Genomic DNA, 143684 nt, shown 5'->3' with positions numbered 1-143684 from the left:
AAGGCTTTCAAGGCTCAGAGATTCCCGATTTGTCTCCTTAGGAGGTTCATCACATTTTTAACACTTGGGTGTTGCCTACTGTTTTCCCTCTGCTTGTAAGGTGCTTTGCGTTTGTGGGAAAGGAAAGTGTGAAGACGTAAGTGTTGACCACGACGGCTTTGTGGTCTAAGGTGCCGACGCACGTTTCTTACCCGTGCTAGAAAGCAACACGTCATACTGGGGATAGAGCAGTCGGAGCCCGCAGGTATCCAAACCATACGCGAGGATCAGATGAAGCATGTGATGGACGGCCACGGGGTTTCGGAGCAAGGTGTCAAACAGGAGCGCCATGGCAACCTGAGCAGGTGGAAGAAAAGGAGGAATGAAACCGACAGCTCCTCATCCACGCTTAGGAGGAGAGGGCCGTTTTAGTTCATAATCAAGGGTGTTTTTCAGACTTCTCCACCACTCCCAACACACGATGGGATCCTCGCAGGTCTAACATCCCCCTTTCAAAATGGATGGTGGTTTTTTTTTTTAAAAAAAAAGAATCGCTTTTAGGGCGAGCAGAAAAGGTTCGGCAAAAGCGGACGTGCCGAATACGTTGCGATCCCTGCTTTAGTGTGCAGTTGGCTTCACGTGCTTTTAAGGGACGTGATGCAAGGATGGAGAACGTGCTTGGCTTGCAGAAAGTCCCAGGATCAATAAAGGGCTCAGGGTTCCCCAACCTGGTGCTCTTTGGATGTTTTGGACGACGTAGCTCAGCATTCCTGACCATTGCCCATGCTGGCTGGGGCTGATGGGAGTTGTAGTCCAAAACATCTGGAAGGCGCCAGGTTAGGGAAGGTGTGTATAGTCAAGGCTAAGGTCACAGGACCAGTGGCCTGACTCTATAAGGCAGGGCTTCCTGTGTCCCTATGCCAGCCTTTCCCAACCTGTAGTCTTCCAGATATGTTGGCCTACAACTCCCAGCATGCCCCAGCCAGCTGTCTGGGGCATCCTGGGAGTTATAGTCCAACATGTCTGGAAGACATCAAATTAGGGTAAGGCTGTCTTATGCTAAACTGCTCCGGGCCCACCAGCAGCTGGATGGGAGGTTGCTGGGAAGCCCCCTTTGCCAACTTAATGTTCAATGATGAAAGAAAGGTGGGATATAAACATGGTATGGTACATGATGTGAGCATATATGAAGCTGCCTTGTACTAAGTTAGAATGGTGGCCCATTGAGCAGACGGAACGGGTTTTACAAAAGCTGTATATTGCTAGTGACAGCAATGCTCTCCACTTATAGCTGAAGGATAATTTAGGAGGCACGGGGTAAACCAGGTGGCATAGGCCCTGTTCAGAAGACACCTTAAACCATGGCTTTAACCATGGTGAATAAAGCAAAAAGCCTTATTGACCCTGGTTAAAGCCATGGTTTAAGGTGTCTTCTGAACACAGCCTGGCTTTCTGTCTTAACCACTGTGGTTAAAGCCATGGTTTAAGGTGTCTTCTGAACACGACCCGGCTTTCTGGCTTAACCACCATGTTTAAAGCCATGGTTTAAGGTGTCTTCTGAACACGACCCGGCTTTCTGGCTTAACCACCATGTTTAAAGCCATGGTTTAAGGTGTCTTCTGAACACAGCCTGGCTTTCTGGCTTAACTACCATGGTTAAAGCCAGAGTTTAAGGTGTCTCCTGAATGGGCCCATAGACAGCTCAGCCCCCAGCACCTCACTACTGTTCCTCAGCCGCCCCCCCCAGCATCTGCCGCCTGAGGCAGCCACCTATGGTAGAGCCAGCCTACCATTCTCTCTGTGCAAGAGGTCAAACTCATCCTGAATTTACACTTTTTATGTTGAACCCAAAGCATTCAATCTTCCACCACCTGCCGAAATGAGTTGCAGGTTTCAGTTATGCTACAGGCATAAAGAGGAATGAGAATCACCCTGAACTGTGTTAGGGTTTTGTTTTGTTTTTTGCCCTGGTTTCAAAGTTATGGCCTAAAGAAAAGGGCAAAAGGTTTTCTATTGAAGTGTGCATGTTTTATTCCTGGAAGAATAACTGTTATTTGGTGGTGGGCTGGCTGGAGGAACTGCACTGCAGTCTTCGTATAACTCTTCATTTTGAACCACCCTCAAGAACTAACTTTGTTGTTACGCCAATAAATGTCCAATGTATTCATCATTATTGGGCACTTGCAATGGCCCATTACCAAATGCTCTCTCCCTGCAAAGGCATCTCGAGGCTTACTCCATTATGATAAACATGGTTATAAATCTACTTAAGTAATAAAAAGGCTTATCCAGCTCGAAGAATAAAAACCATTCTACTCCATCGAACTAATTACAACTGCCCATATATCGATTCTTGCCTTCAACTCGCTCGTAAGAAATTATCCTACAGCTAGCCCTTCACCAACCACATCAGTGTCCTGCTCCATCAGAAATCCTGTGATCTGCTCTGAGAAATGGCTCAAGCAAGGAGGCACAACGTGGGACAGGGCAGTTTGAGTACCATGGACAGCCGCCACATGTGCCCTTCCAGAAATTGAGTTGGTTCCAGGACCATGGAGAGCAATCCTGGGGGTAGAAGCATACCAAAACGTTGCTCCAGCCCTGACCAGGAGCAAATGCCAAGGCAGGTGTTTATATAGGGTGGTTGAGCGCTCAGCATCCTAATTGTGTTTTTGTTTATATAGGGTGACCATATGAAAAGGAGGACAGGGCTCCTGTATCTTTAAAGTTGTATAGAAAAGGGAATTTCAGCAAGTGTCATTTGAATGCATGTAGCACCTGGTGAAATTTTGTCTTCATCATAACAGTTAAAGCTGCAGGAGTCCTGCCCTCTTGACCAGATACAAAAGAGAGGAGGGCACCTGCAGCTTTAACTATTGCGATGAAGAGGGAATTTCACCAGGTGCTGCACGCATACAAATGACACCTGCTGAAAATCCCTTTTCTCTACAACTGTTAAAAATACAGGAGACCGGTCCTCCTTTTCATATGGTCACCCTAGTTTATAGGGCGTCAACAGATAAGTGTTCTATCACATGCTCACTACTGCCCACTTATGGATTTTCACACGTCCTTTAGGCAATGACGTCCACTACCCACTCCTTCCGCTCATTTTCCCATTGCAAAACAGATCCCTTCTAATCTGACTTTTTTTAAAAAACGGAATGTGCTGCGATCTCCTGCTGTGTGCAGGAAAAAAAGCGTGATAAAAACAGCCCCTGAATGGGCCACGTGGTCTTTGTTTACTTCCTTTTTCCTCTCCGGGAGGAAAGAGGAAGTAATGAAGGACAGAAGCGGGGGCGGAGAAGAGACGGTAAGGCAACACAATTCTCCCCCGCCCCGGTGTGATGATGCTCATAGTCAAGCCAAAAGAGTCTTTCAAGAAACTCCACTCCCCTTCAGGTGCTATATCTGACAGTGGTCTTCCTCTGTAGGCACTGCTTCTCCTGGGCAAGGAAGTTTGAAGGAGGGCCTGGCTGGGGGCTGCTTCTCAGAGTGTTCCTGCTGGCTACAGGAGTCCGAGGTCCACTCCTCGGTGTCAGGAGGTAGTGGCAGCTCCTGGGAGGTCAGGTGGTTAGGAGATGAGATCTGAGGCAGTGAACCCTAGAAGGACTGGCGGACCAGGGGAGTCACTACTGCTGGAGGCTTTAGTCTCTGCCAGTCACAAGTCCTGGGCCATGACAGTAAAGGAAGCAGCTCCTTTCTGACTAAGTTAAAAACAGAAATTAAAGCTAGAACCTGCAAATCATTTGTATGGATTGGGGTTGCCACTAGCAGATCCACGAAGTAGGAATCAACAGGAAGGAGCAAAGCAGATGTGCAAGCGAAACCAGTGTTCTGCTCATCGGAACAAGTTAAACACACTGTCATGTCTAACCCTACTGCCCCTGTTTTGGGAGAAGGTGTTTCAGGTAATCATTCAGAATCAGATTTGGACCTAGAGGAGGAGGCACCAGACACCAGCCAGCCTGTACCAATGGGGGAGGAAGCTCTCACGGGCGATTTCTGTGAACCACCCAGAGAGCTTCGGCTATTGGGCGGTATAAAAATGTAATAAATAAATAAATAAATAAATAAATAAATTCACCAGCTGGGAGTCAGCCCTCTCCAGAGCTTATCTCCTCAAGGCCAAATCCTACACGCTCAGTGGGAAGTGAGCTGGAGGAGAGCGCCCCGACAAACTAGCTGATGCTACGGTCCTCCGGAAGCTAAAACGCACAGAGCGGAAGGAAGGTGTGAGAAAGTCGGTCCGTCCAGGATTGCGTCAGAACCTGCCTCCACATCAGGCTCTCTGAAGTTATGGGCGTTTGGGAAGGGGCTTCCTGTTCTCCTTGGTCGGACAATTGTCTCGCTTAGTTTGCATAGTTTTGCCTAGGGGGAAGTTTCCAAGAGATTAGACTCTCTTCAGGTAGAAGAGATGTTTAATACTTAATAAATGCTTTGCGGATTACCTAGCAGGCCTCGTCATTTGTCTCCCATCGAAAGCAGGGGCTTTCTGAGAAAACACGACACACACTACCCCAGCTCCCTACTTGCTTCTGGAAGCTAGAGAGCAATTGTGGGGCTGTATTGTCGGTGTGAGTGTGTGTGTGTGTGTTTACCTCCATATCCATATCTTCGCTCTCCCCGATGTCATTGCTGCCGGGGAAATATTTTTCATCTGTCTCTATCGTCTGCCAGTAAAGCCCAGCTGGCACTGTAAAGGCTTTCTCCACTGCCTGAAATGCACAAAGGCAGAGCTGTTGTTTGGTGAATTATCGTGATTCTTCAAAGACAGGGACTGAGATAAAGACAGGATAGTTAATGCCAGGGATTGAAATCGCAAGAGGAGATGGCGCGGCGGAGGCATTAGTCACTGGCACATCGTTTCCTCTGTGGTTTCTGTGCCAGCCGGGCCGGTGCTACAGAGACTGAGCTAAAATCCAATGGCATGATTCGCTGCAATTGACAATCTGGGCAAATAAACGGCAGCAGGCAGAAATCTCGCACTTTGCACTCAGAACCCCTATAGATTTTCACAGGGATGAAATGCTCACAGAAGACACAATCCGGAGCGCCGCATGGATTGGAGATTAAAAGACTGGCCCAGTGGCTCACCTGCACGGCTTTTTAACGTCATCCACTTTTGACTGGTGATGTCATAGCCCTATGGCTAGGCAAGGAGGAGCCTGCCTGAAGTAGCACATTTGGGGGTATCGTTCAAGGGTAGAAAGTTGTCAATTATTCCGCTTACTTCTATATTTTTATCAACGAAACAGGTGCCTCAGACACCAAACTGACATGGGTCATCTGTTCGTGTGAGAAAAAATAAAGGTATATACAAAAGTGCGAAGAACATGACTTCCTTTTCATTCTTTTGTTGGGGGCTGTTTCCATCCTATGGTTTATCTGCTTTATCTTTTTACATGGGCGTCCTAGTTTTTGATCCAAAGGGAAAGGCAGGTAAAATATAATTAAATAAATAAATAATAATAATAATAATAATAATAATAATAATAATAATAATAATAATAATTACACACAAAACCCACTCTTTAATACAAGTACTAATGGAAAAAAAGAAAAAGAAAAAGAACATGGCTTCCCAAGACGTGTGTTTATGGCACCATGGATTATTTTTTATTCTAATATAATAAATTAATTACTATATTTATTATATAAATAAATATAATAATTATTTAATTATAATAAATATATAATTATTTATTACATAAATAATTACTATATTTTTTATATATTTATTATATTATTTATAATAAATAATTACTATATTTACCCTCCTCCCTCCCAATCCCCTTTCCTTTTGTGTTATGTCTTTTGGATTGTAAGCCTGTGGGGCAGGGACTGTCAAGAAATACTTTTGTAAGCCGCCGTGAGAGCCTTTTTTGGCTGAATGGCGGCATAAAAATGCTTAAATAAATAAATAAATATTTATTTGCTCGTCATTCTCATGAGTCTCCTTCCACTGAAAACTCTGCTCTCAGATCAATGAAGGGCTAGTCTGTTTGTGCTGTGGCAGAAAATCAAAATGGCATCTTTACCATTCTGCCCTTCAGTGGAACACCCAAACCTGCCTGATGTGGGCCACTGCACCTTCCCTAACAGTAGGGCCGGTTCTGCCCATGAAAATTATCAGTAAAATGGGTTTATGATGAATTAAAAGGCAGAATGGCATAGTGAAGATGGATCTAGATGGCTGGCTCCTAGCACTACCATCAATACATCAGTGTTGTTCCCTGCCTTGATCCAAAGGGAGAGGCGGGTAAGAAATAAATAAATATATTATTATTATTATTATTATTATTATTATTATTATTATTAATAGACTTTGTATTTTAAATTATAAAATTATTAAAAAAATTCTTAGTTATGTTTTGTGGAGAGAAAAAAAGATGGAAGAAACAGTGGGAAAACCAAGGGACGGGGTTTTACAGATGGGAGACCATGTCATCCGGCCGCTCCTGTAAAATTCTGTGAATGAGACAGGGCGATTGCACAATAACAACCTTGTCTGAAAACTCACTCGGATCAGGGAACATTGGATGCTGAGCAAAGATACAAACGTGTTCACAAAACTTAGCATGTTCTGATGCTATTCGTGGTTCGCTTTTCATTTGGCATCTTTTAAAAATCTATTTTAAGGTGTTTTATTTGGTTTTTATCTTGTACACCGCTCCGAAATTTTGAATGGGGAGCGGTATATATTGTCAATAAATAAATATATAAAACCTGGAGAACAGTCAGTGTCCATATTCACCGATGAGAATTCTGGGAAGAAACTCCCGGTTCAAGAGTCTAGCTCCAATTCAGCTGCTGATTTCAATGGCACTCCAATTAGGCAGGATTAACGTGAACTGTTGGTTTCAATGGGATTTTACCCAAGACTAACTGGAGCAGGGCCTACATGTATAGCGGAAATGAGATTTAAGCCTGGAGGACTTGACTCATCAGCCATCACCACTGGCAGGGCTAATCCAAGACACTTTGCTGCCCGAAGTCAAGCAGCAAACGGCTCTTTTCCTTGCAAGCCAAGGTACACGGTATCCAAGGCCAGTCAAGTTATTTTGGCACCTGAGGCCAAGAATCCCACAACCGCCTCTCCCCCTCGCTGGGAGTAAAAATACAATCGCTATAAATTAAACAACGAATAATTCGCTGCTCTTTCAAGATACCCCAAACCAGCTAAGGCAGCCCTTTTACTCCGCCTAACAGTAGGGCCGGGGATGGGGTCAGAAAATCAAAATGGCACCATTTCAGGGTACAAATCGCAACAGATGACGCAACCCTCAGAAATTAGCCATTTCGTTGCTTGTTTCGAGAGACGCATCGATTGATATTTGCAGGAAAACAAACCAAGCAAAATCCAAAAGCCTTTAGCAGAGAGCGGGCAGGGACCAAACCGATTTTTAGATATCATTAAAGTGCAACCTAGAGCCGCTGCTCTGTTTTGAGTCGATAGCTTGGAGACAAAGTCAGACGTTAAATATAGCCACGTGGAGGAACTGAGGAGAACAACATCATTATAATTTAAAACGCAGAGGGATAAAAGGGAAAGAAGGGAAGGGTAACACTAGCCAAGTGCATATGGGTAACCAGCCTCTGAGATGTCAAAGCTCTTTCAGTCAGAGGGCCGGATTCAGTTTGGGAGATACTCTCAGGACCTTCATTCAGGGGGTGGGTGGAGCCAAAGGAAAGAGAGGCGGGGCCAGAAACAGCCCCCAATACCAATACATCTTAGCTTAAAGCTCTTACTGCAGTAACTAAGCTTTAGAATGGAAGGGGGGGACTGCAAAAGCCAGGAAAACCACCCAATGATCGGATGGGTTGGGGAAAGCATGTAGAAGGTCCAGAATGGGATGTCCAGTGGGCCGGATTTGGCTCACGGGCTTAAGGCTCAACACCCCTGCTATAAGACACTGGGTTTGGGGAACAAGTGGAGAAAGGTATGGTATGCATGAAACGGAGAGGTCATTTTGACCCTGTTTAGATGACACGCTAAGCCACACTGGTTAAGCATTTTCAGCTAAACATTATGGCTTAGCATGTAGTGTGAACCATATCTTAGCGTGTCGTGTGAACCATTCCTAACCATGGTGGCTACATAACCAAGGTTTAAACATGCTCACTAACCATTTGCTGCAAAAAGGGTTAGCGGGCTAACCATGGCTAGCGTGTTGTCTGAACATGTAGTCACCTTTGCAGGCATAATGGCCTTAGAGAGGATATGAAAGCAATGTTAGAATCTGGTTTCAGATCCTGGGCTAAGCAAGAACCATGGTTAACCCCCAACTTGCTATGAATTGCACTACCAACACAACAGTTAAGCCTAGCAGGGGAGTTTGCACTCCGAGCAGGAGCAGGTGGGCAGGGAGCACCCCCATGATTAAGCAATCGGTTATATTTGCTTGTTTCAGATCCAGGGTTAAATGAGAACCTGGGTTAGCCATAACTACAGAGCGGGCCTGTTCAGACAACACACTAAGCCATGGTTAGGCCACTAATCCTTTTGAAGCAAGTGGTTAGTGAGCGTGTTTAAACTGTGGTTATACAGCCACCATGGTTAGGAAGGGTCCACAAGACATGCCAAGTCATGGTTCGCATGACACGCTAAGCCATAATGTTTAGTTCAAAACGCTTAACCATCATGGTTTAGCATGTTGCCTGAACAGGAACTGCATGTCGCTGTCAATGTAATGGTTAATTGCAATTTATTACTATTATTATTATTATTATTATTATTATTATTATTATTATTATTATTATTTATATAGCACCATCAATGTACATGGTGCTGTACAGAGTAAAACAGTAAAACAGTAAATAGCAAGACCCTGCCGCATAGGCTTACATTCTAATTAAATCATGGTAAAACAATAAGGAGGGGAAGAGAATGCAAACAGGCACAGGGTAGGGTAAACAGGCACAGGGTAGGGTAAAACTAACAGTATATTTGACTCCAGAAAGAGCAGGAAAACATGTGACCTTGCAAACCACTCCTGATTTATCTAACCATGGTTTTACAAAATGGCAGTGCTGTTGTCTGCACTGGTCAACAATAGCAAAGCCCGGGAAAACAGAAGTGTGCATACAGTACCGTAGAATCTGAGTTAACAGTAGCAATGCGGTCGAGGCGAATGGCGGGGATCTCGGGAAGGAAAGGGTATGACTGGCCCCGCAGCTGACGATCCAGCTGCTCCTTCCACCGAATAACATCGAAGAGGTTTGTTTGGGAGAGAAATGCAGAGATCTGCTGATAGAAGAGAGACGTTCCCCGGAGGAGGTTCTTGGGCTGGAAAAGGAACGCATTGGTTAATGGCCTGGTCTCCTGCTCAGAAGCAAATTCCTATATGGAGTACAGTGAAATGCTATTGAGATTAAAAAGCAGAGCGAATTTATAAGCATATTGATACATTTCAGTATTGTCTCCGGTATGTCGGGTGTGAGTGAGTACTGGAATTGTTTCTGGCAGTACAGGAGCCAATAAACAACAACATCATCATCAACAACAACAACAACAACAATAATAAATTTATTTCTTACCCGCCTCCCCATTTGGAAGGAGGCGGGGAACAACAATAAGTATAAAATACATAAAACTGAATTAAAAACATAGTATACATTATTAAAACATCCTAAAAACAACCTAAAAGCATCCTAAGATTTCACTGGATAGGCCTGCCAGAATAGATCAGTCTTTATAGCTTTCTTGAATGCTAAAAGACTGTTAAGTTGACGAGTCTCCTCCAGCAGGCCATTCCACAGTCTGGGAGCAGCGGAAGAAAAGGTCCTCTGGGTAACAGTTGTTAATCTAGTTTTTGCTAGCTGAAGTGGATTCTCCCCAGAGGACCTGAGTGTGCGGGGCGGATTGTACAGGAGAAGGCAATCCCGCAGGTAGCCTGGACCCAAACCAGGTAGGGCTTTAAAGGTAATAACCAACACTTTATATTTCGCCCGGAAATTAATTGGCATTATTTTTGCCTAGATCAAAAATATAGTGTTTGGTCCATGAACAGACTGGGGAGACAACATAGGGTGATCATACGGAAAGGAGGACCAGTCTCCTGTATTTTTAACAGTTGTATAGAAAAGGGGGTTTCAGCAGGTGTCATTTGAATGCATGCAGCACCTGGTGCAATTCCCTTTTCATTACAACAGTTAAAGCAGGAGCTATACTAGAGTGACCAGACACAAAAGCTTTAAACTGTAGTGATGAAGAGGGAATTTCAGCAGGTGCTGCATGCCTACAAATGACACCTGCTGAAATTCCCTTTTTAATACAACTGTTAAAGATGCAGAAGCCCTGCCCTCTTTTCCATATGGTCACCCTAGACAACAAGAGCAAAAAGTTCCCTTTTTTTTTTAGCTATAGCAGTTTCTCAACCTGGTGCCCACCATAAGAGCTTCAGCTGTTGGGCGGTATAAAAATGCAATAAATAATAATAATAAGAGTCCTGCTGGATGAGACCGAGGGTCCATCTAGTCCAGGATTCTGGAGGCAGCACATAGCCATCAGTTCTGGTAGCCATTGATAGCCTCCTCCAGCTCTAGTGGACTGCAACTCCTGGAATTCCCAGAATGGGAGTAACGGGAGTTGCAGTCCAACAGAGTGGAGGACATCAGGTTGAGGAAGGCTGTTCTAGAAGGTTCTGAGGCGTTGTTCTTCACAGGCACATGACCCAATCTGCAGGCCTGGGGTACGTCTCCTCACAGCCTTCTCTTTAATTGAAAGGATAACGTAAGTAAAGCAGGTATGGATTTTGGGAATGCATGGCTCTCTGGCAAGGGACCTTGAAATCATTAGCAAATGAAGTGTTGCCAGTTTTTTCCTCAACTCTTAAATAAAAAAAGGAGAGAGAGAGAGAGAGAAAAGCAACAGCTCTCTGCCAAGTGAAGAGTTCCATGAGGCGCTGGTCCCCAAGGAAATCTTTGCAGAGGTAAACATGTCAGGTGTTTCATGAGATGTCTATTAAGGTGTTTTTAGAGGAGGTCACAGAGAGACGCTGGCATGTCACAACGGCTGAGAAAGGCTGGAGAATTAAATCCGAGCAGCCAACGGATTCTCCGGAGAGGCTGCTGACGGAGAAAGCACAGGAGTGTTTATTTGCTTTCTCTCTGCCACAACTGATGTTTTGGCAGGATTCTTTATTTTTATTTTGCATTTCCCATCAGGTCCTGTCTCCGACTGGTTGGATGTCAGCTATACACATACTTCAAAAGGACAGGGACAATATAGGGTGACCATATGGAAAGGAGGACGGGACTCCTGTATATTTAATAGTTGCATAGAAAAGGGAATTTCAGCAGGTGTCATTTGTATGCATGCAGCACCTGGTGAAATCCCCTCTTCATCACAACCGTTAAAGCTGCAGGAGCCCTGCCCTCTTTTGTATCTGGTCACCCTAGTATAGCTCCTGCAGCTTTAACTGTTGTGACGAAGAGGGAATCTCACCTGGTGCTGCTTGCATACAAATGACACCGGCTGAAATTCTCTTTCCTATACAACTGTTAAAGATACAGGAGCCCGGTCCTCCTTTCCACATGGTCACTCTAGACAATAGAACGTGCTGCTGCCAGAGAGAAATTCTAGGACACCTTTGTAACAAGAGGGAAATACCAGGTACATTAGTCCTGGTAACACACCTGGGGACTCAGGTAACGGGGACGAGGCACCTTAACTGTTGAGCCCCTGAGCAAAGCCAGCTCACGTTTTTTTGCTGCCTGAGGCAAAAGACAAGATGGCACCCTCCTGCTTATTCCATGCACAGAAACACACTGGATTGGCAGCAGTACTTCAACGCCAGTGTCCTCAATCACAGCTGGGGGCAGAAAGCTGGTTTAGGGGGTGCAGGAGGATTCAGGTGGCTTCTAACAGAAAGTAGTGGCTGTGGGCTCCAGGGCTCCAAACAAATGACCTGCTGCTGCTCCCTACGCCCAGCACCTGCCACCTGAGGCGGCTGCTTCAGTCGGCCTCCTGGTAGGGCTGTCCCTGAGGCAGCTCGTAGGCTGAAGAAGCTGCTGACCTGATCTTTCCTGTGCTGCAAGGGCCACCCTAATGATGGTCAGAGAAGAAGCGTCGTCCCATAAGCTCAGTCAGACCAGGTGATCTGAGAAACCAATGAGGGCTGGCTGGTTGGCTCTCTACAAGTGCTTCTCCGGGTTTGCTTCCTCAGTCTGAGGAACATGTCTCACAGAATAGCCAGGCAGACTGCCATGCCACGTGCCCAACGGCCTGCCTTCTGCCACGCCTTCTGCCTTTTGCTCCTCATCTGCCTGTGGAGCTGGTACTGCTGCTCTTCGCCCCACCTGGACCAGATGACCCAAGGAACCCATTAACAGGGCCGATATAACTGTTGCTCCAGGCTTGGTGCCACGGCTTGAACAATTCATCCCTGACCGAAGTTACTGAACAGACGCCTGCCCCAGCACCTGTCCTCATGAAGTGGTACAGCCTAGACCAAAAGTTTATCTCAGGGCATGTCTACACCACAAGGGTGTAGGGGGAGGATCGCAGACTTACCGGCTTCCATGACTCTCCCTGGGTGTCCAGACAGCCGCGTGATGTCCAAGAAGGACAGCGCGGCTGCCATTTTTAAAAAAAACAGGAGAGGAGCACACGGGCACTCCTCCACCAAAGGTGTGTGGGTGGGGAAAAACCACCTGCTCCTGCTTCCCCCACCCTACCCTCGATGGGCACGGAGCACCTGAAGAGCTCCATGCCCTATGCCCAGTTCCCGGGTCCTTGCATTTACTCGCGAGGAGCCGGGATGAAATCGGGATGGCCACCCACACCTCCCATGGTCTTGGGACAATCCCAAGACTGCAGGGAAAATCGGGCTAAAAGCCGTCCTAGTTATCTTGGAGAAAATTATTTATTTATTTATTAAATCTATATACCGCCCTATAGCTGAAGCTCTCTGGGCGGTTTACAAAAGTTAAAAATGGAGAGATCCCAGGATGATCCCTGGGAAAAGGCATGGCGTAGACATGCCCTCAGTGAGAAATAGGTCCACGCACTTTCTAGAAACACTGTGTTGGCAGGGATGTGACGCCAACTATTTCAACTCTTCTCTCTCTCTCTCTCTCTGTAAAGAAACACCATCAGTAGATGCCTCTCTGTGCTGGTCTAGGTGTTCAACAATGTTCAAAGGAACCCGGGCCTAAAGCTTTCAGAGCTCCTTCAGTTTTATGATACCAGAAGAAAATCTGGGAACTTGCTCACTGCACATAGATTGAGACACTCTGGTTAACTGCCTCAGTGGAATAAACAAAGTGTGGTTTGTTAGGTTTGTTACCTCAGCATGAGGACGTGAGGCACCGTTAAGCCCTTCATTTTTGGCTTCAGTGTGAATGTGACAGCAGGCTTTTGTTGCTGTTGAAGTCCCATGAAATTTCTCACATGTTTAAACCACGTTGCTGGTACCTGCATGTGCAACATTTGCGCATCAAGGATCTGTGGCCCAAGACGATACCATTACATGTGACGCTGAGTGTAAGGGACCTGTCAGGGATAGTTAAACCTTCTCCACACCTCTCATTCTCTCTTACTGTCAATGATGTCACGCTTACTCCGGCCAATGAAGCTCGTAGTCTTGGCTTTATATTTGATTCCTCGCTCTCCTTTAGTCCTCATGTTGAGGCAGTAGCTAAATCCTGTCGCTTTTTCCTGTATAATATTGCCAGGATTTGACCATTTCTGTCTGTCTCTTCTGCCAAGACTCTTGTTCATGCATTGGTTATTTCTCGGTTGGACTACTGCAACCTTCTTCTCTCTGGCCTTCCTTCTTCTCACATCAGTCCGTTGGTTTCTGTCCACCACGCTGCCGCTAAGATCATCTTCTTGGCTCGCCGCTCTGACCATGTAACTCCGCTTCTGAAATCTCTCCATTGGCTTCCAATTCACTTCAGAATCCAATATAAACTTCTCTTGTTGACCTTCAAAGCTTTTCACTGTCTAGCTCCTTCCTATCTCTCCTCTCTCATCTCACACTATTGCCCCGCTCGTGCTCTTCGCTCCTCTGATGCCATGTTTCTCGCCTGCCCAAGGGTCTCCACTTCCCTTGCTCGGCTTCGTCCATTCTCTTCTGCTGCCCCTTATGCCTGGAATGCTCTCCCAGAACATCTGAGTTCTACAAGTTCAATCTCAGCTTTTAAAGCTCAGCTAAAAACTTTTCTTTTCCCTAAAGCTTTTAAAACTTGATGTTACTCGGACTGTTAGTTATACTGTTAGTTTTTCCCTACCCTGTGCCTGTTTACCCTACCCAGTGCCTGTTTGCATTCTCTCCCCCTCCTTACTGCTTTACTATGACTTTATTAGAATGTAAGCCTATGCGGCAGGGCCTTGCTGTTTACTGTTTTACTCTGTACAGCACCATGTACATTGATGGTGCTATATAAATAAATAATAATAATAATAAAGCACTGCCGTGAGGTCTTGTAAAGTGTGGGATGTGTTTGTTTGTTTTTAGCTAAGATTTAATTAAATGTAGACTGGAAGGCTTTGGGCCTCTGGAGTGTTAGAATCTGTGTGAATTAGAGCCAGTGTGGTGTTGTGGCTAGAGTGTCAGACTGGGAGTGGGGAGATCCGGGTTCTAGTCCCCACTCGGCCGTGGAAACCCACTGGGTGACTTTGGGCCAGTCACAGACTCTCAGCCCACCCCACCTCACAGGGTTGTTGTGAGGATAAAATGGAGAGGAGGAAGAGGATTATGTGCGCCGCCTTGAGTACCTTGGAGGAAAAAAGGCGGGATATAAATGCAATAATAAATCAAATTGATCTCTGTCAGTGTTCTCAGAGCAGGGATGTGGGAGTTGGCCTACACCTTGCAGCCACCTGCTTGCCTTGGCCTTGGCAGAGAGTCTGTCTGTGAGAACTTGCTAGAGAATGGGTGGAGGGTTACAGAAGGATCGCCCAGATTGAAGCGTCACCTTGGTGGGCTGAGCATAGAATCATAGAATAGCAGAGATGGAAGGGGTCTACAAGGACATCTAGTCCAACCCCCTGCTCAATGCAGGGATCCACCCTAAAGCATCCCTGACAGATGGTTGTCCAGCTGCCTCTTGAAGGCCTCTAGTGTGGGAGAGCCCACGACCTCCCTAGGTAACTGATTCCATTGTCGTACTGCTCTAACAGTCAGGAAGTTTTTCCTGATGTCCAGCCGGAATCTGGCTTCCTTTAACTTGAGCCCGTTATTCCGTGTCCTGCACTCTGGGAGGATCGAAAAGAGATCCTGGCCCTTTGGACAGGGGCAGTGCTGAAAGGCCAAAATCTTCGCTAAAACACCTTCCAAGATCCATGGCTGTTCCTTAACTATCCCTGACAGGGTCCCACGTAATGACTGACGCTGACATCAAACACTTGGATGACAGGGGCAGAGTTCTTGTTTTTCTTTACACGCCCACAGTCACGTTTAAGCCAAGCTGAAGAGTCCAACGGATTCAATGAAGAATTGATTGATTCCCTCTGAGCAACGGTTCTCACGCACTAAGAAAAAAATATGCCTAAACGTATCAAATCTCCCATTCCCCTGCCCTTCCCGTGTGGAAAGAAACATTTAGGTAGAATTGTCCCAATTCGTGTACCTGTCTCCAATGCCTTCTCCACAGGCCCCATTTCGTGCATCTTCCCGTGCTTTCCTGGAGCATGAAATTGCTGAACTAGACTGTATCATTATCAATTTGAGTCTTATTTGTTTAGGACTCGCCAACGTTTTCTCTCCCACTGTCGGGTGTTAAAATTAGCACAGCAAAACTGGGAAGGCTGTGTTATTACCAATTACTTGCGGTTATAAATGGCCACTCTGCTTATCTTGTATAGTTTTGCATAGGAATTCCGCAGACTACGTACCTCTTGAATTTCATGGTATTTGGGCCTGACTGTTTGCCTTTTCATTTTCTCTCTGTACCCAAGGAAAGTGAATACTTCAGGCATCTGAGGGGCCGTGGGTTCTAGTCCGAGAAAGCTTATGCCACAATAAAACTGCCTGCCTTTTAAGGAGCCACGAGAGCTCTTTCTAGTTACTGCAACCCACCCTTCACGGATACAAAGTCCTATTTCTTTCCCACAATGTCTACAAGCAACCTTCCCGCGCCTCTTTACCTTTGATCACCAGGTAGCGGAGGCCGCAATACTCACTTACGCATTGCATTTAACAGCATTTAACAGCGTATGTTGAGTTTTTTAACTGACCCCAAAATAGTTGTTTTAAACGGATATCGTCTGTTTTTGTTTGTATTTTATGCTTTTTATGGTTTTAAATTTCGTATATTTGTTTTTAATGTTCACTGTTTTTAAGTTTTGTAAACCATCCAGAGAGCTTCGGCTATGGGGCGGTATATAAATGTAATAAATAAATAAATAAATAATCCTCAATCAACCTGCCCGGTCACTGAGGTCATCTGAGGGCATGTTCCTGGTGGTTCCACACAGACCTTCCCTCCGATTGGAGTCCAGCAGAGGAAGAGCCTTCAGCGTGGTGGCCCCCCTCCTATGGAATTCCCTGCCTCTGGAGTTCAGGCAAGCACCAACTTTGCAATCCAGCTCCTCCTGAAAACATCGTTGTTCCAGGAAGCCTTCCCTTAGTGATCAGCCTTCTCTTTGCATTTTGCTGCTTTTTTAAAAACTATTTTAATGTGCTTTTATTCTGTTTTTATTTTATTTTATCTTGTGCACTGCTCTGAAATTTTGAATGGGGAGCAGTATTGAAATGTTGTAAATAAATAAAATAAAATGGGGCTGGGGCTACAGCCTGTGGGACTGAGAAACTCACCAACCGGCCCCACTCCTGTCAAAGCTCCATCACACCTTGGAAGAAACGCTGGCTGACGCCGCTTTGCCGTGGACACTCAGTTACTTCCAGTTTTCAAACAGGAAGTGAACAAGGTGCACGAGGGCCATTCAGTCCCGCGTTGTGAACACGCTGCTTCTCCCACACACAGCAGGAGAGAGCAGCAACTTCGGTTTTAAAAAATATTTCAGCGTTTTTCTGGTTTTCCTTGCGGCGGAAGGCGTGCAGGAGGCAGACGACGACGTCATGTGAGCTACCGCCGAGGAATCCGTGAGGGCCCAGTAACCAGCGTGCAATTAAACGCTTGTCGGATGGAGCTTTCAGTGATGTCAGCAGAATGGCGACCATCATTTATAGGCCTGCATCAGCAGGAAATGCAATACTTTTTTTCCCTGGTGTCCCACACATCCCAGTTTGAGGACTGGTGCAGTTTGAATGCTGCCTGTCCCCGGCTGCCCTTGACATCCCCAAATCCCATTTCCCCCAGGAAGTTGCATTTATCTATCTGTCTCTCCTACGGTTATTTATTTCAGCTTTTAATCAAATGTTTGATGTCAGCATCAATCACTTTCCTGCAGAAACAAAAACAAAACAAAACCCAAGGAAAGGAAAGGAACAGAGCACAGCAGCCACAGCTGTTACATTATGGGTTTTATGACACACTGCAGGAAATGTGCCCTTTACGGCTCTCTGGCAGCCAGGTCCTCAGCTGCAGATGAAAAATGCTCACTGCAGTCAAGGAAGGGAGGGTAAGTATCAAGGTTTTTAAAAAAACAACAACAACCAAGCTGCTGAAATACCCTAATCTGGACACATTAGGCATCAGCTTGGACCCCTCTGAAAAAGTTAAGAAATATCAACAGCTCCCAGTGATTCCCCTGGGATGGATCAGGATGCACGGAAGCTGTGGCCATATTTCCTTTCTCACCGTCTAGGGCTTGCACTACTTTAAAAGAAGGGTAATTTGGAGGGTAAGAAAGAGGCTAGGATTCTGACTTCACAAGCAGTCACATTGACCTTGGAGCTTTGAAGTGATGCTCTTTGAGGTATTCCCGTGGCCGGCCTCTTATATTACACTTATCCTCTCCAAGTTATTAAGTCCCACGTGCTGGAATTTGCCTATGGGTACGCCCATGTGATTGTAACCGATTCAGTTGCCATGTGATGCACTCAACTCAGAACTTGGATTCGTGGGCTTTACAACTGCCCCGGAACACCAAAAATAACACAAAATCTTCCAAACATAACACAACCAAACTAGGAGCTTGGAGGCAGACCTGGGTCTGAGAAACTGGTCTGCACATAACGCTAACCCATGGTTAACCCATGGTTCCTTGCCCTACCCAGGGTTTGTCTGCCCGACAATCAAACAAACTGCAGTGCTCCATCCATGGGTTATTTGTTTCCCTCTTCCTTTACTCTGTATTCCAAAAGACTTTGCAGTGTTGTAGTACTGGCATGATGTAGAGCAGCTGGGTTTTATTTACCACTCTTGCCCCACCGCCTCTGTAGCCTGGAGAAACAACCCATGAACAACCCATGGTTCTGGGCTCACACGTAACGACAACCCATGGTTTAAACAATTCAGAGTTCACGACCCAACAACTAAACATGGGTTCCCTTTCTGGGCTGTTTGTGGTTAACAAACCATAGTTGGATAGCACAGCTGCATTCACACAACACGACGACTCAGAATTCAACATCCCATGGGTGAAATAAACCATGGGTTCTCTTTCTGGGTTGTTTGTTTAACAAACCATGGTTTGTTAGCACGGCTGCATTTGTGTAGAACGGCTCTCAATCTGCCACTTAGGTGCTGTTGGAGGGCAACTTCAAGGCCCAGCTCTTCCTTCTGATGACTGTCCTCTGTAATAGGGGACACCTGACCACCCTAGTTCTTGGAGATGGGAGGCTGACCATAGTGCAGACCAGCAGGTCCCTCTTGATGCAAGCTGTCATGGTGATACAAAAAGGGGTGCCTGGTCCTGGTCAAAAACCCACAGCATTTTGGAAGGCCTCCTTGTAGAGGGCTGAGGCTTTGCTCAGCCTGGAGAAGTACACAAGTTTATGGCACTGAGTAAATAGTAGTGATGCTTACTCAACAATGGAACGGGAAGACACTGGCTGAATCTACACCCACAGTCCTTTCACAACAGAGGGGTGATGGCGACGTTTCCTGCTTCCGCAATCGGCACACGCCAGCGAAGTTTCCCGCAATGACAGGAGTGCCGTTGCAGGAGCACATATGACCCGTTACAGCGTTTCCACATGTGTACCGGTAGAACTGGGCGGGGCTAAGCAGATGGGTATGGGGCACGGCATTTTTTAAAAAATTACTCCTAAGGGATGCGCACCAGCGCAGATACACATGGGAGGATAGGAACTATGACGAATATGCGCTCCTGCGCAGAGATATGTTTGTTGGTGGTGAAACAAGCCGATGCACACGCCCCTCACAGCTAATTGGCTGTTCGCTGAGCCTGGAACTCGCGGTGAACAGCAATGACCTCACAAAAATGGAAGTAAGAGAGAGCCGGAAAAACCATAACAAAAGCAGTCAGGGCTATTCCGGTAAAACTGAGATACAGTCCTGCAATAAACAGTTGGTGTAGACGCCCCCACTGTGATCCCAGCTGCTTACTTTGTGGCTCCAAAGCCTGGAGCCGCTCTGTGCTGCCAACTCTTTGGCTGGTGTTAAACAAGCGTGGAGGGCCAGGCCGTCCTCACGCCAGGCTTGCTGCAACCCCAAGACCTGGAATGGAGCTTTGCTGTCCTGTCTTGCTTCCACACAGGGTACCTGCAATGGCAATTGAAAAGAGGATTCGGATTAAGTGATCATAACCCCGACTTGGTATGGAGAAAAGTGGAGAGGCCGGGAGGGCTTCTCTCAAATAGTAGAAATACAGCTGAACTCTGGCCAATTCGTGCGACTCGTTTTGCAGCAGTTTCTGCAGCTGAAACTCTCCCCATGGCCTGAGTTCGATCCCAGTGGAAGCTGGTTTCAGGCAGCCGGCTCGGGTCGACTCAGCCTTCCATCCTCCCGAGGTCGGTAAAAGGAGTACCCAGTTAGCTGGGGGAAAGGTAATAACGGCTGGGGAAGGCAACGGCGAACCACCCCGTTATAAGGCCTGCCAAGAAAACATCAGCAAAAGCTGGCGTCCCTCCAAGAGTCAGTAATGACTCAGTGCTTGCACAAGAGGTTCCTTTCCTTTCCGAGCCACCCAGAGCACTGTAAATACAGCAGAAGGATAGGATATAAGAGCCAATGTGGTGTAGTGGTTTGAGTGTCGGAGATCTGGGTTCTAGTCCCCACTCGGCCATGGAAGCTCACTGGGTGACTTGGGGCCAGTCCCAGACTCTCAGCCCAACCTACCTCACAGGGTTGTTGTTGTGAGGATAAAAAAGGAGAGGAAGAGGATGCGTACACCGCCTTGGGATCCGTGAAGGAAAAAAGGTGGGGTATAAATGCAATAAATACATAATAAGTGTCCCGCTCCTTCTTGCCTTTTTTCTGTCACAAAATGGACCCCTTTTAATCCAACTTCTTTTGGGAAACGGAGTGTGCCACCGTTTCCTGTGTGCAGGAAAAGCGGCGGGATAAAAAACGCCCGCCCCCCCTTACGGGCCACATGGTCTTTGTTTACTTCCTCTTTCTTCTCTGGGAAGAAAGAGGAAGTGATGTGGGATAGGAGAGGGGGAGGAGAAACGACGGTAAGGAACCGCGATTCCCCCTCACCCCCATCTGATGAAAGCATGCCAGAGAGATAAACATACCAGCTTTGATGGGACACTGGGTCGATCTTATTGTTGCTTTTAACTTTTGCATTCGGGGAACTACGCAAGACACAGATACTCGTAACTCCTACTAGTTTCAAAGCAAGGAACGAGAATGCAGCGTCCTTATTGACTTGCATGTTCTCTGCCGCAGCAACCCGGTACATTGCCCTTATTGATGATAATGGGGTCGATAGCCTCAGCTAAAAATCAATGCTAAGTGATTACGCTATTATGAGGAGTTGGCGCACGGTCCTTTTCAGCGAGTTCTCATATTCCCCCAGTAATGCGTATTAATACTCTCCGGCTTATCAGTCACCTTCCACTTTCACCGGGAATGAGGCAAAAAGGGTTCTTTAGCGGTTTGCTAGCATGGGTTACAACTCCCATCATACTTAGCCATTGGCCATGCTGACTGGGGCTGATGGGAGTTGTAGTCCAAAACGACTGGAAGGCGCCAGCTTGGGGAAGGCCGTTCGACTTGACTGATAGTTCTATTCTAAAGTGGTGGGAATGTAAATATGTGCAAAAGTTGTGGAAGATGGTGTTTTTAGAGATTGAAGAGATTGTGGGAATGAAAATACAAGATACACCAAGTGTTGCATTACTCTCACTGCAAGAAGATTTTAAATGTAGTAAAGAAATTAAGGAATTGACAACGAATTTGTTGACAGCTGCAAGGTTAATCATAGCTAGGAACTGGAAGACTAAAGGTGATTTTTGTATTGAAGAATGGTATAAAGAAGTTTGGGATATTGCTATTAATGATAAACTGACATGTAACATTAAAGTGAAAAGAGGTATAGCAAAAACGAATGATTTTGAGGGGATTTGGAAAAAGTTCCTAGTATTTGTGTTTTCTAAGGGAAGTGGGAAACCTCCAGCAGAAGAAACTATGAGTTTTTGGAAACAGGAATGAGATCCCGAGGTGGGGGGTGCACTTTTATGTTGGGTATGATTATGTTAAATAGATTAAGCGTGAATATTTGATATAAATGTTATTTTGAGTTTTTGTACTATGTATTATGGTTTTTTTTTCTGTTAATGGTATTAAAAAGTCAATAAAATTTAATAAAATAAAATAAAGTAAAATAAAGCAGCCTTTCCAACAATTCTGCCAAAAATTACTTGCACACAAAACTAGCACAGGAAAACTTCTGGCCCGTCAGCTCATTCGGATCTGTGTTAGTTACTTGTGGGCTGAAAGGGGGGGGTACCAATCTCTGTAAATACACACACACACAAAAGAGTCCCATGGCACTGTAAAAATGAACGGAACTTCTATGCCACAACTTTCCCCAGGCACAGTCCATTTTTGCTCACTGCACGATGGTGTTCATGAAACACCCCTTGTCTATGAAACTCTAATCCAGTGGTTCCCAATTAGCTAAGTACTGCGGACCCCTTGTTTTTTGGATGCCAAGCCATGGACCCCCTACTTTTGAAAAAATTGTTATCTCTATGGTAGTTACCTGTGCGAAGCAATTTTTTGGAGAAAATAAGGGGTAGCCCCCTAATAAGCAAAGGATTTTAGGTATATTAAAAAAAAGACCATAAAATTTGTGATATTTGTGATATTACCACACGAAAATGGCAATGATTTAGTTAGGAATATAAAGCCGAATTTAATTTTACGAACGGCAAGTTTACAATTGAAGAAATTATGACTTTTCTAGCAGCTACTAAACCTAAATGTGATGGGAAAAATCATGCCTCTTTTTGTCCCAAACAATCCCTTCCACATCCGGTTCAATATTTCCTACTTTTAATCTCAAATCCGGATCAACATCGAGCCCATTTCTAGGCTTGTTCTTCATATAACAAAATGTCGAAAATGTTTGTTCACAAAGATATGTGGAACAAAAGGGAACTAGCTGTTTCAAAGCTTTTTCACCTAACTTCTTATAATAGGAAAAACCGTCACCCAGAATTGGTCCAGTCTATATTCTTTGAAAAATGATTTCATTGAACCATCACAAGTCACGTCAACGAGTGCATCTTGCTCTTCCGCAGATAGAGTTGTTAGTTGTACATCACCACATTCAAAAGGATTCCTTCTCCATGAGTTTTCAGGATTAGGTGCAGGGAAGTAACCTCTGAAGCTAGCCACTAAATCACGCAGGTGCTTTTGCACATGATGTCACCGTCGAAGCAAACGGAGCATGGAAGATGGCGTATTTTCTTTTAGTAAAATGTGGACCTTGCAGAGCTAATATGTGAATGGTGCCATGGACCCCCTGGGTGGGTTACGTGGACCCCCTGGGTCCGCGGACCACCAATTTGGAACCACTGCTCGAATCCATTAAATTTTCTGCTACAATCAATCTGTTGGCCACAGAACTCTTTCTTCTGGACGTTTTGCAAACATTTGTTGCCTGGTCACCTCACCATAGATGAACATGCAAGTGACTATTTACAAGTATGATAGAAAAAGAAAAACTGAAATCAGCATGAAATAAATGAAGGCCGGACATCATTAGCTTTATGGTACCTGATGTATATAGTAGGAGCAATTTGTGAACTCATTATTTTAAGTCTCAACGCTCCTCAAGTCACCCAGGAGGAGGGATAGGTGAATCTCTCAAGTTCAATTCTGCTCAGTTTCTCATTTTTCCTACATTAACTTTGTTCCATCAGGTTTCCGTGTCAGTCTGCAATTTTTTAAATGTCTGCACCAACATTTAGATGTATTTTCATGTGCAATCATCTCAGGTCTTAGCTAGACCTACCTGTTAGTCCGTGACGGAGGGGTGAAGATCTCGCGATGGTTTTATCGCGAGATCCCCACTCAGTTTACAAGCAGTGCGCGACGACCACAGATGGAGAGGCGTCACGCCTGCCATTTAAAAAAAGTTTCTTAAAGAGGCAGCAGTGCACAAACGCCCAGTGGGCACAGTGCTCCTGAGGAGTGGTGCACCCCGTGCGTGGGTCCCGGTTCCTTGCGAGGAACTGCAAGGAGCCAGGACAAACTGTGGCACCTGGCCACACATTCTGTGGTCTCGGGCCTAAAGGGGAGGGCCAGATCCCGGGGGTAGGGAAGGATCATCCCTCCCTGATCCCAGGATCCCCTGTGTGTCATGTGGATGCACAGGGACAATCCCAGGGATCACAAATCTTGATAAAATAGTTAAGAGCAGAGACACCACACTGACAACAAAGGTCCGCATAGTTAAAGCAATGGTATTCCCCGTAGTAACCTATGGCTGCGAGAGCTGGAACGTAAGGAAGGCTGAGCGAAGGAAGATAGATGCTTTTGAACTGTGTGGTGTTGGAGGAAAATTCTGAGAGTGCCTTGGACTGCAAGAAGATCAAACCAGTCCATACTCCAGGAAAAAAAGCCAGACTGCTCACTTGAGGGAATGGTGTTAAAGGCAAAACTGAAGTACTTTGGCCACATAATGAGAAGACAGGACACCCTGGAGAAGAGGCTGATGCTAGGGAAAGTGGAAGGCAAAAGGAAGAGGGGCCGACCAAGGGCAAGATGGATGGATGATATTCTGGAGGGGACAGACTTGACCTTGGGGGAGCTAGGGGTGGCAACGACCGACAGAAAGCTCTGGCGTGGGCTGGTCCATGAAGTCACGAAGAGTCGGAAATGACTGAACGAATAAACAACAAGACATGCCCTCAGTGTGTGCACTTTCATCAGCACTTTTCCACATATACGCTTCTTTGTATACACTTTTCTAAATCCATGCACTCTTTGCAAGCGATTTCCCCTAATATAATGTGGCTTGCTGCACACTTTCCCCCTCATATACACCTTTTTTGTGTACACTTCCTCCAATTGCACTAAGTTTTATGTGCATTTTCCTCCATTAGTGTTCAGGAAGTGCGCATTTGGTAAGTATGCATTAATGTGCAAACCCAGCACATTTCTCACCCATCCCTACCCCAGGAGCCTAATGAGTCTATAAGCTCAAGGGCGGAGTGGGTGTTTGGCATCAACAGGATTTCAGGTTCAACCTGCAGCATCTTCAGCTGAAAGGTGCTCAGGTTGCAGGGTTGGGAAAGGCTGCTGCGTGAGAACCTGGAAAAGCTGCTGCCAATCAGAGTATGCAGTTGTGGCATAGATGGACCACTGGTCTGACTCAGAATAAGGCAACTGCGTGCATTCGATGCATTTACGGATTTCTTGGGGTGAAAAGGACTTCTCCAACACCAGCAGGACAGGCCACAGGAGGAAAGAGGAATGGAAAATCTATTTCAGCAGGACTAACCAAAGACATAGCAGAAGATTATTTTATTTATTTATTTATTACCTTTCTATACCGCCCAATAGCTGGGCGGTTCACAAAAATTAAAAACATTCAAAGTATAAAACAACAGCATAAAACCATAATATAAAATACAATATAAAAGCTCAACCAGGTTTAAAACAGCAGCCATGCAAAATTACGAGTTTAAAACACCAAGTTAAAATTTATTTATAGACTGTTAAAATGTTGAGAGAATAAAAAGGTCTTCACCTGGCGTCTAAAAGCATATAATGTAGGTGCCAAGCGAACCTCCTTAGGGAGCTCATTCCACAGCCTGGGTGCCACAGCAGAGAAGGCCCTGCTCCTGGTAGCCACCTGCCTCACTTCCTTTGGCAGGGGCTCGTGGAGAAGGACCCCTGAGGATGACCTTAGGGTCCGGGCAGGTACATATGGGAGGAGGCGTTCCTTCAGATTATCCTAAAAGAGGGAAGACAGCAAATGCTGCCTGCTATTTGTCCGGCCCTGCTCCTGTGCATTGAACAGCAGCCTGATCCACAAAAAAGAGCCAGTATGGTGTAATGGTCAGAGTGCTGGACTAGGACTCAGGAGATCCGGGTTCTAGTCCCCACTCGGCCAGGAAGCTCACTGGGTGACTTTGGGCCAGTCACTGACTCTCAGCCTAACCTACCTCACAGGGTCGTTGTGAGGATAAAATGGAGACGAGGAGGACCATGTAAACCCACTTTGGATTCCTTGCAAGCTGGGATATAAATATAATGAATGAATGAATGAATGAATGCAGACACTCTTTCAGGCACGGAGATGAAGGTTGAGGGAAAAATCCCTCTGCAGAATTTTTGCTTGCCACGGAGGTCTTGAAGGGACACGGACAAAGGTGGCACCCCTAAAGGGACAGCCAGGGTGTGTACTTGTTGTGTTGAATAAAGAGGAGAGACTTGGGTTCAAATTCCCAACGAAGAAACTCAGTGGGCGATATATGTCTAATTCACCCTTGCAAGGTTGTTTTTGGAATACAATGAGGGGGAGAGGGATTGAACCCGGTACATTGATTTCAGCTCCTTGGGAAGGTAGCCAAAAGACAAGAAAAATGCAAAGATCTTCAAGGGGGACTTGAGTCACCAGCCTTTACTGGACCTAGACTGTTGATCTGGGTAATTCAGTAGATAGGCAAACTGTCCTCATCAGCTCCATCTGGGTTACGTGCGTAAGCTTTATGAACTCTGCTTGTGTCATTTATACCAGATGCTAAATCAAGAGGCAGTTGTAGCAGGAAGGAGCATATTCAAAAATACACTAAGAAGGAAAGCATTGAATTAGCAACTGATTAAATTGCTTTGAGAAGCATCCCTCGGACTCGTAATGGGCCTTTGAGGCATGCTTCCCTCCAGCTTAATTTGAGTGCTCGGCATCAGGGGCTGTGAGGCTTGAAGCCTGGTCTCGACTCTCCCTGCATTGTGCAAAACAACCTATCTGTCAGGGAGCTCTGGTAGCTTTTCTCTGTGTTGATGAAGCTTTGCTGTCAGGCTTGCATGACCAACTGAGAGTGAGTTGATGTAATGCATTGCAGGCTATGGCTAGCAGACGGACTGCACAACGAGTCGATCCAGGTAATTCTTGGGATGCTGCCTGTGTGTGAAACCAACATGACGCTCAGCCTCTACTTAAGAACATAAGAAGAGCCCTGATGCTGGATCAGACCAAGGGTCCATCTAGTCCAGCACTCTGTTCACACAGTGGCCAACCAGCCGTAGGCCGGGGACCCACAAGCAGGACATGGTGCAACAGTACCTTCCCATCCATATTCCCCAGCAACTGGTGCACGTAGGCTTACTGCCTCGAATACTGGAAAGAGCACACAACTATCAGGGCTAGCAGCCATTCGTAGCCTTCGCCTCCAGGGATTTATCCAACCCCCTTTTAAAGCCATCCAAACTGGTGGCCATCACTACTTCTGGTTCTCGTGCCCTTTTATTTTTCTTGCCACTCATTTCCTGAAGCCAAATTCTCTCTCTCTCTCTCTCTCTCTCCTGCTAATAGTGAACTCATATGCTGAGTGACAACAACTATGTTGCCAAACCATCCACCAAGAAAAAGAAGGAGGCATCAGCACGTTCACCATGAGCTTCTCTACATTAAAAAAAAAAAATCTCACTGCTATATCGGGGCTTTCTGCTTCTGCTTTCTTTCCGGGATTGCAGTTCGCTCAATTACATGGGAAGTTACATGGTGTGAATTGAATACCTCTTCTCTCTGCATGCTGTTCACTTCCATTGAGACAGCGCCATCTAGTGGTGGAATTATTGCACAACGTTGAGTGGTTCTTTTAAAACTGGGATTTCCAGGGAATGGTGAGAGACATCCCGGTCGTTGACAATGTCATGTAATGGACCCGCAAACTTCTGTGAGTGGCCAATCACGAGCGTGCAATAAATCGCTCATTTAGAGAGCTGGATGTTCTGCAAAAGTCCAAAACATTTGGGAAAAACACTCCCTCCCAAGACAGCCAAATGAGGTTTAAACTAACACCTTGAATTGTATCTAGAAAGCAAATAGTAACCCGTGCAGGTCTTTCAAGACCGGTGTAATATTTTCCCGGTACCAGTTAGCAGCCTGGCTGCCACATTTGACACTAATGGAAGCTTTCAGGTAAGTTTTGGGGGTAGTTACAGTAGTTTAAGTGCAATGCAAGCAAGGTCTGGACGGCTGTTGCCAAGTGTGCGAGAAATTAAAAATGGGCTCTGTGCTGCACACAGAAGAAATCTAAGATAGAGTTTGTATTGCATTGTGAGAGAAGTTCAAAATGGAGTTTTATGTTGAACTATGTATATGAAAGCATAACAGACATCTTGTGCAGAAACAGTGTATAAAGAAAGAAAAAGAGAGGCGTGATCAGTAACGTTATCTAGAAGTAACGGAACAGGCTTCTAATCCTGAAGGCTGAGTTCATGATGTATTTAGCCAGTTCACACGGAAAAGAGGCGTGCGCATTGAGACTGTTTTTCAACTAATAGATGACTTTGCTAATTTTCTAACATGGTAAGAAGTCCCTGTTTTACTGGTTCCTGCTGTCAATAAAATCTAAAGGTTTTGTAAAGGCCAGCATTTCATTTCCCAGGATGTGACGGTCTGTACGTACGTGGGAATAAAACAAACTCTGTGTGAATCAGTGAGCCATGTTTGATAGCACTCTTCAAGTCCCTGAAAGGTTGTCACACAGAGGAGGGCCAGGATCTCTTCTCGATCCTCCCAGAGTGCAGGACACGGAATAACGGGCTCAAGTTACAGGAAGCCAGATTCCAGCTGGACATCAGGAAAAACTTCCTGACTGTTAGAGCAGTACGACAATGGAACTAGTTACCTAGGGAGGTTGTGGGCTCTCCCACACTAGAGGCCTTCAAGAGGCAGCTGGACAACCATCTGTCGGGGATGCTTTAGGGTGGATTCCTGCATTGAGCAGGGGGTTGGACTCGATGGCCTTATAGGCCCCTTCCAACTCTACTATTCTATGATTCTATGATTCCTCCACAGAAGTCAAACCAATTCGCAAAGCGCCACAGCTGGAGCACCAGACGTGATTGTACAAACACACTCCTTGCCACTGCTGTGACCTGAAGATCCTTAAGCAGTGTAGGTTCAAGGAGCACTCCCAAGCTACAGACCTCATCCTTCACTGGGGCTGCAACTTCTTCCAGAACAGGATGGATCCCAATCCCTGAGTCTGGCTTTCTCCTGACCAACGCCACCTCCATCTTGCCTGGGTTTAGCCTCAACTTATTCACCCTCGGGTGACGTTCAAGGGTTTCAGCTGCCTCTTGGTGTTGGGTGACAAAAATCAGTAAAACTGGGTGCCATCAGCGTATCGATGGCACCTTATTCCAAAGCTCCGGGTGACCTGCTCCCAGCATTTAACAACATGGGGGGGATGAGATAAGCTGCAGAGTCAAACAGTAATCCCTCAGCACCACCTTCTGGACACGGCCTAGAAGAAAGGAACAGAAACACTGCAAAACAGCAGCCCAGAAAGATTCCACGGGCGACGGCGACAAAAGCCGCTGAGACGAACGCTGGCTTTTATGAAATGAAGAGAGATAAGAGCAGGCATTCTTATATCAAATATCGTTTAACGCTTGCTCTACTTCCCCAAGCAGCAGGAAGGTCTCAGGGCCACCTTTTACAGAACGGATTTCCCTTGTGCAGAGAGAACACTGCAGGCTTATGGCATTGGCTGCAATATCTGTTTGTTTGCAGACATGCAAACTGCGAGTTGGTGGGTGAGAAGGGAAATACCCAGACGCACGGTGTTAGCATTTAAAACAGCATCGATTCCCTTCGAAGCAAAGAGGATGCCACCGGAGCTCCCACTCCCTGCCAGCCGGCTGCAGCTGTGTCTTCTTTGCTGGCTACATTCCCAAACTCCAGCAAACTGCTTCTCTCCAGCCCTAACCCAAGCAGAGAGGTTGTTCGGTAACCAGTAGCCATGAGCTATCAAAAGCAATCAGGCTCAGCTAGCAAACTAGGAAAAACCGTTGAGAGAAGAGGGGGCTGTATCTTATTTTCCACTGAACCCTAAATTCTAAATAGCCACACATTACTGTGGTAGATGAGGGCTTCTACGGATCTGCTATTTATTTATTTATTTATTACATTTCTATACCGCCCAATAGCCGGAGCTCTCTGGGCAATTCACAAAAATTAAAAACATTCAAAGTCTAAAACAACAGTATAAAACCATAGTATAAAATGCAATATAAAAGCTCAACCAGATAAAAAGAGCAGCAATGCAAAAGTACAAATTTAAAACACCAAGTTAAAATTTATTTATAGACTGTTAAAATGCTGGGAGAATAAAACGGTCTTCAGCTGGCGTCTAAAAGCATATAATGTAGGTGCCAAGCGAACCTCCTTAGGGAGCTCATTCCACAGCCGGGGTGCCACATCAGAGAAGGCCCTGCTTCTGGTAGCCACCTGCCTCACTTCCTTTGGCAGGGGCTTGCGGAGAAGGACCCCTGAGGATGACCTTAGGGTCCGGGCAGGTACATATGGGAGGAGGCGTTCCTTCAGATAACCTGGCCCCAAGCCATTTAGGGCTTTAAATGTCAATACCAGCTTATGGTTATCTCTGCCCCAAATAGCTATTGCGTCAATGGTTCAATTATTAACTGTTTTTAATTACTGTTAAAATCACAATTAAAATCGTATTGCACGTTGTGCTTTTTATATTATGATTTGTATTTGGGTTTTTAGATTATTGGTTGTTTGATCATGTTCCTCATGGTTTTAATTTCTGTGAATCGCCCAGAGAGCTTCGGCTATTGGGCGGTATAAAAATGTAATAAATAAATAAATAAATGAAAACTTTTCTTTTTTTTTCTACAGCTTTTAGAACTTGACTCTGTTCTTACTTTCACACTGTTAATTTTATTGCCCCCCGTGCCTATTTGGTGCGTTCTCTTCCTTCGCTTATTGTTTTATTGTGGTTTTATTAGAATGTAAGCCTAGGCTGGAGTTAAAATCGCAGGAAGAAACATTAACAACCTCAGATATGCAGATGACACCACTTTGATGGCTGAAAGCGAGGAGGAGCTGAGGAGCCTTATGACAAAGGAGAAAGAAGAAAGTGCAAAAGCTGGGTTGCAGTTAAACCTCCAAAAAACCAAGATTATGGCAACCAGCTTGATTGGTAACTGGCAAATAGAGGGAGAAAACGTGGAGGCAGTGACAGACTTTGTATTTCTGGGTGCAAAGATTACTGCAGACGCTGACTGCAGCCAGGAAATCAGAAGACGTTTACTTCTTGGGAGGAGAGCAATGACAAATCTTGATGAAATAGTTAAGAGCAGAGACACCACACTGACCACAAAGGTCCGCATAGTTAAAGCAATGGTATTCCCCGTAGTAACCTATGGCTGCGAGAGCTGGACCATAAGGAAGGCTGAGCGAAGGAAGATAGATGCTTTTGAACTGTGGTGTTGGAGGAAAATTCTGAGAGTGCCGTGGACTGCAAGAAGATCAAACCAGGCCAGACTCCAGGAAATAAAGCCAGACTGCTCACTTGAGGGAATGGTATTAAAGGCAAAACTGAAGTACTTTGGCCACATAATGAGAAGACAGGATACCCTGGAGAAGAGGCTGATGCTAGGGAAAGTGGAAGGCAAAAGGAAGAGGGGCCGACCAAGGGCAAGATGGATGGAGGATATTCTGGAGGTGACAGGCTTGACCTTGGGGGAGCTGGGGGTGGCGACGGCCGACAGAAAGCTCTGGCGTGGGCTGGTCCATGAAGTCACGAAGAGTCGGAAGCGACTGAACGAATAAACAACAACAAAAGCCTATGTGGCAGGGGGTTGCTCTTTTATTCTTTTACGATGTACAGCAACATGTACATGGATGGTGCTAAATAAGTAAATAATAACTCCTTATAAGCCAATTCAAGCAACGCCTAATTAAAAATGCAAATTGGACAACCGCCTTCTCTTGGTGACATTTTTTTAGTATGAACCAAATCCCGACATTTTAAGTAAAAACAACAACATGCCCCAACATCCCCTCTATTGCAACCTATCACATTTAATTATTGTCAGCCTGTTTCTCCCACCCCGCACTTTTTTTTAGTTTTACATGACGTGAAAGCTAAGTACTGGATTCGGCAGACTGACTTCAGTAGCAGCCAGAAAAGATTGTAAGTCCTGCTTTGCATAAGCTCAGTCACGGCTGTCATGTCCTGTACGTAGGAAGGAAAGAGGGCAGTGTGCTTCAAGAAATTTGGGCTGCAAAGGAAGGCCCACCCCTGCTCAGCCGTAGCTCCGTTTCGATCCTCTGCAGAACCATTGGAAGCCTCTGCCATATGGACAGGAGAGAACGAATAATCAGGAAGCACAGTATTCCAGTAGGCACTTTATTGCTTGCTCAAAAGGGGATTCGAACAGCAGCCTGAGGAAAAGCACGTAGCCAGAAATGCTGTAGCGAGAGGGCTTGGAGGTACATCTGGGAGGGGGAGCCTTGTTAGGGTGACCATATGGAAAGGAGGACCGGGCTCCTGTACCTTTGATGGTTGTATTGAAAAGGGAATTTCAGCAGGTGTCATTTGTAGGCATGCAGCACCTGGTGAAATGCCCTCTTTATCACGACAGTTAAAGCTGCGGGAATTATACTAGAGTGACCAGATACAAAAGAAGGCAGGGCTCCTGCAGCTTTAACTGTTGTGATGGAGAGGGGATTTCGCCAGGTGCCGCATGCCTACAAATGGCACCTGCTGAAATTCCCTTTTCTGTACACCTGTTAAAGATAGAGGAGCCCTGTCCTCTACTCCATATGGTCACCCTAAACATTGCACATCAATGTGAAGAGAGAGGGAAAACTAACACAAGGAACATGATCCAGTCCAAGTTTAGCACTTCTGCACCCACACTGATAGGAATGGAAGAGACGTGAAGCCCAATCCTGTGTCTGCCCACTCAGAAGGACGTCCCACTAAATTCAATGGAACTTAATCCCCGGTAAATGGGTTTAGGATTGCAGGTTTAAGCACATGGCTAAGCCAACGATCGTAGCCACACTTAGCTGGGAATACGTCCCACTGAGCAGCACATTCTTCTGAATAATTCCAAAAGGAAACGTCCAAATTCCATAGCGCCGTCACACCTTTGTTAAGCCAACTGAAAGGCCGGAAAATACTGATTGTGCTGTAACTTTCCCCTTGAAATCAATGGAGCATAAAAAGTGCTTAGCTTTGGCTCAATTGTGCCCTAGCAGTCTAATACGTTTCATTTTAAACATCTTTTTAATACATTAATTGATTTTTTTTAACATGAAAATTAAAACCAAATTAAAACAAGTGCCTTTGCACCCACCAAGCAGATCCCTGGAAGGCAGGACTAAGAGGTTTGCCTGACTGAGAAATTGGATAAAATACTTTCCCCCTCCCCTCCGATATTGCTCAATAAGTGAGAGCAGCCTTCCCCAACCCGGTGCCCTCCAGATGTTTTGGACTACAACTCCCAGCATTCTCGGCCATTAGCCATGTTAGCTATGATAGATGGGAGTTGAAACAGCTGAAAATCCATGAAAGGGGCCTAAAATATCACAGAGAGATGGCAGCCCCCACCATGCCTATAGCTGCAACATTGCCCAAAGATGCAGTCTCCTGGCCTCACTGCTAATTAAGCATATTCATGCACACTTGGGAGGTAAACATAGAAACCTGCCTTACACCGAGTCAGACTGTCAATCCATCTAGTGTTGTCTGTGCTGACTGGCAGCCGTGGCTCTCCAGGGCCTCTGGCAGGGGCCTTTTCCAGACCTGCCAGGGGATGCTGGAGATTGAACCTGGGACCTTCTGCGTGCAAAGCAGAGACTTGACCCGCAAACTAGTTAGTGGTTTCCAAATCCGGACCTTCTTGGGCCCGATGGAGCCCTGCTGCCCACCCGGTTCAAATTGCGGCCACCATTTGAGCAATTGGTGCTAATTACAGCTGGAATTTGCTTCATTTGCGCAGATCCTGGCTGCAATTTGCGCAAATCGCAGGCACCCTCTGCGCAAATTACAGCCGGGATCTGCGCAAGTGACACAAATCGCGGCTGAAATTTGCACAAGTTTCTATTGACGAAAAAACGCACAAAATTCACACGCTGGTCAGACTCAACCAAGATTGATCCGAGCCAGCTCACGGGGGAGCGAGCCAAAGTCCAGGGATGAGGCAGGCTGATGAAAGCCCAGCAAGCTCGGCCTTAGCCCCCCCCCCCCCCGGACGAATCCCTCTGACAGCCCTAGAGCTAGGATCTTCCCCCTCAAGGGTGTGGCGTGGACAGAGAAGGTATCATTTTCTTCTGCTGATTATTTATTACATTTATATCCCATCTTTTTTCTTTCAAGGAATCCAAGGCTGCACACATAATCCTCCTCCTCCTCCTCCTCCTCTCCATTTTATCCTCTGAACAACAACCCTGTGAGGTAGGCTGGGCTGAATGTCTGTGACCAACCCAAAGTCACCCAGTGAGCTTCCCTGGCCGAGTGGGGACTAGAACCCGGAACTCCCGACTCACGGTCCGACACTCGAACCATTCCCCCACATTAAGAATAATTCAACAACAAGAAGAAAAAACTTGCCCAGGAAATCATCTTCTTCTCATACTCCCCCCCAAGGGAAGGGGACTTCCTACCATGCAGCACTAGAGGAGAGGGGTTTTTTTTGGGGGGGGGGCGCAACGGGGACGGAAGGTTAAACCACTCTCTCCCGCACACATCTCCCCACAATCTCGACTTTCCCCACCTTTCCTTCCCAGAACGGTTCCGCTTCCTAATTTAACCAAATTCTACACTCCGGCGCTTGAGGTTCTGGACCTTCCTTCTTGTAGGGTGACAAGATCTGGCAGCAGAACCGGCGCCTGCATTGGGCAACGTTCCCCTCGCGGCCGCCGCACTCACCAGCGAGAGGAGCCAGGTCACAACCGCGGGGTAGATGCTGGCAGCAGCCAAGGAGGTTCCCGGAGGGAAACTGCTCCGTGGATTGCAAGGCGCAACCTGTCCGCAGCTCGACAGCCGGATGGTCAGCAGCAGCAGCAGCGTCTCACTTTCGGTACCTTTTAGGGCAGGTAAGGCATCGATAGGCGCAAGGCATGAGGCCTCCTGTTAAAACAAAGCGGGAACATCAGACACTTCACGGGAAGGGTATTCCCCAAAGATAGGATGGCCCTATGAAAAGGAGGACAGGGCTCCTGGATCTTTAACAGCTGCACAGAAAAGGGAATTTCAGCAGATGCCATTTGTATGCGTGCAGCACCGGGTGAAATGCCCTCTCCATCACAACAGTTAAAGCTGCAGGAGCCCTGCCCTCTTTAGCTAGCGTGACGAGATACAAAAGAGGACAGGGCTGCTGCAGCTTTAAACTGATGTGATGAAGAGGGGATTTCACCAGGTGCTGCAGGCCTACAATTGACACCTGCTGAAATTCCCTTTTCTATGCAAAGATACAGGAGCCCTGCCTTCCTTTCCATACGGTCACCCTACCATAGAACAGTGGAGGTTCTTGTTGGCTCTGACTGAAACCCAGAGGGGATTCACTGCCCCACTGACATCGGAGCACTGCATTATGGTCTCCATTGATTTTTAGAAAAGCAGCAGTTGAAACGGCCATAAGCAGCAGTAGCCGCAGTATTTAAGGCAGGCTTGGGCAACTTACAGGCCACATTTGGCCTCTCGTGGCCACTTTTGCAGCCGCCCCCCCCCCCCCAGCTGCCGCCACCTATTTTGCCATGATGGTGGCAAACAGCAACTTTGCTCGGAAGCAAAGCACTGGGAGTTGTTGTAGGGCTTTTTTGTCTAAACATTTCGGTTCATTCATTTCATTTTTAAACCTTCCCATAGCCGAGGCTCTCTGGGCGGTTTACATAAATTAAAAACCATTAAAAACTCATTATACAAGATTTTTTTAAAAAAGAAAGACTTTTACGTAAAACCACGCAGACAAAAAGCAATTTCTAAATGATCAACCGAAGAGGACTCTTCAAATGTTGCCAAAGGGCTGAGAGAAGAGGGCAGTTTCAACCTGGCACCGAAAAGGTAACAATGTTGGTGTCAGGTGAGCCTCATTGGGGAGACCAGAGATCAGAGAAGCAAATTCAGTGGGTTCCCAACAGCTAGCCCAGGAGGGAGGGGGCGGCTCCCCAGCGCAGAGTGGGTGGGTGGGGGTCCAGGGCATTTGAGCGGACCCCCGAAAGGTGCCCAACTCCAGCCTCCTTCCAGAGCAGCCCTCCAGGGCTCCCTGGCCAAACTGCTAACTCAGTGAGGGGGGAGGGTTTGGAGGGTGGGGTGACAGTGTTGGCTTGGAGGGGGCCCCCCAAGTGGGCATCAAGGACAAACTCAGGCACTTGAGTCGGTTGCGGTGGGGGTGGGGGCGGCCAGTGAAGTGGGCAGTGGGCAGCTACCAAGGCCAGATGCACGCAGAAAGGCCACACGGCTTTCAGAAGCTGGCGTCCACAGCAGCAAAGCGTGGGGGGCAGATTCCCCCCCAAGAATTCCGTGGTTTATCCCCCTCCTCCGCCCCGCCCCCATCCAGTTGCATAGCCAAAAGCCTTTGCAGAAGGCCAAAGAGAGGGCTCCTCCACCCCCCAATCCCCAAAATCAAAATCCCAGATAATCTTTGGGGTGTGTGTTGGGCAGGAACAGTTTTAGAGTCCTCCGATGGGGAAGCGGGGGGGAGAGACCCCCACCCCCAAAAGGCACTTGGCATCAACACACTGCAACAGGTGGGCAGATGAGTTTGGGGGCGGGAGGGGGGGAAGCAAAGTTGCTACGGTGCAAAAAAGAATCAAGAGCATTGGGGAGATCATTCCCAATCACGTGAGGTACTGGTTCCTCTCTATTCGGCCCTGGTTAGGCCTCATCTAGAGTATTGTGTCCAGTTCTGGGCTCCACAATTCAAGAAGGACGCAGACAAGCTGGAGCGTGTTCAGAAGAGGGCAACCAGGATGATCAGAGGTCTAGAAACAAAGCCCTATGAAGAGAGACTGAAAGAACTGGGCATGTTTAGCCTGGAGAAGAGAAGATTGAGGGGAGACATGATAGCACTCTTCAAATACTTAAAAGGTTGTCACACAGAGGAGGGCCAGGATCTCTTCTCGATCCTCCCAGAGTGCAGGACACGGAATAACAGGCTCAAGTTAAAGGAAACCAGATTCCAGCTGGACATCAGGAAAAGCTTCCTAACTGTTAGAGCAGTGCGACGGTGGAATCAGTTACCTAGGGAGGTTGTGGGCTCTCCCACACTAGATGCCTTCAAGAGGCAGCTGGACAAGCATCTGTCAGGGATGCTTTAGGGTGGATTCCTGCATTGAGCAGGGGGTTGGACTCGATGGCCTTGTAGGCCCCTTCCAACTCTGCTATTCTATGATTCTATGATTCTATGATCATTCCATAACTGGGGGGCCACAACCAAGAAGGTCCTCTCTCTCTCTCTCTCTCTGTCTGACCTCTGCTATTATCCTTCATGGATTTTAAAGCAGTCCAAGTGGGTGGCCTGGCCATCGCTACATCTTGTAGCTAATCCCATAGTTTAACTATGCACTGTGTGAAGAAAGCTCAATCTACTAGAATATGGCTTTTCCATAGAAAATGTGCGGAAAGAATCAAACCTTTTGATTAAGGCAGACAAAAGATGGACTCCAAGGATCAGCGGTTTGGCTTTCGGGATGAAGAATTGTTAGGAAGGATCTGGAAAGGTGCTTTGGAGCTTTCCAGGAAATTGTTTACAGACAAGCCTAAATGTATCCTTTCTGTGTTGTTTTCACCCCGGCTTCGGTCATGGCAACTTAACAGCCTATCACTCACGAGTGGCAAATTGCCGACTGCAGACATCTGCCAAATGATACATCTGTTGCACGCTTCTAAATGCGAAGTGATTTTTCTGGGTTCCGGATAAATCCTCTGGCAGCAGCTCCGTCGGGTTTGTGCCAAAGTGGCGTTGGCTTGGCGTGCCTGTGTTGCATGACCCGCGCAAGGCACGTGTGGGAAACGGGAGGGCGCAGGAGGTCAAAAGAATGGAAGCTTTAGGAAACATAAAGACCTGTGGCTGTGGGCGGCTCTCAAACCACTATTTTTTAAAATTACATTTGTATCTCAGTCTTAAGATAGCGGATGTGGGGCTTCCCCCACACCCATTTTAATGCTCATAACAACCCTATGAGGTAGGCTTAGCAGAGATAAGAAACTTGCCCATGGTTACATAAGTGCTGTCATGGTAGCAGGTGCTTGGACTTTCAGACTGGACATTCTGGTAGTCCAGGGACCTTATTCCCTCCTTGTACTACAGGCGCACATCTCAGCCTGATCATAGAATCATAGAAGAGTTGGAAGGGACCTATAAGGCCATTGAGTCCATCGCCTGCTCAATGCAGGAATCCACCCTAAAGCATCCCAGGCAGATGGTTGTCCAGCTGCCTCTTGAAAGCCTCTAGTGTGTGAGAACCCATGGCCTCCCTAGGTAACTGGTTCCATTGTCATATCGTTCTAACAGTCAGGAGGTTTTTCCTGATGTCCAGCCGGAATCTGGCTTCCTATAACATGAGCCCATTATTCCATGTCCTGCACTCTGGGAGGATCAAGAAGAACCATAGAATCATAGAATAGTTGAGCTGGAATGGGCCTATAAGGCCATTGAGTCCATCCCATGCTCAGTGCAGGAATCCACCTTAAAGCAGGCGTGACAGACAGTTGTCCAGCTGCCTCTTGAATGCCTCTAGTGTGGGAGAGCCCATGACCTCCTTAGGTCATGGGTCCCATTGTTGTACTGCTCTAACAGTCAGGAAGGTTTTCCTGATGTCCAGCCGGAATCTGGCTTCTATAACTTGAGCCCATGATTCCATGTCCTGCATTCTGGGAGGATTGAGAAGAGATCCTGACCCTCTTCTGCGTGACGACCTCTCAAGGACTTGAAGAGTGCTATCATGTCTCCCCTTAGCCTTCTCTTCTCCAGACTAAACATGCCCACTTCTTTCAGTCTCTCCTTGTAGGGCTTTAGACTGCTGCATTGAACTGCCACTAAAGCAGTCAGATGTCCTTCTTTACAGAGGACAGTTCTCTATTTTGGAGAGCTGACAGACGACACACCTGTATTTTTTGAGAGGTGGCAGCCCTCTCTTTGAAGGTATCCTCTATTTGAAGAGTGCTGGTTCTAAGTGCTGGCTTTGCCCTTTAAAGCTCTAAATGGTTTGGGACCACATTACTTGAAGGACATCCTTCACCCATATCAGCCTGCCCACACTTTAAGATCCGAAAGAGAGGCCCTTCTCATCTGCTCACCTATGAGAGCAATTAGGTGGTTAATCACATGAGAGAGGGCCTTCTCTGCAGTGGTCCCACACCTTTGAAACAAACTCCCATTGGAGGTTCGCCATGCACCATCCTTGCAAGCTTTTAAGAAGGTTTTGAAAACATATTATTGTACTGTGGCCTTCTCATGATATGAGTACTGATGTTGCTGCTATTCCCATTGTTGTTCTTGCTGGTTTTATTGTTGGCTTTTATTGTTTTCAATTGCTATGTTATTGTGTTTGTTTTTATTGCTTTTAATATTTTAACTGTTTTTATGGATTTTATTGTTGTAGTCCATCTTGTGAGAGCTTCTGCCCTGAAAGGCAGCCAATAAATGTTTTAAATAAATAAATAAAATTAAAGTCGCAGAACCCTAAGAAGAGAAAGTCTTGAACTTGCCCAGCCACTGTTAAGCACCTGGACAGCTCATGATCTTCTGAGCTATGAAAGCATGTATTGTATTTCAGTTTAAATTGCAGCAATTATTTCTAAGAGCGTCATCACACAAGGGGAAATCGCGTTTGCTTAACGTCGCTTCTCCGCCCACGCATTTGTCCCTCATGACTTCCTCTTTTGAAAGAAGAAGTAAACATGGCCCATTCAGTGGGCCGTTTTGATCCTGCTGCTTCTCCTGCACACAGCAGGAGATAGTGGCAACTTCTGTCTTCTGTCAGACTTGCTGGGGTGTGTTTTTTTGTCACGCGAAGGCGGCTAGAAGGGGCGGGAGGCAGACGACACCGTGAGAGGGGCCTGCGAAAATCCGTGAGTGCCCAGTAACGAACGGTCGTCTGATGGAGCTCCAAATGTGCAGATAGACAGATAACCACATTTGCATTTTTTTTATTATAATTTTGCAAATCTTTCTCCTCTTTTGTCCTTCCCCCCTGCCTTTTTTGGGGGTGATGAATTTCCTCTTTCTTGCTGAACCGTAAGCAGCCACCCTAGGCTAGTGATGTACTGTAACAAAAAGAGGCGGTAACATAAGTAGAGGGGCATCAGGACCCCCTGACACATTCCCTGTAATTAGAGCACTACTTCCAGGCCAGTGGCAAGATATACACCCTGACTCTTTGATCAAGGAGCCACACTCTGCCGTCACTTGCTTTGCATGCAGAAGGTCCCGGGTAGATCCCAGGTAGGGCGAGGAAAGAATCCTGCCTGATACTGCCAGTCAGAGTCGACAATACTGGGCTAGATGGATCAATGATCTGACTCAGTATAAGGCAGCGTCCTGTGTTCCTAACCATCCATGCTGCCTGTTTTAAGCATCTCAGGAAAAACAACAGGCGCCCAGGGCTGGATCTTCCAGTGGTAATTTAACAGCAAACTACTTAAGTCCACCGAGGAAGGTACATCTATTATTATTATTATTATTATTATTGTTGTTGTTGTTGTTGTTGTTGTTGTTGTATTTATTTGTATCCCACCTTTTGCCCAGTACTGGGCCTCAAGGCGGCCTTACAAAGTTTAAAACATACATTGAAAAGGAAAAAAGGGGAAAAAAACATGTTTAAAATACACAACAAAATTATAAGTCAATTATCTCTCATCTCACACTATTGCCCCGCTTGTGCTCTTCACTCCTCTGATGCCATGTTTCTCGCCTGCCCAAGGGCCTCTACTTCCCTTGCTCGGCTTCGTCCATTTTCTTCTGCTGCCTCTTACGCCTGGAACGCTCTTCCAGAACATTTGAGAACTGCAAGTTCAATCGCAGCTTTTAAAGCTCAACTAAAAACTTTTCTTTTTCCTAAAGCTTTTAAAACTTGATGTTGTGCAGACTTTATACTGTTAGTTTTACCCTACCCTGTGCCTGTTTGCCTTCTCTTCCCCTCCTTATTGTTTTACTATGATTTTATTAGATTGTAAGCCTATGCGGCAGAGTCTTGCTATTTACTGTTTTACTCTGTACAGCACCATGTACATTGATGGTGCTATATAAATAATAATAATAATAATAATAATAATAATAATAATAATAACAACAACAACAACAACATAGATGGAGGGACAGATTATTCTCCAAAAGCCTGCTGGAACAAAAAAGTTTTAGCCTGCTTCCGAAAGCCCATCAAGGAGGGAGCCAGTCTAGCTTCCCTGGGAAGAGAGTTCCAGAGCACCGGAGCAGCCACCGAGAAGGCCCTCTCCCCTGTTCCCACCAAGCGCGCCTGTGAAGAAGGCGGGACTGAAAGAAGGGCCTCTCCAGAAGCTCTCAAAGCACGGGCAGGCTCATAAGGGAGAATACGGTCTTTCAGATAACCTGGACCCGAGCCATATAGGGCTTTATAGGTCATAACCAGCACTTTGAATTGTGCCCGGAAACAGACTGGAAGCCAGTGGAGCTGTTTTAACAGGAGAGTTGTCTGCTCCCTGTAATCAGCCCCTGTCAACAATCTGATCAGACCTAACCCGGTTAGAAATGGTTAGCGCTCAGGATAGGATACAAAGCTGTTTTCTACACTGTCCTCTTATTACCCAAATTGTACTGCAATTTCCTCATGCTCCTTATGCCCATAAAAGTAGCAATTGCGTCCTTCTCTCCAAAGAGCTACGGCTATATTTTACTACTGAATAAAGACATTTGGAAATGTCAACTGTTTTGTTCCTTTTCATTCTTTGGGGAAGGCTAAAATAACGACAACGACATCTGTTCGCAGATCTGGAGTTCTACATCGAGTTGTAAAACAGATCCAGGAACCACAGTGAGAATTGCTTTGTCACTGCAACAACAACAACAACAACAACAACAACAATAATAATAATAATACTGCATTCAACTGTCCCAACGTACTGTCATTAGAGAAAGCACTTGACTGTAGAAAAGTGGGTAATATTGACAGTAATGGTGCAAGTGCTGTTTCAGTTAATGCATTTTAATGCTTAATTTGTATTCCATTATACTAGCAGTTTCCTGCATGTTAAGCATTCTGAGGTCACTGATCTGGGGGGAAAAGACTGTTAAGTGCGACACTGAAATTTCTGGACCTCCGCTACACTGCAGATTTTTGAACTGAGCAAAGTATGGGCCTCCAAAGGAAATTACTGAAAAACACGGTTGAAAAAAGGCCACAGATATGCAAAATGCCAATAAACAAAAGCTTTCTTTGCTGGTCTCGCTTTCTTTATCCTAGTAATTTGTTTCTTTACACATTTGTAGCTGTGGGTGTACTGTGATTCCACAAAAGGGTAGAAAAGCCCCAGGTCAGCTCTGGGATTCAGATTCCTCTCGATCTTGGCTTCCTTTCCTGTTTTAAAAATGCAAGTTTCTAGCCATTATGGTTGTAATGACACACTTGAGTGTATGTGCGGTCACCTGAATAAGAATTCCAGTAATCTAAGGGTACAGTTACGATGGCCCATATGCCATGACTAACAGAAACATAATGATCAGGGGACTGGCGACAAAGTCCTCTGAAACAATTCCCTCCCTCCCAGCTGATGATCCTCTAGGACTGGAAGAACTGGGCATGTTTAGCCTGGAGAAGAGAAGATTGAGGGGAGACATGAATAGCACTCTTCAAATACTTGAAACACTGTTGGCTCGTGTTCAGCTTGTGATCTACAACAATTCCAAGATCTTTCTCGTTTGTAGTATTGCTGAACAAAGTGTCCCCCATCTTGTAACTGTGCATTTAGTTTCTATTCCCTAAATGTAGAACTTGGCATTTATTCCTATTAAGTTTCATTCTGTTGTTTTCAGCCCAGCACTCCAACCTCTCAAGATCACTTTGAAGTTTGTTTCTGTCTTCCAGAGTATTAGTTATCCAATATGGAGTAGTTAAAAGAGGGATTTCTTGCATTGTATTTTGTTCCATTGTAATGATTTTTGTTTATCCTTGCTTTTTGCCTTCCCTGTATTTTGTCTTTTGTGAAAAGTCTTGCAAAATCTGTAATCCACCAGCAAATGTATTTGTATTGTGAAGCCTTAGCCACAGATGATCTAAAAGAAGCTAGCAAGCTTAAGTTTTGAATTGCTTTAAAGGGGGGAAATGTTAGCAGAACCACCTCCATTTTTAACAGGAAACTGTAAAATCTCCATTGCACACCAAGCAAAATGTCATAATGCCCTGTATGAGAATGTCTCCTTGTGTGCGTCCTTGCATCCTTGATTACTAATATAAACAAGAGTCCTGGCTCCAGCTGTCTGTGTCAAAGTTAACTCTCTGTAACTTACTGTCAGGCCAAAGGTATTGTTTACAGGACTGTTTAGCATAATTAGCTATGCCTCAGTGTTATGTTCTGATTGGTTAATGCTGCTACTGGGCCCTGCCCCTTGAAAGCTTTAATACTGTACCATATTCCCTATGTCTTTTGTCTGATTGCTCCCTTTGAAGAGACCAGGCCTTGATTACTAATCAATAAAGCGCTTTTGAACCCTCTGTCGCTGGAATGGTGGAGTCGTGCTTAAGGGCTGTTTGGATCTCGTCCTTGGGTGAAAAGAACATTGATCTAACAGTTGTCACACAGAGGAGGGCCAGGGTCTCTTCTTGATCATCCCAGAATGCAGGACGTGGAATCATGGGCTCAAATTACAGGAAGCCAGATGCCGGCTGGACGTCAGGAAAATGACGATTGATGATCCTCTAGGACTGAAACTTCTGTATGCTCATTTCCCACCCAGTGCTCTTATCTGCTGGACCGTAACTGGGTAGCAATGCACTCATAAATTGTGTGGATTTAAATGGAAACGCTAGCCCCGTCTGCGAAACAGCTCCTGCCCTGCTTAGTGATAAGGGTGTAAGAAGTTCTATCTTCATTTCTCCTTGCAAAAATGGAATCCAGAGTTAGCTGGGGGAAATAGTTTTGCTGCTTTCCTTTTCAGCCTCAAACATTCTATCGGTTTGAATGGCTCAGTACATGGGGACTTCTGCCGGTCGCCCCATCCAAGTGGATGAAGTTGCACAGGCTATAGTCTGCTTCTTTTTAACCTGGTATTAACTTTCCCCTTAAGCCCCAGAAAGGCATGGCTTGGCCTGTCAGATTCAATCAAGGGTGTATTCAATAATATATAGCTAAAAGTTCACTTTAATCAAATCCAAAACGGACCCAGGATTATAAAAGGCTCAATTCTTCATATCTTTACATGGCCATTAAAAAAAATGTCTAATTAGGGAAACAAGACCAAACGAAGCAAGAACTGGGCTTCAAGCATTTCATTGTTATAATTAGGAACTGGCGAAGGCTCATCTGTGACCAAAGACGTTCAGATGGACCCTCCTGCCTCACATGTCTGACCTCCCTCTTCCCTAGTCTTTTAAAAAAAATCCATGCTAACTCTAAGACCCAATTTATGTGTGCAGCAAAATCAAGTGGGAATGCTTTTCCTGGGCTGTACCACTTCAGGTTGCAGGTGGAAGTAGGCACCGATCCTCCTTGCAAGTAGAGAAGTAGCCTGTTAGTGAGAAGGGTCCAGGTTAACCTTTGACCTGGCATGCTGGTTTTTTGAAGTGCTTGGAGCTTTGTCATGGAACAGAACTGAAACATACACACACCCCACCTGCAGCTGGAAGGGGTGAAATCCAGGGAAAGTGTGCCATGGGCTAAAAATATATATTTAGGTTCAGATGTGGAGAAGTGTCCCCTGTTCTTTAATGCTAAGCACCTGGCTGTGGTCTTGGCATTCTACAAAGTATATCCCACAAATCTGAAATCTTCCCGACTGCCTAAGAGAAATCAAGGTGGGTTTGGCAGGAGGCATCTCTAGCGAGAAGAACTCAGCAGCTCCTCGCCTCCCCAGAGGTGCCTACAATGAAATGATGTGTTGTTTTGTAACATCTGAATTGGGACAGAGATATGGCAGACTGTAGATGAGATTCTAACCCACTTTACTGGCCAATCCTATCTATCTTTACTCGGAAGTAGGTTTCACTGTGTTGAATGGAACTTTCTCACAAGTGACGGCGCTAAATCTTGCAGCTTAACTACACCATCCATGACTGCTTCGGGTGTATTGGCAATCTTTTCTTGAATCAAGGCGTTGGTTTAATTTAGATAGCGAGATTTAACTTTATTTCAGAGTTTATTCAATATTTCATAAGGTAATAGGATTCAGGAGCCACCTGGTGGCTGTTTGGCAAATCGCTGTTCTGTGTAGGTCTGATGCTACATTAAAGTGCTGAGCAAAGTTTCATACAAAACAAGCGTCCTCCACAAATATCTATTCGATGCAGGACACCGCATGTACCCAGCAAATCCTGTCAAGCGGACAAGTCTGCACATAGGTATTTCAAAGCAGGTATCTGCTGCAGGAACTCAATATCATAGAATCATAGAATAGCAGAGTTGGAAGGGGCCTACAAGGCCATCGAGTCCAACCCCCTGCTCAATGCAGGAATCCACCCTAAAGCATCCCCGACAGATGCTTGTCCAGCTTCCTCTTGAAGGCCTCTAGTGTGGGAGAGCCCACAACCTCCCTAGGTAACTGATTCCATTGTCGTACTGCTCTAACAGTCAGGACGTTTTTCCTGATGTCCAGCTGGAATTATTATAATATTATTATTATTATCATAATATTATCAATCCATTTGCTTGGCTAGTTTAATGAAGTTTGCATCATGGGCAGGATCCAAAGGAGCGCTTACACCTCTGCCAGTTACCTTCCACACATGGCACCCTCTGCTTGTGGAATGGAGATTTAGCGCTTCCAGGGGCAACCCGGAACAAGCAGAAAAACTCGTGCCTGGAGCAGGCCAGGCCAGCGGAGAAAGTATAAGGGAATTCACCTGTCCTGATCCAGAAAGGGGTGTTTCCATTCATTTTGGGGCTTCCTCTAGGAAGCGTTAAATCTCTGGCACAAATGTGGTGGGTCCCACTTATGCAACGGAACCAGCAGGATCCACCACTTGCAGAAGAGAGCACCAAAGAATGGGTGGGAGCATAAGCGCCCTGTTGGATATTGCCCAATGCTCCTTTAAGGGGTCCACCATAAATAACATTGGATTTATAGGTGGACGGCCTTGCCGTCATGAGGATAGATCCCATAAAATCAGAAGTCTGAAAGCTGCTTTAGACCAGGTTAAATCATTAGGTCCATCTAGCCCAGGATTGTCTACACTGATTAGAAGTGGATCTCCAGGTTTCAGACAGGAGTCATTCCCAGCTCTACCTGGAGATGTCAGGGATTGAATCTGGGACTTCCTTTCAGTATGCAAAGCACGTGCTCTACCACCAAGGCAAGCTCCCTTCCCAAGGGGGTACATCCAGGCACTGGAGAAGTTATTTTCTGAACATGGTTGTCCTGCTGGTTGGAGATAATTCTCAAGACAAGAGAAATGAGCTTCTTCTATAACCTAGCTGTCTTCCAACAGAATTGAACAAATGGGGGCTTATGCCGAAGTGTCAAGGTTCGGGTGCTGCATCCCTCGAAGGTCACGGCAGCAAAGAGTGGGTCCTCAGGTGGGTGGGCAGATGTCCTTCAGAGTTCTCATCCTAGTCTTCCAGATGTTTCGGCTGCCAATCACATTATTGCTCAGGACAAGAGGGCATTAAAGCTTCCCAGTCCTTAGAACTCTCAGGCGCAGTGGAGACACTGGGTGGACAGAAACATCTCAAGTCCTCTCCAAGCCCTCTTGCTGCCACTGGTGCCTCACAAGACCCACAGCAGTGGCCAAAGGGGAAATGAATGTTTTCATTCTCTATGGGGGGACGGGACTTCCTGCCACACGTACCATGCAGTGAAACAGACAGGTGTGCATTCCTCACCCATGATGGTGTGTAGACACAGAGCTCGTGCAAATCATTCTCACGTTTATTTTTAGAACATGATTTTGCCCCACTTTTCTCTGGGAGACTTGAAACAGCTTACTAAATAAACCAATTTTAATGTAAATAAGGTTTCTGCTGTAAATGAAGACTCTGGACCATTTTTAATTAGCACTCTATGGCCCCATTCAGAAGACACCTTAAACCATGACTTTAACCAGAACGAAGAAGTCGTTTTGCCTTATTCTCCATGGTTAAAGCCATGGTTTAGGGTGTCTTCTGAATACAGCCAGTCTTTCTGGCTTAACCACTGTGGTTAAAGCCATGGTTTAAGGTGTCTTCTGAATGAGGTCAATACATCTTCAAGCTTTTTTTGTTTTGTTTTTTGCTTTCAGTGGCTATGTGGCCAGGTGCATTTGATGCTGATGGAACACCTTTGGAGAGGCTCCTGCAGGCAGCTACCCACTGAACCTGGGCCATTAAGATGGAAGTTCTGTTGGCTGTAAAGCCCCCACCAGTCAGGGCAGCTGCCGACATCTCTGCCTCTTGGCCCCTCACTTTCCAACAAGCAGAACCCAGCTGATCTCCTTCCTTTCTCCAGCCACTAGGCCCTGGCAATCAAGATGGCAACCAAACCCTGCCAGGGTAGAGCCACAGTCAGCTGTTAGAGGAAGAACCAAGAAGAGAAGTTGAGCAGGAGACAAGGGACAAAGCCAGGAGTCAGAGCTAAAGAACACCCCAGAGCCGAGGCAAAATCCTGGGCCATTCAGGAACCCAGTCCTGTAGGTTAATGGGCAGTTTGAGTGGAAAGAGCCAGTCCAGAGCCGGATACCTTCACTGTTCTAGAACATGTTGCAAACCACAGCTCTAGAATATGTTCCAGGCTGGCTCTCGAACTGAGGCCCCCACATGCAGCAGCTCCTGACATATCCTTTCACAAAACTGGACATGCACACAGGATAAAGCAGTAAACTGCTTTTAAATTATATTATTATTATTATTATTATTATTATTATTATTATTATTATTATTATTATTATTATTATTCGTATCCCGCCTTTTGCCCAATGCTGGGCCTCAAGGCAGCCTTACATTCAAAATACACAACAAAATTATAAGACATTAACATAGATGGAGGGCCAGACTATTCTCCAAAGGCCTGCTGGAACAAAAAAGTTTTAGCCTGCTTCCGAAAGCCCATCAAGGAGGGAGCCAGCCTAGCTTCCCCGGGAAGAGAGTTCCAGAGCACCGGAGCAGCCACCGAGAAGGCCCTCTCCCATGTTCCCACCAAGCGTGCCTGTGAAGAAGGTGGGACTGGAAGAAGGGCTTCTCCAGAAGATCTCGAAGCACGGGCAGGCTCATAAGGGAGAATACGGTCTTTCAAATAACCTGGACCCGAACCATATATATTGTTTTAACTTGGATCCCGGTTTAATTTGTTTTTAACCGTGCATATTTATTCTTTCGTACTGTATGTTTTTATCTGTACGCCGCTCTGAGATCTTAATGATACAGGGTGGGATATAAATGTTTTAAATAAATAAATAAGTTCGTGGAGGGGAGTCTCTTTAAAAAAGCAGACACCTCTTCTCTCAACTGGACGGCAGAAAGCCAATGTGGTGTCGACTCCGTGACACTGAGACGAAGCCCTCGTGTAGCACTGGGTGCCACAAATACGCAGGTGAATCTGCGTGGTGTTTCGTGGACGGTATATATACCACGCTGTGTGCTGCAGGGCTGGGGAGTATGTTGAATCAAGGCAACTTGAAGACGAGGATTTCGGTGGGACGTGTCTAGAGCATAAATCGAAATCTCCCAGGATGCTGCAACACCCATGATTTGCTCTTAATGCAGCCTTAGTCCCTACAGGTGACTTGGGCCAGATCTACACTACTGCTTTAAAGTGCTTTATAACAGTTATAAAGCGCTTTAACTGCTTTGAAGCGCTATAAAACTGTTATAAAGCACTATAACCTTAAGATCATCTACAGGGGCCCTCCTCCGTGAGCCCCTGCCAAAGGAAGTGAGGCAGGTGGCTACTAGGAGGAGGGCTTTCTCCGCTGTGGCACCCCAGTTGTGGAATGAGCTCCCCAGAGAGGTCTGCCTGGCGCCTACACTGTACTCCTTTCGTTGCCAGCTGAAGACCTTTTTATTCACTCAGTATTTTAACACTTAATTTTAACTCAAATTTAAATTATACTGTTTTAACTCTGTATTTTAACCTTATATCAATTGTGCTGCGTGGTTTTATCCTGGTTGTGCTTTTTATATTGTATTTTGTATTTGTATTTTTAACTTGTTGGTTGTTTTATGATGGTTTTAATTTTTGCGAACCGCCCAGAGAGCTTCGGCTATTGGGTGGTATAAAAATGTAATAAATAAATAAATAAATAAATAAATATAAAACTGTTATAAAGCGCTTTAAAGCAGTAGTGTAGATCCGGCCCAGATCCGGCCTTGGCCACAGGGAGATTTATTAACGCGATGTAGGCCATTTGTGGCCTCCAAGAAAAATAAGCAACATGCAGAAAGGCTTCCCTTGCAAGTTACACAAAAGCGATTCTTGGCGATCAGGTAAAACAGCCGCTTACAAGCCTGATTTAATTCTTTTTCTTCTTCTTCTTCTTCTTTTAAAGAAACCAAATCTGTGCAAGTTATCCCTAAACCAGCACGAGCACTGGAGCTCTGTTTATATCGCTGCTGAATTCAGTTTACACGTAGCCATGGAACAAAAGCTGCGCAGATGAGCTCCCAATTTAGCTCAACGGACCAAATTTAATTCACAGTTACATTTACACTGCGTCAAAGGAAACAGAAGCCGAGAAGGATTCCGCAACAGAACGGAGGGACAGGCCTCCCCAAAGGAAGCGTAGAGGGGTAAGCCTAGGATAGACAGCATGAAGTCTAGATTTCCCTCCTGACTCTAAAACGAGTCGAGGCCATTAATGTAATTGCTAATGTACTTTAAAAAAAAAAAGGAGGAGGAGATGAAGAAGTGTATTACTTTTTAAGCACCTTCATTAGGCAGTGAAGGGCTTCCATGCTCCTCCAGTGTAATTACCGTTCAACTCAATTACTGAGGAGCCTCGTGTAGCACAGAGCGGTAAAGCAGCAGTTTCTGCAGCTGAAACTCTCCCCACGGCCTGAGTTCGATCCCAGCGGAAGCTGATTCTCAGGTAGCCGGCTCGGGTCGACTCAGCCTTCCATCCTCCCGAGGTCGGTAAAATGAGTACCCAGCTAGCTGGGGGAAAGGTAATCATGGCCGGGGAAGGCAACGGCAAACCACCCCGCTATAAGGCTTGCCAAGAAAACATCAGCGAAAGCTGGCTTCCCTCCAAGAGTCAGTAATGACTCAGTGCTTGCACGAGAGGTTCCTTTCCTTTCCTTTCCTTCAATTACTGAGACGCATTGCGAACGGCCTGAAAGATTACCATGTTCCTGGTCTAGGGCGGTCGTTCCCAAACAGTGTACTGGACCACTCCAGCATGCTACAAAAGAACCATTAGTGTGACAGGGGGAATAAATAAAATGATTGAAGGCTTCTTCAGACCCCAAAGCTCTTGCCCACAGAGGGAAACTGCCCGCTCTGTCTCTGCAGGAGTCACTGCTCTGGCCCCCTGTTAGGTTCCAGCAGGGTCAGAGGCAAATGGGGTAGTCCAAATAAGCGGATGGTCGGCTTCTGAGATAAGGAGTTGTTAAAGTCTGGGCAGTTCCCCAATGTGGTGAGCCACTGAAGTTCAGGTGAAGAACCTCCCAGCCCTAGACTGACTCCACCCATTCGTGTAGTTCATTGGACCGTTTTAGGCAGAAAAGGGTTTAGAGCACTCTGTGTTCCAGCTGAGCCTTGCTCAACCAACATGGGCTTCCTGAGCTCTGGTTTACCCCTCAACCCTTGCTTTTTGTTCCTGACTTGTAGGGCTGTGCAAATCCGGGCCTCAGATTCGAATGACGACGGCCATTTTGTGACGAAACTACCATTTTAATTCACAGTCCTAGACCTCCGTAAAGAATGAACCGCCTATAACTCCCAGCATGCACTGATTGGGAGGGCTGGACCTACCAGAGCTCAGGAACAGTGGACACTTGAGTCCTCCCCTTTGGGGAAAACCGGCAGCTGCCGGGGGGGGGGGGGGCTGTGAAACACACGAAGGCGCCTCCAGGGACTGAAGTATTCTGGATCGCGTCAGGGAGTGGGTGTACACTGTTGCGGGTGGCTGATCGCGGCAGTGAGTGAGCAATCATGTTTGTGCCTACTGACTTGTTCTTTGGTCATGTACTGCTTCAGGCCATGGGTTCTATTGAGGACCTGCGCTGAAGCCTGAGCTGCAGCATTCTGCTATGGGTCAGATCTTGAGCATGGGTCAGGTGAGGTTTCTCAGGGAAGCAAATACTACAGAAAGCTCCAAGTGGCGTTGGGGCTGAAAGCCCAGACAGGATTGTCTGTATTTTGCTCCAACAAGGAGCAGAACAACACTGAGGTTTAAATAAGAGTGTGGCCGCATTTAGGCTGCTTGGCCCCACCGCCATACTAACTGAGGTGTGGTCTCTTAAAGGGCCTGGCCAGTTTTAGCAATCTTGGACTGTGATGATGTAAGAATGACTGCGGCATGTTCATGCCGAAGTTCTCAGAGAGAAAGGATAGTTATGCAACCTCCTCTGGACATGTGTGTGTGTGTGGCCTATGAGGTCTTTCTGGAGAACTGGTTCCATGGGAGGTGGAAGCTCGATGACACCTTTCCATAGATGAGTTGTCTCCCTGAGCCATTAGCTCAGGAGCCTCTTCTTCTGAGGACCAGGGGTCAGAATCCTCCAAGGATGAGGGTTCGGGGTCCTGGTTCATGACAGGTCTTGATCATTGCCTTGACCCACAGCTTCTGGCTCATCCATGGCTGTGTCTCTGACAAGCAGGGGTCCAATGGGGAAAAGGCATAAAATGTGGCTGGAGATGGGCTGGCTGTCAGATACCAGATAAGGATAGAAGGAAAGGAAAGGAACCTCTCGTGCCAGCACTGAGTCATTGCTGACTCTTGGAGGGACGCCAGCTTTCGCTGACGTTTTCTTGGCAGGCCTTATAGCGGGGTGGTTTGCCGTTGCCTTCCCCGGCCGTGATTACCTTTCCCCCAGCTAGCTGGGTACTCATTTTACTGACCTCGGGAGGATGGAAGGCTGAGTTGACCCGAGCCAGCTGCCTGAAACCAGCTTCCGCTGGGATCGAACTCAGGCCGTGGGGAGAGTTTCAGCTGCAGAAACTGCTGCTTTACTGCTCTGTGCCACACAAGGCTCATCAGATAAGGATCAAAAGGACCAAAAGTAAGAGACTTGGTCAAGGATGAGCTTTAGGCCAGAGATGAGGTGTATATAGGGTAAGGACCCAAAATGGTAGCGTTGAAGCTTAACTTGGAAAAGCAGCCCTGTGGAAATGTGGTGCCTGGAAATATATATATATAGTCATGCTCATTTCCAAATCTCTAAGGGACGCAGCTGCCAAATTATAACGGCTTTTCGTTTCACATGTCAAAACGACTTAATTCTTCAATCTGTGCGTAAATCAAAAAAGAAGAAAAGGAGGGAGCTCTAATCCGAGACGCAGGAAGTGCCTGCTGTCAGACCGTCTTTCAGACCTGACTCAAAAAAGGACAGCTGTGTATGGACTGGTGATGCCGCCACTTCTCCCTTTTGAAATGTTTTATTAATAGAAGTTTACAAAGAACAAGGATCTGTCAGATAGGAGATCTGCGTGAATCGCAAAGCACGTGGAAGTGTTAGCAGGCGGGCGGGCTGGCGCTGCTCACGCGGTATTGTGAAGGGAGCGATAAGGGAAAGAATTCTATCTTTATTAATGGTTTAGATGAAAGAGCAGCGAGCCGGCTTCTCAGATTGGCAGATGACGCAAAAATGGAAGAACTGGGCTGGCAAGATTAAAAAGAACCAATATTAGAGGAATGAAATATTAGAGGAAGGAAGGGAAGAAAGAAAGAAAGGCTTGATGTTGTGCTCATTTCTGGTCTCGCTGGGGGAAGACCGGCCAGAAAACACGCCACGCTCTTTATCTTGGACAGCTAGATAACTCACTTCTCCCCACCCCAGAGAGGTCCGCCTGGCGCCTACACTGTACTGCTTTCGTCGCCAGCTGAAGACCTTTTTATTCTCTCAATATTTTAACACTTAATTTTAACTTAAATTTAAATCTTACTGTTTTAACTCTGTATTTTAATCTTATATCAATTTTGCTGTGTGGTTTTATCCTGGTTGTGCTTTTTGTACTGTATCTTGTAATTGTGCTTTTAACCTGTTGGTTGTTTTATTGTGGTTTTAATTTTTGTGAACCGCCCAGAGAGCTTCAGCTATTGGGCGGTATAAAAATGTAATAAATAAATAAATAAATAGGATTTTTAAATCAGATATTTATTTTTAATGCTTACAGCTGGTATGAATCTAGCTCCAAAGAGAGACTCAGTGGCCCAAAGCCAAAATGCAGAGCCCAAGGTACTGCATGCTCCAAATCCCATCCAGATTTAGCCCTGAATGAGAAGGACTGAACGGCCGATCTGGAACCGGCCAGCCTGAACCACTGGATGAGTTGCCCTGTTACATGCCCAAGGTCCCTCACTCTTCTGGGAACCTCCACGGCAGAGGAAGAAGGGACAAGGGAAGGCCAGGGATAGGCGGAGGAAGGCCTAAACCAGAGTGCCTGAGCAGTCGTCAAGGGCTCAGTTTAGCTTTGCACTTTTTCAAAGCCACCACCAGTAGCGGTTGGGGAGCTGTCCCTAGTCCTGAAGACCATGCATCTCACCCTGGCTTTGCCTACTTCTCACGGAAGTGGTAAACCTGCGTAGTGCGTAGTTTTCAGAGTGCAGGCGCAGATTTACAAAATCTCCCTACAAAAAAAAAAAAAAGATTAATATGGAAAACTTGCATTCATAAAAAATACCCACAATAAGACCAGGGAAAGTAAATCACAAACGCCTGCCTCAGTTAGAAGTTTCTCGTTTGCTTTGTAAAAGATGACAAGGCTGAACTCTGGCCCATCTTCAGAAGATGTGCAAACGAAACAGAGGCATGAGTGAGGCATGCTCAATGAGAAGGAAGGACCACGACAACGTGTTACACAAAATGCAGCAAAATAGCTACGGAGAATAGCATCTCTTGCATTGAGGCTCCAGAATACATCACATTGGGATTTGTTAAGGCATCCTGTGCAAAGTGTGAAGGGCTAGGGATAATGAGAACATACACTTCAGGAAGAGAAGGCCCTAGGAAGGAAGGGGTTAACATGGGAGGGTTTCCCTTGGAATTCCTAGAAATGTTGTGTTTTGGAAGGTGGGCGCGTTTCCATCTTGTAAGCTGCCCGGAGCCTTTGGGATGGGAGTGAGGGGGCTAAAATGCAAGTAGACAAACCTATCAATCTGTCGTCAACTCAGTCTAGGTTTCTCCAGCTTCAGGCTACGAGAATCAGGGTCTCTTTGTGATGGCACCCAGCTTATGCACCACTCTCCCTATCCACCTTCACCCGCTCATTTCAATCTGGTGGCTTTTTTTCACCAAAAGCAACAACACTGCAGATATTTGCTGCTGTTCTACCCCGCCTGTTATGCTATTTTTGTGGCTCTGAGGGTTTTATGGTGTAAAACTGTCGCAAGCTGTGTCCAGGGAAACCCATTTTGGGTCGAAGGGTGGAATGGCAAATTAATTAAGTAAAGAAAGAACAGCCAGACCTTCTCGCTGCTGTGCTCACACCGTCTGGCATACCCACATCGGGAAAACTCTCCCCAGACTGCTGCTGGCGTGCCTGAAGCTTAGTCTTTAAATACATACAGCCAGAAGACAACCAGGGTCATGAGGAAGTCAGCCGCGTAAAGCATGAGATCCCTGGGAAAAGGACACTCCTGGGTTATTCTGCACTACTGACCGCATGGAACAAGGTGGGGGTTTGTTCTGCCGTGGGCTGCTTCCCAGTGGTGGAGTGCCGGGGCTTGGATCTCTCCAGCTGCTCCTGGAGTCTCTGTTTCTTGAGCTTCTCGTTTACCTGCTTTTCTTTCTGGCTTTCTTCACTCCTACAAAATGCAAGCACGGGGAAACCCTTTTATTTATTTCAAGTTTGAACGGCAGGGTAAAATTGCCACTCACAAAAGAAAAGAAAATGCACTAGTGACCAGATTCCCGTGTGCTTTGAGAAAATGTCTTTATACACTTTAAAAAAAAATACCTGGCTGCAAAACTGCACAATCTTAAAAAGGAAGAAAGGAAAGGAACCTCTCATGCAAGCACTGAGTCATTGCTGACTCCGAGAGGGACGCCTGCTTTCGCTGACGTTTTCTTGGCAGAATTTGTAGCGGGGTGGTTTGCCGTTGCCTTCCCCGGCCGTTATTACCTTTCCCTCAGCCTGCTGAGTACTCATTTTACTGACCTCGGAAGGATGGAAGGCTGAGTCAACCTGAGGCGGCTGCCTGAGAACCAGCTTCCGCTGGGATCGAACTCAGGCCGTGGGGAGAGTTTCAGCTGTAGTAACTGCCGCTTACCACTCTGCGCCACACGAGGCTCTAATCTTAAAAAGACAATATCCAAATTGCTAAAGTATGGGCCCATTCAGAAGACACCATAAACCATGGCTTTAACCACAGTGGTTAAGCCAGAAAGCTGGGCCATGTTCAGAAGACACCTTAAACCATGGCTTTAACCATGGTGAATAAGGCTTTTTGCTTTATTCACCATGGTTTAAGGTGTCTTCTGAACAGGGCCAACATCTTGTTATCAATTTTATAATAAGATGGTAACTATAACTATAACAATAATAATGTGTAAGTCGCTTTAAGACTGCATTTTCCAGAGGGAAATGATGCAAAAAATTAATAAACAAAATCATCATCTTCAATCTATATATAACTTAAGTAACCTACATTTAATTAACCTGCATAATTATGTAATTCACAAAACCTTAAACTCAGTGGCCTGGTTCACATGTAAGGCTAAGCTAGGGTGAGCCTCTGTGAGCCTAAATCCCTTCTCCCCCACTTGCGTTACCAGGATTATAGGTCCTACCATGTTTAGTTTCACTCTCTCCGATTCCTGGCTTGCCCTTATATACAAACCAGGAATCACGGTTTCCACCACGGCTAAACAAGCCATGACAAAACCTAGCTTATTTAGTTGTCTTGTTTAACTACAGCTTGTTTTAAACCACGATTCCAGGTCCATACATAACAAGACAGGAATTGGAAGAAGTGAAACTAAACTTGGCAGCCCGCCTCCTCCCAGCGGCATGGCATTTTGCTCGAGCTCACATATAGTACCAAAACTTGGTTTAGCATTACATCTGAAGCCAGCCAATATCCCCAATCCTATCAGAGTTGTATCATGGACTTAGAATCCTCGCTTTTCTTAATGATGGAACTCAAAATGTACTACTTTCAACACTTATTAAAAAGACCACTTGGGATAATTTCTCTTTCAGCTCACCTAAGCAAACTAAAACTTAACCATCCCAAGAGGATGGCTTCAGAGCATGTCATTTTATAACTAAGTAATTTCTGAGTGCATAATTTGGTATCTTTAATGGATCACCCTGATAGATTTTCTCAGATTGTGTCAGGGAGCTAATAATTTTTGTAGCTGTCTTTTTTTCATATTTGGTTGGTTTCTGATCCTCTCCTGTTTGAGAATCTGTCACCATGACCCTGTTCAGATGACAAGCGAAGGTATAATGGTTAACTATTTTGAGCTATGGCTTAGCGTGTCGTGTGGCTACATAACCACGGTTTAAACCTGCTCACTAACCATTTGCTGCAAAAGTGTTAGCAACCTAACCATGGCTTAGCCGGTTGTCTGAACAGGTCTTCCGCCTCCCCTGGCCCAGTAACCCTCACACCCTAATTCCACTTTTTTCAACCTATCTTCATTTCCTATTGTTGACTGCTGGGAATGATGGGAGTTGCAGTCCAACCCATCTACAGGGGGTTGGACTCGATGGCCTTATAGGCCCCTTCCAACTCTACTATTCTATGATTCTAGAGGGCAGCAGGTTGAGGAGGGCTGGGGCAGATTCAAATTCTCACTTGATCATGACGATCTCTGGGGGAGCTTTAGGCCAGTTAGGTCAGACTAACCTACCTCACACGGTTGTTGTGAGGATTAAAGGTGGGTTGCTGTGTGGGTTGCTGTGTGCCTCGTGTGGCGCAGAGCGGTAAAGCAGCAGTTTCTGCAGCTGAAACTCTCCCCACGGCCTGAGTTCGATCCCAGCGGAACCTGGTTTCAGGCAGCCGGTTCGGGTCGACTCAGCCTTCCATCCTCCCGAGGTCAGTAAAATGAGTACCCAGTTAGCTGGGGGAAAGGCAATCACGGCCAGGGAAGGCAACGGCAAACCACCCCACTATAAGGCCTGCCAAGAAAACGTCAGCGAAAGCTGGCGTCCCTCCAAGAGTCAGTAGTGACTCAGTGCTTGCATGAGAGGTTCCTTTCCTTTTTCCTGCTGTGTACACCGCCTTGAGCTTGTTGGAGGAAAAGTGCAATAAATGCAACAATAAATTAGTAACAATAATGGACTAAACAACACACCAAGCTTTTTCATGCAATACCTTGGCTGTTCTACATCTCTGCCTGCAGAATGATCTTGAGGGGCCTCTGAGTGTGGCCCTTTCTCGGTTTCTCTCGAGGGCGTAGCTGCTCTGCTAGTGTGATCCAGGAGGAGGTCGCTCTTCGTTGTAGATTCCAAATGTACGGTTCCCATTGTGGTCAGTCCCCTCGGCTTTAGGTTCTGTCTTCTCCTGCCATTCGTCCCATCAGATCCTTCTGGGCTCATGAGATTCTGGCTCCTTCCTCTCTCTTCGGCAACACACAGAGACTGCGACATTCTTCGGCGAAAGTCACGGAGCTGCTGCAGCAGAAAGCTTTTCCCGGTGCAATCCTTGCTAAATTAGAGAAAGAGAGAGGGGGGAAAAGAGACCTGGTAAGTCAATGCGCCCGTTCAGACGACACATCAGGCTCTGCGGTTATCGAAAAAGAGGTTTGTTTATTTATTTACTGCATTTGTATACCGCCCAATAGCCAAAGCTCCCTGGGCGGTTCACAAAAATTAAAACCATTCAGTATAAAACAAACAGCTACTAGGAGGAGGGCTTTCTCCGCTGTGGCACCCCGGTTGTGGAATGAGCTCCCCAGAGAGGTCCGCCTGGCGCCTACGCTGTACTCCTTTCGTCGCCAGCTGAAGACCTTTTTACTCTCCCAGTATTTTAACACTTAATTTTAACTTGAATTTGAATTTTGCTGTTTTAACTTTGTATTTTAATCTTATATCAATTTTGCTGCGTGGTTTTTATCCTGGTTGTGTTTTTTATACTGTATTTCGTATTTGTGCTTTTAACCTGTTGGTTGTTTTACTCTGGTTTTCATTTTTGTGAACCGCCCAGAGAGCTTCGGCTATTGGGCGGCATAAAAACGTAATAAATAAAATAATAAAATCAATAATAAATAAGTATAAAAACATGACATAAGATACAATATAAAAGCACAGCCAGGATAAAATCAGCAGCCGTGCAGAAATACAAATTTAAAACAGCGAAGTTAAAATTAAATTCTCCGCGGTTAGCACGAACCACATGCCGTGCTTTCGCACGCAACACTGTAAGCCAGGGTTAGAGCCGCTCACCCTGCTGCAGACGGGCCGACAGGGGTTAGTGAGTGAGCAGGGTTTAGCAAAACACATCGCACAAGACTCCTTAAACCCTGCTGCTTAACCAAAAGCCTCAACCAGCAGGGTTTAAGGTGACTTCTGAACAGGCCCAATCTCTACAGTAAGGACTGCCTCCAAGATTCGAACCCTGGGGAAGTTCGTCTGACTGGCAGACCGATGCAAAATGACAGGTAGAAGGAACAAGCGGGATCTACAACAAAATATTGAGGTTGATCCTTGTGTCTGAACAGGGGTGTTCCTAACTGGAGTTCCAGCCAACCAGCCATGCCCTCCTCCAGGATCCTATAAACTCTAAGAGGGCCAAGCACGGTATGACACTCCACCCTCCCCAGTTTCCTGGTTTCTTTTTCCAACTGACCCGGAGAATTCCACGGCTACCCAGCATGCTCAGTTCTCATTGGTCTGGGTGTTGTGTGTGGCTTTGGCTCCCTTTCGTTGACGGTCACCTCCTGAGTTCACGATCAGAGGAGGTTTTACCACTGGTGTAAGGACTGCTGAAATAGCAGAGCTGTGGGGGAGCAGGGAAAGCCCAGAGTGTGATCTCGGAAGCAGAATTCATCTTCTTGAGTATCTCGGGGCCGCTGGAGAATTCCATCTCCTCTTTAAGCCACAGACCTAAAAAGGGCTAGCGTGTGAATGAGACCTACGGATATTTGAAAGAATCTTTCCTACAGGGATACTCATGAAAGAGCCGGGATTGTCTGCAGCACTCCTTCAAGTACATATTTGGTGGCAAATCTGTGGAAAGGCCCTCATGTTTTCACTCTAAAAAGAACCAAAGAGCCAATTTAACAGAGCTTGTAAAGATGCACGTCAGCTGGTCTTCTTTGTGATTGCAGAAGCTGTCTATTTCCGAGAAGACATCTAATTCTTGTCGTATTAGCGCTTCACAAAAATGTGGAGCTTCGTTATTCTGTACCGTGATGGTTGGGGAAATTCTTTCATTCCCACTTCCGCCGCCTCTTGGCCTGTCACTTCTGGGCCTTCCTCGTCATCTGTGGAGCTGTCACTCGAGCTGCGAAATGAACACGAATTCTCATTACTCCACATTTCATTACTGACTACTTCCACGCTGTGTTACAACACCTACAGGCCACATCAGAACACTCCTTGCCATGGATTGTTCACAGCCAATTCGGAGGGACCTGGAAGTTAAAGAACCATTTCTGGAAAAGAAATTCAGATGATGCTTCGGGAAGGGAAAAAAAACAAAAGGAAGAGAGCATCCAGGTCAGGACAGAAAGAAGGGGAGAAACAGGTTCTCAGGATGCTTAAAAGACTTTATTTCAAAGCCCGATGCGTTTCGGCCTGTGCTCTTTCCAAGGCCTTCCTCGGAGGGGAGGTGATAAGAGATGTCTGCAGAAATATTCCTCGCAAGGCTATCATCTACTTTGATAATTGAAAGCGTCGCCATCGATTATCAAAGGAGCCGATCACCTTGCGAGGACCACAGCTCAGTGCTAGAGCAGATGCTTTGCGTACAAAAGGTTCCAGGTCCAATACTTGGCAGTGCCACACAGGACTGGGAAAGGCACAGCTCTAAGATCCTGGAGTGGTACTGCCAGCCAGTCTCTATAGAACAGGGTTTCAGAAGCCATTGCAGGGAGAGGCATTTCCACCCTTTTTGCGTGGGGGAAAAGAGACTGCATAAAAGCCGGGAAAGCACCCAAGGATCTATGGTTGGGGGAAAGGAGGAGAAGAGGGCGGGGCCTTCTGGGAAACCCCAGAGGGCCAGGATCGGGAATATGCCTGATATTCAGCACCCCTGCTGTAGGCAAAGCTGGGCAAAATGGGACAAATGGGTTTGATTATTCCTTTGTTCCTATGATACAAACAGAGCTAGCTGACATTATTTCCTCCGTGGATATTATTTGCGTCAAACACGATGGCCACATCATATTACTGTTGGAAGTTTAAGATTGTTGGCCGTGTAAAAAAAACACACAAAGCCAGTAAAACAGACCAGGGTTTATTGTCGGCTTGCTGAGCAAATGACTAGAGTTTGTGTTCCAACCACAAATCCCTGGTTCCCATGTGATGACAAACCAGAAATCTGGGAAAGTGGAACTGAGTAATAAGTCCTTTCTACACCTAATGGTTATCCTGGGAAAATGGAGGGATCGTCCCTGCCTGCTCCCGGGATCCCCTGTGTGTCATTTGCATGCACAGGAATGATCCCCGGGATAAATGGCTGGCGTAGACATGCCCATAGTTTATTATTATTATTATTATTATTATTATTATTATTATTATTATAATTATATTTATTTGTATCCCGCCTTTTGCCCAATGCTGGGCCTCAAGGCGGCCTTACAAAGTTTAAAATATACATGGGGGGGGGAGGGAAACAAAACCATAAACAATTAAAAAATACACAACAAAATTATAAGACATTAACATAGATGGAGGGCTGGATTATTCTCCAAAGGCCTGCTGGAACAAAAAAGTTTTAGCCTGCTTCTGAAAGCCCATCAAGGAGGGAACCAGCCTAGCTTCCCCGGGAAGAGAGTTCCAGAACACCGGAGCAGCCACCGAGAAGGCCCTCTCCCATGTTCCCACCAGGCGTGCCTGTGAAGAAGGTGGGACTGAAAGAAGGGCCTCTCCAGAAGATCTCAAAGCACGGGCAGGCTCATAAGGGAGAATACGTTCTTTCAAATAACCTGGACCCGAGCCATATAGGGCTTTATAGGTCATAACCAGCACTTTGAATTGTGCCCGGAAACAGACTGGAAGCCAGTGGAGCTGTTTTAACAGGGGAGTTGTCTGCTCCCTGTAACCAGCCCCGGTCAACAATCTGGCTGCAGCTCTTTGAACCAGCTGGAGTTTCCGAACACTCTTCAAAGGCAGCCCCACGTAGAGCACGTTACAGTAATCCAATCGGGATGTAACTAAGGCATGTGTCACCCTGGCCAGGTCCGACATCTCTAGGAACAGGCGCAGCTGGCGCACTGGCTTTAACTGTGCAAATGCACTCCCGGCCACCGCCGAAACCTGGGCATCCAAGCTCAGGGCTGAATCCAGAAGTACACCCAAGCTGCGGACCTGCGTCTTCAGGGGGAGTGTAACCCCATCCAATAGTTTACACCTCCTCCTGGCTGCGTAGGAGAAAGGGAAGGAGGAGTGTGAGAGCTCCAGAATTTGCTTGGACTCACAGAGGTTCATGCAAATAATGCTAAATCACGGTTTCATGTTGCATGCAAATTGACCCGTAACGAACTGAAAAGCAAGTGCCTCAAACGTTGCTTCAGCTTAGCCCTATTAGCTACACAATTCAATGCAGTCAGGGCTGCAAAGGAATGTCTTGTGCCTTTTCTTCTGCAAGGGTTTAACCTACATTGAAGCAGCTAGACTTGCCTTGCAATACGTGTAGCCCAAGAGTATTAGGGACGAGTGCATCAACGACTACTTGATCTTTATGTCTTATGATAATGCTCTTTTATAGCCGTCAAAGTAATTAAGGATGCTTCCGGATGGAGGGCTCCTAGCGCTATTAATCAAAAGGCTATTCAGTCTTTTCTTCCTTAACAGTTCTTTTTTTTGGAGGGGGGGAAATAAAAAAGATAGGAGAGGCGATGGGAAAACACAGGGGGTGTGTGTTTACAAATGGAAGACAACGTGCACAATAAAAACCTCATCTGGAAGCAACCTGTGTCACTTCGCCCAATGTCTATCGTTGTCTCCAGTTAAGCCTTGATTAATAGCATCCGTGGGGATATTTTAGTTCCGGTTACTATTCTGATGTTGGGAATCCTTCCATCTCGAGAAGAAAACAAATAAACCTGTTCTCTTGAGATCCTTTGACAGAATGATCCAAGTCTGTAAAAGGAGAAGTTCTCATATTCACAGCATGGCTTTGTCATTCGGACTGTCCACCCATCTCACCCAGGTTTCTGAAAGGCTGCTTTATAGGGCTGCCATAAAAAAGGTGAGCCTCGTGTGGCGCAGAGCGGTAAAGCAGCAGTTTCTGCAGCTGAAACTCTCCCCATGGCCTGAGTTCGATCCCAGCGGAAGCTGGTTCTCAGGCAGCTGGCTCAGGTCGACTCAGCCTTCCATCCTCCCGAGGTCGGTAAAATGAGTACCCAGGTAGCTGGAGGAAAGGTAATAATGGCCGGGGAAGGCAACGGCAAACCACCCCGCTATAACGCCTGCCAAGAAAACATCAGCGAAAGCTGGCGTCCCTCCAAGAGTCAGTAATGACTCAGTGCTTGCACGAGAGGTTCCTTTCCTTTCCTTTCCTTTCCTTTCCTGGTTAATAGGAGATCCATAGGAAGACATTCTTGAGGCTAGAACTCCGAAGTCTTTCCCCTCCTCCTTGGAGGTTCCTTTCCCTTCATAAAAAAGGTAATCTGAACACTGCACAAGCAGAATCAAAATATTGGATTCAACACCTGTGCGAGGATTAAAGCAGGGTGACTGCAAGCCGGACAAACTCTGCATGAGCAGAATGGCATTATGGGATACAACCCATAACTTGTGCTTTACCACTTATTATTATTATTATTTATTTATTTATATAGCACCATCAATGTACATGGTGCTGTACAGAGTAAAACAGTAAATATCAAGACCCTGCCGCATAGGCTTACATTCTAATAAAATCATAATAAAACAATAAGGAGGGGAAGAGAATGCACCAAACAAGCACAGGGTAGGGTAAAACTAACAGTATAAAGTCAGAGCAAAATCAAGTTTTAAAAGCTTTAGGAAAAAGAAAGGTTTTTAGCTGAACTTTAAAAGCTGCGATTGAACTTGTAGTTCTCAAATATTCTGGAAGAGCGTTCCAGGCGTAAGGGGCAGCCGAAGAAAATGGACGAAGCCGAGCAAGGGAAGTAGAGACCCTTGGGCAGGTGAGAAACATGGCATCAGAGGAGCGAAGAGCACGAGCGGGGCAATAGTGTGAGATGAGAGAGGAGAGATAGGAAGGAGCTAGACCGTGAAAAGCTTTGTAGGTCAACAGGAGAAGTTTATATTGGATTCTGAAGTGAATTGGAAGCCAATGAAGAGATTTCAGAAGCGGAGTAACATGGTCAGAGCGGCGAGCCAAGAAGATGATCTTAGCAGCAGAGTGGTGGACAGAAACCAATGGACTGATGTGAGAAGAAGGAAGGCCAGAGAGAAGAAGGTTGCAGTAGTCCAACCAAGAAATAACCAATGCATGAACAAGAGTCTTGGCAAAAGAGACAGACAGACCACTGCCCTATTCAGCAACACCCTTTTTAAAGGGAAGCCAGTTCTATCATCAGGAGTTTGTAATTTCACTTCCTCTAGTTTTGGGTTGTCGCTGAGCACTGGGAAGGATTAAAATATCACACATAAATAAAAAAAAGGAGCTGGGCTGCTTGCTTTCATGTTAGTTTCCATATTACAGAGGGAACAAAATGTACATTTGCATTGTAGCTGCCTCTGGTCCCACAATGATCTCCAATGTCACATGCTGGCCATTGTTACCTTTCCTTTTCCTCATCAGACAACAACAACAATTCAGACTTCTGGGGAACTGCATCCCTTAAATCAATGTAGACAGTGGTTGGTTCTGGAGCCCACTGCAATTCCACTGGGGTCAGGCTTCGACCGTTCGTCGACGGTGCCAGGATCGGAACATCTCTAAGGATATAAATCGCCGGGTCAGCAGATTATCCATCGTCACAAAATAAGGCACAAAATACACGTGGTGATGACCAGAAATACGTCTACAGTAATGTCTTTGAATTAGTTTTACCCGCTAGCAAAGAACGCGTCTCCGTTTCATTGTGCCCATAACAAGCACGTCCACACTGCAAATTCACGCTGTTTTCAAGCCATTGCTCCCAACCAAAGAACACTGGGAAGCACAGTACTTTGAGATGACAAAGGAGCCCTAAAAACAGTGTTGTAGTGAAGCCAGGGCTGACAGGGCGGAAGCGGCAGGACTTTTTGATTAGCAGGGACGATGACATCATCACACACCCATGCCCCAGACTTCCCTGTGAGCTTAGCTGCAAGCCTCACAGTAGATGCAGGGGGGCTGCAGCAATATACCGTTATGAGCTATCCCTGTAGTCACGCAAAGTATTATTGGGGTGGCTAAAGGCCAAATTAATGGGCAACGAAGACTCATTCACTTTATAAAAGACCCCCCCAGCTGGAGATGAAAAACCGGTGGAAGAGGTGGCTTGATATGGATCAACAAAGCCACCTGCGACTTTGGACTCTCCTTGGAGGTGTGGCTATGGGGACGGTCACGATGAGTACTAAGAATTTCAGTACCATTACAAAACAGCACTACTGAGGGGTCTCGGAGGTCCTTGTGGCGTTACACCCCACAAGTCAATTCCAAATGTATGTCTGCAGTTTGTAAGTCTGTGGTTTTTAGAATGTTGGCCTGAGTGGGCGGAGTTAGAATGTCTTGGGAGGGGGAGGAGTCATATATAAGGGAAGGACGGAGGGGATTGAGAAAACTTTTCGGAGGGACTTGTTAGGGACTCTTAGAGTCTTTAGCGCTCTCTGTATTTATGGTACTTAAGTTCTGGGAAATTTGAGAGTCAGTGTAGAGAGTGGTGTCTTTAGAGTGTGGTGTGCACGTAGTGGAAGTATATTAATCAATACTGATAATAAAGAAAGGTCAAGAGTGATTGTGTGAGAAAAAGGAAAGCGCGAATGTGAGAGTGACAGGATTGTATGAAAGGTTTCAAAAAGGTTTTTAAAGGTTGTTATTTGAAACAAAGCTTATGAACTTTTAAAAATAAATTTTGATTGTTTGTTTTAAAACTAACCACAAAAATCCCACGTGTCTGTTTGGCGTTTATCATCTTAAGTTTACACATTCAGCACCCACTCTGACAATCATTCACCGAGGCAGATATAACTCACAGCGCATTACATTATATATATTAAAATCCTTCTCCATTTTAAACCCCTTTCTCCACATAGTTTGGAGGAAGGTGGGCTTTATCCCTTGCCTCAGACGTACCAAGTGGTGGTGCTTGGCTTGAGCAGGGAGTAGCCTCGGCCGGGTCTGTTGTTCAGAGCCTGTGTCGCCCCATAAGAAGTGGTGGCAGACGTGAGGTCTAGTGTTCAGAGCCTGTGTCGTGGCAGTCCTGGTTCGAGGCCTCCACCCTTTCAATGCCTTAAAAATTCCTAGTTTGGAGCAATCTGATGTGAGTGTAACCCCATACATCTGGAGGGAACCAAGGTGGGGAAGACTCTGCCACCACATCACACTGGATGGCACCTTCTGGGTGCAGAAAAGACACCTGACGCAGTACAAAATTATGCATGGTATGGAGAATGTGGATAGGCAGACATTTTTCTCCGTCTCTCATGATACTAGAGCCCAATGGGGTCATCCCATGAAGCTGACGGGTGGGAGATTCAGGACAAATAAAAGGAAGGACTTCTTCATACAGCACATAGTTAAATTATGGAACTCATTGCCACAAGATGTGGTGATGGCCACCAATTCGGATGGCTTTAAAAGGGGGGGTGGATAAATTCCGGGAGGCAAAGGCTATCAGTGGCTACTAGCTCTGATGGTTGTGTGCTATCTCCAGTATTCGAGGCAATAAGCCTCTGTGCACCAGTTGCTGGGGAACATGGGTGAGAAGGTGCTCTTGCACCATGGCCTGCTTTGTTGGTCCCTGGCCGATGGCTGGTTGGCCCCTGTGTGAACAGAGCGCTGGACTAGATGGACCCTTGGTCTGATCCAGCAGGGCTCTTCTTATGTTGTTAGGAGACCTGTGCTTCCTGGGTCGTCGTCTTGTCAATCATAAGCATTGAAAGCAAGGGCACCGCAGGGGCAGGCAGCCCTACCTACCTCCCGTCCCCTTGGCACTCGTTGAAGTGGGGCAGCTTGGCAAGGCACCTCCTGCGGTGGGAGAAAAACGCCCGCGACTGCTTGAGAGAGAGCTCTTCCAGCTTGCTCATCAGCCTCGTTTGTGACAGAGCCCTGGAGGTTTCTGCAGATGCAAGAGAGAACAGAACCATTTAGTCCCCCTGGTGAAGGGAAAGTCAAGATGGGGAGGGGGGTAGCATCTTGGCTGTTTTCCCAAAGAGCAGGATTGTGGAGCAACAGCGCGATTCGGTCAAACGTGCGACCGAAACCGCGGCGCCCGGCCACACGTTCCGCGGTCTCGGAACCAGGCCTAAAGGGGAGGGTGAGATCCCGGGGCAAGGGAGGGATCATCCCTCCCTGATCCCGGGATCCCCTGTGCGTCACGTGGATGCACAGGGATGATCCCGGGGATCACCCCAGGATTTCGCCCAGTCTAGCTATGGCCTTAGTTTCTTTACAGCAACGTTGACAGCAGGTTTTAAGATAACTCCATCAACCTTCCCTGACCTGCTGACTTTCTGGAGGTGTCGTATTACAACTTCCATCACCTCCCACCCAGTGTTGGAAGGCACATCTGGAAGGCACCAGGTTGGCGAAGGCTGATCGAAATGAAACATGTAACAGGTGATATCAGAATGGTATCTTTGCTGAAACCTGAACAACGTATCTTTAGGTAGTCAATCCTTTTCATACTCTTGTTCTGTTTCTTTTTGTAATCTCTAGTAAAATGACACAGTAAAAGTAAGGTTTCTTGAGTGCTTATTCGTCTGAAAGACACACGCATCCGAACCACGTAAAGGAGAATGGAATATCTTCCCCTAGGGGTGGCTGGGAACAATGCTATAAGCCATCAATGTTAGCACACTCACTCAGGCTACATTCCTTTGCACGCCTGGAAGCAAGTCCCATTGAACAAAGTAGGATTTGCTTCTGAGTCAATAATGTAGAATAGACAATTGGGCCATCAAGAAGAACCTGGATACATTATTAGTAGGACTATCACCAGGAAGACCAGGATTCATTTATGGCATGACTTTTGAGCGGTTTTTGAAGCTGTGACTTCATGGATATACTCCACCGCATTTCAACTGATTTTTACACATCAAGCAAAGTTGTGTTGGGTTTTCTGACTGACCCCAGAATAGTTGTTTTAAATGAGTATGGCTGTTTTGATGCTTTTGATGGTTTTAAATTTTTGTGGATTTGTTTTTAATGTTCACCGTTTTCAACTTTTGTAAACCGCCCAGAGAGCTTCAGCTATGGTAGGGCGACCCTATGAAAAGGAGGACAGGGCTCCTGTATCTTTAACAGTTGCATAGAAAAAGGAATTTCAGCAGGTGTCATTTGTATATATGGAGAACCTGGTGAAATTCCTTCTTCATCACCACAGTTAAAGCTGCAGTGACCAGATTTAAAAGAGGGCAGGGCACCTGCAGCTTTAACTGTTGTGATGAAGAGGGAATTTCACCAGGTTCTTCATATATACAAACGACACCTGCTGAAATTACCTTTTCAATACAACTGTTAAAGATACAGAAGCCCTGTCCTCCTTTTCATATGGTCACCCTAAGCTATGGGGCGATATATCTAAACATAATAAATAAATAAATCATGTTTCCTGTTTCCTGTTCTCACCGTGGTTCGTTGAAGGAAAAGCAGTCTCAGCTGAGCAACTCGTATGGTCGTCACTTCGCACCTCCAGGTCCTGCAGAATTTTGTCTAGATCCCACTTCTCAATTTCCTGAAAGGAGAAGAATTTGTGATTGATCACGCACTACCATGAAGCTTAAGAACGCACGAAGAGCCCTGCTCATTCAGACCAAAGATCAATCGAGTGCAGCGCTCTGTTTCTCCAGTGACCAGTGGGAGGTCTGCAGAATGTTCATAGGCAGGACATGAGTGCTACAGTACACTCCCAGCCCATGTTCCCCAGCAACTGGACTGAGGGGCATCCTGCCTCTAATAACATGTAATATACAGTCATCATGACTAATAGCCATTGGTAACCTTGTCCTCTATGCACCTGTCTAATCCCCTTTTAAAGTGACCCAAGTTGGCCGCCATCGCTACATCTTGCGGTGGCTAATTTAACGTCATCGTTTAATCTGTACAGCACCATGTACATTGATGGTGCTATATAAATAAATAATAATAATAATAATAATTATGAAGAAATAATGTTTACATTACAAAGGCTTGTGACACAGAATCTGGAGACACATTTTGTCTCTTACAGCACTTAAAATATCCTTAGTTTGGTTGAAAACGCCACAGCATCACTTTTAAGGTAATAATCTTAGCTGGCTTGAAATAGTTCAACTGAAAGACTTAGTTTTCAAAATCTAATAAATGGTGCCTGTCTATCAACAAAATAATCTCAGTTTGGTCTTTTTTTTTAATAAAATGTGTCAATTTGCAGCATATTCCCACATCTTAGCTATCTATCTAGTACACTGGGTGGTTTTCACTATTTAGGGTGCAACCCTATGCTTATTTAGACAGAAAATGCCCTACAAACAATTCCCAGCACTCTCCAGCCAGCCACGAATATAACCATCTAGGCACTGTTGCATACAGCTGGTTTACTCAAAGTACTCTCTTTTGTACTGTAACTTTGGTCTATGTCAGAAGAAAAAGGCACATGTGCCAGAAGGTAAAGCCACCGGGCTTCATCCGCGTTGCCATACATCTGCTCTCTACATGTAGGCAGAAAAAGGTGTTATGAACACTGTCTTTCATAATATGAACTGTCCTGAATGTGTTGGCTTTCATACTAAAGCCGTGGATCTGCGTTATAAACTGACAGTTTCAGGGCAGTTAATAATAGCGTTTGTAGTATCATTCTGAAGAAGATGTAAACTGCCAATTACAGCTGACTAGCATCACAGTTACAACAAACATTTAAATTCACTCCTTTCTTCCCAATCCAAAACAGTGTCAGCGCAGAAAGCTAATACGCTTTCCATTGTAATAATCTCCTTCTGTTTGTCATGCCATCTGCAAAGAGCCGCTCTCTGCTGTTTCCTGGATGATAAACCTCAAAGGAGTGAAGAATCCCACGAATACCACCGCTCTAACATGGCAGTGCTACGCTTTTGGCATTCGCCAGATTCTCCCGATTTAATTTGTAACGTTTAGACTGAAGCTAATCGCAGCTTGGCAAGAAAGCGTAGCAATTTACTAGTTGAGGCAAACACTGTCTCCCAGCAGAGTCGAAGAGCTGAAGAAGGCAGGACAAGAGAAACATTCGAAACCAGAGCTGAGGCTGTGTTTTCAAAGCAGCGGAACAAACAGGCTTAAATTGCACAGCTGCTGTGGCCATGTAGGAGAAATTATATTTGGGTCCTTCTATCAAACATTATTTTGAAGTAACTGAAATACTTTGGGAGTTGTGGCTAATTACTTATATATTATTATTATTATTATTGTAATATCCTGCCTTTTTACCCAGTACTGGGACTCAAGGCAATTTACAAGATTAAAACTTGTACAATTAAAACATTTAAATTACAAAAGTTAAAATAGAATTAAACCTACAGTAGAATTAAAAGGAAAAGGAAAGGAACCTCTCGTAAAAGCACTTGAGTCATTGCTGACTCCTAGAGGAACGCCTGCTTTCGCTGACGTTTTCTTGGCAGACTTTGTAGCGGGGTGGTTTGCTGTTGCCTTCCCCGGCCGTGATTACCTTTCCCCCAGCTAGCTGGGTACTCATTTTACCGACCTCAGAAGGATGGAAGGCTGAGTCGACCTGAGCCGGCTGCCTGAGAACCGGCTTCCGCTGGGATCGAACTCAGGCTATGAGGAGAGTTTCGGCTGCAGTAACTGCCGCTTACCACTCTGCGCCTCACGAGGCTCATTAAAAACATGTTTACAATTTTAAAAACTGTAACAGCTTAAAGGGGTGGGGAGAATCCAATACATTAACACTAGGCCCGGTATAGTTCCAAAAGCCTGCTGAAACAAAAAAGCTTTTGCCTGCCTCTGAAACTGTAGCACAGAGGGAGCCAGCCTGGCTTGGGAAGGGCGTTCCAGAGCCTTGGGGCAGCCTTTGAGACTGTGAGTTCTGTACAAATTTGCTAAGGTTAGTTCAATGCCTTTCCCATCTGGTGCCTCCCAGATGTGCTGGACTAGCTGGCTGAAGATAATTTGAGTTGTAGCCCAACACATCTGGAGGGCACCAGGTTGGGGAAGGATCTACAAATGTAGCAGAGTGACGTGTGAGGGAGAAGACATGGCCTTCCAGTTTGGCGGGGTGGGAGATATTAATCACACAGATTGCCAGCAGGGCCGGCCCTACTATTGGGCATGGTGAGGTAGTTGCCTCAGGTGACATTCAGCCAAGAAGTTCAGTTAACATTCAGCATATTTAGACCTTCATCTTCCATTGAAGACAACAGATATTCTGCCTGCCATCAGTCACTGACTGCAAAGAAAAGAGAACGCAGAGAAGCTGTTTCGAAGAAGAAAAGGGAATCCTAGCACCACGTGTAAAATACCTTGAAGGCAAACAGCATCAACTCTTGAGGGTGTTCAGCTGAAATGGCTGCCGGCTTCCTTTCTGCCTTCGCCATTCTTTCTAAATTGTTGTTGTTGTTTTTGGGTTGTGGATGATCCACGTCTCCGGAAGGGGGTCCCAATGTTGCCTTAGAGAGGATTTTTGTTTCTATTAGTTCTCTTCGTTCTTTTTCGCTGGTGTTTAACTTCCAAAAAGATGACACGTCTGCTGATGGCGGCAGATCAAGGGATAAACAGGGATGAGAGGCCTTGTCTCTCCTAACACCCCGTTGTTTCTCTGGCAGCACTCCGGAGATTCCTTCTCCAGGTTTATGCTCGTCTGTAGAGAATTCTGAAGGAGCTACAGATTGTTGGCTCGACATTCCTTCCGTCAGAAGGCCAAAGCCGTCTCTGTCTAGTAATATGGGTCCCCCAGATACAGACTGAAAGACAGTCTTGTCTTTTTCAGAAGTTGGGCTGCCTCCATCTTCGTTCCAGATCTCCTTTGGATGTCTCATGAATGCGAAGGTTTTCTAAAAGTGCAGAAAAGACACCAGTTGCATCTCATTAACCAATATTAATTAATGAGGTGCTTAAAACAAGCAAGACTGAATGAGTCATGTGTGATTTCAAATATGGTGGCGCGTTATAATTGCCTGTCGTGTCCCACCATTCAACTGTTATAAACCAGCAAAATGGGGTTGCTGGAGTTCCAGGAATGGCTGGTGTCATGACTGCGTCAGTTCCCCTTAGGCTGGGGGAAGGAGTTTCAGGAGATCAATCAGAATCAGATTCGGAAGCAAAAGAGACGGTGCAAGAAATGTACCAGCCTACACGGGGAGTGGAGGAGGTGACTCTCACGGGCTCTTCACCAGCTGCGAATGAACTTTTGCCAGACCTTATCTCTGAAAACGGTAACAACACACAGTCTGGGGGAAATCAGTATTGTTCCGAGGGGGAGGGCACTTCAAGGCTAGCTGATCCTAGAGTATGCCGCAGACTAAAGTGGGCGGAGCTAAAGGGAGGTGAGAGAAGGTCGGCCCAGCCAATCTCTAGCCAATGGCTTCTCCAGAACCAGTTTCCCTGGAGTTAAAACGTTCTGGGGAAAGGGCTTTCTGTTCTTCTTGAAAGGACAATTGTCTTGCCTAGTTTGCATAGTTTTGCCTAGAGGGAAGAGAGGTGTATTGCCTGAATAAAGCTTTGTGGATTACGTGGCAGACCTCTTTATTATCTCCCAATAAGGCAGGATTTATTGCTGCATCATTATTATTATTATTATTATTATTATTAGGAGGCAAGAGCTCAGCAGGTTCTGCTGGAGACTCCTGCCATAAGGTTTGCTGAAAACTCAATGCTCAGTAGCCTTCAGGTCTTCAACTAGTGCTCTCTTCTTCAGCCTTATAACCCCCAGACATCTTGGACCACACTCCTATGCTGTCTGGGAATTACAGAATTGTAATCCAATACATCTGGAAGGCACCAGGTTGGGGAATGCTGCACTAGTTGAACATCATGGGCTACTGATTCTCAGCTTGTGTGCATCCTGCAATCTCTCTTGCTTCTAGTCTATCTGCTTAACTCTCTTGCACCCCACCTTAACACTTTAAGGATGCAATCCTATCTTGATTTTTAGCAGTCTCTGAAGTATGCAGGGCTGCTGGAGGACTTCTAGCCATGAGGCTTCTGAGTGGGAGGGAAGGAGGCTAGGGTGCGCATAGGATGCTATGTAATGCAGCTTCCCCAGGCTCGTCCCCTCATGCTCTGTTTCCAAGCACGGAGTTGTAGCCAGCGCAGAGAGAACTGTGCTGACTACGAGACCGAAGGAGCGCAGTTTCTGGGCTCCAAGCTGTGAGCCTTGGTTCTGACCTCAGATCCCAGAAACTGAAAAATCCTATGTCCCTCAGGTGCTGTCTAGGGGACATAGGATTGCTCCCTTATAAACTGAAAATTACTGGGGCAGCACCTTTTTGCCCAGCTCTTGCATGGTGCATTTACCCACATGCACGCCTATTAAAGGCGTTACCATACAGAGGCTGAAGCCTGTGACTTTAGGCATAATCAATGACCTGCAGGTGTGCTTCTTCTGGAGGAAGGTCTTCGAGTTCCTCTGACAAGTCAGGAATCAGGTTGGTTTGATCTCTCTGGAAGATGAAAAGCTCCCCGTCTTCTTCCCCATCAGACTATCAGATGGTAGAAACAACGAAAAGTCATTCCAAGGCAACAGGGGTAGAAAAGGAAAGTAGCACTGGCACTCACCCACCCACCCTTTATTGGGGATCGCATTAGTCTCAATATAAATATGTGAACTTAAGCACATTTATTTTAAATAATGTCAAAATCTATGGCATTTAACTATAACTTTTTTTTAAAAAATGGAACAACTCAAGGGAACTGAACAGAAATAATAGGATTAGCAATGCGATTAACATGGTTGATACAAAACCCACAATATTTTACCGCACTTTAAATTACTACCACCACCACCACCCACCCCAGGCGAGAAAGCCGTCTATTCGGGTCTTTTAAATTAACCTCATGTCCTCTTTAATTTTCGCTGCGTAAAACATTTTGAGTTGAAAACTGCCTTCCTGAGGGTTTTGAAAATCTGCATCGACTTCCCCCAACCTGGGGCTCTCCAAATGGGTTGGACGACAACTCCCAGCACTCCCAGTGGCCATGCTGACTGAGGGCTATGGGAGCTGTAGTCCAATCCACCTGGAGGGTATCAGGCTGCCCTACAGCTTGAGTGGATAACAACGTTTGCTGGAGGTTGAGAACAGAAAATGGAGAATAGCGCTTACCATCGATGTATCAGAATCCATCGAGGGAATCTGATCTTTTACTGCAGACAGGACAGCTCCCCATTGGAAAGGTGCTGTCGGAAGGTCGGTGGGACCTTCTTTTTCCTTCCTTTGGTCCTCAGATGCCATTGGAAGTAGTCCTCTGCAATCTATTCAGCCAAGCTGCAGAGCGTGGCACTAAAGACAGAAAAGGGCAGAATAAGGACAGGGCAGGAATGTTTGCATAGATGAAGGAGAGAAAGAGTTGGTCTTGAACTGGGCAGAGAGCAAATCCTAGGTTTGCATTTCCATTTAACCAGGAATCTCACCAGGAGACCTTATGCTGGTCTTGATGTCTCACAGCAGTGAGGATACAACTGGGATAATGCTCTGAGTTCCTTGGAAGAAGAATGGGAGAGCAATGTGATTAAGAAATAACAAAACTGGCTGAGAATCCTGCAGCACTTGATCCATTGTTTGAGGATCAGCAACATTTTAGCACTGGTAGATGTGCATTGCAGAATACAGTAGCTTTTCCATCGCAGCCAGCAGCATTAGGCACCTGTCAGGGCTCAGATTTGTTAAGGGTCATAGCAAGAATCAAGGCTGGCATCACACCTAGCATCTGTCAGTAGCTGCTGGGCCACAAGCACCCTGACAGGACATCCAACTGACACTAGGCTTGGACCCCTCCACTTGATGGAGAGGTCTGTGAACCTCCCTGCTAGCTTAATTACCCACAATGACCCCAACACAGGGTTGAATCCACATTAACTTACTCATGCTTTAGCTCCCTAGGAACCAACAGGACTCAAGTTAATCACAACTAACTTGTCCCATTGATTCCAGTGGCACTAAAACATCATCATGACCAAAGATGTACTAGTTACCATATAGCTATAAGCTCTCACGATTAACTTAGTCTGGAGCCAATACGCAGTGTTACCCTGTTTCCCCGAAAGTAAGACATCCCCCGAAAATAAGACCTACTTCCAGTTTTGCCTCTCGCTGTAATATAAGGCATCCCCCCAAAAATAAGACCTTTTTTTTTGTTCAACAATAAATGTGTACCGTATTCTTCTCCATGGAAAAATAAGACATCCCCTGAAAATAAGACCTAGCGCATCTTTGGGAGCAAAAATTAATATAAGACACTGTCTTATTTTCGGGGAAACAGGGTAATAATAATAATAATAATAATAATAATAATAATAATAATAAATTTATTTCTTACCTGCCTCTCCCTTTGGATCAAGGCGGGGAACATTAGAACAGGAATCAATACATCTTAAAAATTCTTGATTTTACATTGATCTGGATAGGCCTGCCGGAAAAGCCTAGTCTTTAAAGCTGCCGTAAAATCACACAGAGAGTTAATTTTACGAATCTCCTCCGGCAGGCCATTCCACAATCTGGGGGCGACAGAAGAAAAGGTCCTCTGGGAAACTGATGTCAGCCTAGTTTTAGCTGACTGAAGTAAGTTCACCCCAGAGGACCTGAGTGTGCGGGGCGGACTGTATGGGAGAAGGCGATCCCGCAGGTAACCTGGACCCAAACCATTTAGGGCTTTAAAGGTAACGACCAACACTTTGTACTTTGCCCGGAAACTAGCTGGCAGCCAGTGGAGTGATTTTAATGTTGGGGTAATATGCTCACCCCTAGAGGTACTGGTGACCAACCTGGCTGCCATATTTTGAACTAGTTGAAGTTTCCGAACTAGGTACAATAGTAGCCCTATGTAGAGCGCATTGTGTTGATCTGCGACATTGCCTGGGAAATTAAAATGGCAGTTGGCTCACAGACCCACCTGTCCACCGCCACCAAGTAAGCCTGCCAGGGGGGCACAACAATGTAGGGTGGCCCCACCAAATGGCATTTTGCCAGGGGCGGGTGGTGGGACTGTAACCGGGCCCTGCAGAGCCTCCATCTTTACTCTCGTTTTATGTGGAGCTTGGTCAGGTCAGGAGACAGCATACCTTGCCTTGAGCCAAGACCTGCATGAAGCGAGAGCACACCCCAGAGTCCTTGCTAAGGGTTTGCAGGAGATAATCTGGGATGAAGTACTTAGTCCAGGTGAAACTTGACAGGATGGAGGAACGTCAGGTCTCTGACCCAGCAAAGCTCCTAAGTCATCTGAGTACACAGCCCTGAGACTCTGGAATGATCTCTTTGCCCCTAGGGCAAAACAACTAGAAGACTACAAACTGCCCACCACCAGAAACTATCAGAAGACCAGGAAAAACAGCCCCATACCATTTAGAACAAAGAGATATCTATCTATCCATTACATGTATGTAATGATCATACTGTATACAGCTTCATTGGCTGCCAGTCCAGGTCCAGGCCCGATTCCAAGTGCTGGTATTAACAATTATAGCTCTAAACAGCTTGGAGCCAGGCTATCTAAAGGAACACCTCCTCTCGTATGTACCTGCCCGGACCCTAAGGTCATCCTCAGGAGTCCTTCTCCACGAGCCCCTGCCAAAGGAAGTGAGGCAGGGGGCTACCATGAGGAGGGCCTTCTCTGCTGTGGCACCCCGGCTGTGGAATGCGCTCTCTAAGGAGGTTTGCTTGGCACCTACATTATATTCTTTTAGACGCCAGGTGAAGTCCTTTTTATTCTCCCAGCATTTTAAAAGTCTATAAATTAATTTTAACTTTGCTGTTTTAAATTTGTATTTTAAATTTGTACTTTTGCTTTGCTGCTGTTTTTATCTTGGTTTGTGCTTTTATATTGTATTTTATATTATGGTTTTACACTGTCGTTTTATACCTGAATTGTTTTAATTTTGTAAACCGCCCAGAGAGCTTCGGCTATTGGGCGGTATAGAAATGCAATAAATAAATAAATAAATATTAAGACATTTTCATTGGTCTTGCTGGAGGCACATTTGGGCCTTTCCCTAATTGTCCATCTTCTTTATTTTTAAGATCTTTAGAACTTATTTATTTTAATGCTGATTAGTTATTAATGCACTATTATTATTATTATTATTATTAATTTGCTGCATTTATATCCTTCCTTTTTTCCTGCAAGGATCTCAAGGCAGCGTACATAATCCTCTCCATTTTATCCTCAGAACAACCACCCTGCAAGGTAGGCTGGGTTGAGAGCGTGTGACCGGCTCAAAGCCACCCAGTGAGCTTCCATGGCTGAGTGGGGACTAGAACCCGGATCTCCACGACTCCCAGTCCAACACTCTAACCACTACACCACACTGACTCTCAATATTGCTATTAACTTGTGTGCAATTTTCGGCTTTAAAAAGCAGAGGCTTTGTAGGATGCAATTTGCATCTGTACATGACACGGGAGAAGGGAGGGGGAAAGGAGGGAGAGGAGCTTGTAACCATGGCAACATTGCATCCGTTCGCCACGCCCCCTTAGACGCCGGGTACCGCCTTTCCTGTTTCTATGGCAACCAGACGCTTCTAGCCGCTTACCGCCTACTTACTTAGGCCCTATGAGGCAGAGTTACATCCCGTGTTCGGCCAAGCCACGGATACGCGCCCCCACCCTCCTCGCACCTCCAAAAATACCGCTCCGTCCCCTCCCCCACCTCTCGCTCACAACCACCCGTCCGCCCACACCTCGTTTAAACCGCGTACACCTCCCGGCTGCTTGCCCCGCCCCTTCTGCCCCGCCCATTACTGAGGTCCTGGCAGGTTATAAACTAACATTCCATCCTGCCTGCGTGGCAACACGTCACACAAAAATAAGATTAATTTACACTAGCAAGGGAGTGACAAAACAGAAAGGATCGGAAGCAAGAAATAAAAGTCCATTGACCCCCCCCCCGCTCCTTACATTTGTATTTCCCTTCTATTTCTCTCACGCTCCCCTTACATGACCTTCCACCCCCCCACCGCCGCGCGCGCGAGAAAGAACCTGATTGGCTCGTTGGTTCGGAAGGCCGAGGGAGGGCGCGTTGGGGGGGGAAAGAGGGCAGGGAGAAAGCGGTAGGCAGTCTCGGCCTTTCATTGGTTGGTTGAGCAACGGCGACAGACGCGTGGTGCAATGGGAAAGGCGGTTCAAGGAGGAGGGTCACGTGGCCCGAGAGGGGCCTACCGGAAGTCCTGGCAGTCTCCCGTCGGCATCGGTGGTGGGTATTTCCGGGAGAGCGGCGGTGGCGGCGAGCTGAGGTAAAAGTAGGTGAGATTTGTAGGGCGGAGGGAGAGGAAAGTCGCCTTGGCCCTCATAGATGGTTGTATCGAAGAAGGCCTCTAAGGCCTCTCTTTCCCAGGTTGACCCGGCGGCAGGGGAAGGGGAGGGGAGGGGAAGGGCGCAGGCGTGACGGGCACCTCTGTGCCTTTGGTAGGCGAGGGCAGCTGGAGCGGTTTTCCGAATGGCTAGTACTGGTGCTGAGTTGTGGGTATATTATCTTTGCTGCTGTTTTAGCGCAGCCCCAAGCTGGTGGCCTCCAGACAGGTTGGACTACATCTCCCAGCATCCGTCCTCTAGCTGGGGGTTGCTGGGAGATGTAGTCCAACCCCGCCTAGGGGCACCAGGTTGGGGAAGGCTGTTTTCGTGCCTTCATGTTTGAGTATTAGTCCAAGTTCAGCATCACCTTTATTAGGACCAACCAAAATCGCACATAAACGTGCAAGCTTTTGAGTTTTTCAGAACTCTTCGTCAGGCACGTTGCAAGGCAGAATCTGATACCTGTGACACCTATCACTGACTTTTTCATTCAGAATGTGAATCTTCGCTTGGATGTATCTATTTTGCAAGCCTCATTGATCTTATTTTTATTTATTTATTTATTACATTTCTATACCGCCCAATAGCCGAAGCTCTCTGGGTCGTTCCTGTTGCCTTGGAAGTGCAAATTATTATTTTATTTATTTATTTATTTATTTATTACATTTCTATACCACCCAAATAGCCGGAGCTCTCTGGGTGGTTGACAAAAATTAAAAACATTCAAAGTATAAAACAACAGTATAAAACCATCATATAAAATACAATATAAAAGCTCAACCTGATAAAAACAGCAGCAATGCAAAATTACTAATTTAAAACACCAAGTTAAAATTTATTTATAAACTGTTAAAATGCTGGGAGAATAAAAAGGTCTTCACCTGGCGTCTAAAAGCATATAATGTAGGTGCCAAGCGAAGGTCCTTAAGAAGGTTAAACTATCTATATGCTGCTTCATACCTTAGGTTCTCTATGCAGTTTGCATAAGAGATACATAAGCTACCTGTAACACCTGCCATTCTTTGGACTTTGCTGTTTCTTCCCCCATGCTCTGCTTTTTGTATCACTTAACCTATTGCCCAACTTCATTTTGGATTTATTTTCTCTCTCGTGAACCAGGATTGCTATTTTTTACTTTAAAAAAATATATCTTGTGCTTTGGAAAATATGTTAACACTTTATATTTTTTTGTGAACCGCCCAGAGAGCTTCAGCTATTGGGCGGTATAAAAATGTAATAAATAAATAAATATATAGAGATATAAGAAAAAGTTATTTGGAGCCTTTTTTAAAGAAAGTGAAATACTGGGGTGCTAAGGAAAAACTGAGTTATTTATTACATTCAACCAACCCATATGTGATACAAAGGGTTGCACTATTTGCAGCGAAAGCTAATAGATGTAGAGCAAAGTTTTCTAGATACTATTGGTGTGTGTTGTTATAAAGATTCAGAGATATAAATGAAATGTCATTGAGAAGCAATTAAAGGTTTCTGTATGTCCGCTGTGCTCCCATCTTAGTATCCTTTCAGTAATGCATATTTGATAGCTCTGTAATTTTTAACCATATGTAATTTTTACCATATGTAGTATTTATTTATTTATTTATTACATTTTTATACCGCCCAATAGCCGAAAGTCTCTGGGCGGTTCACAAAAATTAAAACCACAAAAAACATCCAACAGGTTAAAAACACAATTACGAAATACAGTATGAAAAGCGCAACCAGGATAAAACCACACAGCAAAGTTGATTATAAGATTAAAATACAGAGTTAAAACAGTAATATTTAAATTTAAGTTAAAATTAAGTGTTAAAATACTGAGTGAATAAAAAGGTCTTCAGCTGGCGACGAAAGCAGTACAGTGTAGGCGCCAGGCGGACCTCTTTGGGGAGCTCGTTCCACAACCGGGGTGCCACAGCGGAGAAAGCCCTCCTCCTAGTAGCCACCTGCCTCACTTCCTTTGGCAGGGGCTCACGGAGAAGGACCCCTGTAGATGATCTTAAGGTCCGGGTAGGTACATATGGGAGGAGGCATTCCTTCAGATAACCTGGCCCCAAACCGTTTAGGGCTTTAAATGTCAATACCAGCACTTTGAATTGGGCCCGGACCTGGACTGGTATAGCAAAATGTCAAGTTTGTATGTGTTGCAATAATCTGTGGATTGAGCAATAAACGTATTGTTGTTGAAATATTGATGCTCTAATTTGTATGCCTTTTCTGATTTCTTGATTGATATGGTTTTTATTTTATTGTTCTTTGCATTGAGCTTTTTTGAGGAAAAATAGGATATAAATGTTTAAAGTAAGAGTGCTTCCAGATGGAAGGCATCCTAGTGCTAACAACCAAAGGCATTGTGCAGTTATCCCATCAGGTGTGGGTTTTTTTTTCCCGTAACTGATATTTTTCTGACAAGAAGAAGGCAGAAGAAGTGGTTGGGAAACACAGGAAGGCTACAAATGAAAGGCACCATTGTCTGGACCCCCTATACAATTCTGTGAATAAGGCACTGTTGTTGCACAATAAAAGCCTTGTCAGGAAGTACCCTAAATAAACAGCTCGCTCTGAGGCTTTCGGCTTGTTTTGGCAGGTGGAGGCATACATGCTCCTTTCTGTACAAAATAAACAAAAGAGTTACAACAGATCACTGCACATAGGAAACTGTCATGTTGGGGAGAAGTGGAGGGAGTGTATTTGTTTTGGCTCTCGTGGTTTGTTCTTCCATACAAAACAACAACAAATCCTGCACATAGAAAAAAAGCAGCATTTCAAGGAGAATGGTTCCAGCCTAATCTTTTCCCTCATGCGCTACTTTTCTAGGTGTAGGGATTTTGTGGTTTAGTGTTTTTTTGTTTGTTTGAAGGAGCATTCAAAGATTTGTGCCCTTTTTATAAGTTGTGTTCCTATATTTGGTCCATTGGTCGTAAGCTGGAAGGTCAGTCGGAATTCCTTAACTGGTTGACAGTATAAACTCCAAAAAAGAATCACACACTTGCTTCCTTTGGCTCACTAGGTCACAATGTCGGAGCTGAGCGATGAAGCCAGCGAGTCAGAACTGCTGAATCGCAGCCTGTCCATGTGGCATGGAGTGGGTCAGATGGTCTATCACCAAGAGTTAGACGTTCCTTTGGATCTTCATACAGCAGCATCTGTAGGACAGTATGAGGTGGTAAAGGCGGGTATTCAATGGTAAGGAGCAGAAGAAATAATGTCCTTGCAATAGAGTTTTCCTTTACTCACGCTGACTAATTAAATAAGACAAATGAAGATTTATTTATTTATTTATTGCATTTATACACCCCCTTTTTCCCTCCCAGGAACCCAAGGTGGCATACATAATCCTCCTCCTCTCCATTTTTATCCTCACAACAACAACCCTGTGAGGTAGGTTGGGCTGAGAGTCTGTGATTGGCCCAAAGACACCCAGTGGGTTTCCATGGCCAAGTGGAGACTAGAACCTAGATCTCCTGACTCCTAGTCCAACACTTTAGTCACTACACCACACTACACCCAGCTCTTTAGCAGGAGAATTAAATGGTAGAGTCCTGTGGTAGTAGAATGGACTGCGCCACTTCAGACTGCAAGGGGAGGGGTCACATTTTTGAATGTTCCTCTATACTAAAAACATATTTTCCCTTCAAGTAGAAAACCACCACAGCAGCAAGCAGGCTAGTCTGTAGAAGTTCCCATTGTTGTACTACTGTTTCAGCTATAGGGTGTTTATTACATTGGGGGGAGAATTTCAAAATAGCATCCTCTATCTTTAGCCTAAGTTGATAGAGTGCATTCTATCACTTCATTTTGCTGCACAGGTCAGGCCTTACTCAGAACTGGTTAATTAAAACCATTCTGTGAAACATAAAGTCTGCCAGGAGCCTTTGAAGCAAAGAAGTAGCAATATGGGAGACAATTGCAGTCAGTCTTCTCACTCACTAATGGCGGAAGTGAAGAAAGGCATTGTCAACAAGACTTTTCAAATAGTTACCCATTTTGAAGGTATGAAACAGTACAGGTTAGGAAGCAACCTTTCATATTTATAAATTGTGGTAGTTTGTGAGACGCTGCACATACAAAATGAAATTGTCTCATGCTTTCCAGCAGGGAGACGGACCTGAATCGGAGGAACTGTGGTGGCTGGACCCCATTAATGTACGCCTCTTACATTGGCCACGACACTATTGTGCGTATCCTGCTAGAGGCTGGCGTAAACGTCAATGTATCAACCCCAGAAGGGCAGACTCCACTTATGCTGGCTGCTAGCTGTGGAAATGAGAGTGTTGCCGCTTTCCTCCTTCAGGTGGGTATGCTTGGTAATGGCTGTGAAAGGCATCAGCTATGTACTTTAAATTTATGAGTTTGCAATATTCTTTCTCAGTATGGCATGACTAAGAAATAAAAGCGAAACAAAGGTAAGTGGGACTATTTAGGTAGGAGCAAGTTTGAGTGGGGAATCTCTGAAGTATGCGGTGGGGGGGGTATTGAAGAGCTGATCTAAATATCCCCCTCCATGTAATTCAGTCTGTCCATCATAATGTCAAGTACGTATTAATCTACTATACTGTATACTGATATTTTACAGCTGCTCTGATGCTCGTTCGTTTTTAATAATTTATTTACCGTATTTCTTCGATTCTAAGACGCACTTTTCCCCCCATATAAACATCTCTAAAAACGGGGTGCGTCTTAGAATTGCGGGTGCGATTATTATTCTTAGAATCAAAACTTTTTTCCTGTTGGTGGTACTGAAATTAGTGTGCGTCTTACAATCGATGGCGTCTTACAATTGAAGAAATACGGTAATGTGTTTCTGTGGCTCAGTTCCCACAACACTTTTCTCAGTGGGAAAGCTCCACTCAGTGGTGGAGTTTGTAGGGGGTACTCACCACACAAGATGTTCTAACTCAACCATTCTGTGGGTGTGGCCTCTTGCGGGGTGGAGTAAAAGTCAATGCAGCATTTGATTGACAGTTCCTTCGCCCTCTCTTCTCCCCCAGTCCTCCCAATGGTATCCTATCAGCCATTGTTGCAAAAAACAACAAGCCCAGTGGCTCTCCTAGAGTAGCACTCCCTCCTTTTGCCACTCTTGTCAGGGAACTCTGTGGCTACGGAGAAACTCCACTTAACTCAACAGGAAACTCCATGGAACCCTCCAGACAACACAACCATTGCGCTGGAACTCTCCTCTGCACAGCGTGGAGTTTTGTTTTGTTTGTTTTTAAAAAAAGAACTGTGGGATGGAGTTTTCCCGCCACACAACACTTTTCTCAATGGTGGTATAACAACTCCACAATGGAGTTGTTACCCTACCGTTAAGAAAAGTGTTGTGTGAATTGAGCCAGTATCACTCTTCAGCCAGTCAATAAAATCCGTACAATATACCAAAATACAATGGAGAAAGAACCAATATAAAACAGTTCTGCATTGGAGTGTCAACATCCTTTCCAAAAAAAGCCAGCATATTTTTGTTTATTTGATTTACACCCTCCCTTTCTACCCCAAAATGGCACTTTTTGAAGGCTATACTAATCCAAGGGAGTAAAGGATGTCCGCTGATTTTCTTTCTTCGTGGGGGTGGGCAAAAATTTGAGAGGACCAGCAGTTACCTAATTCTCATTGAAGTGGTGACACCAATTAAGCTGAAGGAGCTCGTCTGTAGGACAGTACTTCCCTCTGTCTGTCTTTACGCAGTTGGTAAAAAAACTTTTTATTCCAGCTAGCTTTTAATCTGTATTTCTTACTTTCTTAAAGCATAATAACAGTTGAAAGCTTAGTATTGCTGCTTTTCTGATATATAATTATTCATTTTTAAAATAATGTGTTTTTTTACATTCCCATTTTCACGATTACTGTAAGCTGCTTTGATTATTGAAATAAAGTAAACCAATGGGGTTGCAAACTGCAGTCTAAGATATCATGCAAATGCAACGTTGGTACATCACCGTACCTTCTGGCTCGGCGCAAGCATGGGAGATGCACTACTGCCATAACAGACGCTCTGTATTTCTTTGAAGCGAGGTGCTGAGTTGGAGATGAAGGACATCCATGGCTGGACCGCCCTCTTTCACTGCACCAGTGCTGGCCATCAACAAATGGTCAAGTTCTTATTGGACAGTGGAGCTAATGCTAACTGCAGGTAAGAGTGAAAGTGGCCAATGAATGTCCTGCTATGTTTTGAATATCTCCTGTCATAACAAAATGCATAGTATCATGTAGATAAGAAGAGGGGAAAACATAGGTATTCCTGTATCTAGCTCATTAGTGACTACCCTAGGAAATAAGTGATGTAACTGACGCAGGTAGCAGGTATTTGTGGCGCTCTCAAACGGGAGGAGGAAGGTCTGTGGGCTTGGCTATGGCCCAAGAGTCATGCCTGAACTCCTGCCCTCTTCTCCAATGCTGTGCTTCTGTCGGCTCTCTGTCTTGGTAGACTTGTGATAAAAATGCCCCCCAGTGGGCGCTACAGCGCTACAAAGTGGGACCTTGCGATCAACCTGTAGAGCAGGGGTTCTTAACCGGTGGGGTACGCCTCCCATGGGGAGGTTTGGACTGACTCCAGGGGAGGTATGAGTAGCCTCTCAACTATAAATTGTTTATTTTACAAGTACATAGCAGCGCAGCTTGGCCCAACCTTATTTCTTTCTACTAATCTTGGGAACTAGAGGTAGCTCATTTGTACACCACGTGCGTTATAGTAATTATCGTTACCTGCTACACGTGCGTTAGCGTTCGTGAAGAACAATCAATCTTTCAAGGTAAGTGACTGCTTTGTTCTAAGTCACTTTTTTCCGGTTTATTGCAAAAAGTATTATTATTTTTTTGCATTTCTGTACCGCCCAATAGTCGACGCTATTGTGGGTTCGAAATCCTTTCACATTTAATTTGGACTCTATGGATGATGCGGATATGCAAAAAGATGACCTTATTGAGTTGCAGAGCAAAGCCTTGGTCAAGCAAAATTTCTTCAATCAAAACCTTGATGAATTTTGGTGCTCTCAAATGGCTGCATATCCTGTTCTGGCAAAGAAAGCTATTTCATCATTAATTCCATTTCCAACCACCTATCTCTGTGAATCTGGATTTTCAACTCTTGTCAGCATAAAAAACCAAAGCTAGAAATCGGTTGGATGCCAGAGATGATATGCGCCTAGCATGGTCTAACATTGTCCCTCGAATAACTACTCTTGCTGAGCACAAACGGCAACAGCGATCACATTGAAGTTATTTTGAAATGATCCTTCTTTTATGTGTGTAGTTATTAGAAATACTTTCTTTAAATACAGGTTTTATTTCCACAAAACTGTTCATTGCTTGTGTTTGTGTTCTTTTCATTGAATATGCATTTTTTTAGTCCAGAGACAGAACTAAAAAATGCAGACTCGTCCTGCCTAAGCCTAAATTTTGGGCCGTTAACACTTGGGAGGCGTGGGTCATAAAATTTTTCACAAGGGAGGTGTGACACCAAAAAGGTTAAGAACCACTGCTGTAGAGCCTGCTTTGGACTGAAGGGAAAAGCCAAGGTGACAGGATAGGAACTCAATTTCAGCTGGTCGCTCTAGGATTTTGACAACAGGAATGGTATATTGTGACAAGACAGTTCGGACTTTCAAGGCAGAGAACTTTTTAAAATTCTTTTTGAAGTAGGAAAAAAGGAATGTCAAGCACAGGCTTTGCTGGTCCATTAAAAAGTGGAATGAGAAAAAAATAAGAGTTTTTGAAGTTTATGGCCCATCTGTTCTTCTTGTGAGAGTTATTTCCACAGGAAATGGTTAGAGCATCAACTGGAGACTTAGGTGCAGGATGAGATTGGAAGGGGCAGATACTCACAAAGCTGTATAGGGTCCTAGTGAGATGATCCAGTGACAAGCTGAATCTTTGCATTGAATTCTGCTGTTCAGATCACATTCTTTCCTTTCAGTTCCTGGCAAAACATTGGTTCTTTACACTGTCCTTTTCATTCCACTCTGATCTTGCCCTTAAATCGTCTGCTGAGTTTCCCCTTTTTTTCTTGCCTTTCATTTTGACGGCTCTTTTCGGAACCCTCTTTTGACATCCTTCCTTTTGGCTTTAATGCAAACTCCTTGTTATTTAAAAAGGTTCCTACTGGACTTGCTTTGCTCCTTATTACTTGGATCTTCGTTTGCTGTTGCTTTGCCTCAAATTTCTCTGCAAAGGAATGTTCTTATATGGAAGCATAGTCAAGCATGTGAGCCCACATCTGCAACATGAAGAAGCACAACTCAGATGTAGATGTAACACAGTGTTAACTAAGCTGACGTTTCCCTTGAGAAGAGAGTGCGAGGTGAGAGGACCTCTCCGGGGATCTTGGACTTGGCCCAGGGGCTCCGTTTGCTACCTCATAATGTACAGTTTAAAATATGTTGGGCATTATTCAGGGCCCAAACTGACACACTGACAGGGAAGGGCTGCAGCTCAGTCGTATGCCGCATGCTTTGCTGGCGGAAGATCCCTTGTTCAGTCCCTCAGCTAGAGGCCAAGAGAGCCAAAGCTCAGTACAGACAACACATTAGTCAACGCAGTGTGAAAACTCTACTCAACGATTAAGTTTATAAGCCCTACATGGTTTGGGTCCAGGCTACCTGCTGGATCGCCTTCTCCCGTACAATCCGCCCCACACACTCAGGTCCTCTGGGAAGAATCCACTTCAGCTAGCAAAAACTAGATTAACAACTGTTACCCAGAGGACCTTCTCTTCTGCTGCTCCCAGACTGTGGAATGGCCTGCCGGAGGAGATTCGTCAACTTGACAGTCTTTTAGAATTTAAAAAAGCAATAAAGACTGGTCTATTCCGGCAGGCCTATCCAGTGAAATTTTAGAATGTTTTCAGGATGTTTTAATCATGGATGGTATGTTTTAATTCGTTTTAATGTGTATTTTATCTCATGTTTTTATACTGTTTGTTTTACACTTTGAATTGTTTTAGTTTTTGTGAACCGCCCAGGGAGCTTCGGCTATAAAAATGCAATAAATAATAATAATAATATAATAATAATGCGGTACTCCCCACACAACATGTTCTAACTCCACCATTGTGTGACTGCGGGCTACTGTGGAGTTGAGCAAAATCTACGGTGACTTTTTACAGTTCCTCCACCCTCACTCCTCGCCCGGTCCTTCCGCTGGTATCCCATTGGCCATTGCTGCAAAATTCAGGAACTTGCCTCTGCACGGCGTGGATATTCAGTGTGGAGTGTCCCCCCCCCCCCCAAAAAAAAAACCCACTTCCACCATGGGGTGGAGTTTTCCTGCCAGACAACACATTTCTCAACGGGGTTCTAAAACCTCCACCGTGGAGTTCTAAAACCACCGTTAGAGAAATGTGTTGTCTGAACTGAGCCAATATATCCCATTAAGACTCGTAGTAAGCAGGGCTGAGAAGGACTAACGCTGAGGCCTTGAGGAACATTTGCTGGTCAGGGTAGACCGAAGTAGACTAGATGGTATCAGTCTGTATAAGGCAGCTTCATATGTCCACGCTGGAATGTAGTGTTCAGACCACACTATCCTAGGCTTGTGCCTTCAGGGTTGCCTGCTCTTGGTACTTTTCTCTCCAGTTGTGTATGACCTGACCAGCATGTCCCCATTACATTGTTAACTACACTTTTCTTGACTCTAGCCTTCCGTGGGCTGTATCTTTCTGTTGTCCAGGGAGCCCGTTTGTGGGTACACCCCACTGATGGAAGCAGCTGCTTCTGGCCACGAGATCATTGTGCAGTATCTTCTCAATCACGTAAGTCAGTGTTGGTTTCTCAGGTGGGCCACCCCATTGCTCCTTTAACCCAGTGCTTTTTCAGCTGGTGGTAATTTGACAGTATGTCAGGTGGAATTAATGTCACAATTGAAAAGCACTGCTCTAATTTCTATATTAAGAAACCCAGATCTTGCTGCTGTTTTAACTGATAACTTCTGGCTTTTTTCATAGCATCTTTTTTTGAGGGGGGATGACGACAAGAGGCATGTACAGCCACACTATTTCTTCAGCACATAACAGTTCTGTTACCTATGCTGTACTGGATGCCTCTCATTTCTCTCCCTTTTTACGTCACTTTTCCTTTTGAAAGCATTGAATAGAAACATTGACTACTTCTTTCCTTCTCCTGAGATGTGCCGTGCTTCTACGCAACCAGACAGGGATCTCTAAATCACACCGAGCCACTTCTGCTCACCACGGATTTCTCCTTCATTTCTATACCAGCTCCTGGAAAGCTTCCTCTTTCTTTTAGCACCACATCTACCCCTTTAGCGTTATCCTGTACAGGCTTTATTGGAATAGGAAACACCCGTTCAGTCTAACAGCATGTGGTACATTCATGTATGCCTTTCTTCTTTGGATGAATCTTACCAGATTTTCACCACCAATCTAACATCGCTGGAAATGTCTCTGCCTGATCCATGCTGTTTCCGATCTACACCGATCATACTTTGTCTACACATCATGTTATGGGGTAGAGATAATAAGAGGGAAGTGCTTATACCTTCTGCAGGCTGCGTTTCTGTAAATTCTTCCTTCTCTTCTCCCACAGGGATTTGAAGGCTGTGAAATGTACAGAATAAAGCCTTTTTGTGTGCACGTTCCTGCAACAGCTGCAACGCAACAAGGGCCTGGTTCGCATGACATGGGCGGTGAGCACCTGCACTTTCCGTTTCAATTGCGCGGCTGACAATTGAGGGTTGTGCAGTGTTATCCAAACCCAGTCATCATGGGTTAGTTGAGGACTGAACAACCCCCACATAGCCTTACTGGAAATTGTGAATTAAGTGAGTGATATTTAACCCTTGAATAACTCATGATGGTTTGGACGACACAGCACAACCCCCAGTCAGCCCGATCAGGGGTTGCACAGTCAAAATGGCTGTGGCATGCGCCCCCAGAGCTAATGATGTATTAAGTAACCCATGATGCGTTGGCCATGTCATGCGAACTGGGTCCTAGTCTTTTCAACATAGTTAGTCTCATGTAGGGCTTCTTCAGAAGTCTCTACACGCTCTGTATAGATTTTATGTAGTTCTCTGTTCTACGTGCTGATCAACATTTGCTATCCGTTTTTAACATGTTTAATTACACAGGTGTTTTTTAAAGCCTTTGTTTTCTAAGCCAGTCCAACTGGATTCGTTTATTGAGTCTTGAGTGAGGAGATAATTCCTATTCCACCTCTGCTCCAGACCTTCTCCTTTAATAGCTGTTAAGAATGCTGCATTAGGGACAGTCGAGAAGGAGGAAAGAATGCTACAGTGTGCTTATATCGAAAGGCGGATGCTCCATATTTTTATAAGAAGATCCGTGTTGGATCACAGCGAGGGTCCATTTAATCCAGTACTCTGTTCACACGGTGGGCAACCATCTGTCGACCAAGAATCCAATAGCAAGATATGAGTGCAACAGCACCCTCTCGCCCATGTTCCCCAGCAGCTGTTGTATATAGGCTTATTTCATAACTTGCTGCTTTGTAACTTGCTTGGAGCTAGTTCAAGGAGTTTCCACCCATAGGATGAATTCGCATGTTTATTTTTAAAAAGGTATTTCTAAGTAAGAAGTTAGGTATCTTTGCAGTGTTTGTGGATGGGGAAGGGGACAGCCATGTTAATCTGCTAGGGCAGGAGCTGTAAAAAGTGCTGTGAGGCATGAAAAAGGGACTCCATATTGTGGCATAGGCATTTGTTGACAGGAGCTCGCTCTTTCTGCATTTATATGTGCTATGCTTGTAGACAGGGCTGCTGTTGTGCAATCGCCCTGTCTCAAGCACAGAATTTCACAGGGTTCCAGATGAGGTCCTCTTCCATTTGTAACCCTTCTGTGTTTTCTCACGGTTTCTTCCGTCCTTTTCTCGCTATAAAAGAATCCATTAAGGAGGGGAACGCAGAATAGCTGCACAATGCATTTTGATTGGTTGTGCTGGGAGCCACCAAGGCCTGTCCGGAACCTCTTGTGGTTCCTGATTACATGAAGGTTGCTACCATGTGGTCTTGCCAGGGAACTCGGTAGCCAGTGGGGAAACTCCACTCAATGCAGCAAGAAACTCCACGGAGCCCTCCACGCAACACAGCGGTTGTGCAGGCACTCTCCTCTGCACAGTGTGGATATTCAGGGTGGAATGTTTTTCAAAAAAATCCTCCACTGTTGGGTGGAGTTTTCCCTCCAGACAACACATTTCTCAACGGTGGTATAACAACTCCACCATGGAGTTCTAAAGCCACCGTTGAGCAATGTATTGTCTGAACTGAGCCGCCGAAACATATCTTGAGCTGTCCCCTTTTTATTTTTCTTAAAATTCTGTCCCTTGCTGTACCAATCGACGTTGTAGAACAGTTCCAGCCTCTTAAGGGCTGGCGAGACACTGCTCCAGTTCGTTGCAAGTCCCACTCGTCTCTTATTTTCGTACTTGAAATGGGAACAGACGCTGAGCTCGCTGGCGCAGACCTGGGAATGTGCTAATTCACCGAGTCGGGAGGGTGGCTAGAGCTCTAAATGTGTGGAATTCATGCATTGGTGCCGTTGATACAAACCGCAAAAGCACTGCAAAGATTTCTAACCTCCCGCTTAGAAAACCCTCTTCGAAACGATTGCCTAATATCACGTTGGTGGTGTCTTCGCTGAGCCTTGCTACGGGTCCCAGTCCTTTGGTGGACCCTCTAGGGACGTTCCACGTGAAAATGCATCCTTAGGATCCTCTCTTGACTGCATAACCTTTCAACTACCTCCTTTAAGGTTGCAACCAGTTTCCTGCCGGAAGAACTGAACCATGTGTGCTGCCTCCCAACAGGGTGTGAGAGTAGATGTACGGGACAGCACTGGAGCCCCAGCGCGGGCCTTGGCCATGAAGTACGGACACACGAAGATCGTAGGGTTGATCGACCTGCACACTGCCCCCGTGCCCAAGGTCCTCTGCAGGGGCCCAGGTGACTGAGCCGCCTCGCCGTAGTCTCTTGGCAGAAAGGGCCTTTCGCTCGCTGAGCTGAAATCCCAGCTTGCCTCCTGCAATTCTTCTTTCCAACTCTCACCATCTCACTGCACTTCAACTCATTCTCTTTTATTACCTTGACACCTTTTTAAAAGCTTAATTTTCTCCGCCTTTTTTTCTTTTAAACGCTAAACCTTCCCTGTAACACCGGTGTGCCTTGTGTTACTAAACCATCTCCCCCGTTTTAGCCTTAATGAGGATTTAATGCGAAGGAGCTATTGCGGAGGTGTAAAGAGCAGAGATCATGGAAGATTTGATCAGGGTGAAGGGATTGGAAGGTTGGCATCACGTTCTTCCTTCTCTGCCATTTATTAACGCTGTTTAGCCTAATCCAGTGCTTAGACCTGGTGTGACATTCCCAGAGGTCCTTTGGAGAGCTTTTATTGGGGTCACTGTTATATTGGATTAAATGGGGTTTTGGTTAGTCCAGCTGCCACACCCTGTGAACCAGTCCAGCTGCTTCTATCTATTGAGCAGAGCAACAGAAACTCTTAGGCTGCAATCCTGAACATAAGTACCTGGGACTAAGTCCCACTGAATTCAGTTGGGCTTGCTTCTGAGTAGACACATAGGGTTGCACCATCAGTGATAAGTAACCTTTTGGTTTAGAGATCTACTGAGTTATAACTCCGTCAACCTCCAGTCTCAAATCTTCCAAAATTGCTCTACTCTTTCTCGCTGATTTGTGCAAAAGGGGTAAGATGCAAAGTCCAAGATAAGTTTCAGCGGGATCTCTTGAGAACAGAGCATGCTGATTTGCTGGGAGGTTATTTAAGATATACAAGAACGTGAAGCGGCAGTCTATGAAATTAAAGCTTAGGAATGTTTTCCCCCCACCCCCTTTACTTCTTGCCCTGGATGAAAACGATAACAGTTTATGACTTGGTTGGTTAATAGGGAGCCTTGTGTGGCGCAGAGCGGTAAAGCAGCAGTTTCTGCAGCTGAAACTCTCCCCACAGCCTGAGTTCAATCCCAGCAGAAGCTGGTTTCAGGCAGCCGGCTCGGGTCGACTCAGCCTTCCATCCTCCTGAGGTTGGTAAATTGAGTACCCAGTTAGCTGGGGGAAAGGTAATAAAGGCTGGGGAAGGCAACGGCAAACCACCCCGCTATAAGGCCTGCCAAGAAAATGTCAGCGAAAGCTGGCGTCCCTCCAAGAGTCAGTAATGACTCAGTGCTTGCAGGAGAGGTTCCTTTCCTTTCCTTTCCTGGTTAATAGGAGATCCATAGGAAGACATTCTTGAGGCTAGAACTCCGAAGTCTTTCCCCTCCTCCTTGGCCAAAGGTGCCTTGTGGAATTGAGCCATCATAGCTCTTGTTAGGCCGAGAGGAGCGTTCCCCAGATATTTTGGGCTACAGTATTCTTGACCGTTAGCCAGATGTTTTGGACTTCCAGAGTAGGGAAGGCTGCAAGGCTTAATATCAGCTTTTGGTGTACCCCTTTCAGGAAAACCCAGGAGTAGGAAGTGTAGGAAGATAGAACAACATCCTCATAGATCCTAGATCTATTGATGACATGCATTTTGACCCTCAGGAAAATATGAAGATCTGAGCTCGTCGGATGAATCCTACTCCGCTCCTCAGAGGCAGAGGCCCACTCGCAAGTCCAAAGGGCCCAGTATCCATGAGGGGCCCCATGCTTTGGCCAAGATAACGGCAGTCAGAACGGGAGGGAAAAGCCAATTACGTCATGGTGAGTTCACGTTTCACTTCCTCTGCCTCTACGGCGGCCCCAGATCTTCTGCCTGGGGCTACAGCTGTCTCTTGCCTGATGCTTAACACTTTGGGGCTGAAGCCACCTTGTTTATCAAGCTAGTTAAGGTTAGTTCATCTGGCAGAGTATGCCTGTCTCTGCACCTTCCACTGAGATTTTTGTTTGAACTATTCTAACTTTGTGACCATTCTAGGGGGCGGGGGGCGCCTAATACTCTACCTTCTGCATGGGGTCTGAGTAAACATACTTGTTCTCCACCCTCCTCCTCAAAAGTAGGGTGTTTGAGGTCAGAAAAGAGAGCGCTTATTTGCTGTTTCTTTTCTCTGGCATAGTGGAGAGGAGGAGGACAATGAAAACCTGGTTATTTCAAAGTGCTGGCTGAGTGATTTATTGCTGCCTGTACAACTGCTATTATTATTTATTATTTATTTATTTAGAGTATTTTTATCCCGCACCTCAGCCAAAAAGCTCTCGGAGCAGCTTACAATGTATCAATAAAGAAGACAGTCCCTATCCTCAGGCTTACATTCTAAAAAAGACATAACACACAAGGAAAAGTTTATGGGGAGGGAAGAGGGAGGGGGAAAAAATTAAGGAGACTGCTTAGGCTGGTGGGAAGGCCCTGCTCCGTCCTCTCATCTCCCAATGGAGGGGCAAGCCAACAGCTCCTTCTTCCCCACAAGGTGAAGATGTTAGCCGTGTAGGGGAAGGGTCCAACTGAAGCAGGTTCCGATGGTCTCTGCCTGCTCCAGTCTCCCTCGCATCTTCTACCCCACAGGGTGAAGATGGCAGTTAGCCCTGGGGGGGGGGTGTCCAACTGAAGCAGGCTCTGATGGCGGTAGGTTCTTCCTTTCTGCGCTTTTATGATTTTGTGCCTTTCTTAAAACTGTTTTTATGGTCTGTTACATTTTATGCTGCTTATAATTGTTAGCCATCTGGCCTTTCAAACAGAAAAATGGGGTTAAAATGGTTTAAATAGGTGCTCCACTCATTTCACCACAGTCCTGTTGCCTTTCAAGTTGATCTCCTCGGGACAAGGATTAGGTGATAGCAAGTTACTAATTGAAATCTTTCCATTCATTCGTTCACCTCTCTTCCTCTCCCTGTATCCCTTTTACACACAGAGCAGGTCCCTCCGGAGGGCTACGTTACCTTTAACGATGATGGAAATGGCTTTGAAGGAGGAGATCTCCGGTACCGAGATGTCACGTCTCCCATCAATGATCACGACGTGGAAAGCAGTAGCAGCCGAGGTACCTTCTTGCTTCCTTGAAGTCAAGTTCTTGTTGTGAATTATCTGAGTTCCTCCTTGAGGGTTTGAGGCCCAGATGTCCAAGAGCATCTCAAAATCCAGGCAGACGAGGTTACCCCTTCAGATAAACATTTTCTATTGTTGTGATGTATAGTTTGCTCTATTATTATTATTATATTTTATTTATTTATTTATATAGCACCATCAGTGTACATGGTGCTGTACAGAGTAAAACAATAAAATAGCAAAACCCTGCCGCATAGGCTTACATTCTAATAGAATCATAGTAAAACAATAAGAAGGGGAAGAGAATGCACCAAACAGGCACAGGGGAGAGTAAAACTAACAATATAAAAGTCAGATCAAAATCAAGTTTTAAAAGCTTTAGAAAAAAGAAAAGTTTTTAGCTGAGCTTTAAAAACTGCGATTGAACTTGTAGTTCGCAAATGTTCTGGAAGAGCATTCCAGGCGTAAGGGGCAGCGGAAGAAAATGGCCGAAGCCGAGCAAGGGAAGTAGAGACCCTTGGGCAGGTGAGAAACATGGCATCTGAGGAGCGAAGAGCACGAGCGGGGCAATAGTGTGAGATGAGAGAGGAGAGATAGGAAGGAGCTAGACTGAAAACCTTTGTAGGTCAACAGGAGAAGTTTATATTGGATTCTGAAGTGAATTGGAAGCCAACGAAGAATATGTAATCAAACGTCACTATCGTTAAGCATCTAAATATGCAAAACATTGTGAGTTTATTGCGGCTATCATGCCTGAGCTCACCCAGAGAGAACCGCCCAGAGAGCTCCGGCTATTGGGCGGTATAGAAATGTAATAAATAAATAAAATAAATATTGTCATTACTTCTGCCCATTTCAGAAGATAATTCCTTCTTCACCGCTGATGTTGCCACCATCAGGACGAGCAGCAGCAGCAGTGAAGGCCTGGCCAAAGCCGTGGGGATCAGTAGCGAAGGCTCTATGGAGAGCAATGAGGTAGGTAGACCATGGTCTGTGTGTGTGTGTGTGTGTGTGTGTGTGCTATCTGTTTATGTAAATGGTTTTGTACTTTGTAAAATGTATTTTAAAGGTTTTCATTCTCGCAAACCGCCCAGAGAGCTTCAGTTATGGGGCAGTATAGAAATATAAGAAATGAAATGGGGAGGGTCTTGGGAGCCTGAACCCCAGGTTCCTTGACATGGATCACTGCTGGAAAGTGGGATTTCTCCTATAGATAGAGATTCTGGGTCTGGAAGAGAAATGTGAATGGGAGCAGCTCTGACAGGCTTTAGGCAAGCTGACACTCTCTAGGATGCTGCTCCAGCCCCAAGGGCTATAGAATGAAAACATTATTTCCCCCCCTTTTGGAGCATTTTGGGGAAATCGCAGGAATTGGGCCTGACGATTGTTCCGTGGTGGAGGTTATGCAGCCCTGGGTGACTCCTTCCATTTGCTCTCCTGGCAGGGTTAGAGGCGCCTCCCTCACTTCCGCTTCGAAGCAAAGTGGAGTTTGGGGAGCGTCCACAGAGCTCTAGATCTGTGAGCCCTTCTTGTCATTGCTAGCAGCTGATTTCCACGTTTGCTCGGAAACCCGATGAAGGCAATTCCTGCTGCATGTCATATAGATGAGAGAAATAGAACCGCTTTCCAAGAAGAGTGGAGCTCCTCTTGCCTAGTTTCTGGCAAGGTGGCACAAGCATCCCAGGCAGGAAGCAGCTTTCTTTTCATTGGCCAGCTGGGGTGACTCCTGCACTGGCTGCTCAATGTGAGAACTGCCTTCATTAGAAACGAAAACGAAAAATGTGTGCCTGGGGTAGTGTGAAACCTCTGTTGGGTTGATCTGTGACGGTTTGCCCATGAAACCCACCAAATGATGAGCGTGCATGTGTATGAACTCGGCCCTGCAATATATGCTCCTACGTACTATACTGTATAGGAGAAGAAGGACCGAGGGGACAGGAGCAGGCAGAAGTAACATCGGGGCCTGCTCCTGCTGGACTCTTCCCCCCCCCCCCCCACAGGGCAAACTGCCATCTTGGCCCTGTGGGGAAGAAGAAGGACCGAGGGGACAGGAGCAGGCAGAAGTAACATCGGGGCCTGCTCCTGCTGGACTCTTCCCCCCCCCCCCCACAGGGCAAACTGCCATCTTGGCCCTGTGGGGAAGAAGAAGAACCGAGGGGACAGGAGCAGGCAGAAGTAACATCGGGGCCTGCTCCTGCTGGACTCTTCCCCCCCCCCCCCCACAGGGCAAACTGCCATCTTGGCCCTGTGGGGAAGAAGAAGGACCGAGGGGACAGGAGCAGGCAGAAGTAACATCGGGGCCTGCTCCTGCTGGACTCTCTCTCTCTCTCTCTTTCTTTCTCTCTCCTCCCTCCTTGACTCCTTTTCCTTGTGTGTCATGTCTTTATTAGATTGTAAGCCTGAGGGCAGGGACTGTCTTTTTTCCTAAGTGTAAGCCGCTCTGAGAGCCTTTTTTGGCTGAGGAGCGGGGTATAAGTATGATAAATAAATAAATAAATAAATAACAGAAGTACATCCGCTCTCTCAGCAATCTATACAACAAGATAGGGCAGTATTTTTCTCCCCTGGCTGGGGGCTGGTTACTGAGGCTGCAAGAATAGTAGCTTGCCCAAGGCCTGCATGGCTGAGGTGAACAGCAGACTTTCCAGAAATGGTACTCTTGTCCCAGACTTGTCCCAGGGATATTACTCCTCAATGGCCCCGTTCAAACAACACGCTAAACCATACTGCTTAATGCATTCCCTTAACCATTTTGTGGTTAAGCAGCATGCTTTAGCGTGTTGTCTGAATGGGGCCAATGTCTTTGATTCTAATGCAGTCCCTGCGCTCAGTACATTGTCCAGGTACTGGTTGCAATTAAACTGCAAATAGCAAGTGTAAGACACACTTATTATGGATATAGATTCTTCTCAGCTTAAGGGCATGGCTGACCTATGTTATAAAAATAGTTGCTTTTTTGCTATCTGCAAATACCTCTGTAAAGTGTCTTCTTGGAGAACGGTAAAGCTGAATCCTATGAATATATTACTAGACCAATTTATTCCTTGCGAAGTGAAATGGTTTGCAGCATTCCTTGTTCATTTTTTCTGTATGATTTACACTAAGACATTGCATTCTGATTTATATGGTAGAATATTCTCCATCATTTTCTCCTTCTTTTACTCTACCTTTGGACACAAGTGTTCCTTCCTAGTTTTTTCCCCTATTTATGTCAGATTTACTTAACCAATTTGTAAATGGTGGGGAATCCGAGAAGAATTTTTCTTTAAAAAAAAAAAATTATATCCCTGCCTTTCAAACCAAAGGATCTACAAGCAGCTAACAACATTAAAATCCAAATACATATTAAAACAGCAACTACAACATAATAATAAAAAAAAACCAACCAAATCAGTTAGGCAGTAAGCACATCCAGCAGACATGTCAGAGAAGGTCCCTTTAAACTCAAAGGGTCCCAAATACCTGCTGAAAAAGTCTTTTTTTTATTGGCTTAGCTAGTCTTTACAAGGCTGTGGAAGCAAGCTTTCACATTACACCAAACACTTTTTCAGACATTGGTGCTTTGAGCGCAAATGCACGCCTGAGCTGTGGTTAATCTGCCAGCTCCGACTGTTCTGTCCCAAAGGCTCTTGACATCTGCACTTTGGAGCTCATGAGGACATCAGAAGAGCCCTGCTGGATCAGACCAAGGGTCCATCTAGTCCAGCGGTTCTCAACCTGTGGGTCGCGACCCCTTTGGGGGTCAAACGACCCTTTCACAGGGGTCGCCTAAGACCATCGGAAAACACATATTTCCGATGGTCTTAGGAACCGAGACACCGCTCCTCTATCCGTCTCCAGGAGGGTCGTCTTCTTCCATTTCCAACAACATATCCCTTCTTCTTCCATTTCCAACAACATATCTTTGTGAAACAGGGTTTTCCAGCTTGTTGGTTATCAAGTCTAAATACAGAAGTAGATTCATAACAGTAGCAAAATTACAGTTATGAAGTAGCAACGAAAATAATTTTATGGTTGGGGGTCACCACAACATGCGGAACTGTATTAAAGGGTCGCGGCACTAGGAAGGTTGAGAACCACTGATCTAGTCCAACATTGTGTTCCCACAGTGGCCAGCTAGCCATCAGCCAGGGACCCACAAGCAGGACACGGGTGCAATAGCAGCCTCCCGCCCATGTTCCCCAGCAACTAGCGTATATAGACTTACTGTGCAAGTTTGTAAGCGAGAGTTTATTTATTTATTTATTTATTTATCATATTTATACCCCGCTCCTCAGCCAAAAAAGGCTCTCAGAGCAGCTTACACTTAGGAAAAAAGACAGTCCCTGCCCTCAGGCTTACAGTCTAATAAAGACATGACACACAAGGAAAAGGAGTTCAGGAGGGAGGGAGGGAGGGAGGAGAGAGAGAGAGTCCAACAGGAGCAGGCCATGGTGTTTCTTCTGCCTGCTCCTGTCCCCTTGCTCTTTCTTCTTCCCCACAGGGCCAAGATGGCAGTTTGCCCTGTGGGGGTGGGGGAAGAGTCCAACAGGAGCAGGCCATGGTGTTTCTTCTGCCTGCTCCTGTCCCCTTGCTCTTCCTCAGGATAGATACTCATGAGCCCTTGATGCTGACACCACAAAAGGAGAATGATGCCCTCGCCTCCCATGGGTACTCCAAAGTCATTCCTGTGACCTTCTTGTGGCACATGCCTTCCCCTCGAAATAGGCCACCTTTCTTATCTCGTGCAGGACTCAGACCACGCGACCAAGTTCTCCAGTCGAAAACCTGCCAAGAGCTTCGCCAAGGCTAAGAACCGCTACAGCAACAGTGACAGCCACTGGTCTTACCGATCCAAGGCCTCTAATCAGCACTGCAGCCCCTCTGATCCAGAGGCACCTTCTCACGCGGGGCCCCAGGTGACTGTGGGAAGGCTGTGAGAAGCCGTTCTGGTGGGGTGGAGCAAATGTAGCGGAAGTCCCTGTGCTTTCGAGCCGGCTCCTGCCGAACTGCGAGAGGCAGAGGTGAAATGGAGGCAAAGGGAACAACAGCAGGGGCCCTGTGACAAAATGAGGTTTTGTATTATTGTTTATGTGTGTACATTTAAGCCTTTGGTTCAGGTTTAGATTTGCTGAAGTCAATTCTTTTATTTTCAGGAAATGGTAAGTGGGAGGGGGGGAGTTAGAATGGTGAGCAATGTGAATGGTGTCGTCTGGTTGGTTGGTTGATTTGAATGGAGAGGAAGAGTAAGGAGGGATTGAGGGACAGTTGGGGAGTTTTGGGGCAGTTAGAGAGGGTCAGTCAGGGTTAGTGAGGGTAGGAGTGAGTGGGGGTTTAGAATCATAGAATAGCATAGTTGGAAGGGGGCCTACAAGGCCATCGAGTCCAACCCCCTGCTCAATGCAGGAATCCACCTTAAAGCATCCCTGACAGATGGTTGTCCAGCTGCCTCTTGAATGACCCTAGTGTGGGAGAGCCCACAACCTCCCTAGAGGCTTGTTTAGTAGAGGCTTGTTTCAGGATAGGATTAGGAAAGAGGGGCTCTAGGATTTGGAGGTGCTTAGTATTCCTTGGGAGGTTGAGGGAGGGAGGTGTTATGTGTATAATGTAGAATAATCCTAAAGTGTCTTTCAAAATCTTTTCCTATATGAATAAACTTTATTCTTACTTTGTTTTATCAACCACATCTGCTCAGTCATATGTGTTACTTCAGGGGGATAATACACACACACACTCACACACACACGAGGTTTTAGGATTCCCTCGTATTCTTTTAGAAGATAAAGAATAGGGAGTGGCAGCGAAGGAGAGGTTTAGTAGTAGACGTCACTTGAGGCTGGTGGTGCCAGAGGCCCCCTTGTTACTGCATAGCAGAGGGTGTCGCTGCCATGTTTCTGTAACTGAATGCTACAGAGAACCCAGGGAAGGTCCTCTTTTATGGGCTTTTTAAGACCCCACCCAGATTCCTTCAGGGAGCTCAGGGCAGGGTACGTGGTTTCCCCTTCCGCGTTTATCCTCACAACAATCCTGCAAAGTAGACGGAGAGCGCGATTGGCCCAAGTTCATCCAGTGAACTTCACGGCTGAGTAGGGGGAGGTTTAAACACCCTCCTCCCCAACCTTCGTCCAACTATCTAACCGTTACATCACATTGGCTTTTCCGGCAAAGCAGATGACTTCCTGTGAGTTTGTGAGCTCACAGGAAGCGGATGGTGTTCGCAGGTTGATGCCAACAGAGCTGTCTAATAAGTAGCAGTGGCTGCTTTCTTCCTCTTGGCCTTGAGCGCCAACAATCCTGAACTCCTCCTTTTCTCTCCCTTTGTTTGCTCTGCCTGGGCTGCAGGATCTCGCCACCTTCCTGGAACAGATCGGCTGTCTGAAGTACCTGCAGGTGTTTGAGGAGCAAGATGTGGACCTTCGCACTTTCCTGACTCTAACAGAGAGTGACTTGAAAGAGATTGGCATCACGTGAGTTACCGGAGCTCTCCTTGGCAAGCTGGGGCGTCCGACACCTTACAAATCCTGTCCCCAAGTCCCTCCGCTCTTGCCACTTAAAGCTTGAATTCTCCCCTGTGGTTCTCAGTCAGGTTACATCTATGTCCACTGCTCCCAGTTTGGTGACCCGAAACATAGGAAGCATCCCTGGGAAAGATCGTTCCATCCTGGGCTGTATTGTTGCACTTAAATCCTTGGGACTCTGTTGTCATTGCTGGCAGAATTTGAGGTGCCTCTTTGCCCAAGCGTCTAAGAATTGTGAATCCTGGCACTTCCTTTCTCAGTTCATTATAGGGATGCTTTCTCCTAAGAATGTTATTTCAGCTCTGTTTTGTGCAGATCGCATAAACTGAACGGATCCTTCGTTTACTGCTGTTAATCATATGCATAGTGTGATTTTTATAAGAATAAACACAGAATTCAGCTTCCCAAGAATGTCAGCTTCCTTTACAATACTTCGTTTTTAGTCCATAGGTTCAGGGGCAGTGTTACTAATCCTGATGGCGATATGTTACCTCCAGTGTCAGAGGCAGGATCTATGCGTTATTTGCTGGGGAACATGGGCGGGAGGGTGCTGTTGCACTCATGTCCTGCCTGTGGGTTTCCGGTGGGCAGCTGGTTGGCCACTGTGTGAACAGAATCCTGGACTTGGTCGACCCGTGGTCTTACTCAGCACAGCTCTCACTTTCTTATGTTTGTGAAACCTCATGCCAAAATACGATTTCCACTGGTTTGTGGGGTGGGTGGGGTGGGGAGGCAGAGCTATAGTGCCACATAACACCTCCCTCCCTTGACTACCTATATAAATGATGCAACCCAAGCAATATATATATAGATTTGCAGAAATTAGCATTCCTTTAAAAACACACAGATCTTTCTGAAGCTTCTATCGTGCATGTGGATATTTACGGTGCAGACCTGGTCTCCCCGGATCAGTGTAGAACAGACCAGTCTTAAAAAATAAAGACGGTTTTGTCCTGCCCATGTTCTTTCTCAACGAGAGAAGGCAGCAATGAGGTGGCCATTAGCTTTGCTGCTTTATCTCTTCCTGCTTTTCCCTGTAGTCTCTTTGGGCCAAAGAGGAAGATGACGTCTGCCATTGCCCGATGGCATAGCAGCGCCCAGCCTCCCAGGGATGCCCTCGAACTGGCCTACGCTGATCGTCTGGAGGCAGAAATGCAGGAGCTGGCCATTCAGCTCCACAAGGTAAGAGCGTCAGAAAGGCTCTGCACACCTGCTTCCGGATAGAGAGTGTATTATCACGTCCCATTCGTGGCACCTGTGTGCTGGCCTGGGGCCTCTTGAGAAAGGTACTCCATTGGATGCCTAGCTAAGAAGAAAGATTGGCTGCAAGAACGGCAAATGCTATTTTGGGCTGCATTAATAGAAGTATAGCTTCCAAATCACATGAGGTCCTGGTTCCCCTCTATTCGGCCCTGGTTAGGCCTCATCTTGAGTATTGCATCCAGTTCTGGGCTCCACAATTCAAGAAGGACGCAGACAAGCTGGAGGGGGTTCAGAGGAGGGCAACCAGGATGATCAGGGGTCTGGAAACAAAGCCCTGTGAAGAGAGACTGAAAGAACTGGGCATGTTTAGCCTGGAGAAGAGAAGATTGAGGGGAGACATGAGAGCACTCTTCAAATACTTGAAAGGTTGTCACACAGAGGAGGGCCAGGATCTCTTCTCGATCCTCCCAGAGTGCAGGACACGGAATAGCGGGCTCAAGTTAAAGGAAGCCAGATTCCAGCTGGACATCAGGAAAAACTTCTTGACTGTTAGAGCAGTACGACAATGGAATCAGTTACCTAGGGAGGTGGTGGCCTCTCCCACATTAGAGGCATTCAAGAGGCAGCTCGACAACCATCTGTCAGGGATGCTTTAGGGTGGATTCCTGCCTTGAGCAGGGGGTTGGACTCGATGGCCTTGTAGGCCCCTTCCAACTCTGCTATTCTATGATTCTATGAAGAGCCTGAAATGTGGAAAGGGTGGAGCTGGAACTCTGTTGGCAATAATATTTTTTATTATTATTTTTTGCCAAGCTGGCAGGTGTTTTTTCTCTCCTTCTAAACCACTGTAAAATGAAATACAAAAACCGCTGTTGTCCTTGTGCAGGAAGGTTTAGCAGTCGTTCTTGAACCTTCATTGGCATCGACAACTCCAGGCCCTCGTCTCTTAGCCCCTCTGCCATGTTCCCTTGCAGAAGTGTGAGGAGGTGGAAGTGCTGAAGGGGCAGGTGTCCCAGGAGCAGGAGCTGCGTGCCGTGGTCGAGGGCTGCTTGATGGAGCAGGATGTGGCCTGGAGCGATGCCCAGGCAAACCTTCAAGAGGTGCAGGCCATCACCAGAAACGCTGGGATCCTCCTAGAACAGATGCAGTGAGTTCTTCTTCCCACAAACGTGTTCACCTTGGGCCCCTGCTTTTACCCTCTGTCAGCTCCTGCATCCCTTGAGGGTTAGATCAGAATTGTGGATGGGCAGATCAGAAACGTGGAACTTGGGGCACCGAGTTGCCCTTGCTAGCTGCCAAAGCCTTTGCTGCTTGATGCCTGGGAATTTGTCCTTCCCTCTGGTGTTTAACCTTCCCTGCCTAATGTAGGAGTTGCCACCGCTGCCTCCGTGTTCTTCTCATTGGAATTAAGCAGAGTTATATGTGAATCATGATTCTGGAAAGGCTCAACGAAAAAGCACAAGTTGACTTAGGGTGTTTTTTTTAAAAGTAAAAACTCACATTTCTAGCCCCTGTAATTACGATTATATGCTTGAAAGTGTGTGGCCAGTGCTTAGTGAAATCTCAAGAGCCGTAGAGGAGGCTGAGCAAGGGTTTTAGTAGCTGAGGGCAGGGCTCCATCCCCTGCATATCTCCTTAACTGTTGCAATACCAGAATAAATTAGGCAAAATAGTCAACATGGCAGAATTCTTCAAGCTTGATGTAAATGCCTCTCTTCAGTTCTGCCTTAGCTGCACAGCTCTGAAATCACATTTTCGCGAGGATTATTTTGCCACTCCAGGACTCTATGATACTGACATTGCGCTGTCCTGATGACTTGCACGTGTTTTTTTAATTCTTTTCGCATCATGCCGCTGACAATATTTGGGATTTTCTGGTAGGGCCTGTCAGGCAGAACTGTCTTCCCGAATGAATCAGGAGCGTGCAGCTAGCCGGTTTTCGGACGTTAAAGCGCAGCGGCCAGCTGGTAAGTAGGAAGATCTGATAAATATTCAAAGTGAGGTCTGAGCAGCAAGCATCTATGAGAATGCAGTCAGTGGGGAGTAGCTGCCACAGTAACACAACTGCAGGCAGGAAAGCTGATGGAGATGTCAGCAGACCTGAGCTGCTGAGCAGCTCTCGGAAATTCCTGCTTAATTCCGCCCCCCCCCCCCCAAGTGAAGTGATGACTGGGAGCAATTAATGTTTTACCATCGGGAGCAACAAAACGGAACATGGGGGAATTAGCCAACCCACATGACCTGGGGAATTTAACTAAGAAGCTTATTCTGCCTTATTGAAGAAACCCACAAAAGTTACAAGCCGGCACAAGTTTTTACAAGCCTGTTTGGGGGCTGGCACTGGTTTGATCAAGGGCTGCCTCTCTCTGTTGGGCGCAGAGGAGCAGGGGCATGCGCCGATCCTCCCCCACCACACTGATTGCTCACATGCATGCAACCCATGTTTGCGGCCGCCAAGCTAGTGCTTAGATAATAGGGCTGTGCGAAAATCTGGGACGTAGCAATAAACGAAAAGTTGACGCAGAAGTTAAGAACACATACAGGGATAAAGAAAAGAGACACCTTCAGGACGGGCTGGAAAAAAAATATATAGACTATATGAAAAAGGAACCAAACAGAATAACTATGGCAGAGGCCTATAGAAATCTATGGGACGCATAAAAAACCAGACAACCAACAACCTCCTTGAAGTGTTTTGTCAGACTCGTCACAACTAATGAGATCATTCCACTTTGCATGTTAAGTGCTGGGATTTGATGTAATTGACAAGCGTAGGGAGGGAATGGGAAGGGTTACAGAGTAAGTATGGACATGACAAGGAGTGGGTTATGGCGGTGGTATTATGTTTTCAACAGAGTGCCTTGCTATGTATTAATGTTTATATAACCCCACAGCGTCTGCATGTACAAATCAAACAATTATGGTTAGAACTGGAACACTTTGTGGAGCAATGTTTGGATCTTTACCCCCACGCCCGTGTCATCATGGGAGGAGATTTAAACGCTAGAATGGGCCCCAATGATAAGACTTTATATGCCCGGTTTCACCAATATCCACCAGATATAGGAGCTGCCTCACCTCTGCTTATTAGGACCTCCGTAGATGACAGGTGTAATATAGCAGGCTTGTGTCTAGCACAGATGGCATATAGACAAAATCTGTCAATCAGTATGGACGTGGTTTGTGTATTATAAAATAAATAAATAAATAAATAAAAATAAGATAATAGCGCTGTGCCCTGACCCTCCTGCCAACCCGCACTGGAAGCCAATTCAGAGCTTTCAAATCAGGCCCCACCTGATCCACATCCGAATCACTTCAGATCCGCATCCAGGAAAGCCCAGTGTAAGGCCAAGGGATATTAGGGCACCCTAACCCCCTGCGTTCACCCTGCCCCGATGAATCCACGTCGCGCCGCTGCCCACCCACTCTGTCCGGGACTTACCAGACCAGCCACTCGCTCCTCTATAGAAACCGCTGTTTTTACCCAAGAAGGGAGCTCTGTCTTGTTGTTGATCTAATGTTGCACACAACAGCAGCCATAAAGGGCCATTTCCGGAAATTTGGATTCAGCGCTGAAGCAGCGCACAGCCCTATTAGATAATAAGGCTCAGCTCTCCCCGCCACTGGTGAGTGATTAGAATGGGGCAACTGGAGAACGATCCTAGCAGGATGCTTAGAAATCCCGCCGAGCCCAGATGTGTCAAGGAAGCATAGAATTCACTCCCTGACACTGCAGCAGATTGTGACATTCAGAATAACCGGGGGGTTATTAGCCCTCCTCAGATGGTGGCTGTCATCAGTTTTAGAAGTTTTAAGGTGCCACTCAGTTTAATCAGCCTGAAAAGGTTGGACCTGTCAAAAGGGCTCGTCTTCTGACTGATCGCTATAAGTGTTGCAGCCTTACTTTCGGTGTACCGTCTCTAAGCCTTGTCTGTTCTTCAGGGGGCCTCTGTTTTGCCGCACGGTCATTACTTTGCAGCCTAAACCTCTCCTGAATGTCCTTTCTCTTCCGTGTTTCCTGAGTGGCCTTTCCTGCTGCTTTGAGTTTTGTTCTTTGTTTTTAATTCCTTGGAGCAGTTCTCCAGCCCAGACTCCCCTTCCTACTCCCGAAAGGGTATTTCAGGCTGCACGAGAGGAATGCCCCCGTTGCACTTCAGAGGCTTGAGGGAGGGAGGTGGCTTCAGAGGACCTGCTTTCTGCTGAGGCCAATTCGTCCCCAACCCCATTGCCTTCACGTTTTTCATGGGTCCTGAATGGTTCATGTGAAAAACACATGGAGACGCCATTGCTGATTTTCGTTTCAAGTAAAACTATGAAGGCTGTTCGTTTGACCGCACCTTAATTCAAATGTGAGCCTCGTGTGGCACAGAGCGGTAAAGCAGCAGTTTCTGCAGCTGAAACTCTCCCCACGGCCTGAGTTTGATCCCAGCGGAAGCTGGTTTCAGGCAGCCGGCTCGGGCTGACTCAGCCTTCCATCCTCCCGAGGTTGGTAAAATGAGTACCCAGCTAGCTGGGGGAAAGGTAATCACGGCCGGGGAAGGCAACGGCAAACCACCCCGCTATAAGGCCTGCCAAGAAAACGTCAGCGAAAGCTGCCGTCCCTCCAAGAGTCAGTAATGACTCAGTGCTTGCACGAGAGGTTCCTTTCCTTCCTTTCCTTAATTCAAATGTGGGTAGCATGTTGGGGGGCTGACTCAGCCATGACTCTCCAGTCGGCAGACCTTGTTTCGACTCTTTGTCCTGATCCCTCTTTATTAATGCTGTTCTCTCCTCACGTACGGCCGGTGGGTGATAGGCCAGGAGGCATTGACTCTCCCTGCCAATTCTTCCTAGGCCCAGAAGGATGGCCATCCACCTTGAAGGTCCTCAGCTTGCCTGAGCTGTCAACTCTTCTGCAGGAGTGTGTGGGAGAAATGGGTAAGGTTAAAAGGCCTCAAACGCTCACATCCCCCTTCGCCTGGAAAGGAAACAACTCCTTAGCGGTGGCGGATGGCTGCGAAACGCCGCTGCTGTGAATCTAAATGAAACAATGGGGAGGAGGGGAAACGCCCCGTCTGGTTTCCCCCCGTGGAAGATCTCCTCTGTCCCCTTGACACCTGTGACAACTGAGCTGTTCTGTGTCCGTAGGGAAAGTCCTTCATTCTGTCAACCTTAATCTCGAGAGGCTGCAGAGTCCGGAGAAGGGCAAGCCGGCCCGGAAACACCCCTAGCAGTGGAGGAAGGTGCGTGGGAGAGCGCTGGTGAACGAGGGCTGTGCGTATGTGTGGGGTGGCGCGGTGCCGGGAAGTGCGAAGAGAAAGGCGGGCTGGTAGCACAATGGTGCGGTCCACGTAAGCCGTCCCACTCACTCGCTCTGTCTGCGTTATTATTATTTATTTATTTATTTATTTATTTATTTATTTATTTATATAGCACCATCAGTGTACATGGTGCTGTACAGAGTAAAACAGTAAATAGCAAGACTCTGCCGCATAGGCTTACAATCTAATAAAATCATAGTCAAACAATAAGGAGGGGAAGAGAATGCAAACAGGCCTCATAAGAACTCTGGAAGCTATTGTTTTGCTAAGGGGTAGTGGGATTCCTAGCTGCCTCCCTCTCCCGCCCCACCCTCCACCGGCAGTAATTCGTAGTTGAGAAATATCACAGTTAAAATACGCTTGATTCCAGTTAAAACCTCTGGTAGCGGGTGAGTCCCGACAAAGCATCTTCGATACCCTTGCAAAATGATCCTTGCTCAGGGAAAAGCCACGGCAGTGAGAACTGCTGTCAAACTGGTTTAAACTTTGGATTTCGGAGAAAGTGGATGGAGAGAACTCTCCCCCTCCGCCTCCCTTCCCATAACGTTTCAACTTGAGGCTTACCCGGCGAATCGATGGTCAGTTGATGCAGGACAGACAAAGTACTTCAAACTGCATATAATTAAGTAAGGTCACTTGCAGCCACAAGACGGGACGGCCCTTGGCTCAAACAGCCTTGAAAAAAGGGACTAGACCACATTGTGAAGGGTAGATCTATCAGCGCCTGTTAACTGGGGCTTCCAAAGGCAGCATGCTACTGATTGCGGGGGACATTTTTTGGCGTCAAGCCCTACTTGCGGACTTCCTGGAAGCATTTGGTTGAGCATTCTAGGGAACAAGTTATGGAACGACTGAACGTATCTTCGGTCTGATCCAGCAGAGGTCTTACGTTCTTGTTAGTGGAAGTGGACTGTAAATGTTTGCAGCTGGAGTGACACGAGCGTTCCTGCCTCCTGTTTTACCGGCTGCCGCCTCCCTTTGCAGAGATTCTGACGTCGGGTGACCCTTCCACCCAGAAGCTGTGTTTGCCTGGGAGAGTGAGCGAGTGTGAAAGGTGAATCGACTGCGCAGGCCGTCTGCAGCGAGAGCCGTCGGTCCCTGTCCGGAGAAAGCGGGCGAGACGTGGCGTAGAAAGGAGCCCCCATCTGGGCGAAGCAGAGACCCTGCCTCCGAAGGAGGAGCGTGGGTCTAAATCCTGCTGAAGTTGAAAGTTTGAAGGTTCCAAGCAGGTGACTTGACGTTGTTCGTCACTTACCATGGAAGGCGTGTTTGGTATTGGTTACAAATCAAAGAAGTGGCATCTTTCAGCAACCAAATTTCTCTCCTTTTGTCCCCTTCTCTGGGCTCACGTGGGAGGAAAGATTGCAGCCATCAGACTCTGTGGTTGGGGTCCTCCACCCCTTTTTGTGGGGTGGACCGGTTTAGAACTGGAGCTCCCCGAGGGTTTGCAGAAATGCAAGGACCCTCCCCATGTCCTGTCTCATCATGTTTGGTTTAGCGTGTAAGTGAGCAGCCACTGCAGCAGTGGCAAGGTGGAAGGTTCATCAGTGCTAGAAAGCAAGGAACACACACACACAACTTGGTGCACAACCACCCTCCCTTTTGTCCTCCACGCTGAGATGATTCTTCAGTGAAAGCGCCAACTTTAGCAATAGCCATTGGGGCGTTCCCAGTCCTTTCCTCTTCTAGCAGACCGCTTGGGCCTTTATTAGTCTCCGATGTTATGAGGCTCCCTTTGTGGGCACAAACATGGGAGTTGTAAATCCTCCTGCTGACTTACCTTGGGAGGCTCATGGTTTGGCCAGGGTGCTCCTCTGCAGAGCTGTGAACTCTTGGCCACTCATGACAACCTGCTGCTGTTCTTATGGGGCCACTCCCATAAGAGGAGCTGCGATCAGAGTTGTGCTCACTTCTGAATGCAAATCCCGTGTTCAGCGTGACATGGGAGCAGAACGTTCCCCAAGCTAGCTAGCAACAGAAACTGGCAGTCCCGGAGCCTTTGAATAGGTTGTGTTCATTCATTCAGAGACTTGCCCAGTGGTGGGGTACCTGCAGCTCTCCAGATGTTGGGCCACAACTCCCACCACCTCTCACCTTTGCCCGTACTGACTAGGGCTGATGAGCATTGAAGTCCAGCTGGAAGGTCAGAAGTTTCCCCACCCTTGGGCTAGCTTGATTGGGGGAAGGAGATGAAACCCTTTCGTTTCTCCCGCTTGCTTCTGACTGATTGCGTGTGCAGCCACATGGAGTCCGTGTACATAACCTTGAACCTTAGCTCACTTCACACCTGCATGGTGTGAAGACCCAGTAATGTAACGTGTTAACTAGACACCTGTATTCTGCAGGGTAAGTCATTTGAGAGCTAGGTTTGGTTGGCTCCCATCTGTGGTAAACCCTGGTTTTCCACTATCTGAAACGTGCAGACTAATCTTCCGCTTACTTAGAAAGGGTGCGTGTTTTAGCAGAGTGGCCGATGCTGTTGTTCAGAACTTGCATCGGTCCTGCAAAATGAACTCTTTCCTCTCCACCCGTGTTAACGCAAAGGGTTATGGGTGCCTTTAAAACTTCCGTGGCCTTTTACAGGAGTCTCAGCAAAGGGAGGCTGGTCTGGTGTGAAATCTACTTCGTTCAGCTTCCTTCTGAGGCACCAAGATGGTAAATTATTTTATAGTTTTATTGTTTTTATTGTGAGGTTTAAATTAGCTGCCTCAAATTGTACATAAGGTGAGAGATAAATATTTTAAATACAAATACAATAAACCCATGGCTAGACTGTACTACTTTCAGCTGCACGTGGGGCTTAAATTATAATTTCCTCCCTATCAAAAAGAGAATTGATGAGCCTCCACCTCCGCCTGGTGACCTCTAGATGTTTTGGACTGAACTCCCACCAGTCTAGCCATCTTGGCCAAGTGCTAGGGGACGATGGGTCTTGTGGTCCAAAACAGCTGGAGGACCCAAGTTGGGGAAGGATTCTACCCTTAAAGGTGGCTGTACTAGAGGTTGTCACCTTTCTTCCCTGCCACACTAGTCCTTTCTAACGCGCAGGGAATTATCTTGTATATTATCCACTGCAGTTTGAAGTGGTACAGCTCAGACATAGGTTAACCACTTTATTTGGTGCTTGCGAGAACCAGAAATTGTGGATTATTATTATTATTATTATTACTATTATTATTTTTAAAAAGAAATACAGTCAGTTTTTTTATATGCTGGTCTGAGTGGCGGAAAGAGCAACAGTGCTTTTAAATGGAAAATCTGGAACCTTTTAAAGGCCAAAGTGCACTAGAGAGAGCAGCCTATCTGGGTGCCTTTCTGATACTTAACCAGCACAGCCATTGGTCTTGCGGACTGTTGGCAATTGGAGTTGCAGTCCCAACGCATCAGGAGCGCATCAGGTTGCGGGAGGGTGTCCTTCAGAAGGGCCGATTCCCCCCGACTTTCGGGGCCCCAGTGTTCTTTTTGCAAACTGTTAACCTTGGTGACCAAAGTTTAACAACGTACTCTTTTGTGAAATAAATCACTTTGATTCTTAACTGTCAATGGTGCTGCCTGCTTGTGGATACGATGTCCGTGTCCATGGATGAATCGGGTATTTGCAGTTTCTCTTCGTCCTCTCTTCTGTGTTGGACAGAACCCTGGTCCATCTGATAATAGCAGCATGGTTCAACCCCCATTTCTCCAAACATTACCCTGCTCGTTTCTACAGGAAGTGCATCGCATTATGGGACCCTCCGCTTCCGATCATTTGTTCAGACCTTACCTGCGTAAGAACATAAGAAGAGCCCTGATGCTGAATCAGACCAAGGGTCCATCTAGTCCAGCACTCTGTGGCCAACCAGCTGTCGACCAGGAACCAACACACCAGTCCTGGGCTAGAACTGAACGCTATCCCTTGAAAAAGCCGGTCCCATGACAGTTAACACGGTTGACATTGGTGTCACTTAGAGTAGCAACTGGAATACTTTGAATCCTATCCAGATTGGTGGGGTTGATTCATGTTTTGTTTATATTTTCACAAGCCTGCAATTAAGTGGTTAGTGTGTGTGTTTGTGTCCCGTTAGAAGGACGGGACACAAACACTACAGCTGCTGTACCGTAGCATGCACTTACTCCGAAGAAAGGCAGAATCTGCAGAGGAAAGGGAAGCCTGAAAGCAAGTTCCAGGAGATGATGATGATGATTTATCGTGTTTATATCCCACCTTTTTCCCTCTTACAAGGAAAACAAGGCAGATCACGTGGTCCTCCACTTTCTCTCCATTTTATCCTCACAACAGCCTGGTAAGGTAGGTGAGGCTGAGAGTCTGCGACTGGCCCAAAGTCACCCAGTGGGTTTCCATGGCCAAGTGGGGACTAGAACCCGGATCTCCTGACTCCCAAGTCCGACACTCTAGCCACTACACCACGCTGGCTCTTCCCCACTAGAATGTTAGCAGATGCTAACATTCTAGTGGGGAAGAGCTGTACTCTCCAGTTCCTCCCTCCGGACTCGGAATCCTTTAAGCCCACCGTTGCCTCCCTTAGAGCTGTGTAGAATGTAGATCACAGCCCCCCTGGCAGAGCCTGCCATGCCCCCACCCCCCAAAAAGAGCATTTGTTCTGCCGAAAAGTATTTATTGACATTATTTTGGAAACGTGCAAATGCGAACTTCCTCCATCAGGGTTCTGTCCAAAGGAACTCGCCAGACTGGGCTGAGTTCACATAATGTTTCCTAAACTTCCTTTGCCTGGGCTACGCCACTTGACCTGAATTCTCAATGCCGGAATAGGCAGGGATCTTCATGTTATTTATTTATTTCATCTTTTTTATATCCCACCTTTTTTCCTCCAAGGAACCCAAGGCCGCGTACGTAATCCTCCTCTCCGTGTTATCCTCACAACAACAACAAGCCCTGTGAGGTAGGTTGGGCTAAGAGTCTGTGACTGGCCCAAAGTCACCCAGTAGGTTTCCATGGCCAAGTGGGGACTAGAACCCGGATCTCTTGACTCCCAGTCCGACACTTTAGTCACTACACCACACTGGCTCTCTTCATAGCATCTCCAAGGTAGCCTTTTAAATACTTTTTCCTGACATCCCATCTTCCCCAGGTCATTGAGGCCTAAGTGATGGGAGTGTACTTCCTGGGCAAGGAGGATGCTTCTGCACATCCCTCCGCATTATAAACAGAGCCAGCAGTTAGGTTAGGGAAACTCCACTCTTCCCTTGAGGGTCATGGTCTCACCTATACATATTACCAAAGCGGGCAGAGAGAGATGAATGCTTCATAGTGAGTAGAAGCTGCTCCCCCTGCAGTGGGTTAAAATAAGGCACAATTCAGCCCCTCTCCTAGCACGCTGGCATGTCCTTTTGCGCAGCTTGGGCATCACCATGGCAAAGGGTGGACCAAACCGCGCCCTTTCTTTAGTCTCTCACCCACTGGGAAAGCAGGAGTGCTTCTGTGCAGGCAGAAGGAGAACACTGCCTATGAAAGAAGGAATAGCTCACAGTAAGCCATCAGATGCAACGTGTGTCTGCTGCTGGTCAGAGTAGGCCTGTGATGGTTAGGAGGTGCAGGGAGAAGAGTTTCCCCAAAGTTAGCACTTTGCTTTTCAAGGAGGACTGAGCATGGCTTGCGCTGCAGCGGTAAGGAAAGCAGAGGTGGATGCTGGTCTCTGCCTCCCACAAAGTGCTTGTCCTCTTCTGAGCCGCACCTTAGTCGTGTGACTCCTGCACTGGGCTTCACTGTCGAGGCTGGTAAGAGGGAGTATTCCAGAGTCCCACAACTGAGCCGGGCGTAGAGTGCGTTACGTCAGCCAAGGTGCTCTATGACAAGCTTTTTGCCTTCTGCTGAATGTTCAGAAGCAAAACTGAGCAGGACTTCCCTTCCACCTGCGTGTGCATGTATGTGTTTGTCTTGATCCAGGAGAACAAAGGCCTCTGCCATGATCTTTTTGATGCTTCTGCAATACTGAATGTATGAAAAGTGTGAGGGTGGGTAGCACCTGCTCTACAATAGTGAAGGATGTTAAGGCCCTCGGTCTCCTCTTATGAACTGTCTTCCCAACCTGTCCTTCCAAAGCTGAAGCCTGAGCTTATTTGGGTACATGATACACCCACCTTTGTAGAGTGTCAGGATTCTTTCTGCAGCATATTCCACAGGTAAGGCAATCCCTCCTCCATGATCTCGGGCGCTTCCCAACGTCTCTGGTACATCATCCTGGTGCAAGGCCAGTTTCCATATTGTTGTGACTGGTAACAGTCACCCCTTCTACGAATACCATCTTTAGATCTCCCAACGGCTGTGAACGCAGCCTGCATTGATGACTCTCGGCCCAAAGCAATCCTTGGCTGCCTGAAGTACCAGAAACCGTTCATTACAAGGCAGAGTATCGGCAACTGTTTCAAGGGCTGCATGGGCAGCTTCTGCACGTGTCTGCACTGCTATTAAGGGTTTCTCCCCCTTTCACTGGGAGCAGCAGAGCGATGGGTGGTCGAGTTTCCAGAGCTGCCATTTCTTCTTCATTTCAAATTTGACCTGGAAGAAAAAGAAAGGGTTGCATCATGTTAGTTTTCTGCCTGGACCTTAGAGAATTCATACTCTTGCCTAGTTATAAGCACAGAGAGGCGCTTACGTACAAGATCACAGCATGGTTTGGTCTTTAATCTTGTCCTGTACCCGCAGGATCCAGAATTACTAATGTGGACTGGAATCTCAGTGTGATTAATAAACAGGCATTGAAGAGAGGAAGGGAGAAATTAACCATCTTGTAACGGACAGTGCTTTCATCTCAGGATAGCTTGCAACAAACCTGGAATGTAGGGCAATATTATCCCTATATTTCAGCTGGGCGTGGGGGGAATTGAGGTTGAGAGCGTGTTTCTTGTTAGAAGCAAGATTTGGGTCAGACTTCTTGATTCATAGCTCCTTCTCTTCGCCACTATGCTACGGTAGCTTGATTAATTGAGAGTACAAAAGGTATTTATAGGACATCAAGATAAGATGCACTCTGAGATTTGTCTTCTAGAAACTATACACCTCTTTCCCCAATGTGAGAAATGGCAGCTCTAGCAAATGTATGCACCCTTTTCTCTCCCACCCCCGTTAAAAAGGCATCCCTAGAGCTATTGCCAGTGCCTGGTATCAGGAAAGAAAGATGCTTCCAGGTTTAAAACTAGTAAATTGAGCCTGAAGCAAAGTGTTGCAGACTAAAGTACTCCTCTTCAGATTTGCCACCCCAAATCTGCCTTCTGTGGCCAGTAAGTATGCTCAATCCTCATCAAGCAGTTTTGGGATCCACCCCACTGATGTATTCCCCCCACCCCCATAAAGATTTGCATGGGTCTGGCACTCAACACAAAAGAGGGGCACTCACAGCTTGAACATGAGAAGTTAGTGCATGTGTTAAGTGATTCCACTCCAGAGAGAGACAGTGCCACACGCCCGATCCTATTATCCAGACCACACTGCAAATCGGGGGACGCTCAGAAAAGTCCTTAAAGGTTCTGGGCCATTGAGGTCTACTTGCCAATGTCGGGAAAATGTCAGAAGTTCAGCGGGGCAGCTACAAGCGCAAAAGATTGCTCTTGCTTTTGTCCTTTCCAGATAAAGATGGAGGTGTTTCTGGGGGTGGGGGTGGTGGAGGTAAGTGCAGTGTAAGGCCGCTTGGGATTAACAGAAACTGAGCACAGAAGCTGGCTGGATCACCTTGGGAGAGTCATTACCTACCTCCTTATTTGCAAAGCAGTACAGCACAGCAACCAGGAATCCCTGTAGTAGGTAAGAAGAAGCACAGTATGAGCTTCCAATCACAGGCTGGAAGCTGCTGGGACACAGTAGACCATGGCTTAGCAGTCACTCAAATTAAGATGCCCAAGGGGCTGATGGGAGAGCTGCACTGAAACAGTTAAGGTCAGGTGTGTGTGTGTGTGTGTGCGATCTTATGGATGTTTAAATAGAAAAAAGTCCTTCAACTCTCAGTGCAAACAATTGTAGGGCTTAAACATCCATAGGACTGAACCCCAAGTAAGTTAAATCCTGCACCACAGAAGGCTGGATGACCCGGATTAAATTACAGAAATTTATGTAACACTGCATAAGTGCACCCCAACACAGAAGTCTTCTGCGTGAGCCTCTTTGAAGAGCATGGCTGCCATTCCTTTGAACGGAGCTCAGCCAGGACACCTTCGCATTCTAGAGCCGCACCCAGGGATTTTTTTGCTTCGATTGCCATTAAATGTCATTTAGCGAATCCAGTTCTTGAGCATTCCATATTCTTCAGGGATCAGATGAGCCCCCAAGTTTTCTGTTTCCATTCGGGGCTCAGAGAGCCATCCACCATTTCAGTGTCCCAGAACAACTCTACGTATGGAGAATAGCGGCAAGTTGAAATGGCAGGCATCTCCCAGCTGCTCAGTGGAAATCGCCACCAAGTGGGCTCCCATGGAAAGTTGGAGCCAGGACTGCCTGCCTATATTTATTTATTTTGTACCTAATGTGCAATGCAAACACTGAAGAGACGCTCTGAGCGCAGAAATTGCGTAGCACAAAGTTTGCGTGACGGCATTCCCCTAGGGGAGAAGTAAGCAAGCCAAAAAGCGAGCGATTCAGAGCTCTGTATGGAGCCTTGCGGCAACTAAGCCAAACGTACCTGGAAGGAGTTGAGGAAGAGCGTGAAGAAGACTTTGATGTAGCGTAGGATTCCTGTGGTTTGCTCATCTGTGGCAAAGATGAAGACCACCTCGTGAATCCCAAAGAGCGGGATCAGGGTCAGGGTGGCTTTGGCTAACCTGGAAGGGACGGCACAGAGCAGGAGGTGGAATTTAGTCTGGCTGAAGTGCTCAGTGGGCATGACCTTCCTTTGGGACTCCTGAGTCAGCAGCTCTCCTCGTAGGCCCAGAGGACAAAACTCACCGCAGCTTGTAGTCCGCGTAACCTTTCTGACTGGCTCGCAGCTTGGCTAGGATCACCTTGAGGATCTGCATGAAGATCATTAGGTTGATCTAGGAGGAAGAGCAGGAACATAGGGGAGATATGGTTAGGCCTCATCTGGAGTATTGTGTCTAGTTCTAGACTCCCCAATTCAAGAAGGACGCAGACAAGCTGGAGCGTGTTGACAGGAGGGCAACCAGGATGATCAGGGGTCTGGAATCAAAGCCCTATGAAGAGAGACTGAAAGATCTGGGCATGTTTAGCCTAGAGAAGGACTTGAAGAGTGCTCTCATGTCTCCCCTCAATCTTCTCTTCTCCAGGCTAAACAGGCCCAGTTGTTTCAGTCTCTCTTCATAGGGCTTTGTTTCCAAACCCCTGATCATCCTGGTTGCCCTCCTCTGAACATGTTCCAACTTGTCTGCGTCCTTCTAGCACTCTTCAAGTCCTTGAAAGGTCTCACAGAGGAGGGCCAGGATCTCTTCTCAATCCTCCCAAAGTGCAGGACACGGAATCATGGGCTCAAGTTACAGGAAGCCAGATTCCAGCTGGACATCAGGAAAAACTTCCTGACTGTTAGAGCAGTACAACAATGGAACCAGTTACCTAGGGAAGTTGTGGGCTCTCCCACACTAGAGGCATTCAAGAGGCAACTAGACAACCATCTGTCAGGTATGCTTTAGGTGGATTCCTGCCTTGAGCAGGGGGTTGGACTCGATGGCCTTAGAGGCCCCTTCCAACTCTACTATTCTATGATTCTATGTTGGAGTTTCCTAGTTAGCAAAATACCTTGCTTACACAAAGGCTCAAAAAGCTAAGATCCTAATTTAGGAGAGGTTACTTTATTTATTTATTTATTTATTTATTTATTTATTTATTTATTTATTTATTTATTGCACTTATATACCGCTCCCATAACCAGGGCTCTCTGGGCGGTTTACAGAAATGCTAAAATTGAGATAAAAACAAGTATACAAAATTTAAAATTCTAAAACATAGAACATACACACATAAAGCATTAAAAACTGTTAAAAAACTAAACGTGGGTGATTAAGATTTGCCGCCATATGCCATATAAATTCCACCATTCCTCCCTCTGTTCAGGTCCTTCCCCACTAGGATGCCTTCTGTCTGTGTCAGACTACAACTCCCATTACCCCAGCCAGCATGATGGCAGCTGTAGTCCAACACATACACAGGGTGCCAGATTGGTTTAGGTTTATTGTTTCTTCTAGAACTCTATAGTGTTCTACACCGAGCAAAATTAATCACAGTAGTCCCATTTGTCCTAACAGCAGCGACTGGGCAGGCGGGTTATTTATTTACATTTTTTATTTATGTTTGAGAAAAATTTCAGAGGCATTAGACTGTAAAACGCAAGGACATTAACAATACAAAGGCGTGCGAAAACCATCTCATCCAGAAGCAGGCAAGAGAAATAGCAGCGATTAAAGTAGCAAAACAACAAAATGACATTGGCGGAGAGAAAAACAAGAAGCCGCAGTACCCCGAAGAGTTTGTAACCCCGAGAAAAGCCGCAAGGAGAGGCCCTTACCAGGGACGCTAGCAAAATAGGGATGCGAATTATCCACCAGTAAGCCATGTTCTCGTTCACCCCCCAGCACCTGCAGCACAGGAGGGAAAACCATCACATTATTCAACGTAAATTAATAGAGCAGGCTGAGAAAGCATCCCTGTGGGATGCGTACACAGCCCGTGGTGACCAGGAGTAGCAAGCCCAGCAGAACAATTGAAGTCAGGGGACTTGGAAGAGCTCAAACACCAAGAGCAGCCTTCGCCAACCAGGCGCTCTCTCTCTCTCTTGCTCGGCCTTTTGGACTACAACTCCCATCATCCCCAGCTGATTCCTGTGAGTGGCATAAATTAGGCAGGTTAAGCACAACGTCTGAAATCCAACAAAGTTTTTCTACCGCCGGAACTGTGCTTCTACCAATGGAACCAGGGTGTGGGTGATGCCCTCTCCGGCCACCCCACAGCACCCCTGCCTGCCCTCAAAATCTGCTCCAGAGGGTCGGGGGATCTTCCAGAGCTGATCTACATCAAGTGGCTACAGGGGGAGAGGGAGAAAGTCACGTCACGTCAGCGGATGTTCACTAGCGTGATGTTGGATTCTCCTCCATCTCCATCCTCTGATGCTCCCTTCAGTCTGCTTCCAGCCCCAAGCAGCTTTCCTGATCTGTAGGCTGACCCTGTGTGAAATTACCCACCCGGCTTGCTCTCTCCTTTGCCCTCCTCCTTTCCTCAGTTTCACTCCTGTGCATCCGCCACCCTCACGCGCCCCACGCCAGTCCCCCTCTCCCATCCGCACAGATTCTGAGTTCAGAAATGGGATATGAACATAGTCTGAAGATTGCTGGCCTTCTTCCCAATGGTCCTTTATAATCTTGTTTTCTTCACTAGTTACCATTCTGATTCCTTTTCTGGCTCACTGTATCGCCTAAAGCTCAATTTCTGCCAATATCCCCAAGCGTCGCTCCTCCCTCTAAGAAAAGGGGGGGGGTAGGCAGCCGATGGCCCAAGGCCTAATTCCAAAAGTCCACCACAAGCAACCAGTTAAGATGCCCTCAGGTAAGAGTGGTCTGTCCCTTCCCCAGCAGCCACCTGGGCAGGGGAAGAAATTACCCTTTTGCCTCTGGCCTTGTCAACCCCCAGCATGTGCCCCTGCGTCAAGGGTAGGCGTGATCGGGCACATACCAAGGGTGCTCCTCCTCTTCACTGTTGCGACCTGCCTCTTGCTCTGGCCCAGACAACAACAGTGGTGGTGAGACGGAGAAGCAGTAGATACCATGGCTTACTTGCTCAGTCTGGGCCCATTCAGAAGACACCTTAATCCATGGCTTTTACCATGGTGGTTAAGCCAGAAAGCCAGGCTGTGTTCAGAAGACACCGTAAACCATGGCTTTAACTACAGTGAATAAGGCTTTTTGCTTTATTCACCATGGTTAAAGCCATGGTTTAAGGTGCCATAAGAACATAAGAAGAGCCCTGCTGGATCAGACCAAGGGTCTATCTAGTCCAGTACTCTGTTCACACAGTGGCCAACCAGCATCAGCCAGGGATGAACAAGCAGGACATGGTGCAACAGCACCCTCCCACCCATGTTCCCCAGCAACTGGTGCACACAGGCTTACTGCCTAAAATACTGGAGGTAGCACACAACCATCAGGGCTAGTAGCCCTGAGTCTTCTGAACACAGCCCGGCTTTCTGGCTTAACCACCATGTTTAAAGCCATGGTTTATGGTGTCTTCTGAACAGGGCTGTTGTCTCTCTGCCTCTCAAGCAAGCATTGATGAGAAAGAGGAAGAGCAGCAGATGATGGTGGCAACGGTGGGGAAGCAGTAGACTCATTCAGGCAGGCGTGCCATTGAAGGGATCTCGTCCAAGAGCCCTCGAAAGCCATCAGCCGGCCCTAGCCATGCTGACAGTTGACCCCTGAGGTCATGTGGCCCTTGACAGACCAAAAAAGCTCCCCTACCCCAGTCTGAGGTGCTCCCACTCAGCAAGCATCACACTTACTCTGCGTTCTCCTTCAGGTATTTCACAGTCATCCACGGCACTACGAAGGCCACTGGGGTTCCTGAAAGTCATAAATGAGACCGCTGGAAATAGAATGCCCCCCCGGAGTCGAGACGCAAGCTTGATGCACCCCATTGCATTATTGACGGGTGGCGGCGGCGTTTTGTTTAAATGCCCCAATCAAAGCACTGGTCTGAGCCCAGCAAACTTCTCCTGAAAGCCACGATGCTGGGTTCCTTATGCCCATACCGTCAACCCCAAATGAAATGGGCAGATCATCAAGAAAATGCATCCCCTGCGTAAAACGACATATATTGCAATATTTCTGCTCCGAGGATTCACAACACTCCCTCAACTCTTTCTGTGAACCGCCCAGAGAGCTTTGGCTATTGGGCGGATATGGAAACGAAATTAATAAAATAAACAAGTATGCCAAATGCCCCCACCAGCCCCAAAAGGTTGGAGATCTCTGTCTCATGGAGATATAGAGGCTTGGAGGGAAGGGCGATTTTGAGAGTGAGGAAATGGCAGAGCAAGGAAAAGGTGAAACTGCCTTTCCCCCACACTATGGTCTGGATCCAGATCAGGTGTCTCCCCGGCTGCTTTTCCTCACAAAATCCTGGCCACCATCTGAACCGGAACGTTCCTTCCCCAATTCCTCCTTACCCCAGCCCAGGTAGAGGTAACGGGTGTAGTAATTCTTCTCGGAAAACACCGCACCAATCAGAAGCTTGTACAGGTAGACAGCCTCCACCAGGAACCAATAGTGATTGGCGAGAATACAATACTGCATCACGACCTGAGCCACACGGCAACCAATCGCAGCCTAAGAGGAAAGCGAACCGGACTGAAAGAGTTGGGCGAAAGGCACAAAGAAGGCTAACTTTAGCTGCCTCACCGTATGAAGCAAGGAAATAATTAGCATTTGACAGAGCACAGAGTACTTCACATTTCACAGAAGTGGGCTTCCCACGGATGCCTTTGTACACCGAAAGCCTACGTGGGAGGCTGTGGCACGAAGAAAAGCAGAATTCAGTCGTTTGGAGAAGTGCAAATTAAGTCCACTTGCCTTTGTTGAAATGGTTTTTCATCAATGATTTTGTTTCAGCTAGACGAAGTCTCTGTTCTTGGCACTGGAAGTTCAATTCACACACACCCCAGGTTTCTCATATTTCACCCGGCAGTGCTTACATGTATTTCTGCAGCCATAAAAACTAGATTTTTTTCCCCCACTCAAAAGCTAGGCAAAACGCCACATCCTCTGCCCACTACCACCTGCCGTGCTTCCTCAGAATTGTCGAATTCACACAGCCTCTGTTTCATTTGTTTATTGCATTTTGGCCTCACGATCCCACAGAAGCACCCGAGGCAGAGTTCGCCCTCCTTGCCATTTTATGCTCACAACAACCCTGTGAGGTAGAATATTCCAACAGATAAGAGGTTGGCCCAAGTGAGCTTCCTGGGTGAGGGGAATTTGGACCTGGGTCTCCCCAAACCTACTCTCACTCTAAGCCAAGGGCGGAGTTCCATTTTGAAGACCCCCTCAGGGACCACGTTCTAGGAGTGGGTGAGGCCAAAGGCAGTTATTATTTATCCATGCTCTGATAACCGCTCGCTTGGATTACAGCAATGCGTTATACGTGGGGCTGCCTTTGAAAACGGTCCGGAAGCTTCAGCTGGTACAAAATAGGGCAGCCCGTTTACTAACAGGGACTGGCCGGCGAGATCACATCACGCCAGTCCTTTTCCAGCTTCATTGGCTGCCAGTCCAGGTCCGGGCCCGATTCATAGTTCTGGTATTGACATTTAAAGCCCTAAACGGTTTGGGGCCAGGTTATTTGAAGGAATGCCTCCTCCCATATGTACCTGCCCGGACCTTAAGATCATCTACAGGAGCCCTTCTCCGTGAGCCCCTGCCAAAGGAAGTGAGGCAGGTGGCTACTAGGAGGAGGGCTTTCTCCGCTGTGGCACCCCGGCTGTGGAATGAGCTCCCCAGAGAGGTCCGCTTGGCGCCTACACTGTACTGCTTTCGTTGCCAGCTGAAGACCTTTTTATTCACTCAGTATTTTAACACTTAATTTTAACTTAAATTTTACTGTTTTAACTCTGTATTTTAATCTTATATCCATTTTGCTGCGTGGTTTTATCCTGGTTGTGCTTTTTATACTGTATTTTGTAATTGTGCTTTTAACCTGTTGGTTGTTTTATTGTGGTTTTAATTTTTGTGAACCGCCCAGAGCGCTTCGGCTATTGAGCAGTATAAAAATGTAATAAATAAAATAAAATAAATAAATTACACGTCTCGTGGGAAGCCTCCAAAAGTGGTATCTCTTCCCCCACCCCCATCTATAATGGTACACTCCATTCTACCGCCTTCGTGTTCCCCTCATTCTGCTGGATGCATGTACAGACCCAATCCAACCCATTCCCACCCAGCGACCCTAAGCTAGACGGGAACTTCTATCTCCGTTTCTCCGGAAAGTTCCACGACCGCCGTACTTGCCTCGTGGCTCAGCAGGGCCTCCCAGTCGGACACCTCGAAGAGCTCCTTCCCCCACATCTTCTCCAATAGCGCATCCTTCACGATCACGGACAAGGCCCGAAGCCCGAAGGAGGCAAAGAGGTTCGCGTGGATGTAGTTTCGAGTGCAACGAAGCTTCCTGTGAGGCCAGAAAGAGGTCACGATTAGTGCCCAAGGCTGCTAAGGTGCCGGTTGGACGGCCACCTCCCCATGGATTTTTGGGCTCTGTGCCAGGCTGACACCTGGCTGCATTACCTGAAGACGGTAAAGATGAGCAGAGCGAAGACCAGGGCCAGCAGCGACAGGGTGTAGCCCACAGTGTAGAGGACTTTCAAGCTGACCATCAGCTGGTGGACTCCTTCCTGTACAGCAGAGAAGGAAGCCCCGTGAGACAGGCCAGGGCAGACAGAACTTTGCAGTCTGTTGCAGCCACCAGTCAACTGGGGTGGACTGGGAGATGCAACTGTAATGGCTACTAGTCCTGATGGCTAAGTGGTACCTCCAATATCAGAGGCAGTAAGCCTATATACACCAGTTGCTGGGGAACATGGGCAAGAGGGTGCTGTTGGCCATGCTGGCTGGGGGATGATGGGAACTGTAGTCCAACATCTAGTAACTTGAGATTGGGGACCCCTGGCCTTAGTGGCATGCAACTCGTTTCTCCTCAACGCCTTCCAACGGCAACTCACCAGCTGTGCGTGCCATCCATCAGGACCCATAAAGAAGTAGCAACCTCAGCTTTGCCAAGGGCCATGGACTCCTGACAGGCGTCCCTTCTCACCTCCTCTGTGCTGGTTTCCATCTCCTCCCTGCACTGGGAATGGTCCCTCCAGAGCTCCGTCCCATTCAGCAGCACCCAATGCCCATCAAGTCCACACCTGCGGCTCACCTGGCCATGCTGGACTGCGAACACAAGAAGCCACACTTAACAGGCGGAAGCGGTTGGAATCCTCTTTGGAGACAGGCAGATCAATGCACCGTAGCAACTTGTTTGAAAGGGAATTGTGTCAAAACCAAGAGAACTGTCAAAATTGTGTAAAGGCAAAGAGAAATTGCACGGATGCTGTGTAGAAACTGGGTTAAACCTAAGAGAAATTTTGTAAAAGCCAAGAGAAATTGTGTAGAAACTATGTAACACGTTGCGTAAAAACTAAGAGAATTGTGTAGTAGTTCTGTAGAAATTGTGTAAAAACTAAGAGATTTGTGTACAAATTGGGTAAAAACCAAATGAGGGTACAGCAGTATATATAACTCCAGTGAGGATTGCAAAGATTCACCAGGGGATATTCTGAGATGTGTTGGACAAGTAATTTATTAACTATTTAACAATATTTATGAATTGCTTATGTTGCAGAAATGTCTAAGCGATGTACAGAAGACAAAGATTACTTTCCTGGGAGTACCTGTTGGGGAAAGTATGTCTTCACAGGCGCCAAAAACCCAGAAGGGTTGGCACCTGCCTACTTTGAAGTGGTAGGGAGTTCCACAGGATGGGCACTATGACACTAAGGGTGCAGTCCTATGCATGTTTAGATAGAGACAAGGCCTTCAATTCATACCATGCCCCAGACAGCCAGGAAGGGAGAAATGCAAGCGCTATCATTTTCAGCTGCAGCTAGAAGCGGTTGACCTAGCAGACCTGCAATTTCAGCACCAAGGACAGTGACTCCACCCTGAGCTTCGCCATTGCCTGGAGACAAGGCGACTGGATTCCCACTTTGATGCATAGGTTGGAGGGCCTTACCTTTCTCATACCAGGGCAGGTAGAAAGGGCAGGAGACGTTGACGATGGCACCCGGGCTACCGTCTGGCCAGCAGGCATACATGTCAAACGTCCGGTTGCAGAAGAGCCCTGCCGGAGAAAGAAGGGTGAGACTCGTCATCCAATGACCATGGGGGCTGGGGGCGATGGGAGTTGCAGTCCAATGCTTTGGAAGGGCGCCAGGTTGGGGGAAGGGCCCTCAGCAAAGGGTAATGCTAATTGCACCTCCCTTGGCCTCTGTTGCCGCAGGGCTGAGCTGGGAACTGGGATGTCCCCGATTCAAATCTCATGACACTTAGGTGTTCTGCCTTCTCTCAGTCTATGATATGGGTTCTCAACAAGGGGGGAATTCCCCCCGGGGGGGGATTTTAGGGTTCCGGGGGGGGGGGGAATTGGGACCACCATTCAGCAAAGTATGATGTCCTGTAGATTATGTCTTCCTACACATGTTATTAAAAACATCCCAGAAAAGTGTCATGTCATCTGCAAAAGCCAGGCCTTTGCTCTCTTTCCCCTCCCTCCCTTGCAATCCTAGAAGTTTCAAGCTTCCCATTCAAAGGGGCAACGCAAAGCATGGGAGCTGAGAATGCAAAAGGGGCCATGCTTTGCGTTGCCCCTTTAAATGGGACTAAAATAGAAAAAAATAAAAGATTTTCAATATTATATGCATATTATTTGAAATGCACCTTTTGAGTTAGACTATCTTGGGAAGGGGGGAATTATATTCTGAACAATGGTGAAAGGGGGGAATGGAGCAAAAAAGGTTGAGACACTATGATATGGGTATCCTACCGTGCAGGGGTGTTCTATGCATTGTTGAGAGAATTCATGCAAAAAGGTTTGGAATGCTCTAACAGTCCATCCTGTCAGGTTTAACAGACGGGTGGGAAACATTCCTCAGCTTGAGGGCTGAAAATGGGAAAGGTCTTGAGAGTAAACAGGGCAAGGCTTCTGCATGGCTACTCAGAAGTAAGCAGGGCAAGGCTTCTGCACGGCTACTCAGAAGTAAGCAGGGCAAGGCTTCTGCACGGCTACTCAGAAGTAAGCAGGGCAAGGCTTCTGCACGGCTACTCAGAAGTAAACAGGGCAGGGCTTCTGCACGGCTACTCAGAAGTAAACAGGGCAGGGCTTCTGCACGGCTACTCAGAAGTAAACAGGGCAGGGCTTCTGCACGGCTACTCAGAAGTAAGCAGGGCAAGGCTTCTGCACGGCTACTCAGAAGTAAGCAGGGCAAGGCTTCTGCACGGCTACTCAGAATTAAACAGGGCAAGGCTTCTGCACGGCTACTCAGAATTAAACAGGGCAAGGCTTCTGCACGGCTACTCAGAATTAAACAGGGCAAGGCTTTTGCACGGCTACTCAGAAGTAAACAGGGCAAGGCTTTTGCACGACTACTCAGAAGTAAACAGGGCAAGGCTTCTGCACGACTACTCAGAAGTAAACAGGGCAAGGCTTCTGCATGGCTACTCAGAAGTAAGCAGGACTGAATCAGTACCATTTTCAAGTAGCATCCTAAATACCTCAGCATGTCTACTCACAATTCTGTGATTCTATGTGTGTCTCAGTTTTTTTATTATTATTATTATCATGGCCAAACCCATAAAGAAAAATGTGAGTCACATTTATTATCTAATCTATCTATCCTAAGCTTATTTTTACGTCACCTTTAAGCATGAAACAATCTCAAGGTGGCATACAAGATAAAAAAATGCACGAAGTGGATACAATTTTAAAAATCCATAAAATAAAATCTCTCCATAGAAGCTGTAAAAGCCAAGATTGCTAATTAAAAGCAAAACTTAACAGAAAAAACCAATAGCACAGGGGAAAGGGGTTAAATGTTACTATGTACAGCACCATGTAGGTTGATGGTGCAATAATGATGATGATGATGGATGATCAGTGCAAACAGGTGGGTCTTCAGTGCTTCCTTAAAGATCTGCAAGGAAGGGGCCTGGCAAACGCCCAATGGAAGCTGAGTCCAGTGCTGCAGGGCCACCACTGAAAAGGCCTCTCCCTTGCACTCACAGCCTCACCTCCGTTGGCCATGGGCAAGCAAGAAGGCCTCTGCTGATGACCTCAGAGGATGGACAGGCAGGTATGGGAGAAGGTAACTCGGCCCCAAACCATTTGAGGCTTTAAAGGTTAAAAGCAGCACTTGAAATTGGGCTCAGACACATACTGACAACCAGTGCAGCATCAGGGTCATATCATTAGACTTTACAATGAGGATAGTTACACATCACAGGTGGGTGGGCTTGCCTAAATGCTGCAGACGTGTTTAGGCAGGCAGAATCTTGGCACAGGCTCCGCGTTTCCCCAGGCAGTTTTTGTAAAGAAATGGAACATTATTAAATCTTCAGAGCTGTGCATAGAGGAAAGAGTCTTTGTAATATTCCATTTATTTACAAAAAACTATGGAAGCAGAGCAGAAGTGAAGGAAAACTGCAAGCGCTCCTGCAAAGCAACAGGTCCACAACGCAGAGAAACCCTGCAGGCAACTCCTAGCTATCCAAGCTGCATAGCCTGATCCCTAAAATGGGCCTGGCACCTTGGATAGATTCTTTAAACTTCTGGCTAGTTCTAACTAAAACCCAAAATGGCATCTCTGCCCCACCAAAATTGGAGCCAATGCCCTCCCCTGTCCATGAGCCTGTGTGCTATAGGGACCCCTTGCGATGGGGGTTGGCCTCCATCAGGGAAGGGATGTGTGAACGATCTTTGCATTTCTTTCTGCATTCATCTATCGCCTGTGTAATCAATCAACTCTTAATTGGATGCATCCGTGACTGTTTCCCTTTGGCCCCCCACGAGTCTGGTTCGACTGGGATCCGACAGAACCAGGCCCCCACAACCAATCGTGACGTCTGCCTCTCCTTTGCCCAGCCTTTCCCCTATTATCTTTTCACGCCTAGGATAACAAGCTGAAGGAATGGGACATCCCTGCCAAATCAGTCGTACACACTGGCCATGTTCAGAAGACACTTTAATAAGTGCTAAGATACGCATTAGCATAAACGAAGAAGAAAGCTGGCCCCACGGATGTAACTCGGTAACACCAAACAAAAGTGTATTATTTACAAAATGTTTCATCAGTGCTATATGGTCGCTGCTGAGGCCATCAGTGGGAAAGGAAGCGGCAGCCAGGCCAGCTCCAGCTGAGAGCCCCTTCCCTCCTGCTACAGACTGTCGCTGCTGAGGCCATCAGAGGGAAGGGAAGTGGCAGTCAGGCATCCCTCCATTGTGCCTTGATCTGTATGAGGCTATTAGAGGGAGAGGGAGAGGAAGCAGCTGCTGAACTTTGCAACTAAGAATCTAGTGCTTGAATTTGCTTTTGCGTTTTCCCCCCCCTCCTCCTCCTCCCTCCCAATCCCCTTTCCTTTCGTGTCATGTTTTTTAGATTGTAAACCTGTGGGCAGGGACTGTCTTAAGAAATATTTTTGTAAGCCGCCTTGAAAGGGCGGAATAAAAGTGCTATAATAAATAAATAAATAAATAAATTGCTATTATTTACATCAATGATTAATAAATAGCCTAAACCTGCCTCGCTCCCCTTCTAATCCTTCCCTCCCAACTCAAGTGATGCCATGCCAAACTCCAAACCTCTCAAAACTAACTGTCAAAAACTGGTGGGGGGATGACGACGACACGTCCCCTGACGTCATTCACGTTTCCCTCCCCTCAGGAAGAACCAAATCAGCCGATCACACACAAGCCCCTCCTGCTACCCAGAGGTAACGCTTTCTTATCTAAATAAGCAGCTCCTGAAAAAACGAAATGCATTCGTATCAATCGAATAAAACAGAAGCGGGTGATTTAGTCGCACCAATAAACCATGAAAGACCCTGACGGAAAAGAGAGGGGATCTGATAGAGAGGGCAGAGGTGTCTGGCCCTCCCTCGGAGAGGGCTCTCTTCCCTGAGATAAAAGGAAGGCACACAGCGCATAGTGAAACTATGGAACTCACTGCCACAAGACGTAGTGATGGCTATCAATTAGGACAGCTTTAAAAGAGGGCTGGATCAATTCCTGGAGGGGAAGGCGATCAAGGGCTACTAATCCTGATGGCTATATGCTACCTCCAGCATCAGAGGCCTGTATACACCAGTTGCTGGGGAACATGGGTGGGAGGGTGCTGTTGCACTGTGTCCTGCCTATGGGTTCCCAGTCAACAGCTGGTTGGGCACTATGTGGCCGAAGCGCTGGACTGGCTGGACCCTTGGTCTGATCCAGCAGGGCTCTTTTTATACTCTTAAATCAGGACAGTTGAATCCTATGTATTTCCACTCCCATCTCATTTATTTCTCTATTCTATGAGAAGAGGTTTGTCTGTCTTTTTGCAAAACTCCTTTTCTCCTAACATGGCATGTTTATCCACCCTTAGTCTTGAACCTGATTTAGCCGCTGCTTTGAATGACTACATCTGACCATGCTGACCCGGAAGGCAGCTCAGCGTGAACCTGCCACTTCGCTCGGATGAGAGTCTTCTTATTGGGGCTCGATTCGATCCACACAATCAGCTTCCCAGCAGGAGCGCAACGCCTGAAGTCGAACCCAACCAGCAGCGAAAGAAAGTCTCGGTCATGGCCAAAACCCACATTATGCTAATGGCATCATTATTGGGACCCCAAGTGCATTGGGCAGGAGAGATGTAGCCCTCCCCTCCCCAGCTATGATCCTGAGATGAATCACCCCACGCAGACAATGACGCAACTAAACTGGAAACAAAGCCCTAGGAGGAGAGACTGAAAGAACTGGGCTGGTTTGGCCTTGGGAAGAGAAGATTGAAGGGAGACACGATAGCACTCTTCAAGGACTTGAAAGGCTGTCACACAGAGGAGGGCCAGGATCTCTTCTCGATCCTCCCAGAGTGCAGGACACGGAATAACGGGCTCAAGTTACAGGAAATCAGATTCCGGCTGGACGTCAGGAAAAACATCCTGACTGTTAGAGCGGTACAACAATGGAACCAGTTACCTAGGGAGGTGGTGGGCTCTCCCACACTAGAGGCCTTCAAAAGGCAGCTGGACAACCATCTGCCAGGGATGCTTTAGGGTGGATTCCTGCATTGAGCAAGGGGTTGGACTCGATGGCCTTATGGGCCCCTTCCAGCTCAACTATTCTATGATTCTATGATAACCTTAGAAAATAAGCTGCCATTGGAGCCAATGAAGGAAGTTTTTCCCCCTATGACAGTGGCACAAAATCTCAGATCTGGGTGCCAAATCCGGGAGTCCCAGTTCAGCCATCTGGGGTTCCCCAGAGGGCCACCTCAAGGACAGAGGCACACACCCCTGCCCCATACTTCAGTTGTATAACTAATTTCTTCAGGAATACCTCGGCTGCAGGAGCAACTCAATTCCCCCTTGTGTTCTAAAAACTCAAAGTAGGGATTGAGTAGACTGAGATGTGCTCAACTTAGTTACATCTAGATGTTGCCTCCATGAAAATGGGGCATTAAGTTAAGGACCAGATATCGAAAACTCTGCAATTGTTCGAACCTTTTATCGTCCAGCCTCTAGATATGAGGTTTTTCTCTTCTTTCCAAAGACGACAATTGTAGATTTAGCCTAGTTAATAGACAAAAGCATTCTTCTGCAGAACCTAACCCTTTCTCAGGAGCCAGTGTGGTGTAGTGACTAAAGTGTTGGACTATGAGTCAGGAGATCCAGGTTCTAGTCCCCACTGGGCCATGGAAACCCACTAGGTGACTTTGGGCCAGTCACAGACTCTCAGCCCAACCTACCTCACAGGGTTGTTGTTGTGAGGATAAAAATGGGGGGGAGGGGAGGGTTATGTACACCATCTTGGGTTCTTTGGAGGAAAAAAGGCTGGATATAAATGCAATAAATAAATAAATAAATATCATGCACATATATGAGAAATATTCCAAATCACTCCATCCTTGTACAATATTAGTGATATAAAAATTAAGCAGGAAGGGATCCAGTAGAGATCCCTGGCACACCCCTTTATCAGTTGGGATTCTTTCTGATCGCAGCCCATTCGCCCCAAGTCTAACTCTTAGGAATAGCATTGGAGTGAGAGCATTTGGTTTTAAAATAACAAGCCTTCTATAGTTGTTCGCAGCAGATAACTTTTGCCATAAACGATCTCGTTTTCCAAGGTCGTGGGCTGAACTAAAAATCCGCAAAAGTAACAACATGTCGGGAGTGTTTGTGTATTACGCGAAGATGAGCAAAACACTGACGGGCTGTGAATTCCCCCTTTGCAAAACCAGCAGTTAAAATCGAACGTTTGGCTGCCTGCAAGTCAAATTTACCGAAGAGAGATTTAGTAGGCAGTTTTGAAACAACGTTCAGGAGCTCGTTGGTCTAAAGTTATTTGGATTTGCTTTAGAGACTCTTTTGTGAACAGGAAGAACAACGTTCACTTCCCAGCCCAGGTGGGGAACTCCCCCATGATGGTTTATTTTAACATTTTAGCAAGAATTGGGCACCACTAAAGGGGATTAGATCTCAAATCATCTGGGTCGCGTATCCTCTTCAAGAGCCTTTCGTAAAGAACGTAAGAAGTGCCCTGATGCTGGATCAGACCAAGGGTCCATCTAGTCTAGCACTTTGTTCACACAGTGGCCAACCAGCCAGGGACCCACAAGCAGGACATGGTGCAACAGCACCCTCCCACCCATGTTCCCCAGCAACTGGTGCACACAGGCTTACTGCCTCGAATACTGGAGATAGCTTACAACCATCAAGGCTAGTAGCCATTGATAACCTTCGCCTCCAGGAATTTGTCCAACCCCCTTTTAAAGCCATCCAGATTGGTGGCCATCACTTTATCTTGTGGCAGTGAGTTCCATACTTTAACAGCACATAGAAGGCAGGGAGGCAATGGGATCATTTCTTTTCATCCCCATTTACAGGATCCCAATCAGGGCAGGAAGAGAAAAAGCATGAGATTGTCTCAGGAGAGAGGGAAAGCGGTCCTGCCCTTGCGAGGAAGGAATTTGGTTATTATCTAAAGCACCACGGTGTACCTTTCTCTCTTTTGTCACTAGCAGTGCTGTACGTTCACATCCTTTCTCGGGCACAGAAATTTCTAAAACACTCTGTGCAAGCCGACGCAAGGGGCAACGTTTTCTAAAGAGCCTTCTGGCCGTAGTGTCCTCATTGCTTCTGCCGACACGCGTTTCTGAGCTGTGCAGTGCTTTTATCAAGCCAACCATGGTTCGTATATCTCATGTTTGATCATCCTCCCCTCCTTCGCAATCCAACAGAGATTAGGAGCTTCTAACAACTAGGGCTTTATTAAGCGAAAGGCAAGCCTTTCCACAATGCAGATTCAAGTTTATTACGTTTAGTCTGCTTCTCTTGGATGTTGATCTTTTGTATGTTTTTGTTCTCAGTCCGATGGATATGCAAAAGCCTGGCCCGCTTGCGAGCAATAAACTGAACGCACGTTAATTTATTCCTCACTCCGCTGGCAGTGCAAAGAGCACTGGACAGAAGTACTGTTAGGACTGCTACCTTTTATAAACCGCCCAGAGAGCTTCGGCTATGGGGTGGTATATAAATGTAAATTATTATTATTATTATTATTATTATTATTATTATTATTATTATTATTATTATTATCCACCCTATCTGCAGAGCGGTAAAGCAGCAGTTTCTGCAACCGAAACTCTCCCCACGGCCTGGGTTCGATCCCAGAGGAAGCTGGTTTCAGGCAGCCGACTCAGGTCGACTCAGCCTTCCATCCTCCCAAGGTCGGTAAAATGAGTACCCAGTTAGCTGGGGGAAAGGTAATCACGGCCAGGGAAGGCAACGGCAAACCACCCCGCTATAAGGCCTGCCAAGAAAACGTCAGCGAAAGCTGGCGTCCCTCCAAGAGTCAGTAATGACTCAGTGCTTGCACGAGAGGTTCCTTTCCTTTCCTCCTTCCTACAACTTTAAAGCCAAAAAGTTTAGTCTCCGTTGTTTTAGTCTTTAAAGTTTACTCTGAAGTTTCGTTAGAAACAGTTCCCTACCAGAGGGATAAGGATCATTTGCCATCTTCTTCAAGCACTCCTCCTTATATCTCATCCATTGCTCGAGCGTCTTCTCCAGAATCTTTGCGCCGCAGCTCTGCAAAAAAGTTAACACCTAGGTTAGATACCAAGGACTCCTCCGAGTAGCCACTTGCTGGATTTCAGCTGCTGAGGCTCCCTGGTGTCACCTTGGCCAATGTGTTGCTGCTGCTGCTCAGGAATGGCCCAATAAGGACTAGAAACTTGCACCTGCTCATTGAAAGGAAAGGAAAGCTGGGAGTCTTGGGAAACAGCACAATGGTCTCCATACACAATGGCCTCAATCGTCACACAGTGGGATAGAGGACAGGTATAGGGAATCCACTCTTTCTCGCTGTTTGTTTTTTGTTATTTGGTGGCACACAGTGCACAGTTTTGTTTATTTATTTACAATATTTATATACCGCTCCCCATTCAAAATTTTGGAGCGGTGTATAAGACAGATAAGATAAGATAAAAACAGAATAAAACACTTTAAAATCGATTTTAGAAGAAGCAAAATGTACAGTGAACCGTGGCTGGTCATTAAGGGAAGACTTCCTGGAATAATGACGTTTTCAGGAGGCAGCGAAAGGAATACAAAGGTGGCACCTGCCTGACCTCCAAAGGCAGGGAATTCCACAGCAGGGGGGCCACCACGCTGAAGGCTCTTCCCCTGGTGGACTCCGATTGGAGGATGGGTCTATGTGGAACCACCAGGAGCATGCCTTCGGATGACCTGTGACCGGGCAGGTTGGTAAGGGAGAAGGCTCTCTCTCTTTGGACACAAGTACACATATGCCCTCTGCTTGGACCCATCCTGGAAAATGGGGGCATGGTCGTACCCTGTTACCCAAAGCTCCCTCCGCTAGATAAGGCTGCCTAATTTGGACTGGGGAAGGAGATGCCCTACTAACTTTGAAACTCCCAGGCCTCATCTACACCAAGCAGGATATTGCGCTATGAAAATGGTATATAAAAGGCAGGAGCCACACCAAGCAGGATATAGGACTACGAAAGCAGCATATGGTCTGTGTCAATGGGCCCCCCAAAGTTGTCAGCACACTTCAATACCGCTATAAAGCAGTCGTGTGGCTCCTGCCTCTTATATACCGCTTTCATACCGCTTTCAAAGTGCAATATCCTGCTTGGTGTAGATCAGCGGTTCTCAACCTGTGGGTCGGGACCCCTTTGGGGGTCGAACGACCCTTTCACAGGGGTCGCCTAAGACCATCGGAAAACACATATTTCCGATGGTCTTAGGAAACTGTATTGACTGAACTATGTCATGTATCATCTTTTGTATTATTAAAGCTATTGTTATGTATTATTTTCATTAGCAAACCATCCCATGACAATGGATCGTGTAGAGAAGAACCAAAATAATTTTATGGTTGGGGGTCACCACAACATGAGGAACTGTATTAAAGGGTCGCGGCGTTAGGAAGGTTGAGAACCACTGGTGTAGATGAAGCCATCAGGGTTGTTAAACTGGTAGGATGTTTCAAGTTTTCTGCCTCCTTCTCAGGGTCTTTAAGGAAGGAGTCAAAGTTCTGGTCAGGGGAATCAGAATTAAGGAGCAGACTTATTTCAGTTCACCTCCTCCCCACCATCTGTTCAGCCATCTATCTGGCTCCTGAAGTTTCAGCAGATATCGCCCACAGACTTTCAAGCATATCCTAGCATCAATGAGGTCTAGAAACTTGCCCTTTTTCCATTACAGAAAGAAAACTGTGATTCTCAGGATCTTGCCATTATGCACGCGACAGCAAAACAGCCTCACAGCGAAATAAGGCACGCTCGTGACTGGCCACTCACGGAAGTTCGCGGGTCCTTTTGATGACGTTGGCAACTTCCTGCATGTCTCCCACACCTTTCCCCAGTAATTCCATTTAAATAATAATAATAATAATAATAATAATAATAATAATAATAACAATAACAACAACAACAACAACAACAACAACAACACTATGATATCCCAGTTCTGCTGAAATATCTTGGGATTTCCTACCATGTACAGGGAAAGGTGTGCTACAAAGCACCCACTAGAGGGTGCTGTTCCATTCAATACTATGAGAACCGAGAGGAGGAGAAATGGTCAATTCCAGACCATGTGGTCGCCCCTCTCCGCCCATGTAATGCAGCCCCATTACAATTGCTCAAGAGAAACCGGACACAAAGCCACAGTAAGGAAAGCCCCAGTTTCTCCCCACTAGCCTGCCATGTGCCGTCCCCTTCTTTCCGCCACCCCCCTCCAGACTGTAATGTTCCCCTCTTCCCCACCAAACCCCACTTCCTTTAACTCCCAGCCTCCCTCCACGAGGCTCAAGAGATTGGCCAACCATAACACCCAGGAGATGACTGTGAGCAGGAAAACAACGTCCCAGGGTCAAGAGGGGTCCCCAATGGGGAGATCAAAGCCTGGACTGGTGCAAGCATTGAGCCGGCTAGTCCGGAGTTTTTACCTCCATGAAGACTGGGCTTATCAAGAGGAGGAGGATTCGCGTTGACGTGCACTGGGAGAAAGACGCATCCCTCATGGTTAGCTACCGTTCCTGGCAAACGGGGATCGCACAGCCAAATTGTGGTCCAAAGGCCCCCTGAGAGGGAAAGAGAAAAGAAATACAAGAGGGGGAACAATTTTAAATTGCTTTGGAGAACTTTCAAAATTGATGCACGACACAGCATGAACCTGGCTGGCTTAGCTGAGATGGCTTAACTATTCTGACTCAAAGGACATCACACAGGCCGGGCGCTGCCATAGAGGCAACTCAGGTGGCAGCCTAGAGCACCAAGCAAACGAGGGCGCCGAACAGCGCACCCGGAAGCTGCTCTCCTAGAGCGGCTTCCGGGCACGCTGTTCCAAAGCCGCCGCCCCGGCTGCCACCCAACCCCAGCGTCCTGACTTCAAAGCCGGGAGTGGAAGGGAGCAGGCAAGCGAGCGGGCGAGCAAGGGGAGGCGGTCAGCGGGCGAGTGGTGAGCGAGTGGGCGAGCAAGGGGGAGCGGTGAGCGAGCAGGCGGGCGGGCGAGCGAGCGGGCGGGCAGGTGAGCGAGGGGGGGGCGGTGAGTGGGGGGGGCAGGCGAGTGGGCGAGCGAGGGGTGGTGGTGAGCAGGCGGGCAAGCGGTGAGCGAGCAAGGGGGGCAGGAGCGAGCGGGGGGCGGGGGGCGGCTTCAGAACGCGCCTGCCTAGGGTGCAATATAGTCTGGCGCCAGCCCTGACATCACAGGCTTGCCTCCTTCTTCCCAAGACTTTCATTTTTTGTGATTGCAACATTTCAGATATAACTCAATATGAGGTGGGGGCAGAGGGAATGGGACGCCAATAACGACCCAGAAAGACAAACGAAAGAAGAGCTTGTCTAAAATCAGGAAAACTCGGCCACAGCGAACAGCAGGAAGCAAACAGAAGTATCAAATTCAGCCGCAAAGAAGCCTTTGCATTTATTTTCATCTCTACTCTCAAAACCAGCAAGGTTCCCGGACCCAACTTCAGTTGAAGGTAGGCTACAGATGAAAGAGACCATGGGCAGAGAACACGCCGGGGAGAACCACTAAAAGACTGACTCACACTCTGTCTCTGTGTGCGTACTGCGATTCTGGTCAAGGGCAGGAAAAGAGCATCAAAAGAGGAGCCAGTGTGGTGTGGTGGCTAGAGTGTCGGACTGGGAGTTGGGAGATCCGGGTTCTAGTCCCCACTGGGCCATGGAAACCCACTGGGTGACTTTGGGCCAGTCACAGGCTCTCAGCCCAACCCACCTCACAGGGTTGTTGTGAGGATAAAGAGGAGGAGGAGGAGGATTATGTACACTGCCTTTGGGTTCCTTGCAGGAAAAAGGTGGGATATAAATCCAATAATAAATAAATAAATAAAAATCATGTGCTCTTGTTGCATTAGGCACTCTTCCTGAAACACTCAGCTTTCTTTCCTTTGGTGGCAAAAAAATTTTTTTTTTTTCTTGCAAAAATTGCAAGTTTCTAGCCCTCATCATTGCTAAGATATGCTCAAACACTGTGATCAACATCTAAGGTCCTCCTCCAAGTGCCTACTCCGAGGGAAGCTCGGAGGATGGCAACAAGGGAGAGGGCCTTTTCTGGGGTGGCCCCCCGACTGTGGAACGATCTCCCTGATGAGGCTCACCTGGCGCCAACGCTGTTATCTTTCAGGCGCCAGGTCCAGACTTTTCTCTTCTCCCAGGCATTTAACAGCATTTAACAACGCTAAGTTTGTTTTTTAACGGCCCCCAGAACTGTTGTTTTTAAATAGATACTCTTGTTTTCATACTGTTGTTTTTATGTTTCTGATGGTTTTTTAAATTTTGTATACTTTTTAAATGTTTACTGTTTTTAACTTTTGTAAACCGCCCAGAGAGCTTTGGCTATGGGGCGGTATATAAATGTAATAAATAAATAAATAAATAATAATAATAAAGGTCTATGGGCAACGTCTGCTGACTATGATTTCCAGTGGATCTCTCCAGCCTCCCCTAAAGCAGTGATGCAGTAGCAGCAAAAGTATTACAAGAAGTGCAAGAATATGTCAGACCATTGAAATCATTCATACCGGTCACAGGATTAGGTCCTACCACTGGGTCCTGCCACAAAATGTTGCAGTATGGAGTGATTCTGTTCAAGAAGCCAGCCAGCCAGCAATGCCTTCTTCCAGGAAATGCCAGCCAGCCAGCAATGCCTTCTTCCAGGAAACTCCATTCCCACTCCGCTTTCCATTTTCCCCACCAGACAATATTTTGTCACCACTGAGCATGCTCAGTCCTCATTGGGCTATTTTGGGGGGGTGTCCCCCTCCCCTTAAATTTATTTATATTTCTGCAAACCTTGGAGTCACCCGGTGCTTGCTGATAATTTTCTCTTGTGTGTGGTTGCTGCTGTTTGGCTATAAATAACAAATAAAATAAACAGCTTCAGCTATTGGGCGATGTAGAAATACAATAAATAAATAAATATGAATACATAAAGATCGGCACGTAGCTCTGATCATCACTAACAGAAGGATTTATAGTGTGTGTGTGTGTGTGTTTAAAGAGCGCTTCATACAGTCCTGACTTTCTTTTTTGTACTCTTGTGAAACTACGTAAGCATCAGGTACAAAGGGCAGCGTACCTGCTGCAGACGGTGCACACTTTAAATTGGACAAATTTCTCCAAAGCACGCGCATAAAAGCAGCCCAAATGCTTTTCCAACGAGCGTTTCCGTGTATATCACAGGGAGGCCCAGCCGCCTTATTTTAATTCGATATCGTCATAGTCTGCTAAACGCTGCCCGAGGCAGCTGCCAGCAAAAACAATACCACTGGGATCATAAGATCCATAAATGACGAACACATCACAAAATTACTTTTGCATGGGTGCGTTTTACATTGCATTTCAAGGCACCTTTCTCAGCTGTCAGACTGCAGCATTTGTTTTGAACTGTTGTGATGAAGAGGGAATTTCACCAGGTCCTGCATGCGTAGGGTGACCCTATGAAAAGGAGGACAGGGCTCCTGTATCTTTAACAGTTTCATAGAAAAGGGAATTTCAGCACGTGTCATTTGTATATATGGAGAACCTGCTGAAATTCCGTCTTCATCACAACAGTTAAACCTGCAGCAGCTCTACTAGAGTGACCAGATTTAAAAGAGGGCAGGGCACCTGCAGCTTTAACTGTTGTGATGAAGAGGGAATTTCCCCAGGTTCTCCATATATACAAATGACACCTGCTGAAATTCCCTTTTCAACACAACAGTTAAAGATACAGGAGCCCTGTCCTCCTTTCCCTATGGTCACCCTAATCTGGGGAAACCCAGAGGGCAGGATTTGGCCTGCAGCTGGGCCAGATTTGGTCTGCAGGCTGAGGTTCCACACCACCGCCGCCTGGGTGGAGGGTTTCCACATTTGGCTGCTGATGCACTCCTCCATTGGGGAGGAAAGGTCTCAACATGGACCAGAAAAATAAACGCTAAAGAGCATCCGACGAGACAAAAATAGTATAACGAGTGACAAACCATGCAATAGGAAATAACTATACAGCAAGGTAGAAAGTAAGTAGAAAAGGGCTAAGCGTCACACACAGGTAACTGAACAGGTATACACAGGAAACAAATGTGCTAGAAATGCAGCATAACACAAAAGTGAAAATATCATTAAACACAGATTATTAAACACATCATTAAAATATTATTAAACACAGATGAGCAAGGTGCTTCAGATGGGCAAAGGTCATCCTCAGGGGTCCTTCTCCGCGAGCCCCTGCCAAAGGAAGTGAGGCAGGTGGCTACCAGGAGCAGGGCCTTCTCTGCTGTGGCAGCCCGGCTGTGGAATGAGCTCCCTAAGGAGGTTCGCCTGGTGCCTACATTATATGCTTTTAGACGCCTTTTTATTCTCCCAGCATTTTAACAGTCTATAAATAAATTTTAACTGGGTGTTTTAAATTTGTAATTTTTGCATTGCTGCTGTTTTTATCTGGTTGAGCTTGTATATTGTATTTTATATTCTGGTTTTATACTGTTGTTTTATACTTTGAATGGTTTTAATTTTTGTGAACCGCCCAGAGAGCTCCAGCTTTTGGGCGGTATAGAAATGTAATAAATAAATAAATAAATAAATTACAGGAACCAGATTCAGTCCTGTTTCGCGTGTCTCGCTTCTTCAGAAAAGCGATATTTTACCTGTAAGAACGCCGCTAATGAGCAACGCCGTGGGAGTAAGGCTAAGTCTGTACGCTCTTGAGCATTTCAGTTTCGGTTCTTACTCAACCAGTGCCCTGTTTTGACTTTCGTCCCTATGGCTTTGCGCGGCCTCCCTTTAATCCGGTTCCTGTCCCTTTGGACTTGGCTTTGCAAAGCTGCCGTCCTTGGGAGGATCTACACTACTGCTTTAAAGTGCTTTAAAGCGCTTTATAACAGTTTTGACAACTGTTGGGGCTCAAGACACACTGCATATGCAGGTTTCAAAACGTTTTCAAAGTGCTTTAAAGCGCTTTAAAAGCAATAGTGTAGATCCCCCCCCCCCATGATACAGAACTGGACTTGACAAAGGCTTGCAGAAGCCCAACCAAAGGGCAGGCTGGGATTCGTCTGGATTCTTGGGGTTCAGTCGCCACCACACTGCCGGGTCTCATCCCTGCTCCCCAACTTGAAAAGGACTACGAAGAGCCCTCAATGCGCAGAAAGAAGAAGAAGAAGCGGAGATGGAATGGCAGGCGAGGTCCATGTCCCTCGTTTTCCCTTCGTTACACACATGATCCCCCCACGCCCGAATTTAATTCCCTCCTCCTTGTTCTTGGCCAGGTAGCAAGCCATCCAAAGTCATCTCTGCCCCCTCGCACACAGACACATACACATCAAGGCAGGCGTCTGCTGTTTTATGGCCAAAGGCCTGAATTGAAATAACACGTCTCTGCACATCTATTTCCCTTCTGCTGCCTCCAAAATGCATCTCATTTCTCTTAATGATGCAGGATTTCAGGGGGATACGAGCAGTAGCTCCATGCCCCTTGCTGACACGCCTCAGAAGCGCCGCAAAGCAGGCCTCCGTGCGCATCTTCTCTCGGGCTCCGGCGTCACTCCACGGCCCAATTCTGCTGGAATCCCCTGTCATCGACAGCTGGAATCTCATGAAAATTCATCGCCGGAGAGGAGATGCTTAGCGGCATAACGGCGTTGCGTAGGCGGCATTGCCAAGGCGGCGCTGCGGCTGCCGAAGTGGCGGTAGGATCTCAGAAGTTGACACACAGTGGGGCATTTCAGCGATGTGCTGGGATAAGCTCCGTCCGGACTGGTCCCCCTTCGGCAGCCGGAACAAAAACATCAGCCGCAGCTGCAATACACACTGGGATGTACCACGAAGGGAAGCTTCTTTGTCTTGCATTTTCTCTCAGCCAAGTTTCAGTTGTAACTAGGGCTGTGCATGGACCCACCAAACTGCTTCGTGGCCCGATCCGGAACTTCTGGATCAGGCCCCGCGGAGCAAGATCCGGCTCCGCCACCTTTGCTGCAAGGACGGCGGTGGTGGCGGTGCCAGGTAAGCCAACCCCCTGCCCCCTTACCTGCCGCCGTCGCGGGCTTTAATTGAGGCCCCGGTTGAAGCCGGAAGAGAAGGCCACGGCCTCTTCCGGCTTCAAGCCGGGGCCTCAGTTGAAGCCCGTGACGGGCCGCGACAGAGGCAGGTAAGCCCCCCTCCCCCTTACTTGGCTCAGCCGCAGCCACCATCATATGGACTGCAGCGGCAGCGGAGCCAGGTAAGCAAAACTCCCCCACCCCCTTACCTGCCTCCGTCGCGGGCTTCAGCTGAGGGCCAGGTAAGAGGGTGGGGGAGTTTTGCTTACCTGGCTCCGCTGCCGCTGCAGTCCACACTCACCAGCGTTAGCGCCCGGTGAGCCTCATCGGGGAGATCATTCCACAGTCGGGGGGCCACCACCGAGAAGGCCCTCTCCCTTGTTGCCATCCTCCGAGCTTCCCTCGGAGTAGGCACTCGGAGGAGGACTTTAGATGTTGAGTGCAGCGAACAGGTAGGTTCATGTCAGGAGAGGCATTCCGTCAGGTGTTGCAGTCCCAAGCCATTTCTGACTGGTTTATTTCTTAGCCTGATTCAAGGCGCTGGCTATTGTCTTTGAAGCCCTTAATCGGTTAGGTCAAGGGAATCTGAAAGATTGTTTACTCCCGTAAACTGCTGCTTACCCACTGAGATCTTCAGAGGAGACTTAGGAGTCCTGCAGCTAACTGAAGTGAGGCTGGTTATAAGAGGTTTTTTCCTATCTAAATGTGCAAAGGATTGAGCCTAAGGCTGTAATTCCATGAGAGTAAGCCCCAATGAACACTTCCTTCCTCCTAAAGTCAACATTTACAGGACTGGGCTGTCGTTTTGTAAGGCTCCCCACAAAGAGCGAAAAGAGACAACTCATTCATTGTAAAGAAGGAACGGAGCTCATTCATTTTCAATTAAAGTTGGTGGAATCAATCGCTCCCCAATGCCAACTGCGGAACCATTGAAATGCAAACTGAATGCATTTCTCCCCCCAGCTCTAATCAAAGCACAAACCTGGGATTTCTGTCCATGTCACCTTCCTTCACCTTTGCAATTTCATACGACACAGGGATTTATTTATGGGCCAAGCGTCCCTCTCAATGTCTTGCAAACTGATGAGGAGGCCCCCAGTAGGCATTTTCTTCAGAACTCTGCTGGTTGGCGCCAGGGGCCATGGGAGGGCCCCCGTTTGATTCCACCAACTTCAGTTGGAAATGAATGAGTTGTCCCTTCACTAATACGCCCCAAAGGGAGCATTACGGAACCGGCAGATGGCAGGATTCAAAGAGACCCGGGCATCCCCACCAAGAAATAAACAGCTTTCGTTGAAGAAATAAACAGAAGCCACATCTGTCAGAAACATTCCACAGATGTGGATGCAGCCCCGGAAAAGCTCGCAGTGTAATTTGACATTCAAACACGGATGCATTGATCATGTGCAATTGATGGCCCTGTCACAACACGGCCTTCCTCGGACAGGCGCCGCTGTGCAGGGAACTAGTTGAGCATCACAGCGCACAGCCTCACACCAGATGGGCAAGGAGGGCTTTCATCGGGTAACTAAACATGGCAAACATTTTGAATTTGGGGGATGCAGCTTCAGACGGAGGGGTTCAGAAGGGCAGGGGGCATTATAAAATGACAGCACAGTCTTATGTATGTTTACTTTAGAAATAAGTCCCATAGTGTTACTCCCAGGTAAGTGTGCGTGGAATTGCAGCCTTAGAGTGCAATCCTATGCATGCTTAGGCAGAAAAAATGCCTGACAAATCCCAGCATGCCCCAGCCAGCCTTGTAGGAATATTTTCTGTCTAAATATGCATAGGATTGCACCAGTAGTTACTTAGAGCAGGACAATAGAGTATGGGATGGATCCAGATTTAGTCATGCCCAGACTAGAGCCATTGAAATCAATGGGTCTACTTTATAAGTAAAGCTGGATCATACCCTACAACTGATGGAGCTGCTCATCAAATTCCAGAGTACTTCTTAGGACCTGTTGCTTCCTGGGACTGTGGCTAAGAGGGCACCCTGATGCCCTCCAGATGGTTTGGACTACAACTCCTATAAGACAACATGGCCAACAGGCAAGGATTTCATAGACTAGTAGAGTTGTAAGGGGCCTCTGAGGCCATCGAGTCCAACCCCCTGCTCAATGCAGGAATCCACCCTAAAGCATCCCTGACAGATGGTTGTCCAGCTGCCTCTTGAAGGCCTCTAGTGTGGGAGAGCCCACCACCTCCCTAGGTCATTGGTTCCATTGTTGCTCTAACAGGAGGTTTTTCCTGATGTCCAGTTGGAATCCTGCTTCCTGTAACTTGAGGCCACGATTCTGTGTCCTGCGCTCTGGGATGGTTGAGAAGAGATCCTGGCCCTCCTCTGTGTGACACCCTTTCAAGTATTTGAAGAGTGCTATCATGTCCCCTCTCAGTCTTCTCTTCTCAAAGCTAAACATGCCCAGTTCTCTCAGTCTCTCCTGATAGGACTTTGTTTCCAGACCCCTGATCATCCTCGTTGCCCTCCTCTGAACACGCTCCAGCTTGTCTGCGTCCTTCTTGAAGTGTGGTGCCCAGAACTGGACACAATACTCTAGATGAGGCCTAACCAGTGCCGAATAGAGGGGAACCAGTAACTTGGAGGTCAAAATAATGGGATGGCACCAGAGTAATGAAGGCCATCTTAAAACACCCTGAGTACGCACTTTGTTTTGTAAATTTCAAATGTCCTGACGAACTGGGCAGGGGGAATTCTAGTTCAAAATAAAAGTAAAGTGTGGAGGACCAAAGAAGAATGTTAAAGAATGGGAGGGGGTGAAGAACAGATCAGAGTCGGAAGGAGAGAGACCAGGATCCCAATCTGTGCTGGTTTCACAGAACCCCACACACTGCTGCAACGAACAGGGCTAGAAACTTTAAAAGAAAGTTTTTTTAAAAAAAGGGGGGAGATACAATTGTTGAGATTTCTGCACCTCTTGTACAGCAAATGGACAGCTCTGAGTCCCCCCCACCCTTGCCCACACCTTCCCCGCTAGCAAAGCCAGCCCAGCGCCAGCAGCAAAAGGCCATCTAAGAACAAATTGCAATGATACAAAAGCTCCAGTGATCCGGATTCCTGGAAATAACTAACCACAGCAGCGTTTGGTGAAGACGTTTCTAAGGGCTCATTTGCATGTCGGAAACGTGAGCTTAATAGAAATGTACTTCTGTTTGAGTCAAACATATTATCTTTTAACATCAACACAATGGAAGGGGAGGGAGGGGAGAATACGATTCCCTGCATATGTGGAAATCCTCGCTTCCCCAGGAAGTGGTGACCCTTTAGCCCAGATGCAAGAAGATTCTTTCCGGAGCATCTTTATTTCTGACCAACTCAACCATTCTGGAGACAGGACAGCTTTACTGATGTAAAGGGAGCAATAGCCGTATGAACTAAGCATGCATTTAACACTTCCATTTCACATATAAACATTGACGTAAGCAGTCCATATATCTAAATAAGCACCTGTATGAAATTCTTTTTTCATCTTTTTCTTTTTATATATTAAGAGGGATGTAAAGGATTATTGTGTATGGATGTGAGTGTGTGTGTTATTTCTTTTTCTTCTCTCTTTTGTGGTTTCCCCCTCCCCACTTTTATTTCGTTATTTTTGCATTTCCAATTTTATTTTAACTGAACTAAATGTGCATGCCAAAGGCCCTTTGCTTCAGAAAAGGGATGGTCATGATCCAGCAAACCTTAATCATGACTAAATTTGCAATCCCATTTTGTCTTACTTGGGAGATAGTCCAAATGGACCTGATGGGACTGGCTGCAGGATAAACAGTCAGGGCTGCATTGCAAACCCCACTGAAAACAGTGGAATTTAAGGCAGTCAAGCCCAGTCCTATGCATGCTTACTCAGAAGTAAAGCTCACCAACAGGATTTAATTGTGTGCCCAGGATTTCAACCTAATTCCTTTTCCATTGCTTTCTGATTGGACTGACAGTGCAGTCCGATGAACACAGTGGTACTTCTGAGTAAACACTCAGATAAATGTGAAGAAGACTGCAAGCAAAAGGTAACCTCCAATGTTAGTCCTACGTAGAGTAAGACTAGGGTGACCATATGAAAAGGAGGATAGGGCTCCTGTATCTTTAACAGTTGCATTGAAAAGGGAATTTCAGCAGGGGTCATTTATATGCAAGCAGCACCTGGTGAAATTCCCTCTTCATCACAACAATTAAAGCTGCAGGATCCCTGCCTAGTTTTATATCTGGTCACTCTAGTATAGCTCCTGCAGCTTTAGCTGTTGTGATGAAGAATCCCACCAGGCGCTGCATGTGTACAAATGACACCTGCTGGAATTCTCCTTTCAATACAACTGTTAAAGATACAGGAGCCCTGTCCTCCTTTTCATATGGTCACCCTAGTAAGACCTAACTTAAGTCTCATTCATTTCAATGGGTCTACTCTATGCAGGAGTAACATTGGAGACTACCCTAAGAGAGAAATCCTATGACCGCGTCTGCGGGGGGCATAGGATAGTTGGATTCCTGTTTCCAAGGTCAGAGTTAGCGCTCCAACCTCTGACCCAGGAGTCTGAGATCCCAGCCCCTCCTCCTTGTAGCCATCGCAGAGAGAACTGCACCGGCTGCCTCTCTGAAGTTGCAAAGGCGATCTGGAGACGAGGGAAATGGGGTGGTCCTGTGGGTGGGAAGAAGAGGGGACTGAGGAATATGCCTTACAAACAATCTGCCAGCCTCC

The 143684-nt window shown here is 46.6% G+C and overlaps 2 protein-coding genes across 2 annotated transcripts; one reads left to right on the top strand and one right to left on the bottom strand.

Moving 5' to 3' along the window:
- Positions 1 to 77137: 77137 nt before the first annotated feature.
- ANKS3 (ankyrin repeat and sterile alpha motif domain containing 3) lies at positions 77138 to 109714 on the top strand. Its single transcript, XM_063143178.1, has 17 exons — positions 77138 to 77171; positions 80243 to 80418; positions 81328 to 81526; positions 83241 to 83362; positions 86896 to 86977; positions 90009 to 90144; positions 91738 to 91896; positions 93042 to 93170; positions 94035 to 94150; positions 97906 to 98073; positions 99497 to 99621; positions 100713 to 100854; positions 101850 to 102022; positions 102757 to 102842; positions 105712 to 105795; positions 106006 to 106100; positions 107163 to 109714. Exons 2-16 carry the CDS (start codon positions 80249 to 80251, stop codon positions 106086 to 106088), a joined length of 1974 nt encoding a protein of 657 aa, XP_062999248.1. The 5' UTR covers positions 77138 to 77171; positions 80243 to 80248; the 3' UTR covers positions 106089 to 106100; positions 107163 to 109714.
- Positions 109715 to 112623: 2909 nt separating this feature from the next.
- On the bottom strand, positions 112624 to 133458 carry LOC134410098 (glucagon receptor-like). Its single transcript, XM_063143185.1, has 13 exons — positions 133384 to 133458; positions 130898 to 130994; positions 122890 to 122997; positions 121927 to 122048; positions 121401 to 121507; positions 121128 to 121284; positions 119291 to 119450; positions 118625 to 118685; positions 116642 to 116711; positions 115072 to 115160; positions 114809 to 114947; positions 113887 to 113928; positions 112624 to 112695 (listed from the first exon to the last, which is right to left on the bottom strand). Exons 1-13 carry the CDS (start codon positions 133456 to 133458, stop codon positions 112624 to 112626), a joined length of 1299 nt encoding a protein of 432 aa, XP_062999255.1.
- Between the last annotated feature and the right edge of the window lie 10226 nt (positions 133459 to 143684).

The sequence above is a fragment of the Elgaria multicarinata genome, chromosome 17, assembly GCF_023053635.1.
Source record: "Elgaria multicarinata webbii isolate HBS135686 ecotype San Diego chromosome 17, rElgMul1.1.pri, whole genome shotgun sequence".
NCBI classification, from domain to species: Eukaryota; Metazoa; Chordata; class Lepidosauria; order Squamata; family Anguidae; genus Elgaria; species Elgaria multicarinata.
The sequence above is the reverse complement of the archived record's forward strand: the minus strand, read 5'-3'. Positions and strand labels throughout refer to the sequence as shown.

Bases quoted from the DNA above. Each gene is read 5' to 3' on its own strand.
- ANKS3 (XM_063143178.1), top strand. From the start codon at position 80,249: ATGTCGGAGCTGAGCGATGAAGCCAGCGAGTCAGAACTGCTGAATCGC. The intron at 93,171-94,034 runs GTACCTTCTTGC...TGCCCATTTCAG, and splicing joins GGAAAGCAGTAGCAGCCGAG to AAGATAATTCCTTCTTCACC. The intron at 98,074-99,496 runs GTGACTGTGGGA...CCTGGGCTGCAG, and splicing joins CTTCTCACGCGGGGCCCCAG to GATCTCGCCACCTTCCTGGA.
- LOC134410098 (XM_063143185.1), bottom strand. From the start codon at position 133,458: ATGAGGGATGCGTCTTTCTCCCAGTGCACGTCAACGCGAATCCTCCTC. The intron at 118,686-119,290 runs GTAAGGAGGAAT...TATGACTTTCAG, and splicing joins TTACCTCTACCTGGGCTGGG to GAACCCCAGTGGCCTTCGTA. The intron at 114,948-115,071 runs GTGAGTTTTGTC...CGTCCCTTCCAG, and splicing joins TACGCGGACTACAAGCTGCG to GTTAGCCAAAGCCACCCTGA.